At 41.6% G+C, this 124,625-nt stretch overlaps 5 protein-coding genes across 6 annotated transcripts; 2 read left to right on the top strand and 3 right to left on the bottom strand.

Annotated features, from left to right (window-relative positions):
- Positions 1-2,956: 2,956 nt before the first annotated feature.
- On the top strand, positions 2,957-11,513 carry ky (kyphoscoliosis peptidase). Its single transcript, XM_086152342.1, has 7 exons — positions 2,957-3,227; positions 4,747-5,288; positions 6,807-6,921; positions 7,721-7,838; positions 8,787-8,978; positions 9,557-9,747; positions 9,836-11,513. The coding sequence occupies exons 2-7, from the start codon at positions 4,773-4,775 to the stop codon at positions 11,161-11,163; spliced, it is 2,460 nt and encodes an 819-aa protein (XP_086008468.1). The 5' UTR covers positions 2,957-3,227; positions 4,747-4,772; the 3' UTR covers positions 11,164-11,513.
- A 6,638-nt stretch (positions 11,514-18,151) lies between these two features.
- Positions 18,152-52,327, bottom strand: dnaaf9 (dynein axonemal assembly factor 9). 2 transcript variants are annotated; one of them, XM_086152357.1, is made up of 37 exons: positions 52,141-52,327; positions 50,461-50,540; positions 50,231-50,356; positions 50,024-50,148; positions 49,235-49,331; positions 49,050-49,156; positions 48,893-48,970; positions 48,581-48,682; positions 45,796-45,851; positions 45,570-45,705; positions 43,828-43,909; positions 41,822-41,858; positions 41,648-41,732; positions 41,490-41,566; positions 41,332-41,376; positions 40,751-40,796; positions 40,560-40,671; positions 40,345-40,415; positions 39,703-39,750; positions 39,480-39,570; positions 39,291-39,394; positions 37,839-37,982; positions 37,282-37,367; positions 37,017-37,118; positions 36,155-36,272; positions 35,984-36,072; positions 35,256-35,390; positions 34,239-34,364; positions 27,549-27,586; positions 26,624-26,759; positions 25,918-26,004; positions 24,189-24,295; positions 23,409-23,483; positions 22,085-22,254; positions 21,476-21,541; positions 20,442-20,535; positions 18,152-20,147 (listed from the first exon to the last, which is right to left on the bottom strand). In XM_086152357.1, the coding sequence occupies exons 1-37, from the start codon at positions 52,194-52,196 to the stop codon at positions 20,041-20,043; spliced, it is 3,441 nt and encodes a 1,146-aa protein (XP_086008483.1). In that variant the 5' UTR covers positions 52,197-52,327; the 3' UTR covers positions 18,152-20,040. The 2 variants fall into 2 exon arrangements, with proteins under 2 accessions (XP_086008483.1, XP_086008493.1); XM_086152367.1 differs by having other exon boundaries at positions 45,570-45,702.
- Positions 52,328-58,426: 6,099 nt separating this feature from the next.
- Positions 58,427-61,299, top strand: LOC147237678 (uncharacterized). The gene is made up of 2 exons (XM_086155036.1): positions 58,427-59,408; positions 59,722-61,299. Exons 1-2 carry the CDS (start codon positions 58,634-58,636, stop codon positions 60,492-60,494), a joined length of 1,548 nt encoding a protein of 515 aa, XP_086011162.1. The 5' UTR covers positions 58,427-58,633; the 3' UTR covers positions 60,495-61,299.
- Positions 61,300-61,422: 123 nt separating this feature from the next.
- On the bottom strand, positions 61,423-66,069 carry cfd (complement factor D (adipsin)). The gene is made up of 5 exons (XM_086152326.1): positions 65,938-66,069; positions 65,292-65,448; positions 63,721-63,862; positions 62,865-63,155; positions 61,423-62,337 (listed from the first exon to the last, which is right to left on the bottom strand). Exons 1-5 carry the CDS (start codon positions 65,990-65,992, stop codon positions 62,182-62,184), a joined length of 801 nt encoding a protein of 266 aa, XP_086008452.1. The 5' UTR covers positions 65,993-66,069; the 3' UTR covers positions 61,423-62,181.
- A 41,333-nt stretch (positions 66,070-107,402) lies between these two features.
- On the bottom strand, positions 107,403-113,280 carry foxi2 (forkhead box I2). Its single transcript, XM_086154203.1, has 2 exons — positions 112,548-113,280; positions 107,403-109,875 (listed from the first exon to the last, which is right to left on the bottom strand). The coding sequence occupies exons 1-2, from the start codon at positions 113,164-113,166 to the stop codon at positions 109,310-109,312; spliced, it is 1,185 nt and encodes a 394-aa protein (XP_086010329.1). The 5' UTR covers positions 113,167-113,280; the 3' UTR covers positions 107,403-109,309.
- Positions 113,281-124,625: the final 11,345 nt, after the last annotated feature.

The following is a 124,625-nucleotide window of genomic DNA, read 5'->3' as shown; positions in this document are numbered from 1 at the left end:
GTGCGTGTGCTTCTACCCTTTCAGAAAAAAAAAAAGCAAGGAAATCAAACGGTATGAGAAAATGAACATCCATCTATCCATCGTCTGCCGCCTAGCCAGAACTCCTGATGCTTGAGCCTATCCCAGCTGTCATCGGGTGAGAGGCAGGGAACACCCTGGACTGGTCGCCAGTCAATCGCAGGGCCACATATACAAAGAGACAATTATTCACTCACTAATTCGGGGTAATTTTCCCCAATTTGTTCCAATTTACCTGACGCATTCTTTTGGACTATGGGAAGAAACCCACGCAGACATGGCAAGAATATGCAAACTCCAAACAGAAGAACCCCCTTGTCGGAAGTGAACCAGAACCCTTAACCCACTAACCACTGCGCCACCTGAGAAAATGAAGGACAACTTTTTTTCATTTCATTTTAATTTTTCCTTGAATTTCTCTTTCATTTTCTATTTTTTTTTTGTAAATTTCAAACTAAATTATAAATTAAAAATAGTACACTCTTACACTCTTTCTTTATTTGTGTAGATAATAATTCATTCTTGTAAAATTATTTTTGCTTCTTAATCGTTAATGTTTTTATTAAAGTAAAGTTATTCAAAGGTTTATGCCTGAGTCAACTGCATTTCAGCCTACTGCCAATAGAGGGGCTCATGGAGCCCCATGAACCAATCCAGACAGCCATGCGGCTCAGAGAGCGGTTTCGTGCTTATTATCACCGAAGCGGCGTTGAAGTAATCATAGTAGAAGCTATAGCAGTAGCGTTGGTAGTTCTTGCAGTCGGAGAGGCGGCTGCAGTTGGGGTCGTAGAAGTTGTCGTATTACAAGTAATCATCGTGATACTGCTAATAGTTGTTACGGCTTCTAGTAGTGGTAGTAATGACAGATGTCTGAGCAGTAATAGTAGTAGTAGTAGTAGTAGCAGCACTACTAGTAGTAATTTCATCTTCATTGTCCCTGTGTATTCAGAGTATTTCCTCTGTTAAGAGAGCAGATCAAGACTAGACTGTTCCAGTCTGGGCTGAACAGGTCTGGTCCCATTGGGTTTGCCCCCCCCCCCCCCCCCCCCCCATCTCCTCTGCAACTCCTAATAAGCCTGGCCTCTTCTCTTTCCTGCTCGTCTTAATAAGCTGGAACCCCCTCTTCCTCGGCTCCTCCTAATAAGCTAAGCCTCCTTGGCCAGCAGCTGCTCCAGATGGTTCTTTTTTTTCTTCTTTTATAGTGTCAGTGGGTAGAGGAGCTGCCGCTGGCAGAGGTGGCTTTCCCTCCGCTGAGCCCCTGCATCACATCAACACCAGCATATGGCAGAGTTACGTAATAGCAAGTGCCTTCCCATCATGTATGCACACACACACACACAGACACACACACACACACAAACACACACACACAAACACACACACAAACAGACTTCTTTCCCCGCTGGAGACTTTTCCCTCTGTCTCTTGCCCCTCTGAAGATGCGGAGGCGAGGTGGAGGCAAGGAAGGTTCGTGATTGACTGAGGGCCAAGTTCAAGGCAATGCCTGAGAGACAGGGGTTCCTGTGCAAAAAAGAGTAATTAACAATCAAAAAATAAACACAGAAATCAAACAGAAAGAGAGTTAGAAATACATATTCATGAAAATTAGGTTTCGTGAACGTTAAATTAAAGCGTCTTAAAATCAGCCAGGTTGTTAAAAATGAGGTGACCATCAAGAGAAAATCACTAACAAAATAAGCAAAAAATGGAGATTATGAAAAAAAATCTAGGAAAAAAAAATCATAAAAATAATATAATAATGTGAATATTATTCATTAAAAACCAAAAAATAGGTTTGTCACAGTTGAAACTGGAGGTGTCACCTGTTTTCATAGTCCAGCCCTGTCAATCACATTGGGCTGACCTTGCGTCTCTTAATTATTGACACCTATGTTGCCCTTGACAACCAACCTCAAACACCCACAAACAGACACTCGTGGACACAAACGCATGTTCAGGACACGTGTGGATACAGAAACACACACACACACGCACACACACACACACACACACCTGTATGGAAACAGACATTCAAGGCCTATGTGTACAGACACATTGAAACACAAACATATGCACACACATATACACATGGATACTCACAATTTAACATACACACACATATTCAGAAAAGACATGAAAACTCACACAGGGATGCTCAGGATACAGGGTGGACACACATGTATACATTCAAGAAACAAATGGAAACACAGCACACACACACACACATTCAAGAAGGGTGTGGAAACAATACAATGAAGACATCTGGACACCCAAACTCAGAAGTATATAAACATTTAGGACAGTTGGACACATCCTCACATCCAAAAACATGCATGGACACACACACACACACACACACACACACACACACACACACACACACACACACAAACACACACACACACACATATTCTTGACATGTGTAAATAAATACTTATGGAAACACACATACAATAAGGGCACATATGTAGAGGCACATTGGAGACATGCATAGACACACACACGATTTAACTTATTCATTAAATGTCCACAAACACACACAGGACATGTGTGAACATATACACAAACAACACATTATCGTCTTGACGCTTGCATACACACATAGCCAAATTCAATCAACACGTGCACACACTCACACACGCAACTAACGGCATTTGTAGACATGCTCATACACACATTCACACTTGCTCATGTGCTCAGATAAGTTGGGGAGCATGTCCAGAAGAACATACATATCTAAGTAGCATGCACGCACGCACACAAACACACACACACACACACACACACACACACACAAACACACACACACACACACACACACTCCTCACCCCATTGGCTGCTCTTAACTGCTTTGTAGTATTTTTAGGCCTGTTATTCTGGGGTCGTCCTGGCAGCCTGCTGCCTGGGTATATAAGCCTCCCCCCGCGGGCAAGCCGGCGACTACAGGGGACGCGTCTCGTCTGACACACAGCAGGTCTTTCAGACCCTCTTTGTGGGTAACTGCGTTGGGAGGTCCATTCTGTTGGGCCAAAGTCAGCAGGATCCTGTGGGCTCAGAGTCTGAATTAACCTGTGGGTGAAACTCCAGGAAACTACATGCTGGTTTGATCAGATCACACCTTAACACCTTGGTGGTAGTTCGAGGGAGTTTATTTATGACTTTCAGGTCATTTCTGACGGATTTTAAGGGAATTAACTGCTGAATTTCAGGTAACTCCTTTCCAACTTTGTGGTCATTTCTTACCGCTTTTCATGCAGGTGCTCACTGTTTGTTCAGGTGATATGAACTTTTTTGTAAGTCATCATTGACTTTAAAATAATTCTTTTGTTGTCTTTCAGGGAATTACTCCTAATTTTCTCAGGACCTAAAGGGATTTTTTGTAACGGGAATTCTGGTTGATTTTCTGCCTTTGTTTCCCAAGATTACTTCTCGGTGTTGTTTGGGATAATGCTGGAAATGTCTTGATAATTTTTGGCCTTTTCCTTCTTCATCATTCTTATTTTATGTCTATACTTTTGATGAATTTTCTTTCTCTTGTTTTCCTCTTCAGTTTTTGGGTGATTTATTATTTGGGGGGTGTTGACAATTGTTGTTGGACAATTTATGGCTCATTTGTTGTCGATATTTCAAATATACCATTAAACATTTCCTTTTTGGATGCAGAAGTGGCTGGATACGGTTCTCGTGCCCAGCCATAACTTTGAGGCCCTTTGACTCAAATATGCTGCCTCTCCACCCAGAATACATTTGTGTCATGAACTTTTTGACTTCCATCAGTTTTTACATTAATGATCATGTGATTTTCTGTTGCTTTTCCAATCTGCTTAAGGGAGTTCATTGCTGCTTTTTAGGATCTGAAACATTACATTTTATGTAATTCCCTGCTAGTTTGCACATCATAGCTTCATTAGCTGTCAACATATAAAATGACTTTGACCTTTCAGCTCTGCAGGATTTGAATCCCAGACAATCCTGAATCTCCAGATTTACTTTTCATATATTCACCTTCTCACTGACTTTCTAATACTTAACATGGGACTTTGACCTGTAGTCTAGTATTTCCCCAATGTATATTGTACTTTATATCCCAGTGACAGATCTGAATATTGCAGCCGGCACTGGACGCAGGAAGTTATATGGTCAGGATAATCTGCTGAGGGATCCTGGGCGCTGCCCACTGAGACAGTGACTAATGGTGCCGACCGGTGCAATCAATAACAGTCATGAATAGAAGTTATATAATTGGCAATTCATCACTGTCCCAGCCATGGAATGAACAGGAGCAGGTTTGATGTGGAAGGAGAGATGCCCTAATGCTGGGATTTGGATATTGTGAAGATATTGTCCACTCCTGGTAGTGGACAATATCATTTAGAAAACAGCTGGAAAATTTGCAAAAAAATCAGCGTCAAATTCAAGGAAAGTCTGAAATATCCAGACAATACAAAAATATTATTTTCACAATGACTGAAGAAAATAAACCTGAAAATGACCATTATTCTATTATTTTTTGTTTATTTTTGAAATCTGCAGAAAAAAAATATAATTAACATAAAATAAATAAAACTATTTAATACTAGGAGAAAAAAAATCACTTGGTGAAAAATCAGAAAACTTAACTTGATCAGAATATAATGACATAATATAAGATTATGACTTTGATCATGACAATGATTATTCTGTCAATAAATGTTGTTTGTAAATAATATTTTTTTTCTGCGTCTGCAGAGTCAGGACGCCATGATCTGAGAAGTATGTCGGCTGAGGTTGGAATCCAGAAGTTGTCCTTCCCCTTCTCCGGTGCCGCCCGCCTTTCCGTGCGAGATGACATGACCACGAGGGGCCGCATACAGATGAAGGCCCTGGAGCTGCAGGAGTGCCAGGAGAAAACCATGCTCCGTCATGAGGAGACAGCGGCCCCCAGAGGCCCCACCCCCGGCGCCACCACCACACGGGTCACGGCTTGCGGTGAGGCCACCCAGAATGCCGTGTTCTCCAGGCGGAGCGTGCTTGAGAGCCTGACAGCGGAGGGCGAGGACCTGCGGCCTGCCGCCAAGAGGCAGTTATCCTCAGAGAGCGCCGCTCGCCACATCACTGTGGTGAAGAAGAGCGCTATGAGGAAGGAGGAAGAGGAGCAGCGGCTGCCAAAGCCAAGAGGGGGAGCACCCTGCGTTGCTGCCCCTGGGAGGTGGAGGAGGCGCAAAGACCTCTTCTCCACCACAGAGGTCTTCCACAGGCTTGACTCGCAGGTGGTGCGGGCTGGAGCAGAGGTGAGGCTCCCCCGGGTCCGCAGACCCCCAGACCATAGACACACACACACACACACACACACACACACACACACACACACACACACACACACACACACACACGCACGCACGCACAGAGTCATGCATTTAATTCTGCTTAACTCTGACCTGGTGTCTTCATATGGGGAGACACTCTAGGGCCTGCTAGTGAACAACACCAATCAGCATGAAAACTGAGCCACTCCGCAGAAGAGTCCTATCAGAGTGGACGAAATGTGAGAGGGAGAGTAACTTTCTGGGTTTAAAATATCCTTTTCCCTTCCTTGAGTTGATCAACTTTTGCAGTTTGACAGCCCTGACCATTTTGAAACAACAATAGCAACGGCGTATCCATGCCATATGAGAATGTTGGGGAAAAAAGTATATATTTGTGTTGACAAAAACTTCATGAGTAAACAAAATAAGTATGAGTTCAACTTAATTTGTCAGAACACCTGTAGAAATGCTTCAATGAGAGTGGCAGAGTTGCGACAGAGGCCCCTCCTACCTCTCCCGACAACCCGATAAACATCTCAAAACAATATTAGGAGTGGGATCATTAGGAGCTGATTACTAAATTTGCAGAAACGACGAGGCGAATGAGAAGATCCGATCGATGTGATCTGTAAAAATTAGGTAATAAATCACTGGATCTGAGCGAAGCCTATGATGGGAGAGGGAACGATGGCGAAAATTAATTTCACACGACAATAGCTTGGTGAGGCACAGGAGATAGAGTTTAACAAGAAATGATGTAAAAAAAAAAAATCACAGAGAAATACTGTAATCAAAAGGATTTAAAAGGGAGAAAAAACAGTCATTTAAAAATATCTGGGAATTAGATTAGGAGAAAACAAAAAAAAAAACATGGAATTCAAATGATATAAAAATCCACATAATACAACAAGTAAGCATTCCAAAACCATTGGATACAGAAAAACATTATACACATTATACATGTATATAAATATATATTGGGTTTAACTGGTTTTATTTGTGAATGAATGAAAGCAGATAAACCCATTTTATATGTGCATATATCAATTACTCTTTGTCAGCCTCTAGTATAGACTCAATTTCTACTTGAATTTCTAATGCATTCCAATAATGATGATAATAATATCATTATGATAATTATCATTACTGTAGAAAATACCCAGATGTGGGAAAGACAATTCAAAAAGAAGCTATAAGGTTAGTCTTACTAGTCATTGCCTGGCTGGCTGGCTGGCTGGCTGGATGGATGGATGGATGGATGGATGGATGTCCACAAAAAAGCCTGGGAATCTTGAACTTAAACTCTGGCAGAAAATAAACAAAACCTGCAATGTTGTCTATATAACAACCTACAGTCATTAATAGTGAGCCTTTGTACCTGTGTGTGTGTGTGTGTGTGTGTGTGTGTGTGTGTGTGTGTGTGTGTGTGTGTGTGTGTGTGTGTGTGTGTGTGTGTGTGTGTGTGTGTGTGTGTGTGTGTGTGTGTGTGTGCGTGTGGTGCAGCTGAAGCAGAAGTGTGTCTTTGACATGAAGACCATCGTGCAAAGCATCACACGCAGTGCCAGGAATGAGGTGGAGAAGCTCCGCGCCATCTGGGTTTGGCTCTGCCACAGCATCGGTGAGCGGGATTAGATAATCCCTGTGGGTAGGCCAGTGTGGCCCCCTCCCTCTGTGATGACATGGCTTTTGTTGGTTGCTTGGCTGGTTTTGTTGGACAGTTTTTGCTGAAAACTGCTGAGGCATTGTGAAAAAACACCAATAAACTACCGACAAAACCCCAAGAAATTTCCCCAAATTAATGAATCCTCAATATCAAAAATATATCCCCAATAATCACCCCAAAAAACAAATAATAATCTAAACCCCCCTTTTTGATAAATCAAAAAAATTCTAAAATCTTTGAGAGATTACCAAAAAATAATGAATAAATCGCGAGAACATCACCCGTAAATATCAAATATATAGATACAATTGGGTAAAAATCAATAATAAATCATCAAAGCAATGTTCAAAAAAAATTACCAATAAATCATCCAGATTGTAGGATAAAGACCAAGAGGAATATATTGAAATTCTGCTGTAAGCTTACTAAAAACTCCCCTCGTGATTATTTATAAATCAACAATTAATCACCTTTAAAATTAACCGAAATTAACTTCTAAAACTGTCAAAAATACCTTGAACACAAAAATGACAAAAGAAAAGATTAGAGCAGTAAGGGTGAATAAAAGATACAACTACATCTTCTACTCCTAATACTGCTGTTATTACTAGTCCTAAAAACTAATAATACATTTAATCACAGGTAGAAGAGGCTTAATGTATATCAATTAATTAATTTTGCAGTCTTAATCAATTTGTGTGAAAGGAGTCAAACAGGCAGTTATTGACTGGTGAACAATTATTGGTCCTTCCAGAGTACGACGTCAGTGGGTACCTGGGGCACTCCAAGAAGCTGAGCTCTCCCGAGGAAGTGATCGCAGCAGGCCGTGGCATCTGCTGCGGCTACTCTGCCCTCTGCAGCGAAATGTGCAGGTAAAATAAAACACAAAATAATCCTTGTTGATGAGAATTGTAGTCAATATTGGTTAGTGGACATCTATTTATCTATGGATGCAGATCTTGATGTTGAGGTGACATCGGTGATGAACCCTTTGATTGACAGCTGTAAAGCTAATTATATGTGAATTGGATTACCCCAGCTAATACTGGTTATCAACAGATCTTTTTTTAAGCAGTTCAACTGGATAACAACAAATGTAAACATTTGTCTTCAGTCAAACCTGGGGTTAGAAGTTGCCTGCCGATCACATGCCCAGATATAATTCACTCTGTCATTCTCACCTGAGGACAGTGAAGAAAAAATCTCAGATGAACCTGCTTACTGTTTTAGGACTGACTATAAGATGGAGAACCGACACAGAGAAACCTTCTGGCTTTGAACATTTGGCTTTTTTTTTGTGTCTGGCAGTCAAAAATCTGGAATAATTTCGAGTTGGGGTGAGGTTGGATCCCAGGTGAGCAGGTGGGCGGGTTCTGTTTTTGTTGTTGCTTTGTTTTGCCTCCGCTCTGTGCTGACAACAAAAGGAAGTTTTGAGAAACAAACACAACGGATCCACTAACAACTGGAAAAATACTTTGTTCTTTTTTCGAGCTTGTTTAAGCATTTTCTTTATTTTGTTTATCAAAAAAAAGTTATTTTATAAGTTTCAATTTTGTGCTGAGAAAAAGGTACCCGCTGCAGTGGAAACAGAAAGAAAGAGGAGCCGTTTGGAAAGAAGACATGCTAAAAATCATAAAATGCAACCTTTTTCTACATAGAACTGAGCAGAAACATGACTGCCAGCGTAATGGCACTTAGATCTGGCTCCATCCAATCAAGGATACTGGTTCTCAGCGCTTTAGGGACAAGCATGGAAATACAACCCGAAAACTGGGGGACCTGGTTCTTACCGGAGTCGCTGTTCTCCCTGGTCTCCGCAGGGAGGTGGGCATCGAATGCCAAGAGGTTCCGGGCCACAGCAAGGGCATTGGGTACCGCCAGGGACAGAGCCTGAAGAACGCGAAATCCGACCACCTATGGAACGCTGTCCTCCTGGGGGGGCAGTGGTTCCTGCTTGATGCCTGCTGGGGGGCTGGGCGAGTAGACATGGAGCAGGAGAGCTTCATCAAGAGGTTTGACAGGCCCGTGCGATTGAAGTCACAATTTTAAGACTTCTCTAGTTAAAGGAATATCTTTTGTTTTGACAAGTGTGAAAAAAATGGACATTTACAAGATCATAAATTTGAAAAATTTCCTCCTCATTTCCCGAATTGTCTTGGAGTAATCTCTTGTTCCTGAGCCATTTGCTCATGTTCATTTAAAATTCAATACTGGACATAAAACCAGCTCGTCACCATGGGAAGATGATAATAGGTCTGGTTGTGCGGACAATCACATATGAGCGTTTTGAAGACTGCTGGTTTCCCGTTAATTAACAACTTAAAAACAATCAAGTATCGACGTCAGGGTCTAAATCTAATGGTCATCAGACTGTAGTCAGACTACTTGGCACTGAGGTCAAAACCCGACTCAACATAATATCAACGTCCGAAACAATGTTACCGTCCAGCTGGGAGTGGAATTGACTGTCTCATCATCCGTATATTCACTCAATGAGATGTTTAAGCGTGGTAGTTTTATTCAGATTCGTGTTATAAACTGCTTACGTCAATCCCACCTCATCGGAAACCCATATCCCGTCCCCTCCAAGGTTTGACGACTTCTATTTCCTTACGGACCCCGAGGAGTTCATCGACTCCCACCTCCCCGATGAAGAGAAATGGCAGCTACTGGACACACCCATCACCCTGGAGGACTTCGAGAGGAGGGTCTTCAAGACGTCAGCCTTCTTCAACGTCGGGCTGCGGCTGATCCAGCCTCATCACTGTCACATTGTCACGGGTCAGACATGTTTAATCTCTTTTTGCCCTTCAGTTTCTAAAAAACAGAGTTTGAAATGTTTCTTTTTTCTTTGGAAACTGCACGTTAGATGACGGTGAAGCAAACGTGTCGCTTGGCTTCTCCAGGCCCATGACCTTCACCTACGAGATCACGCAGCACCGGGACCTGCTGCACAGCGGGGCGTTGGAGCAGAAGGAGTCGAGCAGCTCGTCCTTCGGGCTCCTGACTGTCTCCCAGCGCAGCATGAACCTGCAGCTTCTCCCACCGGCCAGCGGCACCTACGACGTAAAGGTATTCGCCAGGCCCGAGACAGCCACCACCCCCCTGATTTGGGTCTGCTCCTTCACGTTGGAGTGTCTGACGCCCCGGGCCACTGAGGAGATCCCAGAGAACCCCTTCCTCTCTTGGGGCCTGCAGCCCGGCGCGGCATCCCTTGGCGTAACGGGAAGCAGTCGGGGCAGCGAGGTGGCTGAGCTGGAGGGGGCCATCTTTGAGTTGTCTTTGAAGACTTCAAGACCCCTCATGGTGCTTTGTGAGCTGGTCCACCCGGAATTAGAACCAGCTGTGGCCAAACGCTGTCTGGCCACTCAGATCCAGCCTGACGTGCTGACCTGCCACGTGCTCTGCCCCCGGCGGGGCTTCTACCGCCTGTCCGTGTTCGTGCGGGACTACGACAAACCGGAAATTCGGTTCCAGAACGCAGGGAACTTCCTGTTGCACTGCAAGGGAAAGGTGGTGGGAGCAGACGAGCTGTTCCCTCCCAACCTTGGCTCAGCTTGCGGGCCGGGGATCCGCACCCTGGAAGCGGGGCTTTCCAAATTCAGCCACACGATGGCGCTGGTGAGCACACAGCAGGGCAAGTGCAACATCACTTTCCATAACCAGCAGGACCTTGAGCTTCACACGGTGCTCACCCGAGACAATGAGCAAGCGGCCGCCGTCCCGCTTGCCCGCCATCTCTTCTGCACGTACACAGACAGCAAGGTTACGGTGAGCGTCAGCCTGCCCACCGCCGGGATGTACCGGTTGGGGCTGTACGCCAGGACCAGACCCGGTGGGGATTTCAACCCCATGTGCGACTTTGTTCTGAGGAACAGCTGCGACCAGCCCGGGCCACCGTTCCCCTGCGTCTACTCGGCCTGGAGGAAAGGTTGCGTGCTCTTCGAACCCCGCGTGGGCCTGCTGGAGCCCCTCTCCTGGGTGCGCTTCCGGGTTAGGATCCCCGGCGCCCAGAGGGTGAGCGTGGTGGGAGACACCAAAACTGACCTGAAACTGAACAAGAGCAGGGTCTGGGAGGGGGACGTCTTCAGCGGGGAGGGTCTCCCGCAGCTGAAGCTGGCGGCATCCTCGGGTGAGTCCGGGGACATGGCTGTTCTGATGACCTTTGATATCAAGCAGCTGCAAGGAGAGGTGTGATTTTAGAACAGCTGGAGGATTGAAAGCTTCCTGGAAGTAACCAATGACTGCCAACATTGTTGTCAACATGGACTGATGCTGGTTCGATTAAGAAATTCAGACTGCAATCAGTAATTGTTCAGATTTGTCAATCCAGGTACAGCCGGATTTATCCAGGTTTCCAATCAAAAATATTCTCACCGAAATGTGTAGATTGATGAGTGTAAGGAATTGTATTTCCTGGCATCATGTGAAAGATACAATGTAATGCAATACGAGGTGCTTGGCTTTGGTGCCACATAGATATTGTGTTAAGGAAAATTAAGCTACATTATATGATGTGAATTAAATATTTACTGTGCATAAACAAACGTTAATCTCGGTCTTTACTTGCAGAGTAATCAAACACTGACAGTACATCATGTTCTCCAAAATAATTGTTTTTGTCAAACTTAAAAATACAAAAGCCCCGCAAGCTCAAGAAGGAGAGAAAAGAAAATGCAGACTCAAATGAATTCAGTATTTGTGTGTGCTGAGTTATACTTTGGACAAAGTGGCGTTCCATGTGGAACATGAGGATTTTGAACACTGTTGGCTTTTGTTCCCATATTTAATCGTCAAAGAGCAGGAATTTGTATCTTATCAATAACAATTAGCATTTTGATTGGTTAACTCTGCATTGTTTCCATCCACTTATGACAGTGAACCCCCTTGTTGAGCGATGCAGGTATCATGCATGACAACTACTGCGTCACATATTTTACCCAAATTCTTTTTCTCATAATTTCACCAATATTTCAAGCAAGTGGCAAAAACATGAATATGTAGCTATGACCTATGCTAGTTTACTGTTTGTTGTGCTAAGCTAACTAACGGTTGCAGGTGGACTAGCTCTCATTAGCAGTAGAGAGGAAGAAGGAGCCATTGTCTAGTCCCACTTGTGATAAATAGACGAGTTTCCCTCAAATTTTCGCACATTTCTGTAACGCCTTGTTTCCGTACATTTCTACGCACATCAAAAGGGAACTCCGTCCATGAACCCCTACTGATCTTTTTTAATTCTACTTACCAAGAATGGACTGAAAGATCGTTTTGATTTGTAAACAAGCACCAACCAGCTACTTCCCTCACTTTGGTCGATTGTTGAGTCCATTGTTGTTCTTCTATACAGGGATAGTGGAAAAAAGATGGGCATCTGACATGTAGCTATGTACGCCGTTTGGATTGTTCACAAAGAAATAACCTTCTTTTTAATGTTACACATGTTAACGGTGCAGAGATGTTGAATCGTCACTCATCAGTTGAAAATCGGTTGGAAAAAAAAAAAACATTTGTCAATATCTACCTTTGTATGTTCCCTGGACAACCACTTGACCTGAGAAAACACCAGCTCTCCATCAATCAGCGGTTTCCATAACAAGAATACACGCCATACTTGACTTTAATGACGGGGTCAAGAGTGATGACACCTTCCTTTTCATCCCGGCAAAGTATTCAACTCATCCCAGCATCAAATGCCAAGGCTTAGGAGCGTTAACTTTAAAACAGCTCCGTGACAGTCTTGTTTATCAAACTTGGACAAATCCAGACTTGTAGGGAGCAGCATTGTGGCAGTGACCAGTGGCCATGCGGCGGGGTTTTGGCGGACGCCAGCCAGTGTGATGGATGTTTACATACGGCTGTCATAATAACCCGCAAATAGACCCGGTGAAGCACAATAGTGGGGCGGGGAAGAGAGAAGCCGGTGGTTAGAGGTTTGAAGTGACACGGCACAAGTGTGTCCGAGTGTGTTTAAGTGTGCCCGGGGAGGGATAAGTGGACACCAAGTGGGGGGTTGTGACAGTGTGGGGGGTGGGCGGTCTTGCCTTGAGTCGCTGGGGAGAAACAGGCCGCTCAGCTGTGGCGGTAGAGGAAACGCTGATGTCAGAGGTTAGCCATGTGGAGGGCTCTATCTGCCTGGCAACAATACAAGGACACACACACAGAGTTTTCCTTTCCTTAAACACACGCGTCGTGAGGAAATGGAAGACTGAAGTGTTGCTATGTGGACTGGAATTCATGGTGTTCTCTCAGCAGTATTTCAGCTGCCATTTCTCTGTAAGGGAGTGTTAATATCCAAGTCATCAATTACACTCACATGCTCCCTCCCCCACCCACCTGAGATTTGTCTCATTCAGTCTGCCTCCCCAGTCCTCGCAACAGGGCTCTCCATTCCTCAGCTGATGCTGGTCTCGTGGTCGTCGAGGGTCCCGGCTGGACCTGGCAGGAAACTCTTTCGGGAGGGGAGGAGGGGGTAGCCTCATGAAAATAAAATTAGAACCTGTATGTTACGCTGGTGAGTGTAATGTTCTCAAGGTGGATCCTGAGAAGTTCTCCAGGTATCCCGGAGTCTTCCAGGACACTGGTTTCACAACGTGGGAGTCAAGAGCCTGCTGGGGAGCTGGACAATTTTGCGGGGCTCTTTTCCAGATAATTTTCTTGTAACCTTTAAGAAAAATTACTACTTGTCACATCAAGAGTTTTGGACAAAGCACTGTTGTATGAAAATACTCAGCCTCAGTTAGGACCTTGAAAGTCGCATTCCTGCACAGAACATCTGACTCATCGGCCAAATAGTCTGAAATCATCAATGGCAATTATTAAGAGTGTATTTCGGGTAGAAATCAGTCGAAGGGCTTGAAAGGGGGGTTCCGCCTAAGAACCAGGAACAGGTTTGATGCGGTATGCAGATAAAACCGTTAGCCCGCATGTGGCAGAGTGGTGGCCTGCGTGACGCATCTGAATTGAGGTGAGAAATATACAAAAAGGCCACAATCAACCCATATAAATATTTAATGAATTTCATGGGGCAATAAATACAACAATTAGATTATAAAAGCATCAGTCACAGGAAAAAAACAGAAGTTACAGTAGATTTTGTGCAAATGCATCTGGGTTTTGCCCACTTTGTGCCTGAAGCCCTCCGAACATAGGATGAAGGCAGATTGGCACCTTTGAAGCTGTTCTTTTTCTTGACAGTTTTTTTTTCCCCTCTCTTTTGCTTTAGACGGCTGGCACACAGGGGAAAAGAAATCAGCCCTTTGCTTTTTTAAATTTTTTTCTTTTTCCCAAATCTAATTCTGCCATCGTGATATCAAACCCCTCACAACTTGAATCGTTGCCGTTCCTAGACATGAATAAATACATCCTTTTCTCTGTCTCTCTCTCACGCACTCTCCACGGCGGAGAGCCGGCATGAAGCTACAGACAGAAGATATTAACCACAATTTCACCCCCATCTTCCTTCATGACACACGAGTTTGGCAGGGCAGGTATGTAATCTCAGGCATGCAAAATTACACCTGAGCAAATTCCTCTCGCTGTCTGCGAGGACGGCGGGGTGACCAGCCCGTGATTCCCTTTGAACCTCGAGAGGACAGAAGAGACCCGGAACATTAGCATTGATAATCCCCCGAGGCCTTCGGAATATTTGGTCAATTAAAAATGTATTTTCCAAGCTGTCTTTTCTCCAATAAGTGCAGATTACGAAAATACACCAACTTCTCGAGGGGAGTGCATAAATTCCGCTCGGCCCCTTCGGAACATCGTAGACAATCATCGGAATTAGAAATGGACGCTCCAAGTTGCGTTACAAGAACTTCTCCTTTCCTCCACAATAAAAAAAACGAGTAACACCAAACTTTGTTTTTCTCCTATAACTTCAGCTGTGGCCTTCACAGGCCTAACAGTGGCCTTCACAAACAGGATGAAGACACTGGGGTGCTCGTCCGCCAGGGGGCTGTGGAAGCATCACACTGAGGGGCTTGTGGAGGGCTCTGTGGGCCCCCCGATGTGCAACAAGTGTGGGGGGGGGGTCACCCAACTTTAGTCACAAACTAATTCTCCTTTTAAAGGTCTTTGGCATAACAGAAAAGGTGACTGGTATTTTTTGGGCCTGAACCGAAAAGTAACTAACCCCAAGTAGTAAACGCTGTCGTAGAAGAAAAATTACCATTATGGGATGGCCCAGATGTAGTCACAGAAGGAAAATTCCTCGGATGTTTGTGTCAGTAAGGTAAGCTCTGCTTCTAGCAGTGACTACATTCCTTTAAAAGTACCGAGATTATCAGTTAGCACCAAAATTTGACATTATCTGTCACCATGATACCTAGCGGACAGAGCTAGTTAATGCTAGTTACGCTGTTGACATTCACCGTTTATCATACCATAACCAAGCCAGCGACAAAATTGAATTCAAGACCTCTCCAACATCCCAAAATCTATCTCCAATATATCAATAAGAAGGTCTGAATGATCCTGAGCCCTCCAGCTGCCTTGCCCCGTGTGACCTTCCCTACTTCACCCTCTGGCTCAGTTAAAAACAAAACACGTTGCGTTATAAGAACGACTCCATGTATTCCTTTCACCAATACTGTTGAAGGACGGATCCTTGCCTGACAACAGCTCCCACCTCCCTCCTCCTGTGTCAGGAGAGAGATGGAGTTCTGAACGCAGCTTTAAAAATGCTGCTTTTCTCAGCCTTAGCCAAGGCACTGCTGGATCAGAGAAACCTGATGTCTCACAACCCATCAGATTCTCTTTGACTTTTTTTTTGTCTTAACAAAAAAAAAGAAATTGCGTCAACTTTTTGCTTTTTTTTCGCCTCAGCTTGTGCGGGAGGAGACGTTTGCATCCACGTTTCAATTCACAGTCTTACAAAAATACTATTTGTCGTTTCATTCGAGGTAATTCAAATTCTTAGCAGATATGTAAAATAAATGTAGATTGTTTTTTTTTTCCTATTTGCTGTACCGGTTTGGTGAAAGGCAAGTTCAGGATACAACACACATGACTTCTCAACACATGCAGAAAAATAAAAAGAGTGTCGACATACTTGGATCAGTAGTCAGATATTTATACATATACTTATGTGTATTAGTGGTAAATAGATTCAAATATCAAAACGATCTAACACAACCCCCCACACTCTTTAAGGACTGCTGTTTAATCTCTTAGCCAATTATGGTTTCAGTTTCACCGCTCCTTGACGTGTAGCCGGGTTCACGCTAGTCTTTCATACAACAGACACACGCTGCTATTTCCCTGTCAGTCAAGGTAAGTCTCCGCAGTATTACATAACCACATAATGACAGCAACTGTCGCTCAAAACAGACGGCTTTCAGAGCGCATCTACCACTGAGCAGTTTTATCAACAAAGGATTTAAGTTACACATTATGCAGCCTCGCCTCTAAAAGACCACTGTAATCTGTCTGCACTTTATCGGGTAATTCATAAGCGGCGGAGTTGCATTTATGAAGTGTCTCATTTTGCTATGAAACCCTCCACTTGATGCCCCCCCCTCCGAACCTCTCGGCGATGTTATATGAGTGACAAACACCCGGAGACCCAACCAGCCAGATGACGGACTACAAGCTGTGCAGAGGCGGGAATTTAGCAGCTCATTGGTATTTTGCTCAGCTTTGTCCTTCAAGAGCTATTTGAGGGTATTGTTGATAGAATGAATGCATATAAATATAGATATAAATATATACATGTATAAAGAAAAAAATGAGTAAGAAAAGTAAAGTACAATTGCACTTCTTTTACAAAGCAAAAGGAGGAGGATGTAATGACATGAGTAAGTCGGGTCAGCTCATCCTCTAGCCACTGACCCTCTTCTGCTGGCTATCCGGAGCGGGTTATACATTTTAGAGGCTTAGGTTATGTGCTATTTATTCTACGCACTCTGTTATTGACCTAACATACAGTGGCACATCTAGCGCTCGGACGGTTTGGCTTGTTCACATTAAAGAAGACTCGACTGAGGGGATGGGGCCAGCAGTGTCAGGGTGATTATTTCAATCTGGACGGAGTCACGCCGGCCACCCGTCTCTATTTGGCTGCCAACCGAAAAAAAACAGCATTATTAATTCTTTGAACCTCACTGGCTGTTGGCTGCCTTGACAGACATGCAAAACATGAAACGATCTACTAAAAATATCTGTAAAAGTCATTCCAGCTGTGTAGAGGAATATTATCGACTTAAAATGAGCTCTGTGCCAGTGCAGAATATTGTACTTGCAGTAAATCCAAGTGCATTAAATCACCGATACTCTGTATTAATCCACAAAAAGGCAAATTTACGAGCACTAAAGACTGTTAATTAGTCTGCATGTTACACTGCTGACCCCATTATGAGTGAAAGCCATTAAATCTCCAGAGATTGAAGCAGGGTTCCTACACTTTTCAGCTTCTGGATTATGTCTTTTACACGCCTCCGCTTTGGAATTTGGTTTAATGAGTTGACAAAAAAATGTTCCTCCAAAACTTTGGATTTGGTATAGGAACCCCGACAAGGAGGAAGACACGCCTAAAACATTAGTGTCACACGCACGCACGCACCCACACCCACACCCACACACACACACACACACACACACACACACACACACACACACACACACACACACAAACTAGCTAAACTACTACTGATCTGGTCCTTTTTGGTCGGATTCTGTTCAGACATTAAGTCCCATTTACACTACTTTACTTAAGGTTTCTTTATGTTCCTCACACCTGACCAGACAGAATTTGGTCACACAGATTATGGAACCCCCACACCCCCATCCCTCGAAAAAAACAAACTAAATCAAATGAACCACACTTTCTGAAGGGGCTACGGAATGTTAACATTTGTGAAAAAAAATGACCAATTTGACCAAACTGTGACATGACATGACCGATCTACACCTGGTGGCAGCAAGGCTATGTTTAGCTCAAATGGATGATAAATAAAATGACAAGATGAAGTACCTCTGCGTTCAGGTCACTTTGAGAATCTACAACACCTCCGATACACATTGTTTCTAGATGGCTCTGGATTTTGACTAGATTGAAGGAATAGCTCATTTACTGGTGCTCGGACAATTCAAACCTGACATCATTGAGAGGGGTTTAACCTCCAATTCTGTTAGTTTGATGACATATTACCAACTGGGGTGCAAGTAGGTGGACGTAAAAAAGGAGCTAGGGAGTGTAGCAGCAGAGAAGTCGGGAGACGTTAATCGAGGTTGATGCTGTGTGAGACACCAGACAGAGGGGGACAGCCTGACTCGGCTTTTAACTCTTAGCTAACCTCTGGGGGGGCAGCACCCTTCCAGTCTGAATGGGACTCAGTGGGCCGTCAATTAACACAATTGTAAAAACATTCACGTCACCAGGAGAAACTGAGAGAAGCAGCTTAGGCTAATGTGTGACTGGAGTCACCTTGATTCGGTGTCCACAACTGTTATTCCTCTGAACACCTGTATCTTTGATGAAATATCACAATAAAATCTAACATGTTATTGATGGTTTGTGATCATGATTGAGCAGGGTTTGCGGTTTAAATGCAAATCTCGGTTTGAAAAACAGCTAGTACTTCCTGTTTTGCCACTTCAACAGTATGAACCCCCTCTACCCTAAGTTCAAGTGACTAGTCTCAAATAGATATACTGCAGGTGATAATTATTCCGTACAATTAAAAGGTTTCATTCCATAAACAACATTCTTTAATGTTAACCTTACATACATTTCCTCCTGCTCCAAGTGTTTATTTTTTCAAATAACTTTTAAAAAAATTACACTTAGAGTTGATTAATATTTTTGATATAAATTTCATTGAATTCATTATCAATCCTCTGTTCCTCAAAGGGAGGGGTGAAGGATATCAGTGTGATGAAAGCGTAGCCTGTTTGTTTAAGGTTATCGTTATGGCTAGAGTTTAATCAGTCGCTGCTACTTCAGCTCAGTGTCACTTCAAGTTACAAACCCGAGTTGAACACCTGACTGCCAGAGAGTAGGATTCAAATCATATTTGTCCTCATCCAACTTTTATAAGACCCTCCGCATGCTGTGGATGTGGGCAGAAAGAGACCAGCCCCCATCAGATTTTTGACTTCAGATTATTGGTGGCGTTCATTGACCTCCGGGATCTGGCTTCTCATTGTTTACTGGCAGCAACCAAAGGGCAATTCTCGACAGATAACTTTTTGGTAGACGTGACCTCATGAGCCTCACCTGTTCTGTAACTCTGCGACCATGCTGCAGCGAGTGAACTCTGCTTAATTGCACTTTTATTAGATTCTCTTTAGGAGTCTTAAAATAAAGCACCGGGGTGGCATATAGCTATGTGATTAATGGCATCATTCATCTGTTGTCTGCCACCAACAGGCTGGGTAATGTTTACAGCTCTATGGCCAAAGCGCTCCCCCTGCTGCAGCGTGGCACGCAGACAAGCTAACAGGTGGTCTGCGGATTGGGTGACGACAATTCTTGAGAAACCCCACCAGGCAGCCCTCCAGAATCATACAGCTATCCATGCCTATCCCAGAATAGAGGTATTAATTTGCCAACTGTGATAAACAGAAACGCACAAGCTGCAGGACTGTGCGGATGGAAATTCCCGTCAATTGAGCGTGTTTCATTGCTTGTGGGATTAGGGGTATAATAACGTCCAGGGTAAAGATGGAGTCTTGTGTTGCATTGTATTACAGATTTGAGAGCAGTTGTGCGGATCTCTCATCTGTTGACAAATGCGTCGTAGGTTGTGCTAACATGAACAACCAGATCCATTTGCCACCCTCAGCTGATGAACAAGCACTTTGCAGTCGGTGGTGTTGCAGTAGAAACTAAGGCATACAAAAATACAATAATATAAATGGCACAACTGCACCAAACACTTCCATGCCACCAAAAAAAGAGCAACATTGTTAAAAAGAGTGACTGCACTTTTCAAGCAACTATTTCTGCTGTTGCTTGTGATGCGAACACAGATTATTTTGGCAGAGATTGAGCTCCTGTGCCCCCTGTTCCCTCCCCCTACCAAAGTGGTTCCTTTCCAAATGAAATAAAACCGGTGGATTTACACACAGATCCTATCAGGGATCAAACAGGTCAGGCTGTGACTGCAGTTCCAGCTGACGGTTGAACTGCTCGATCTCCTTGTTGGCCTCTGCAATGTACTCCTTAATGAACTCTTCCATGTCTGCAGTGGGAGCAGTGTCAAGGAGATAGCAGCGACATCGGCAGATGCAACATGAACAGGACATTCCCATACATTTCCATAAGAAGAAAAAAAAAAAAGATAAGCTGAATTATTAATTAAATTGTTGTAACTTCCCTTGACCTTTAATTACATGACCCACATCTTTTATTTTACTTGTCATTTAAGGAGCTGATTGAGACTAGCTTGGTTTGTTTAAGATGATGTAATGTGTAAAGTTATAGACATTTTATCACACCTCAATGACAGACCCAGAAAGGTCAAGGAGAAGGATACTTGGGTGGATGCTTCTCTTCTCCCCGTAGATGTCAACATACTGGTACCCATTGTAGAAGTACCCAGGTGGTAGAGGGTCAAGGTGCCTGTTCATCTAAAGAGAGACAGAATATGGGAGGATTCATCCACTCTTACATCTCATGTGCATTTTGAAACACTGCTGGTGCAAAATTATGAGACAACTACAGTAGAGGTTCACTTATATGCAGGAGCTTAAAAACTGACCAAAAATGGATTGAAGATCATTAAGTAATGGTTTGAGAAAATGAGCACTCGAAGAAATCATAAGAATCATGACATCATGACATCTTGAAAGAACCTAAAACACAGATAAAATGGTTCGATGGAGCTGGAGTTTTCAGGAAGGATTAGATGAGATTAATAAGAGAATTCGCTCTATGCCATCCTGACAAGGCTTGTTCGCTGCTTTGTTGACCCTCTTCTCAAAGCACAGAGCCATTGAAGCTGATCAGCAGTCAGAGGGTTTTAATCGGTGGTTCAAAGACCAGAGCCGCTGATGCTCACCGTCAGTCACCGAAATTAGTCAGAACCCAACAAAACACCGCTGAGTCCTCAGCTCACCATCACCGTGCTTTCTGAGTAGTCACCTCTGTAGGAGAGTCATGGTTCCAAGCACATTCATTTTGAGGCTCCTGACAGCAAGTGTCTGAAAACTCACGCCCAGGTAAATAAACAGATTACGTTGTATATAACGGACTATCCCTGAAGCCAACAATAAACTCCATACTTTTCAGTCTTCAAACCTGCAAAGCCATTGTTTAAATCAGTAGGCTCCGTCAGTACAATATACACACAAAATGCATACACGCATGCACACAGTTACACTTTTCTTAGCATGTTATAGCAGTCCATGTTAGTCACTGCAGCAGCAGTGAATGTGTTGTGTCACCTGTGCTCTCAGGAACATGTATGAGCCCCGTAGTGCTAATGCGTCTATTGTGTCACTTGTGGTAAAAACCTCACGGAAACTTCCATGATGCATTGCCGTTCAGAGTAAAATTCACAATACTCACATGGATGCTCTTGATTTCCTGCAGTGAAAGATTATTTTTGGACTTTTTGGGCTTCTTTGTCTGCCTCTGAAAGCACAGAACAGTTACACCTTGAATACCATCAACTTAGAAAACTAATCTGTATTATTAACTAACTAACTGAACTTATTATTAATTTATTATTTGTTGAATTGGTACTTTCATCTGGACTCCTGAGTCACATGGTGTTGAAAAGGTGAGTTAGAATATGTCTTTAAGTTCAGCATAAAAGTCAAGGTCACTGTAACCTCATGTCCATCCTATTTTTCTGGATGTTGAAATCTCAGGACCACACTGAGATGATTTCTTACACTTTGGCCATAAAGTGATAAAATTATGATTATGACCTCTGTAGACTCTAACCAAAATAAATCTGTTATCAAAAAACTGCAACATGTCTAATCGGACCAAACTGGAAACATTTAACATCCAACTTCATAATATGACTCCCTTATGATAAGTATGTTAAATATGAAGGGCTTTCTGAGGGGAGGAGAATTTTTATTGACTAATATAAACATTAATAATTTGTTTTGTGTGTTACATTGTAAATATATTGCAATGTAAATGCATTGTACTTTGAAATTGCACCTGTTTGACACAAAGTCTGAGCCAGTCCTTCAGTCCGTCCTCAGTGAGTCCAATGCCGTCAAAGATCAGGAAGCAGGAGTTGTCCTCCAAGAGGTCAGTACTGGGGGCTGGGGCAATATTGAGGCTCCCGCTCACGGTGTTATGGCTCACCTCCATCAACTGGTCTGAGTCTACGAGGTCCAGAGATGACGGCTATCACACTCAACTCTTTAACGTGGACACACTTTAACACCTACAGGAACACATGCTACAGCAGATCCATATGGTGAAATTGCATGCTGTTGTTGAGGTGTTAATGTTCCAACATCCACACAACCTGGCTAAACCCAAAAGTGTCTCAAAGAACTCACGTGTGGCGCACAAACCAGACTGTTCACTGAATGTAAAATGCTGGAAATAAAACTGCTTAGAGCTGGGCAACATATTAATATGGTATCTGTTGAAGTGCACTAACGAGTTCTATTACAATAAATGTATTTGTTATCAAAAAGACAAAAAAGGTATAATAGACATTGTTAAATCAGCCATTAGACATTTAAAATTAATCAGCTAAATATGGAAATTCTTACTCAAAAGGCATCATGATCCTGCCTATAAAGCATTTAAGGCATGAGAAAAAAAATATGACAACAGACCAAAAAAAATTGGTATAACTAAACAGAACTAAATAACTAAAAATCTAAAAATAAAAAAAAAATATGTATAAAAATGACCTAAAAATGGCCAAGAAATAACACTACATTTTGAAATAAAATGGCCACAGTTACTAAGGAGCTACAGTGCAACTAAGAAAATGTGTACATCCATGTTGAAAAAGTTTCTTGATGTAAGTATTGCCCAGCCCTAAAAGGCCATCAAACATAGGTGTTGTTATTTGAAGCGATGAGACAACAGATTTTTCTATGGAGCGGCTGAGATGGGCACGTATCACACTCCTTCCACTGCTTTCATCTGCAAAACTTGACAAATATCTGTGCACTCTCTGCACGTCTCTCCTCAGACAGCTGCACTCTCTCCTCATGCAACAGCTCCACAAACACAGTGAAGTGAGGCGACAGCACAGAGGGAAACCAGGCCGCTACACTACCAGCACCACGCTTCCCACAAGATGACGACAGAGCAGCATTCCTACCGTCAAGGGCAGCCATTTCTCTTAACATTTCCCACAACTGGGAAATGCAAATGCAAGTGATTTAACAGGTAATTAAGGGAGAAAATGTATTTTGACTCTAAATCTGACCTGAGATTTCAGGGAATAAATTATCAAATCATTTTGTGAAATTAAATGAGAAATCAAGGACAAATAGGAAAACATAGTTCCTACCAGAAAATCGAATTTTTCCAAAAACATTGTAGACATTTCCGTGGAAGGGGCTTGGCCTGAGAGAGGATTTGAAACCTGAAGATGAAACACAAAGAGTTAAGTAGATTCATGAACATCAATACCAAACATTTATTTACTTGTATTTTCACAGGAAAGATAATTGAGAGCAAGCTTTTGTTTTCAAGGACATCCTGTTGCAATTCAAGCATGAAAAATGACAAGCAATATACTTAAATAATTTTTAGAATAAAGTAAACAAAGATGACGGATAAGCAAAAACATTACAGAATAGTACTAAAATGAAAACGGTAACTCAAAGCAACTATAAAACATATGCATTTAAATCATATGGAGACTATAAGCCCATGGAGTGCACCTTATATGAAAAAGATAAACAATTGTCTATTTAGTTTTTGCAGCCTTTTTCTGCCTACGGTAAATTTACTCTCGAGATCCTAACATTGAAATTTTCTCCCAAAATAAGCCAGAAATAACCTAAAATATCAAACCATACTACTGAACTAAGTACCGATCTTTTATCAATTTTAATGTATATTGAGGGTCCAGTGAGTGGCATACTGCTGCAGTGTGTTGCATACCTTGAGAAAAGAGACCGTTAACAATTACTGAGACCACAGTTGTTCCCATATTTGGATGGAAAGGCAGCTTATATAATCATCATCTGACGCTGCCAGCTCATATCTGAAGCTCGTATCACATGTACAAGTTAAAAACAGGGGGCGGAGCTGGGGGGTGGAGGGGGCTTTCTTTCCATCTCACCTTTACAGCGGGTGACAAACAGGGGCCTCTCGAGGGGCTGCTTGAAAGCCAGGCGGTGTTGGGTGAGGACAAGTGATCCAGAGCCAGAGAAGAAGCGCCCTTTGCACCTGCAGCATAAGACATGTGCACATTGCAGAAAGGGTGAGAAAGTTAGGTGCAGCATGAGCCAAATGTTTGTGCTACATTTTGTGTTTGGCTGGCGGGCTGTTTACTCTACCAGCTGCCCACGGGAAAGAGGCCTGAGCGTGTGATGTAGTCGTAAAGCTGTCGAGGATGATAATAAACCCGCCTTGTATCTGAATGGGCTATCAGACACACATTTCTCTTCTAAACACTTTATCGATATATTCCTGTCTCCTGCGTCGCACCAGGCCTACAGGACTGTGGATTCCCCACAGAAGAAGATGAAAAACCAACATGGTGATGGGGCTTTCAAACCTGGGAGATCTTTAGCAGACCAGATGCTTCCACAAAGGTCCGGCCTCCACAAAATACAGGTGGCAGAGATTTATAAGCCGAGCCCCAGAAGTTGCAGGGGGCAGCAGGCACACAGAAATATACTCAAATTTTTGCAGGGGACTTTCTTACTGCTGCATTATCTCCTGCAGAATTTTCATACTTTTTTGCCTTATTTTAGGGAATTTCTTTCAGATTTGGTGGTATAATTTTCTCAATTAGTTTGTAAGGATACGTGGGAATTTTTAGGATCTCACAAATTTTAGGCAACGTAATCCCCCGCACATTTTGTCTTTTAGATGATTCATTTCTGATTTGCAAATATACATGAATATCATCAGGACAATTTTCACAAGATAATAGCAAAATAAATTATTATAAAATCATCCAAAAACAGTGGCCAGGAAATAGAAAAGAAATCACCTAAAATCTGACGGATGTAATAAACATTAGCAAAAATTGGAGAAATATAAAGGGAGAAAATCAGCAAGAAGTTGTATAAATCTCAGCAGTGCCACACTACTAAATTAACAATCAACATTATTTGAAAAGTCCAAAAATTGTTATGTTGTTTTCTTTAAGTTCTGATCCTGGATGCTGGATCCATTTCCTTTTATTTCATGGAATTTGATAGCTTCGTTCTGATTTTATTGGGCCCCCAGTAAATTTATGATCCTCATGTATCAAACACCTGAGACCCTGTATTTGTTATGTAAATATCAATACTGAAAAAGGGTTTCTGAATAATGTGTTAATAATTGCCATGCCCCATTTTGTAACATTACCCCCCCCCCCCCCACCACCACCACCACCCCCCCCACCCCCACACACACACACACACAAACACAGCCACACACAGTGAAATTATAAGCTTGGAGACGAGTAAATCAAAATGGCCAGACTCGTTCCAGGAGGCTAGTGGATCATCTGAGAGCAGGATTTAGAGGAGGTTCATATTAGGCTGACCACTGAGGTATGACGCTGGATGGAGCGGCTCCAGGGGGAAGAAGACCCCTCTGTGTACATGGCAACTCAACTGTATGGCCAACAGCTTGTTACTGGGCTGCAGGGAGGCAGCTGCTGATAGAACACAAGATGCCCTAAAGGGCTTTACAGCAATCAGCAGCCGATACATCCACCCCTGCAGCTGACTGACAATTAAATGGCAGGGTGGGAGGCGAGACAGGAGTCAACACCAATCTGTTGCTTGGTGGAGTAAAGTTTGAATAAGGACACAGGAGGGCGGAGAGTCACCACCAGGCAGGAGACTCACCAGCCAGGGTAGAGGACATAACGTGCCTTCAGCATCTGAGGCTCATTGAAGCTGCTTTCAGACAGTAACAGATTCAGGTCTTCATTCCTGATGAAGAAAAACCCAAAGTTATGTACAATTAGACAGCTAAGAGAGAATGCAGCTACTCTGATTTTATAAAAAAATAAAATCCTAAATTGTTACGCATCACTTTATGTTCTACATTCACTACTTTCTACCCTGGTAATACGAATCAAGTGAAACTTTTTTGACTAACTTTTTTTTTTTTTTTTTTAAAATCGGTTTAATGTGCATGACATTCACATATCAACAGAAAATAGAAATACAGAGAGAATAGAGAACACAGAAAAGCTACCTAAATTATAAAAATGAAAAGGGAAATAATTAATAATTAATTTAAAAAAAAAAAGGCGTGAAGCCATTTAAAAAGTTTGCAGGATATCATATAAACGTAAGTCTTTAATTCAACCAGATATTATTGAGCAGCTTCAAGAAAACTAAAACTAAACTATACTTGTACCACCGACCCAGTTGAAAAGATTCAAACTATTTGAATGAAAAGGTAATTCAATCTCAAACCCGAGCTGTACACATATGATGTATGTGTGTATGTGAATTTGATGAGATCTTTCAGACAGTAGCAGACGAAGTCCTGATACATTTACACCCAGAGTGAGACATGAGCAGCCACTCTGCGGGCGCCCACCTGGTGATCGCTCCCCTCTCTGCCAGGATAAAGGCGGCTGTTGGGTTTGCAGATCGAACCAACTGCTGAATATACTGCATCAGAGGGTGCTTTGGCTCTGCTGTCAGCCCAGTGAACGCCACAACACTCACAATACCTAAGAGGAAATCACAAAGAAAAAAAAGCACAAAAACATGAATTGCATGAGAAACAGACTTGCAAATATGACATCTCAGTGCTTCAACTTCTCAGAGTTTGTGTCTTGTCCTCTTTGCACGGGATGGGTCACATCCGTACAAAGCATGTGCTTCCCCAATAGCACTGATAAACAGATGGAAAAACAAGCAATCGAGTGGCAGAATGGTTTGGCTTAAACGTACATATCGTCACCCTCTTAAAATAATCGCCCAAGTCATTTTTCCAGATTTTTCAGGAAACACAAAAAACTGAACCATTTGACACACTCTTGACATAGGCAATTTCTACTAAAGGGGTAGAATTGCACAATCTGTTTAACTGAGGATGTAGGCAATTTTGCCAGAGGTGGTCAGCATCATGAGGAGATGATTTAGGCAAAAAAAACATTTAAAAAAAGAAAATGACTTAGGCCATTATTTTAAGATGATGACGATATCCAAAGCAGAATCACCTGAACACAAAGAAATTATTGTAAGCCGTTCAAAGCTCTTCAACTGTGTTTTTCCTTCTACACAAGTTGACATTTCAATGTTCCTATCTCAATATATATAGAAGACAATGTTCTAGTAATTTTGTGAATTTCAAAATAATTCAGTTCATTTCAAATCTCATTCATGTGGATAATGCAGGCAGCAGCCCAGACTGAATTTGAACATAAATACTTCAGAAAACCCTACCTAGCTAGATCTTGTTGCTAGGGGTGGAGGATGGGGGTTGGGCAGGGTACAGGGTAACAGACACCACTCACCTTGGCTACACTGCTCCAACAGCTTGGGAAATGCAAACCTAAAGTGAATGACAAGGAAAAGTGGAGTCATTTTAGATTATCCTTCAACCTCTGCTCAGACACAGTAGCCATCTTCTACTTTTAAAATCAGAGGCCAAAAAAATGGTTGAAGGCAATGTTTTTCCTCCCGTTTTCAGTCAGTTCTTTATTTATGTATACTTTTAAACAACATGTAGAAAAAAATTATCTATTCATTGCTTGAGATTCTTAAATCCTAAATAGGTTAACTTTTAAGTATTTAAATTTTCTTTATATCATGTTGTATTTCTTGCTCTTTTTTGATTGCAAACGTGTGTTCATGTCTTTCAGTTCTGTGAACCACAGTTTATTACCTGTGTGTGTGTTTTTGTGTTAGTGTGTGAGTGACTGAGTCAGTATCTTTTACTGAGTTCCTTCCATGTCTGGAAAACAATTTACCTGTGTATACTGTGATTTGGCTGTATTAGGTTACCAATTGTTGACGTACTTGATTAATTCCTTTTACCTTGATCTTGGAGGCTTCTTCAGTCACACTTGACCTTGGGGGAGTTTCAGGCACTTAACAACCAATAAGACGGCTGACTGACTCTAGATCTGGTCGGTGCTTGTGTTGACAGGGGTCATGGGTGTTAATCTATTTTGGGACTGATCCAAGAATGGATTTTTAGTACCTGAAAGGTGCTGAGGGCCACCACCTCTGTTGAACAATAATAATTATAATAATTTCTGCTTTATTGATCCCTGTGGGGAAATTCGTTCTCAGCAATTAACCCATCATGGATGAACCATGAGCAGTAATACCAGCGCCAGGGGAGCAGTTAGGGGTTCAGTGTCTTTCTCAACAACTCCCCAACACACTAGGGTGTAGTGATGGGGTTCTGGGTCCTCACCTGAGGAACTGGGTCACCTGTGTCAGGTCATCCACTTGTGCACTGGTTACTTGGTCACTGGATTGTGAAAACATTCTCAAGTGACTTTTGCCATACACGCCAATGCCTACAAAAGGGGCTGGTTAATCAGTCGGGCTTGATTGATCCTGAGTGTCCAAACCAATCAGCATAACACTCAGTTAAAAATAAGAGTTTAAGTCAAGTCTTGACTGTATTTAAGTCCCCCTCAACCCCATTCATGACCTCCACTGTAGCTCTGCAGATCAGCTGCAGGCTGTAGGATCAGTAATTTCAAAGGCATTTATCTTCCCTGTCGTGATGTAATGAACTGTCTACATCCATCACAAAGAATGGATCAAGACTGACTGAAAGCTTCACCGAGGAGGGCATGGTGGCTGCATATGTGAATCTACAGGATTAGTACACTATGCAGAGGGAGGTAACAGACAGGTCATGTCTAAGCTAGACCAACCACACCAAATTAGCAGCGCATATGGTGGGAACATACACATCCATATGATCTATGGCCGGGGGGGGTAATTGAAGAGGTCTCTGACGGAAAAGTCAGAAAGTCAGAACTGACCACATAATGTCACCGCTCAGTCAAACAAAATGCAGTAGGCTTGTTAAGGAGGGATCGAAATATCAACAAATAGACAGATGCATTCCTTAAACTGAGTTCATGTGATAATGACCTAGTGTTTAGCAGTGTTGAGGTTTCATTTCTGTAAAATTTATCCTTCATGTTGCTGGAGGTTAGATTCCCATCTCAGGGCCACCTCATGGCCAGATATAGTTATAATTTGTGACAGCATTCTTTTGTTACATAATACAATAATAGAACCGGAGTAGATAATCCTCAGTTTGTTGGGTATGCCGGTGGATCGCTAACTATTGAGCTCTGCTGAGCAGGTCATCGGCAGCTATCAGCTAACAGCTGATCGGCAGGGATGTTGGGTGACAAACACACAATGTTCAAAGCGGCACGGATGTTAGGATCGTTGAGTTTAACAAAAGGTGAAGACCATCCAGTAGAATGACTCCATGGCATAGAAGGTGCTTGAAAACCTCACAGCTGCTCTCCCTTTTTGCAGCGTTGATATAATTGCATGGCATTAATTTTATTGCTAGCATTACGGCTAGTTTATATTTTCATTGGTTTGATGTTGGTGCAGCTCTCTTAGTTTCCACAAAGTGCTCAAACTTTAGTCTCAGATACAGACATTCACACCGGTGACAGCTACATCTAGGTTCTGGATCATTAAGCCCCAGTCCTGAACATATTTCTATCATCTAAATTACTCAGGATTGTAGTCTCAAACTTTTATTATAAAAAGCAACATATTAAGAAAATGTCAGGTCAGGCTCCGGGCCCATTAACACAATTGATGGTCTGGGCTCAGATAGAATGTGCTCTTGTTTGATTTTTTCTTCTTTTCTTTTCTGAGGCTTGATATGAGCTCTAACGTTTGCCCTGTGATGAATGTGCAGAATAAAAATTCTAGAGGCTTTCCAATTGAATTTCTAGGGGATAATGAAGGCAGCAGTAGTTCTCCAAGCATGCTGAGAAAATGTGCCGGTCAACTGTTCTGTGTTTCCGTGTGTAAGTGTTGTGTGTGTAAGGCCGAGTCGGGCCTGGACATGCAATGGAAAACAGCCTATTAACTGGAGTGGTATGACATATGTGCGAAGCAGCTCGGTCAGTCTACGACAGTGAGAATCTCTGTAAGCTACGTCTAAAGCCTGTAACAAAAGGAGGGTGAGATTAAATGTAGGACTGATCCACTCTGGAAAAGGGACCCAGCCTTTAATTTTAATAGCTAAAAGTGTCATGTAACTGCTTCCTAGAAACCACCAGTGTTTCAACAATTTATCAACATCCTGCCCTGTCCGTCATCATTTGGCCCCCCCGGTGTGTTATTTCAACACACAAATAGATGGATAGCACTTCAGTGTAATTTCCATTGATTTTGGTGTGCTGGGCTTCTATTTTGCAGACTATGCTACACCAATGGATTTATATGCATCCCTTTTTTATAATATTCACTTCTGTACCATGCAACTGTATTTGCTGATGTGCATTTGTGAACCAAAATTGTCAACACCTGATGGGGGGGCAGCAAATGTGAATAATGACTTTTTGACACATAATAAACACAGCGACAGATAAATGAGGTGGGTGGCATCGCACAAGTGTTTAGAGAAGTTTATCGTGGTAAGATTACATTTGGTTGGAGCAGCTGTCCTAAGATGAACCAGCCTGAATGAAGCGAGAATGTCCTTCTAGAAAGATTTTTGTAGAAGAACTCCTTTAAGATGATACAAATGTTACTCATCCAGCTGCACCAAAGTAGGACATTTATCAAGCTCCTGCTGGGCTTGATAAGAGGCAAACCTGCTCTGAGTTTACCGCAAGTAAAGTCCATGCTCTGATAGAGAGGCGGTTATGTAGCACGAAGCAGTAACACCAAGAAGGCCCTCCCGTAAAGTCATTTATATTTATCGCCTTGGCAACTGCCTGGGCGTGAAGACGTAGCTGCACCGTTGACAAGCCTCTCCCCTCAGCATGTTGTTCAAACACCCATTTGTGAACTTGTTCCTCCAGCCATCTAATTTTTAGCCCACAATTAGCTTTTCTGTTTTCTTCATTGCAGTTAGAGTATCCACAACTTTTCGCCAGTCCTTTACTAGTTTCTCGCTCAGTTCAAACTTTCTTTGTGCTGCTCAATTACTGTTTTCAGCTGCATTTTTTCACTACTTGCAGCTTGTAATCTGCAGATTATGATTTTCCTTATGGGGGCATTTCTGCTCAGCCTTTCTTGGTTGTCTTTATAAGTGATGTTGAAATTTTCAATTTTCTGTGGTACAGGAGTAATAGGAGTAGCAATACTGGCACACAAGCCTAGAGCACACTTTCGTCACTGACAGTGTGAAAAAAAACGAACAATGTGAAATTACCGTAAATATTTTAATATATAAGTCGCACCTGAGTACAAGTCGCAGGACCAGCCAAACCATGAAAAAAGTGGTACTAAAAGTCTGAAAAATACAGTACCTTAGAAACCTTTTTCTTTTGTTTTGGCTAACTCTAGCTATTGCAAATGTTATTATTACAACCCTGAGGCAAGAATTTGCATTTTGTTTAACCCTTACCTTGTAATGCTTTTTGTTATTATTGTAACTACTTTGTAATTGAAATTTGAAACAAAGTTAGCAAGTGTAACACGCTACAAAAATGCTTATCAGGTTGTACTCATTTGAGAATATTTACAATATGTTACCATCACAAGCTCAGCTCTACCAAGGACAGTGAAACCAGATCCTTAAGCAGAACTTAAATAACATAACTCTCAGGTTTTCAGTGGTGACACACCAGTTTAATGTCATCTGTTCACTGCAAGTGGGACAACTGATTCTGACATGGACTAAAAATAAAACAGGGTACCCAATACTAGTATTGATAGATTGATGACATACAGCTCAAACTAAAGATGGAATACCACAAGGATCCATCTTGGGACTACACCCTGATGAGGCAGAAAATCTCTCATCATAGTATCTTCTTCCATAGCTACACTGGTGAGACACAGCTATACTTGTCATGTAATCCCATGGACACCAAGAAATTGCATAGCTTATATTCTCAAACGTTTCTACAGCCCAGCTCTGACAAGATGGAAGATTTCATCATTGGCCCAGAACTATGCTCTACCCCCTCACCTGCTACATCAAAGCTGGGTATTATCTTTGATAGCGACACAATCCCGGAGCAACATATGAAGAAAACAGCCCTGCTGTGACTTTATCAACTGAGAAACGTTTCCAAAATTAGACTGGTACTTCCCCTTAGTAGCACAGAAAACTCTATGAATCAATTTCTCATATCCCTATGACTGTAATGCTTGGCTCATTGGCCTTAACACTTAGGTCAGGGAGCAGCTCCAAGGCATTCAGGACTCAGTATACATATTAACAAAACCAAAGGGACTCTCTCACATGGCATCAATGCTGGCTTCACCGATTCCACTCGTTGTGACTTTTAGGATCACTTTCAAAGAGCTCAAAGTTACTAAGCAGTGTCTAAATGATCTGAGCTTGTCAAAGCATCCCATCCAAACAGCCACCACAGGCCAGCCGCGGTCTCCTAACCACTCCACAGCCTATATACAAAACAAAGGCTGATTCAGCCTTTTCAGTGTCAGCTTTAGTTCCACTCACTTTCAAATCATATCTTCAAACGGTTTCTGCTGTCAAATCACACTACTGTAGACCTGGGCTTTTTTTGGATCAGGGTCAGTATATTTGGAGGCATACAAGCTTTTCTCTCCTCTTTTTTAGCATGATTATGTGCTTTTGTGTTTGTGACTGAGTGCTTTTGTAATGCTAATGCACCTTACTTTTGTAGTTTAGCTTGTGTTCAGGTTGTATTTGTATTTGTTGCGTTTCCTTTGTTTACATCTCCTCAATCACGCTCATATGCACTGATATTTGTTCTCCTGCGCCTGCCTGTGATTATTTGCTGTTTTTACAATGTTTTTCTCAAGGGAGGAAACACATGAGAATGTGCAAGTAAGACTGAATCTACTGCAGTTACATCATATACGGAGGTGTTAGGGTTCATAAATGCTCATTCTCCCTCTCTGAACAAAAACTGAAATTATATCCAAGTGTGTTTGTGTGTGTGGATGCATGTATACACCTGTCACATAGCTTTTGCAAATCTTCCTAAAACTGTCGATGTTTTCCATTTTCATCTCTTAGAAATTTCTGTTAATAGTCTGAAAATAGAGCTGCAAATTGGATTTTTTGCCAATAACTGATTGGCTGACTTATTACAAGTCACTTGGCCAAGAGCAGACACCAGAAGAGCTATAAGCTGGAAATAAGGTCGCTCCGATGGCAAATATCTGTTTTACCCTTTTTATGGTGATAGAGTCAGCTGTGACTAGTATACACACAAAAGTGTGTTTCTGCTTATTATAAATGCCAGTGTATCATAAGAAAAATATTGGTAATCCAAAGAGTACCGTCAATGGTATGGTGATACAGTGTATGCCTGTGGCATACTGGTATACTGTAAAAACTACATAATGTATGATAAAAAAATCATAATGAAGAGGGGAAAATTATTTTAACCATTCATTTTCAAGTAGTGGTTCGAAAAGTAATCAGTTATCGCGACATGAAGACGTAACAATCTGCATCATGTGGAAAATCAAGATGGTATAATGATTCAAATCAGGTCAGGGGTAAATTGATGGCATTGGCAATATCTAAATATCTAAAAAAAATAAACTAAGAAAAAGCCAAAAAAGCAAAAATCTGATTGAATAGAATCAAATTTAAACAGCCACAGCTGACATTTGGGAAAAATGCTCATTACAAAAATTTCAAACTCTTTTGGTCAACTATCCATTTGACAAATTAAGTAATTTCTTTTACAACATTCACACTGAAATAGAATCAACCAATGATAAAAATGAAGAGTTGAACAAGATAGGATGAACGTAATTGCATTTTAAGTCACTGAGACAACTACAAAGCCTACCCTGTAAAACTGCCAGTGCTCCTATTTCAGGACTTACCTGGACACCGTGCAGATCTCTTCCTAATTTCTAATTTACTAAAGGACAACTTTAATGGACGGCTTGGAAATGGACTTACTCTGGCTCTTTTATATTTGGACTGGCCATATTTTGTCATGGCAGCAAAACATGCTTCATCTGCTTCTGTCTAACAGCAGCACAGGTAATGCCCGGAGTGCAGCAGATGGCGAGTTCACCTGTGCTCCAGGCAGGAGGCGAGGGGGTCCACACAAGCGGTGATGGCTCCGATGGTTAAGCGGGCCTGGACGGCTGGATCAGGGTGGAACAGCACGGCCTGAACCACGTCCAGAACATCTGTATATCTGCATAGATATGAGAAGCATTTGCAATGTTTCAGCCCAGATAAAACAGACAACTTCATACGTTATTCACATCTATGTTACTATAGACACTTAACACTTGAACAGTCTATAAATCTATAAAAACAGATTGGTGAGATTCGCCCCAGAGGCCTTTGATTGAGCTCCTCCATTGTACAACTCTGTGCCCTGAACACTGATTCCCTGGAGATACTTTTGATTTCCTCCACTATCACCTCAGCCTGCTCTTCAGGAACAACCAGGATTCCTCAGTAAACTGAGAGAACAATGAATAAATACACATGGATCAGAATCTCTGTTGCCCAAAACAGCCTCATATGTACAAATGTTACAACACCAAAGCATATACTAACAGCCCATGTTTTATACTATAAAAGACCGAGCTATGATAAAAGTGATTAGTGGGCTCTATGAAGCTCTTGTTTTTTTGTAGAAGCACTTTAAAAAAATATATAACTTCTAAAGAGTTATTTTACCTTAAGTGTTTATCGCATAGATGCTGAATGAGGCTACGTAAGGCTGAAATCTTACAATGGGAAAAAGGCACAGTAGAGGTTCAGTTAACATTCAGCATTATAGACAAGTTTTTTAGTTGTTTCACAAAAATTTTGTAAATTTTGCTATTTAGCAGTTGGTTGTGTTCAATTTAATTGTTTTAAGCAGAATATCACTGAATCATGACCTCAAAGCAGAGATATGTGCCAAACCACTTTTTTCACTGCACCTTTGCACCCCTCATATACATCATAAAACATTATAATTATGCTGCCATTTTCTGCAGTTTAATAAAATGATGCCGCTCAGTTCTGCTCAACTAAAGGTGTCCAGGCTCCCCGGGTCGCTGCAGCCTCCCGCTGGGTGGTTGGCTCTTACCCAGGTGAGAGCAGTAGCAGACGGGGTTTCACTCCCGGGCTTCTCTGGCACTCCAGGAAGCTGGACAAATACTGCTGCAGGTGAGAGGCTGAAAAGCTAGCGCAGCTGTCAGGAGCAGGCTCATACACCGCCCACCTACAAGGGAGGGAGAGGAGAAAAAGGTGCAAATATATATTTTGAGTAAGTTTTGTTCCTCTATATATGATCATCACCATAAGCCTTTCTATGATCAACAGTCACTCACAAAATCTGCTGTTTCTGGAAAATGATATGTTAAAAGCACAACAAAAATGAATTATCTGCATGTTACTCCAGGACTTATACAGTGCACTTTTGGTTTGACTACAAATGCAATGCAATGTTCCTGATGTTCAGCATATCTTCCAGTGAACTCCTGCAAATTTCCTTTTTTTCTTGATTATTTCTGATTTTTATTTATTCATTTAAGGCTGATGAGTTACATTTTGGGAATGCCTGCTCATTTTATTATTTCATGTCATGATCCTGAAAATAGTGAACTGTCAAAACACAAAAAATGGACGTCAAGGATCCATGTTTGAATTTACATTGCAAAACCGCAAAATGAAATTATTTGATATAAATAAAATGCATGAAAGAGTAGCACAAAATACTGGTTATTCAGTTAATATACCTCCCTGTTTAACTGGAGATGTCAAAAAAAGGACAACAGAAATGTGGAGAAAATCAAAGGGTAGGGAATTTTTCACCTTCCGTGTTCGAGGTTAAGCTGGACCAGGAAGTTGCAGAGCCTCTTCTTGTGGCTCCCTGGCAGTCCAGAGATGATAGTGATGAGAACCTTCAAAACAGTGTCAGCTTTAACACATTTCACAGATAATCAGACACAATTATTTGATCTGGAACAGAGACTCGCGGCTCACCTTGTCTACTTCTCTGCAAACAGGCTTCCTCAGCTCAGCAGAGGGGAAGAGCACCTCCAGGTGGTCAGAGAGAATGGGCTCCTGACTTATGCTGCTCAAAGAGAAGTGCTGAAGGAACCTGGCAGAGAGAGGTGCAAGGATGAGTGACTTATTTGGATAAATAATTAGAAAAAAGTGATAAACTCAAACCAGGTTCTTTTGTTTCACTATTCGGTGTTTGTCCATCAATCCTGTTTCACTGCTTGTATTCACTCCAGGATTACTTTTATGAACAGGACTTTAACAAGCACCAACTAAAACTGACACACCAGCAAAACAACCCTGATTGTAAACATATAATTTTGTATAATTTATTCTGTGATAAAATAAAATCTAATTGGAATATTGACCAGACATGAATGAGAACGAATGGTTGTTTGTCTCTATATGTGGCCCTGTAATCAATGGGTGACGGGTCCAGGCTGTGACCACCCTCTAGCCCAATGACAGGTGGGATGGGCTCAAGCATCCCTTTGACCCTGAGTGCATGATAAACGGCAGATAATGGTTGGATGGAATTAAAGTTGAATGTGAAAAAAACTATAACACAGACGTAGTAAGAAAATAATTTGGTATTATCATAAGAAACTTTGAAAGAAGGAAAAAAAATCCCGTGTGAATAGTCATAATTGAACAAAGTGCCTGGGTACTTAAGTGGGATAAGGTCATGAAATGACTGTGGGTTTTATTACTAGACAGTGTTTCTAAAGTGCCACATTGTGACTTAAGTTAGTGACTCCATCCAAACACCTTGTCTGTTACGATAAACGTGTGAAGAGGAGTTAATCTTATCCTCTTCATCAGTGAAGGTGTAGATACTAACATGTCCTGCTCTGGCAGTTGCGAGTATGAAGTTTTCAGGCTGCCTCTGCGTTTGGCCAATGGGGGCTCCTGGCTGTCATGCAGTTTCTGCAGTCTGGTGTGCCTGGAATGAAATGCAGTTATTTTTTGGATCAATAAATATTTGGATTTGGTTGAGTATCGTTATAATGGATATGGATGCATTGATATAAAAACATGTACGAGCGAGGCTCACTTTATCACCCTAAAAAATGATAACGTACGGATTAAAACAAGCTGGTTCTTACATGTTTCTCTGGTTCCAGATCAGTTGGTCTTTATCGACCTGCTGGAGTTCGATTCCAGACTCTGGGTTTTGCCACACAGACAAAACCTGAAAATAACAGGGGAGACTATTAAACCAAAGAGACTGAGAGGAAGTAAAGATTTTGGACCACTTTCTGATGGATCATCCTTTTTTTTTAACAATGGTGACATTATTTTGTATTTCTATTTGACCCTTGAGTGAGAAAAGTAATAACTGGGCACCTTCCACCAGTCTTACTTTACTTTTGCTGTCTTATGTAATGAATAAAGTCTATTTCAAAGTATCACAAAGCCAGACTTAAGTGAAATAATCCCTGCGAGCAAAAGCCTGGGCTCAGGTTGCTCTGAAGCCATTGCTTCCCCATGTCTTTTCAGGCTCACTTCCTTTTCTTTTGATTGGTAAACATCAGCTGGTAAGAGATAAATGAGGATTTTTGTGACTTGTGCAGAACTGATTATAAAAATAAGGAGCTGAGGAACATCCCTGCTGTCTTTCCACATGGTTGACAGACAGGATGCTGAGGGACTCAGGACTCACCTTGGAGTAGAAGGCCCGGTAGCTCTTAGAGTGGGGCTGTAGAGCAAGGACCAGGCACTGATCAGGGCTGTGGAGGGGGAATGGGAGATGGGGGAGCAGGCCACTCTCGTATTCCACGAAAAGAGAGGCAACGGCACTGTAGTCCTGTCGATAAGAGGATTCATGCTGAATCACACTGGCTGGCAGAAAAAAATCTGACCATGTTTGAGCGACCTTGTCAATGCCAGCAAAGAGCCATCTGTTAAATCAATGATTAACTCATTATACATCAACTGGATCATTTTTAGATAAATATGTTTGGTCAGGGCCGGGCAGATCATATAATATTGCCTTGTAGATTTTTTTCCTCATAAACTGAAAATGTGAGACATAGATTGCTCATATTTTTTCTGTTTTAAATTGCAGTAAATCCACTTGAATTTTTTCAATGTCATTGAAGATGTTATGAATAAACTGCTAATTAAAAGCATCAAAAGATAAGGGCGGCACGGTGGTGCAGTGGTTAGCGCTCCACAGCATGAAGGACCCTGGTTCGATTCAAACAGGGGACCTTTCTGTGTGGAAATGCATGTTCTCCCTGTATCTGCGTGGGTTCCTCCCCAGGTTCTCAAATTCCTCAGAGAGTCCAAAAACATACAGCAGGTTAACTGGAAAAATTTGGTAAATTGCGCAGATGTGCAAATGAGAGAGTAAGTGGTTGTCTGTCTATACATGAGATTGACTGGTGACCAGTCCAGCGTGTACCATTCCTCTCTCTCTATGGGAGCTGAGATAGGTACCAGCATCCCCCACAACCCTGAGTAGGATGTGGCAGGCTATGGATGGATGGATGGATCAAAAGATAACTGAAAAATATACTATAAAAAAACAACTTGGAAATTATCATGATTTAACGGCAAATTGATTAATATTAAATATGACGCAACTCAATGAAAATAAACGGTGCTTTAACTATAAATGTGTAAGATAGGATTTGTCTACCTGTTGAAAACAAGAAAAATTGAGGTAAAACTGAGTAACATGAAAATCACAAATAAATTTAGCAAATTTTGCGTGAGAAATGAGTAAGAAGTAAATATGAATAAATATGTTAATGCAAGAAAAACCTGAGGAGATTACACTTCTGAAACCATGTTTCAAAAGTGTTTCAGAGGTATTCTTTGGAAGCCAAACTTTTAAAAACATTAACTTTGGTTCGTTGTCACTTTGCTGGAGAAAATCAATAAATATTTCAATGTGTCTCTGTAAGTGTGACTATTATTTTGATAAGTTTTTTCTGAACATTGCCATGTGAGTGACCAACTAACTGCATGCTTACTGAACTTGAGAACACAGCAGGTCACATGACCAGGTCTTGTGATAATTGTGTGTGTCTGTGTGTGTTGTGTGTATGTGTGTATGTGTGTATGTGTGTGTTTGGTTTGTGTGTGTTTGTTTGTCTAGTAGACCTACCGGATGGTAGAACTTGATGGTACTGATGTGATCTTTGGAGAGGGTGATGCTTCCATATTGAGAATGTATAAAGAGGAGACCACCGGAGAAGAAGATAATCTTTCCTAAAATTGGCAATTTAAAATGTTTGTATTTAGAAAAAAAAAAAACCTTAAAATGCAAATATTAAGGGGACCAAGGACTTGTTACCTTCTTCTGGGGTAGAAAGCAGGCTGCTGGAGGCAACATAAGCTGGATCTGCTACAGTCAGAGCCTCTCCCAAACAGGAGTCTTCCTCTTTCTGTCACACACACACACACACACACACACACACACACACACACAAACCACAAGCAAGCACGCACACATACACACAGGGTGAGACTGTGTAACTGAGTCTGAGAAGATGCTACATATAGCGTTCAAACATTACCTTAGTGAGACGCCGTGCTTTCTCTGACTGCTTGACGTCAGACTCCATCTGAGAGGGAAACCATTTGAATTTGTTCGCATATGAAGATTTTAGGAAAATTGTCTGGACATTTTAGTCGGAGTGAAGATGCAAGAAGTGCCAGGATAGGACTGAGTTACAGGTTTGCGCATGTGGAATTGAAGCAGTTAATTAATAATGATTATAACAAGGTTTGGTTACTTCTTTAAGACACACACACACACACACACACACACACACAAACAAACACACAAACAAACACACAAACAACACACACACACACACACACACACACACACACACACACACACACACACCACATTCCATTGGTTTTATAAAAATGCAAGTATAAATTTCAGTTTAAGGATTTCTGGCTCTCTGCAATAACACACAGCAGATTTCAATGGAGTATTAGCTGGAGTCTAAACAACCCCTGTATAATGCATATTTTCACTCGAAAGTCTTGACGTACAACTCATAGTTGATAAGGTGTTATGTGGATTTATAACTCTGACGTCTGAGAGGGCACTTAACAAGGGGGTTTAAGATTCCAGATGTTAAGTAACTTGTGTGGATCTTTAAAATAATGACTTTGATCATCATGTGAATGTGAGTTAAATTTACCAGCCAGCAGGCGTATCGAGGTACTGTCGTGGTCAGGATAGTGTAGCAGCTGTCTAGGGTCATGGCGCCATCTGGAGGACAGAAACACATGCTCAGTGAAGGCATAGGTCTAATCAACGGTGACAGTGTTTCTATCCGACTGGCCTTTGATTATCATGGTAAAACGCACATCCACAACGAAATGTAAACAAGAGAAGTTCCCATCCATAAAGCACCTTTCGGTTGAATATTGATACTAGACTCTAAGAAGGACTCAGAGAAGACCACTGTGCCCAGGTGCTGCCCGCCCCGCAGAAGGTCTGGGATGTCCTGCACTGTCATGGAGGCCTGAAACAGAACCAGCATTTTTACTCTCCATACAAATGTCTTAGCAGTAAAATAAAGCCAAAGTTACTGCGAAACATACTGTTTTGACTACATAGCGCCTTTCTTCATCAGTCAAAGGGATGATCCTAAAAAGGAGAAGGGATCATTTTTCGGGATGTGTCAAGGAAAAGTTCCACAGAAAACCTCAGAGCTCCTCAGTCTTCATTATAGCTGTGGCTTTTCTTTGAGTTTGGTTTATTGTTATCCCAGTTAATCAAAAATATGTGCTGTCATTTTGGTAAATGAAATGTGCTAAGAAAATTTCAGTAGATTTCAAGAATTTGCTATCATTTAAACAGTATAATGAGCAATTAGATAACTGATGTAGATGGATGTTTTTACATTATTTTTTCCTTACAATTTTATTTTCAGGTTTTGCTCATTTTCTTATTGCTTTTGTTCTTCACTTCATCAAACTCAGTCATCAAGAAATGAATAAGCAGCAATAGCTAAAATACCAAAAATGTCTGGAGCAAAACACCTAGGTCTATATTTCTAAAAAGACGAGGGGAAATTTTCTCAGAATTATAAAGGATTTCGAGGATCCTGTTACAGATGGACCCGCCCAGTACCAGAAGTGCAATCCTGGAAAACCTGGAATGATCTGTAAGCAATACTCACCGTCCTTCTTTATTCACAGCTTGAATGCTAAATTCACACCTGGATCTAAGACAGAAACATAGCACAGGCTTCAAAATCATACTTCATGCTTTCAGGATTCCTCTTAAGAGTTTTCGGGATGCTGAAGCAGCTGCTTGTGGAGTTGCCTTTGCTTTTACCTGAGAAAACTGCGGTACTGACTTAAATTCATTGAGTCCAAAGTCACTAGAAAGGTTTGCACTGCTACATCCTTTGCCTAAAACATACATATATTTATTTAGTGAGCGAATACATGAAGAGTCAGAAACTAAAACGAGTTCATTCTCATTCTTTCTACCTTGGTAGAGCTGGAGGTAGAGGAGTAGCATTTGATTCCTGCCAGAACAGAGTGAACAGCAGCAGAGTAAATCTGAGACAGAAGCCTGGAAAATTTCAAAGATATAACTCAGTCTTCTGCTTATTGGTCAAGAAAATTTGTGATGGGGATAAAGAGATGTATTGAGGGACTTACATGACTTCAGTCTTCTTCTGCTCCATCTTTGCAATTCCTGTGGGTGGGAAGAGTAAAATGTAAAGAAATGTCTCATCAACCATTCAATTGATAAAATGCAGCCTTTCATCTGACCTGTGGTCTACTGAGTCCTTTTTGAACCCAAAAAGTGTACTGTAATATATTTGTGTGTGTGTGTGTGTGTGTGTGTGTGTGTGTGTGTGTGTGTGTGTGTGTGTGTGTGTAATATTGCTTATATTATAATAAACTCTATTTTTAGTTTTTTATTTGGAGAGTTTATTCATCACAGGCAGCTTTTTAAAACTTAAGTTTTCAGTGGCCTTTCTTAGGTGTGTCTGCTAGAAGAGACACACTTCACACTGCCTTGGCTCAGCCTCATAGTTAAATGTGAACAGATGAAGAGTGGAAAGGCTGTTGGTCCTGATGTGCTGATATGCCTGTGAAGGTATGGAAGTGTCTAAGAGGCAGCGGTAGAGTTTCTGACTCGATTATTCAACAGGATCTTAGAGAGTGAGAAGATGCCTAAAGAATGGAGACGAAGTGTGATGGTGCCTAGTTTTAAGAATAAGGGGGATGTGCAGAATTGCGGCTACTATACAGGGATAAAGTTGATGATCCATGCAATGAAGTTATGGGAAAGAGTAGTGGAAACTAGACTGAGAGCAGAAGTCAGCATTTGTGAACAGCAGTATGGCTTAATGCCTAGAAAGAGTACTAGTGATGCAGCATGGGCTTTGAGAATGCTAATTAAGAAGTACAGAGGGCCAGAGGGACCTGCATCACGTTTTTGTAGATCTGGAGAAGGCATACGACACGGTGCCAAGAGAGGAGCTCTAGAATTGTATGAGGAACTCTGGAGTTGTAGAGAAGTATGTTAGACAGGTGCAAGACATGTATGCTAGCTGCGAGACAGTGGTGCGGTGTGTTGTGGGGGTAACAGAGAAGTTCAAGGTGGAGGTGGAACTCCATCAGGGATCAGCTCTGAGGCCCTTCTAGTTGCAGTGGTCATGGACAGGCTGACAGATGAGGTTAGACTGGAATGGCCATGGACCATAATGTTTGCAGATGATATAGTGATCTGTAGTGAGAGCAGGGAACAGATTGAGGAAAATCTAGAGAGATGGAGGTATGCGCTGGAACCTGGTGGAAAAATGAGACTACAGGGAGTGGAGATCAAGACATTGGATGATTTCAGGTACTTGGTGTAAACAGTCCAGAGCAACGGAGAGTGTGGAAAAGAGGTGAAGAGACAGTTTAAACAGGTTGGAATGGGTGGAGAAAAGTGTCAGGGGTAGTATGCGAAGACTGTCAGCCAGAATGAAAGGAGAGGTGTGCAGGACAGTGGTGAGACCAGCAATGCTGTATGGCCTAGAAACAGCTACAAGAAGGAAAGGACAGGAGGCAGAGCTAGAGGTTGCAGAAATGAAGATGCTATGGCTCTCTTTGGGAGTGACCAGTATGGATAGGATCAGGAATGAGTCTATCAGGGAAACAGCACATGTTAGATGTTTTGGAGAGAAGGTCAGAGAAGCCAGACTGTGTAGGTTTGGTCAAGTGCAGAGGAGAGATAGTGAATATATTGGTAGACTGATGCCGGGATTGCGGCTGCCAAGCAGGAGGTCTCGAGGAAGACCAAAGAGAAGATTTATGGACATAGTGAGGGAGGATATGAAGGTAGTTGGTGTGAAAGAGGAGGATACAGAGAATAGGTTTAGAAGGAGAAGGTTGATTCGCTGTGGCGACCCCTGAAGGGAAAAGCCGAAAGGACAAGAAGTCAGTGGTTGAAATGCTTTATACAATAGTCAGCTGCTTTAATGTCATGAAGGTTTCTGTACCTACACTCAGTACTGGGCCTGAATGCTGTTGACAGTGATTGATGAGTTGATGCTGCTAACATGCTGCCGTGGCAACGAATGTTTTTTCCACCATCAGGCAGCAACAAGGTGCTGCTGGTAACCACTCAAATAGCCTCTACAAAGAGGAGAATGACCGAAAGCCCTGCTTACCTAGGTATGGAGTGTGGGTGGTTCCGAAAAAATAGGTCCGGGAGCAGGATAGAGGTCCTTTGGGAGCCACACACCGCAAAATCTGAAGGAGAAAAGAGGCTCAAACTGAGACAGGAAATCACAGCATATTTTCTCACTTCAGACCAGAACTGCACCCACCCAGGTGGGTGCCAGCATTGACAGATTGGGCGGACAAAACCAGCATTAGACTGGCAGTTTGGCATTTGGCATTTGTTATTTCATGTTTTTTGGTCAAACTGTCATTGTCATTTCAAGGTCAAACCACAGACTCCCCTCATCTTGTAATGTTGTTTATATTTAGGGTTTCTGCAGGTAATCAAATTTAATGCTTTAATGCCCATTTCAATGCCACTTTAAAAAAAAAAATGACCATGTCTAACTGCAGATACATTTATTTATAATATCAACCATTTACACCTGGAATAGATTTTGCACAGTACAAGATATGTACATACGCCCTTCTGAGTGACAATGGAAATATAGAAGCACGTGGATTGAACATAGTGCATGATTTTTAGTGCATATTCATTACTTTTAATTTAATGCCTCTTGACATTGAATGCTTTTAATGCTATTTAAGGCCTAAATTTTTGCAAAATCTAATGACTTTGAATGCCTCTTTATGACCTGCAGAAACCCTGATATTACTGACTATCAGACATGAAACATGAGGGTCATGTGATTCCTGTCAAGGTCTTTCAATCTGATACCTTCAAGATTCGTGTAGAAGCTGGGGGGGGGGGTTGATCAACAGAAATTGCCAATATTGAATCATGTTGAATTAACTAGGCTAAGCAACACACCACTAGTTTTTATAGGCAACCTTTGATATTAATAGCATTAACAATATTATCAATACTATAATTATTTGTAGATCTATAAGTTGTTGTTGCCAACTCACGTCTCTATTTCAGCATATGTAGTGTTTGGAAAAGACCTATTTTTGCTTTTAAAATAATGACAGTTTGACTAAAATAAATGTACTAAGCAGTAAACACTAGGCTCTGCTGCCCTGCTGTTTAGATGAGTTAGATGTTCAGTCTTCACTGGGTGGTGCTGCAGGACAGCTGCTCCCTGGCGCTTCATCACCCTGTTACACATTAATTACACGTTTTCGCCTCAATAAACATGACAAGAAACACTTCACTCTGGCATAGAGAATCACAGGCAGGGCACATCTAAAACATTCTACATCAAATCAATCTATTTTCTGAGCGAATTTCTTGTTATCTCTCGTTTTCACGTGGTGTCACTGAAAAAAACTCCAGATAAATTTAGTGGTATCAGTCCATGGCTGAGTCATATCCTATCAGTCAAAGAATCCGCAGTTTTGTGACATTGATATTCAGTTGAATGTAGGTTGTGAAGTCAATGTCATGACATCTGATGTCAAACATTAGATGTAGATTCTTATGTCGGCTGATGTTAATACTGGGGTGTACGAGTTGTTAATTAAATACAATCTTATGCCTTCAGAATGTCCAGAAGAGAACATCCACACAACAAGTTGCTTTAACGTGCTTTGAGTTTGACATTTCATCGGCTTTCATTGGCCAACATCAGTCGAACATTTTTGGTGCAACTGGTCGGTACAGATATTCAAGAACACCGTGTTTCCATTTTATCTCTGGTATGACAACATCTAAATGTTGCTATGGGATCTGTTTCCCCCTGGCTGGCTCAGGTTCTAGTTAATGCTCCTCCCAGCTGTTGCACCTCACCATGTGTCGGGCTGCAGAAGCTCCGGGCCCCGTGTTGCGAACCTGATGACTCTCAGAGGGAAAGTTGAAAGAGTAGCTCTCCAGATCCTCCAGTGAGGAATGCCCCCCGAACAGCACAAAAGGCTGCCTATCTCTGCTGAAATAGGAGAAATCAATGATCTTTGGATCCAAACAACACCAAGCAGCAACTGAATATAATATAATGACACAGAATCTAAAGAAATACCTATTATCAGTGATGTTGCTTGAGATCAGCCCGTGGGAGTAATATGTACGGAAGGTCTGTGGAGGAACCACATCACACCCACTTAACAAGGAGAAAATGGGTGCTGTGCATTTCATTCGGAAAAGTTGTCATTTAAGCTAGTTGAGAACAGTTCTGTGTCATTCTTTTCATTTTCATTGCTCACAGCCCCCCAAAGTAACTACTAACAAACACACATTTGACTAAAATTCAAGAGCAGTACCATTAGAAATAATTTTGCATAGCATTACTGCTGATCTAGTCCATAACGCTCCCAATGCTCTAGTTGGTTTCAAACAGTTAAAACAACCTTTTTGAGCCACAGCACAGATTTTACATTAGAAAAATCACATGGCAAACCACCAAATAAATGTCAAAATGTTTTTAATGACATTTTTAATTACATGCGTCACAATAGCATGTGAATGCTGCACTTTCACCCTGTTTACAAATCCTTTGGCGCAGCCAAACATTGCAACTGCTCCATCAGTGCTAACACTAATGGAGTTCTCTTTGGTCAAAGTACTGTGATACAACTTGAAGTATATCCTCCCCTGTTGTTCTTTCTGGCAATTCCTTGCAGAACAGGAAATTTGCTCTGATTCTGTATCCATCTACAAAGCGCACATTTGCCAGAATTTGTGCATGTCCACTCATATTTGTAGATTTGTCGAGTTGCAATGTAAATTTCCCACTGATGTGCAACTTTTCCAGAACACTCTTTTCAATGTCTGCAGACATGTCATCAATACATCTGAAAATGGTATTATTTGAGAGCGGGACTTAGGCTTTTTCTTGAACAGTACCAGGGCCGAGCATTTCTTCTACGATGATTTTGTAGGCAGGTAGTATTAATGTCTCTGCCACGGTGTAAGTTTGTTTGGATTTAGCAATGAGTTTAGCAACTTTGTAGCTAGCTTTCAGAGCTTTCTCACTCGTCTTGGTGGTTTCTTCAACAACGCTGCCTGTTTGTTAGTTTGTTTACAAAGAAGAACAAAATAGTCCACATTCTTATCTTGAAGTGAAGGGTGTTTAGTTTGGAGATGGTATTTAAGTTTGCTTGGAACCATGGCACTGTTGAACAGCTTTTCCCCACACACCAGGCATGGAATCGGCTCAGTTGGTTCCGCAGTAAAAGTTAATTCAAACACAGTTTCATTGTATTGTCTTGGGCTCACATTTTTCACTTTCATCTGAACACCACTCATACTTAGCCCTTCATCTGGGTCAGAATGTTCTTCAGGACTAAAGGGTCCTGATTATGTACTTTTAAAAAAAATCCATTGCGTATCACAGCTGCTGTCTCGAAGCATCACTAATTTCTCTGCTGTTTGAGCAGCAGCAGGTAGATACACAGGTAAATTCACTGCCTGTTGCCATCTAGTGGAAGAGCATTTAACTTCTCTGCCTGTCACTGCATGGTGCCTACATAGATAGATGTACAAAGACACATTATTTGCATTGAATAAATCATTTTTGGATCAATCAGGTGAAAGTGGGCATTTTTCTACGGCACAGCTGATGATCTCTCACGGCACACTAATATGGTGCAGCACAGTGGTTGGGAAGCACTGGTCTAAACAACAAATTAAAAGGAAATTTAAATTACGTGAACAAACAGACTTACATCAAGGGATTCTAAGCATGAGCTTATTCAATGCTGGCAGTGAGGTAGGTCAGGGGGAAATCAGTCTTCAAACTACAATATAAACCAGCATGACTTTCTATGGTTGGCAGGTAGTCAATGTTATAAATCTTTATTTATTTCATACTTCATTTATTGTTGATACTTTAAGACTACGCTATGTGCGTGCACACACACACATTCACACTGCAGACATCCATGTCTCTTGGAGCCAATGCACCAGGATGTATTAAGACTAAGATATATCATTATCCCACTGGCAGTGGATTGCACTATCACACCTGCCTGTCCATATTCATCCACCAGTCAATAGTTCCCTTGATGATTCTTACTGGAGTGGTTCCTGAAAAGAACCAGGTTCTTCCTGCACTACACTTCCTTTCTCCTTGTTTTGGAATTTTACAAGTGTCAATGATAAAATGGAAACCAAAATAGCAGAATGCACTTATAAAAAGTATTAAAAAGGCAAACGAGAGAGAGAGGACTAAGGGAACATGATCACAGAATCAAACTGGAGGGGATTTTCAAAACAACAGGCAAATGCAGTTCCAGAAAATATGATGTGTGCAAGCCTAAAGACACATACAAGGGGGCCATGAGGTCATACAGACATTACATGACAGTGATCACCATGTCCACTGTGATGCTTACAACGAGCACTATAATAGTCAATTAACACAAACGGAAGTTAAGAACCACAATAGAAATATCACTAACAGAAATAGTCTCCATCAGAATCTGAAACAATTGTGTAAAATCAGGATGACACAAATTAATTGATATACATAAAATATCATCTGAATGAGTAACCAGACACTTTTTTTTCTTTTTATAAGGAAAAGTCTGACACTTGTTTTATATCCAGATCTATTTTCAAATTATTTCTAATTAAACGTTTCCATATATTGAGGTGGTCAATTTAGTTGTGCTTTATAATCTGAAAAAAGTGGAACACACTTCATTCATTTTCTTGTGTAGCTGATAATTTACCTTGAAGCACAGTGTGATATATACAGTATCAGTAATAAATTATGGCACCCAAAGACAGAGATATTCAGTTCTTCCTTTCCTGCCCACACAACATGAAACTGAAAATTAAATATGAGACCAAGGCAAGGGTACCTCTCCAGCCTGTGCCTCTGACAGCTCCAAGATGGACAAGTGGCTCTCCAGGTCCATGCTGGAGAAGAAGCTGTTCCACTGCTTCTCAAAGCTGATCAAGTCCTAAAGCAGACAACACAAGAGCATCATCCCCATGACCACCATGTTGAAACCAGCCACACACCAAACGATACACAAAAACAAATACTCCTGTTAGTGTTAACAAAAATGTAAAATGATAAGCCAGAGTTCATGAAAGTCAAAGTCAATGCTGCAGCACCTGACCAGATGAGCAGCAGGTATGTAAAGATATGGGCAATATGAAAATGTTACCTCTGCTAGTAAACTGTCCAGGGACACCGGGTCTAGTCTGTTGTACACATGCCACAGTTGCTCACTCATGTCCATGAGCTGGAAAAACAGAAGGGGATATCCCTGCTAATCTCTGTGTAAAGCAAGATAAGTAACAACTTTTGAAATATAAATGTACCTTGTACTTCATGGTAAAGAAACTTCCTCCACCGATGCCCTCCAGGGCAAATGCTTGTATAAGGGGCCATTTTTCCACCATGAACATGTCAAACTTCTGTATGTGACCTGGAAAAACCAAGTGGTGCAAATTTACTTTCATTTAGTATTTTCCGAATACATTCATATGGCTAAAACGGTTCATACCCATTGAGCTATAAGGAACTCCGATGCGCTGGCAATCCTGCACCATGGTGACAAAACTGGAGATTTTGAACTCTTCTGCAGCCTCCTCATCTTCATACTGTAGGGGGAGGACGACGGGAAACCAAAAATAACCAAACATCCAAAATTTGTCTGGATGAAGGCCAGTTGTGGCTCAGTTGGTAAAGCTGGCACCCTTCTAATTGGAAGGCTGGCATTTTGATCCCTGGCCACTCCTGTCTGCATGCTGGAGTATCCTTGGGCAAAACACTGAACCTCCAGTTGCATCCAATGGTCTGATTAGTGCCTTGCATGATAGCACTGCTTTCATTGGTGTGTGAGTGTAGGTGTGAGTGGGTGAAGATGGGATCCACTGTGAAACACTTTGAAACTGCAAGGAGTTAAAGATATATCATAGGAAACCACTGATCAGAAGAGGTGCTATAAAGCCAGGTTCATACTTCAGGCTTGGCTGAATACAGCCACTGTGCCTATGTTCATCTTCATAGACCACTAACTGTCACTGCTGAAACGGAGTGGATCGTTAAGACTAATTAATATCGAGTGAGGTTTCATTGACTGAAATTACCGAAACCCTGAAGAGCTCTATGCAGAGGAGCAAGCAGTATAAATATAGGACAATGTTTCCATGATAAACAGGCCCAGCCACTGCTGTTAGGTATCACTGCGTTGACATGACAGGTACAAGTCAAACTACGCCACAGGTGATTGTGCAGGTTAGAGGTTTGGCATACATAGAACTGAAGACCGCTGGGCCTTTTGCTGTCTCACCTCTGCTTCTGTCATGCAGTAGAGCTGCAGGTTTCTCCAGTGAGACACATAGGGCAGCAGGTAGCTGTAGTTCAGTGGGTTGCAGTACAGATGGATACACTCTGCCTTGATCAGGAGAATCACATCTGCCGAGTCGACCGACAGCAGTTCAGAGTCAAAAGGGATGTTTGAACAATACTGAAAATACTGAGCACCTAAGAGACTCACCATCCAACATTTCCTCAGAGAATTCATCCAGGCTTTGCTCCAGATTCAGCTGGTTTTGTCCATACAGTCCATAGAAAAGGTATTTGGCAAGTTCAGAACAGCCTTCATTGTACCTGCTGTCGATTCCTTCCAGACACAAACAAAACAACACTTAACATCTGATATCCGATTTTCTTAATTTGCATTAATAATAATAAATCAGATAAGCACAAAGGAGCAGCTTTACGTACCAAGAGAGCAGAGGATACCATCTGGACTTGAGGGGCCTCCATTGCAGAGTAGAGCCTGAATCTGACGCAAACGACAGCAACTGGACAAACAAGAGAAACATTAAAGCAGTCCTCTACGCTTGGAAACTAGTGACCTTCAGAAACAGAACTAATATATGAACTGAGCTGTTCCGCTTTGTGACCGTACTTCAACATCTGCTGATTTTTAAATTTACTTCATGTTTTTTCCTCAATGATTATTATTGATTTGAATTAATTTTTTCAATCAAATTTTGACTTTTTTTTTCCAATTTTCAGGATTTTCTGTTGACTTTTGGTCTATTTTTGGTGATTTACTTGTAATTTTTCCCATTTATTTTCACATATCTGTACGATCTTTTTTCAAATATATTTTCAAGTTTTTTCCTGATTATTTTTTTCATTCACATGGATTGTTGACGAGTTACACCAATCTTCTTTTCTTTTGAGTGTTCCGTTCAAGGTTCACCACAGCAAATCAACTTCCTCCATCTAACCCTATTCTCTGTATCCTCTTCTCTCACACCCACTAATTTCATGTCCTCTTTCTATATATTTATAAATCTTTTCTTTGGTCTTCCTCTAGGCCTCCTGGCTGGCAGTTCAAACCTTATCATCCTCCTTCCAATATATTCACCGTCCCTCTTCTGTACGTCCAATCAACAATATGCCCTGTATTTATATATATAATTATACTTAATTACTTCCTATATATCATGGTGTAGTAAATATGACAGCTCCGTCAAAAGTCTGGCAGATGTCTTGATGGCTCTTAGCTACAGGGTACTCACCCAAAGCCAAATATGAACAACCCAGCCCAGGTGTTGGGTGATTTATGACAATAGCTCGACATTAGAAGGCTGTTCTCACATTCTTCAATAAAATTCTCTAGCTCTTCTGCACTCTTCCAATGCATGATTTAAGATGATGATGATGATGATAACCCTAACCCAGCATGACAAATGCTGGCTTAGGGGTTAGCTGGAGTCCTTAAGGTTTACATACTAGCTTCATGGAAGCTAAACACGCCTGTGGAGGTTGTGGAGACAAATTGTGTCTTTTTTAATGTATTTGTTAACTAAAAGACATGTCTAAGACGCACTACTTAAAAAAGTAACTCAAATTCAGTCATCAAATTAATCAACTTGGAACCATTATCACTGATAAAACCACTTTTGTAGATGGTACTAACCAATCACAGATTTGTACATCGTCTCAGATTTGTACATCGTCTCAGACAATGTCACTGGAGAAAAAAACAAGACCGTGAATAAAAATAATAATGATAGCAATATAACATGTATAATAAATGATCGAAGCTAAACGAAAAAGTTGATTCCGTCACAACATTTTTGTCACTTATCAAAATGCTTATATTATCTTATGGGATATTTAATGACTACAGCTCAAGACTACGTGTGATTCTCGCCGCTACTGTTAGCTCAATATAGAAATATTTTTATGGTAAGTTTAAGTCTTATTGATTCTTGCTTTATTGGTTAATCGATTTTTTCGAAGCTGCTTCGACGTTTATCTCCGTTAACGGTCGTTGCAACGTCGACGATAACGGATGTTTGGGGCTTTCTACTCCCCCCTCGTTCGCAATAGCTAGCTAAGCTAGTCGGTTTTTCCCGGAGCGTTACGGGCGGAAAAGAACCGTACCTGACGGCCGTGTTGACCCCCGAGCATTTTCCGTTGACCCGTCTTATACCAGCCATTGTCGGTAACCTTCGGCGCACAGAAGACGTTACTTTGTTCTTTATTTATCTTTAAACTAATGTCCCGAATTTTCAGGCCGAGTAACTCGCTTCATCTTCTCCATCACCCTGGAGAATATCCACACACGGGCATAGCAACGGGCCGAACTAAGTCATATATAGGGGGTTATGTTTTTTAGAGTTTCAGATTTTTTGTTTTATTTTCAATTAATCATAACCACATGTACTAGCATAATATCTAAAATAAATATTTTACAATTTCAGTTTCATTATATCGATTAAAATGCTAAAGAAGAAATAAAAGTGTAGGAATTCAGCAGACACTCTCCCTCCTGTTGTTCGACAAAGTGGTAACGTCTTGTTTTGGGCCGTTTGACAGCGGCCGATGGTGCAATCCCTGTGTAATGTCAGGCGCTCTGCGGGGGAAGCCCTCCTCACTCTCTCCTCGCACGTCATGAAATAAAATAACAAATAAAGTCTAATGAACTGCAAAGAATAATACGGATTCTAATCCGTTTTTTGTGCAAAATATTATGCTGCTGCTGGTTAAGTTTGGGAATTGAATCCCACAATTCTTCCCCGTCCAGTTTGCAGCTAGAAAAAATGGCCAAATAATCTTAGTCTTAGATTAAATCCTTCTAATCATCATCTCACCTGAACTGTGAAGGTATAGAAATTGGATTACTATTTATTTCACAGCTACTGTAGGAAATATATATATATATGTATATATATATATATATATATGTATATATGTGTGTGTGTGTGTGTGTGTGTGTGTGTGTGTGTGTGTACACATATCTAATTATGACATATATTTATAATATATAATTAGATATTGACAGACTTTAGTATTCATGGGTTAAAAATTAGAAATCTGAAAAATGAAATTAAGAATCTTAAAATGAAATTAAGAAGCCGAGCATGTTTCAGCATTGACGTGGCTATTTTCTATTTTTATTTTTTATTTTCATTCTTTCCATCCGACTCAATTGACATTGCGATGCTGCGGATATCCGGGGACAATAATATCCCCGGCTCAAACCATGCCCCCCGCCCCTAGTTCCATGGGGTAAGAGGCCATGCCCCTTAGTGTCTGACACACAGCGCCCCCCTGACCCAGAATGGACCCTGGGGGGGAGACCTGATCCACCTGCCATCCCAGTTGCATCGTCCTTCAGTCAAAACAGCTGGAGGCATTGAACGCTGGACCTGCAGAGGCACTGCCGGGGTCCTGGACAGAGGGGCAACCGCAATGGGGAACCTGGGGAAGAAACACAACTTCACCAGTCACCCTGTGTGCTGGTTTCAGCCGATCCAGTGTGACTCGTTCCCTACGGCAGCCCACATCCAGCACAGAACCCTTAGCACGAGGTAGTTGAAGAGGCGAGTGGTGAGTGTCATGTCTCACAAACCCAAACAGAGCTGACATGAGCTCTACAGGCTTAAAAGACTGTGGAAAACAGTAGTGAATGGGATCTGGACACTGAGACTCAAGGGGCACGACAGAAACCGCAGTCAAACAGGGTGGAGGAGCTGATCTCTTCGTTAAAAATTCCTCTGGGACCTGGGGCAGCTTACCAAGAACCAGCCCGGCGGGCAATGCCTTGAGGTCGTCTTTGGCATAACCCACAGTAAACAGTCTATGCAGGAGCCACCTGAGAGCACAGGCCACAGCGCTGCCTTGAGGGATTGGTAGAACAGTTCGCACAAGCTGTTAACCTGAAGGTGGTATGTCGTCATACGGTGTACCGTAGCCCTCAATGACCCTGCCAGTGCCGGCCAGAGTACCGACCCCTGTCCGAAGTGATGTCCAACATCTGAAACCTGGGAAGAAATAAATACCTGGGATACGTCCAAGGTTGACGTGGAGGACACTTGGACAACCTCTGGACTCCGGGTGGTTCAATCAACCATGGTGGCCAGGTGCATAAAACCCTGCAAAGGAGGTAGAGGGCCCACCAGGTCGACATGAATGTGGTTAAAGTACCCCTCTGGAATCAGAAACGGCTCAAGGGCTGCCCTAATGTGCCAGTGAATCTTAGCACATTGGCATGCCACACGTGTGGCTGCCCACTTCTTGATGTCCTTACAAATGCCAGGCCAGAAGAACTTTAATATCTTATGAACAAACCCCTAACCCCATTGTTACTTGTGAAAAATGTTTCTATTTTATTAGTAAAGTAAACATTTGACAAGGATTAGTTTAATCAAGGTGTTGGAGTCAACGAAATCCTGCTATGTGCAGCTGCTATGGTTAATTGAAAGATTCGGTGTAAATGGATTGAATTGTACATCTGGCTTTTTCAAAAAAAAAAAAAAAAAAGTGAAAATTATGACTAAATGAAGAAAAGTTACTGAACCTCACAGCCGGAGTCTCCTTACTTTGTTATGTCAAAAACGGACTTCCTGCTTTTGGTCTTTTTTCTTGTCACCAAATCGAATGCAAAACAGGAACTTTTGAGCTCTGTGGTGATAAAGTATGCGTTTTTTTTGGCTGACTGTCTGTGTGCGTGTGTGTGTGTGCTGGGGTGAGGGCTGATTCGGCCCCTGAGCCAGAGTATAGACAATAGCAGGATGTCCACTGTGGACCTGCGTTTCCACAGGTGAGACGTAGGCTGAGGTCATGCCATCAAGAACATCACAGATTAGCAGGCGGCCATCTGCTGCCTGCTGCTGACAGACCATAATGTGACTCCTGATGAATGCTGGGCTTGATGTGTTTGTAGATTTCCTACCCTGGAACTTTAGTCAGTTGGGAATTGCATATTTGCGTATTTGTATGTCGGACAAAGGAGCATATCAAGAGGGGAAAGGAGAGAGCCAAGACTTGTCACCTTCATTGTAAGCCCTTTCAGGTCTGCCAAGAAGATCCTTGGCCAGAGGCAAGATGGGCAACTGGCCTGCACTCAAGAAGAGGTTGATGAGTACCTCAGGGGAGCAACAGTGCAAGATAGCATGATCTTGGCCCCTGCAGTACTTTGGTAACCCCACCAGAACCCACTCCAGCATTCAACACCAGGGAGCCAACCCTGAGAGAGGTCGAGGATGTTGTCACAGCAGCTATATCCAGGTGAGCACCATGTCCCAGTGGAGTATCATATATGGTCTACAAGAGGTGCCCCAGGCTCTTGCGATGACTGGGGAAGATCCTCAAGAGGCCATGTGGAGGAGAGGGATGGTGCCCCATCAACAGAGGTACGCAGAGGTGTATGCATTCCAAAGGAGAACTCATGTAACATTGAGTAGGTTAGAAACATCACACTCCTGGCCCTAAAGTGTAAGGTGTTCTTCAGTGTTGTTTTTGATGCATGACAAAGTTCCTCCTAAAGAATGTACACATCAAGAACTCTTGCTGAAGGGGGGGATTCTGACAGTACCAGGATGCATTGAGCATACGGGAGATGTCACCCATTTCTTCCAAGAGGCCAGGGAGCTGGGGGGGACCTGGTGGTTCTGTGGCTTGACCTATCCAACGCCTATGGGTCAGTTGGGCACAAGAAGATGGAGTCCTCGCTTTACCGGTACCATGTTCCAGGCAAGACCAGGGACCTGATACTGGACTATTACTGCTGCTTCAGTTTAAGAGTCACGTCTGGAACAATAACATCATCCCTTCATCGGCTGGAGGGGGGCATTATCACTGGATGCACCATCTCAGGGATCTTGTTTGCTGTACCCATGAACATGCTTGTTATGTCTACTGAGGTGGAGTCCAGGGGGCCACTCACCAAGTGAGGTGTACGGCAGCCTCCTATCAAAGTGTTTATGGATGACCTGACAGTAACCGCAACATTGGTGCCAGGCTGCGGGTGAATCCTGCAAGGCCTTGAGCAGCTCATCAACTGGGCGCATGTGGGCTACGGTTCCGTTTCGCGCTGGGGAGGAGTCCAGATTCTATTTGTCTCAGAGAAGCCAGTGAAGAACCTGGGAAAGAAAATTGAAAGCATCCTGAGGTACTTCCGTTCAGTGGTCTGTCTGAAGAGTTTCTGGCTACCTGTGCAAGCAGGACTTTGGAGGGCGTAGCTGCTCTGGATAAAGTTCTTGATCCCTGTCAATCTACGATGTCCTCCCCAGACCATCAAACCCCTTCTGTTGGGGTCTGGCAGAGACATCTGCTTGCTCTCTGGTCCACAAGTGAGGATCACTGGAGCACATCCTAAGTTGGGTGCGGGGTGCTATCAATGGTGCAATGACAATGTCCAAAAGATGATCATCGGCTCAGGGATCTCACTCACTTAGTTAAAACTGGACAGAAACCACAGCAACGCCCAAGCACATCAGTGGGGGCTCTTGACCACAGCTGTAGGTGGTCCTGGATAGACAACTTAAAGTCCCAGACATCATCATAGTGACCATGCTCAGGCTGGACAAGCTCCTCATGTCAGAATCGACAAGGCGGGCGGTACTCCTTGAGGTGGCCGTGCCCTGGGAAGACTGGATGGAGGAGGTACTGTATTTGAGAGGAAGAGGGGCAAGTATAAGGGGGTGGCAAGTGACTCCCAGCGCAACGGGTGGGAGACTCAAGATGGCTATGGATCAAGAGGGGGATCCATGGGCCACACAAACTACCTAGACACAAGCTGGGTCGCCTGTGCAAGGGTGTCTGATGTTTAAAGACCTAAAAAGGCCTGATGACCCTAGGTTCCATCACTAATGATATGTCTCAGTTGCACAATGGGCGTATTAAACTTGTTGATTTTTTTAAGCTTTTTTTCTGATTTGCTTTTACTAATAACTCATATTTACATCTGAGTCATCAGCTACTGCCATGTAATCCACTTCTCTGACAATGAAATCCAGCGTCCTTTTTTTTTTCTTTGTTTTTCCCACCCCCACATTCCTCATTTCAGACCCAGAGGATCCGGTTTTCTCTGCCTTCGGTGGAAGAACACCTGACAGCAGACTGGTGGCGACACCTGAACAGGACAAGCTGCATGGTAAGTGCTTCCTTCATGCACTAAAAGATACAAATTCTAAATAAACGAATCATGCATCTTGGAAAAATTGATCCTACAATTTCAAGTAATTATATTGTATATATTTTAATCAAATCAGATTATTCTTTTGATTTTGCAGTTTCTGTTGTTTAGCCAGGGGCCGGCAACCTTTAATACCCAAAGAGCCATTTGGACCCAGTTTCTACGGAAAAGAAAACACTGGGAGCCACAGTTACTTTTTGACGTTTAAGATAAAGGTACCAATGTATATATTGCTTTTTCATATTTTGCCTACCTGTGGTTGAAAGTCGCGTCAAATTGATGGTGTCTTGGCGGGGATACCGGCTTCCGTGAGGGTGACGTATATTTTGAGCGTCGAAAAATAATAGATATAATTTTATTTTAATATTTCAAGATCCCAACAATCTTCCTATTTAGACCTGAAATTAAAAAAAGGAACTAACACAAATAAAATACACTTTAATTAAATACTTATAATTTATATTTCCAAGCCACTCGGAGCCGTAGTGTAAGGATGAAAGAGCCGCATACGGCTCCAGGGCCGCACGTTGCCGACCCCTGGTTTAAACAAATAGTTATTGTGTAATGTAATGACTATATCTCTCAGGTTGACATCACTGTTCTGAGTGAACACAGTTACACATATAGCAATGGTATATTGCTATAGGTATCATCAAACCTATGCTTTCGTTGTTTGATTTATTGACACATTTATTTACATCCTTAAAAGCAATTCATTTGCACCAACCAGTGTCAGGACCGTAAATGTTAATTTTTAAAAAATGTATCATCATGTTAAAATGCACGTGTTTTGTGTATGAAAAGTCCTTATGTTTATTATACAGGCTCATATTCTGAGAATCTTTTTTGCTGAGATGCAGTATTCTGACCTATCGGCAATTATTTTACATAACTAATCATATATTTTGTATAATTGTGCACATCTTTATGAAAACACCTGAAAAAATGTTTTTCTGTCTATAATTTATATCTATAGAGATTTTTAGTCTTGTTTGTCAATATTGTTTTTTGCTAAATGACAAAATATGTTTTTGACTGTTGCTTTGTTGTAATTTAACTTAACTCTGATTTAGATGACACAATTTTTTCTCAAACAGTGTGTGCATTTGTGTGTGCATGCATCCCTTGTTAGAGTTAAAATTGCAGAATAACTCAGCTTAACCCAAAAAGCAATAATCGATGACTTATTTGTAAAATTTACTGTCTATATATATATAAATATATATATATATAGCCTTGACTTGTTACTTAGACACTTTATAGTTTTATTTGTATTTCTTATTCTTCCCCTTTTTTTTATACTGTTTGTACAATTTCCTACCACTATTTATTATTGTTAGGTTTTACCTGAAACTCTGGCACAACAATCTCCTTCGAGATAAATAAAGTTGTTCTTATTCTTATTGTTATATATTTTTTTTCTGACAGCAACTGCAGGATTGCTGTTTGTCAGACATGCTGTGGACGATGGTGGTCATATCCTCACCAGATGGCTGGTCCTTTCTGGTGTCACAGCTGCAGGACAAAGCCAGTCCCCAGCCAGCAACCTTCGTTCCATCGGGGCCAGGCGATGCCTACCGCCTGAAGGTGGATGGAGTCACCCTTCGCTACTTGCCGTTAGAAGATAACATGACAGAGCAGGCACTCAGCCAAGCGATGGACAGCTGTGTTATGTCCGGTTTCGACGGAGTAAAGGCTTTCCTACTGCTCCTTCGAAAAGGAGGCTATACCTGGCGGGAGCAGTGGATGGTGGAGGTTTTACGAGCCCATTTTGGAGATGAGGCTCTCAAGGATATGGTAATCCTCTCCCTGGACGATGGACATGCTGATGAAAAGCTGAACGACGACCTGTTGGAGCTTATAAACAGGTGCGACAGACGCTTCTGCCGAATGGCATCTCCAGCCGGTCACAACGAACTCCTTGGAATGATTGATATGCTCCAACACATGCTACTGGAAAACGGCTGGAGCAGATTTGGGGGAAACCCACTAGATGAGGCCAGGAGGGATGGAGCTAAGCCCCTGGCTGTGGGCATTTTGGATGAGGAAGCGGAGGAGCAGGCATGTGCCTGTCAGAGGGAAGGGAGACAAGCAAGGGAGAACATGCATGCTGAAGAAAGTAGGAGGGAGCTGCAGAAAAGAGGACAAAATGCAACAAAGGCAGCGAGTCTGGGGGAGGTCGTGGAAACAAGCGAAGCCAAAATGCAGCTCCAAAGGAGGGGGCATGGGGGTGAGACTCCGGTCATTGGTGATTAAGATTTTGAGAGTTGCATTATTATAATGTTTTCATTTGTAACTGTGTCATTAACTAAAAATCATCAAGAGCCAAAAATACCAAAACAAAGCAAAGGATATCTATTTATAAAAAAAAAAAAAAACCTTCCCCAGACCTGTGGCTTACCTGGTGGAGTCACACTGGTTCAACCAGTTGGATTAGAGCCACTGGAGCCGCTTGGGCGGGTCTACACACGGTCTATACAATAATTCATGTTTTCACCTGTTTGTACTTCTGTGGGCCCAAGGCATTTCCTCTTTCTTCCCAGGCATTGAACCAGAGACCATGTCGGTCGTCCTGCTGGGCCTGTCAGGCAGCGGCAAAACATCGGCTCTCAATTTAATTCTGGAAATTGCTGGACACCAGTGTCTGACAAGCATGTCAGAACGTGAACCTCTTCAGTCAACCTTCACCTGCGAGAAGAGGGAGGCATTTGTAGCAGGGAGGCGTCTGATCCTGGTGGACACCCCTGAGCTGTGGGACGTGGATGGCACTGAGGAGCTGGAGTTGGTGAAGGACTGCCTGGCCCTGGCTTTGCCAGGACCGCACGTCTTCCTGCTGGTTCTCCAAGTGGGTCGTTTCACCAGGGGCGAATGTGAGATGTTGGCGCATCTGCAGAGGATCTTCGGGAAGGACTTCGCCGAACGCGCCATTGTCCTGTTCGTCCATGTGCGCGGTGTCTGGCACTACCCTCAAGGGATCCACGAGTATGTGACTGGCGCCCACTCTACGCTGCAGAACCTGCTACGCAGGTGTGGCAGCCGCTACTATGAGCTGGACCTATCTGAGTCCCGGCAGCAGAAGCAGCAGGCCCAGAGCTGCCAGCAGGTGAAGGACCTGATGTCTGGGGCAATCAAACTGGTGGCAGCGCACGGAGGACAAGCCCTCCAAGTCAGGAGGTTCCCCCTGCAGGACCTGCAGGCCCGACGGGGTTTGTTGGAGGACAAGAGCGACGGAGCCATGGAGGTCACCTCCTTGCTCCGCAACAGCAGTCGTTCTCGTGGCTTTTCCAGATTGTCTCGTAGCCTGTCGCTACAATAAAAACAGATGTTCATCGGCTCATTCAATATCTGCATGGTCTTCCGATTCCGCCATCAAGCAAATCGACAAGTAAAAGAAAAAATCTTAGCCAGATCCATGACAGTCAGGTATGATTGAAATTAGAACTTGCAATGCCATGTTTCCTAATTTTTTTAAGTCTGATGAATCAAATCCCCCAAAGTAGAAAAAAAGTGGTTGATATGAATTAATCCCGCCAGGAATTCGTTGGGAAAACACTCAAATTGTCACCAAAATCTTGAAGAATGAATTCTACTTGGATTCTGTGAGGCTACCCCCTTCTGGGTAGAACCTATCATTATCTTCTGGGGACGTTAAGGCTTCGGGGAGGGTAAACATCAACGCGGCTGAGGCTCAGTGGCGAAGAATCTCTGCAACACAACTGATCGCTGCGTCAACAATTACATCTTCTGTTGTGCATTAGAATTAAATTATCCATAGATGTGAATGAGAGAGTGAATGGTTGGGTGTCCCTGTATGTAGACCCTTGATTGCCATACATGTGACCCGCTCAGGTTAAACCAAGCCCTGGGATTGGCTCCAGCTCCGCCCAGGCTAACTGCCGCAATGCGATCATATGCAAAATATTTCTACACTCTTTAGACAACAACTCCTGGCAAAGTTTCATCCTTTTTTTTGTATTACTATAAGAATGCTTTTCCCTGCTGATGCACTTGCAATACCCCTGAATAATGAAATGCGAATTCTTTCCAGAAGCTTGTGGCCTGTTCTAACCCTGGCGTTCACCTCAGATTCGGGGCATCTCGTCTGGGTCGCGGTCCTCGGCCCCGTTGGGTCCTGGAGAGGTTTTTGTCACCGACCCTTGTGTCCACCGAGCCCCCGTTCCATGGCAAAATATACAAAACCATTGAATCCCCCCAGAGTTTAAAAAAAAAGCTAGACGTCGGGCTGTGTTGTGCAGCTTTATTGAGTACAAGATGACTGGATACGGCGATTTAAAAATTTACTGCAGGAATTGACTAGTGTTGTTCTGGTTTTTATCAATGCAATGGATGATCTTCATGTGACCTGGAAGATTGTAAAGTATGCTGAATGTGACGTGTTTTTGGAAGACTTGAGTATCATTGATTTTAGGGTATGTTTTGTTGAATCTAGCAATGTTCATGGTCATTTTTATTCATTAACTTTGATTATACAATCAGTTTTATGGTCCTTGTCCAAGCCATTTTTTATCCTACCATTTGTTCAGTTTAGAGGATATTTTGATTTTCTGATTATCTATCATCTAGCAGTACATAACCGATTTTCTGGGTGCTTATTATTGTTTTTCATTATTTATGACGTTTTGACGGAGTGCAGGTGATTTAGCTGCACCAGTATTCTAATTATAAAAAAAGAAATATTTTCAGGAATGGAGGCGCTGTATGTTCACAAACCCCACACAATCAAAGGTGGATATAAAATCCCTCAAAAGAAAGCACATACATTATGGTCATTTTCTCAAACGCTCAGTGCCCCCAACAGCCATTAAGGGATATTACAGCTTGGGTGGGGACCCCAGCTATATATTTGGCTATAGATATAGATTTATATCTTGCAAGACAAACCCTTCTCTGACTAGTGACCGACTACATTTAAACAAACCTCGGCAGCAGCTGAGGATACGAAGAAGACGAAGCGAAGACAGGTGACAGCGACGTGGTGCCGCTCACGCTGCCGGTGCCATGACGCCGTCAATCCACTCTGTGTAATGGGAGATGATGGTGTAGATGCCAGGCTTCTTCACCTGGCCACACTTCTTCCCGCCGTTGGAGGTGATACCCACCGCCACGCTGTTGTAAATCAGGGGGCCTCCAGAGTCCCCCTGGAGATGGAAAGAGGAGAACAAGTCCAGTGATGAGTCTGTCTAATCTGGCTAATAATAATGGCTAATATTTTGCTAATTTTTCAGAATTAACCATTAATTGGATTTTTTGCCTCTGTAAATTATCTGTAAACAAAAAAACATTTCACCTTTGCAAAATGTTCTCGTGTCAAATGAATTACATTTAGAAAAATCCAATCAAAAAACAACATATTTCAAACATTTTCCTTTTTTTTAACAAAAATGAAGTAAATGTTCAAACATTTTCCCTGACAGATAAGGGCTTCCATGGATGACAAGTCAGTCAAAACTGTGAAAAATTCAATCATTAAAATAATATTAAAATCAGCTTCATGCTGGATCGGAAACTCCCTTTTCAATAGTACATTAATTCAACTACCCGGGTTTACTATCTCCACTGATCCTGCTCTCAGTCAGTTGCTGTAGTACATGTACAGTTAGAGATGTCTCTGCTGTTGCTTTTGGGGTGAGAATTGGGTCAGATTTGTGAAGGCTCTGGAACTCACGTCGCAGCTGTCCGCGGTCTTGTGCTGCAGGTCGCAGGGCTCCACGCAGACTTTGTGCGCGCAGATCATGTTGCTTGTGAACTTACTCCCAAAGTAGTCCCATCTCCGGCAGCGGGCCGGGCTCACCACCTTCACCTCCACCTCCTTCAGTTTGTCCGGCCTGGAGCCCAGGTTGTCCTCGGACCCCCAGCCCGCAGTGCTCACGTCTGCGTCGGTGGCGGGGTTTGTGCCACCGGCGCGAAGGTACTCCACTGCTGCGACGGCTTCGGAGCTGGTGAAGGGACGATCCAACTGCAAAAAGCATGAGAAGAATAAGAGTTTCGCTTAGAGTTCTTCTATTAATTGCACATAAAATGATCACAGTAAATTGGCTCAAACCCCACCCATCTACCCTGGACCAGTGGCGTCAGAGGCTTAAGGATGTAAACTGCATGGAACGCATAACAGCAAACTTACGACTTCAGACAGACCTATATCTTGACAAATGGGCACCCATTAAAAATATTTTGAGAGTTGAAGATATTATCTCTATTTGACTGAGTAAGTTGTTTTTTTGTGTTTTTTTTTTTTTTTTGTTTTTTTTTTTTAGTTTTATTTTATTTTTTGCTTGCTATTGAGGAAATAAGTGACCTATAAAGAATATTGTATAATGTGTATCTTGTTATGAGGTTTTATAAGAATGTGTATGACTCTGTTAAGGAACCTGTTCTAATAAATGTTCAAAAAAAAAAAAAGAATAAAAAAAAAAATGCTCTCTCCATCTAAGGCCTCACTAATCCTCTGGCTGGGATTTTCCCGCCACCAAAGTGCCGCTCCGGTTGTTTCCCAGCCAAACTGACAGGAAACAGATGCGTACTTTGATGAGAGCGATGTCATTGTCGTAGTTTGATGGGTTAAAGTCCGGATGGTTGTGAAGTTCCAGGATGTCAAAGGTCTGCTTGGTGTCCTCGGCCTCGGTGAGGGAGTGGACGCCAAGAACCACTCGACGCCCCTCCGGCCTGGGAGAAAATAAAAAAATGTATAAAAATGAACACAGTTGATAATAATATGATAATAATATGAATAAAGTATAATCAGGGGAGAGACAGGTGTACAGTATGCATGAAGATGGCTCTCGGATAAGAGCTGAAATGTCTTCAAGGGTGAGTCTATTTATTTGTCTATTCAAGTCTATTTGTTAAGAGAAGATTTTGACAATGCCTGAGAACCTCAGAACCTCCACAGATACATATTTATTTGACAGAGTTTTCCCTAATGATGATTGTGATTTTTTATTCTTTTTTTCTTTTCTTTAAAAAATCAATTTTTAATTTTTTTTTTTTACCACAGAATGTAATCTTATATTGTCTCCTATCACAAGTTTTGTTTTATCTTTTACTTCTGTATATTTGACTCCCTCATTTATTCTTAAAACATGAAAAAGAAGCAAAATAAGAAATAATAAAAATAAAACACTCCTTTTGTTCTGATGTTATAGGGCATTATATTGCAAGGGGGAATTTCAAATTACTGTTACTCTATCATTGTTTAGATAATCTCATGTCACTGTGGGAAAGTGAGAAACGTCTTCTGGATTCCTCCCTTTTGTACTTTTGTGGAGAAATCGACAATAAAGCTGACTTTGACTAAAAATAAAATCTGCACTAATCTACTTATATATTTTATATTCATGTTTCACAAAGTTCAGTGAGGATATTATTGATTGTTTGATCAGATGCATGGATTTAAAATTCAAAGACTGATCAAGGGATTAGTTTGGATTTAAATATGGTCAAGACAAGATCATGTGGATTACCCTGATAAAGTTTATCACAGGGGTGGGCAAACTTTTTGTTTGAGGGGCCGTATTGACTTAAAATTTCACAGACAGGCCGGATCACCACAACATACGATACATATAAAAAATGAAAAAAAAACATTTGTTAACAGTACATATCAGACTCATCTGACATCTGCTTTGAAAATAAAACCAGCTTGGTTTTGAAGGCTCTGACGTTTGCTTGCATTTCATGCACAAACCAGTTTTTCCCTTGTAGCTTCACATCCAGCTCATTCATGTGTGTCAGTATGTCCACAGTAAAGGCTAAATCCCAAAGGCAATCTGTGTCATTCAGCTCAGGAAAATTCTCAAGTAGCTCCAAAAATGAAATAATCTCCTGTTTGAGCTCCCTCATTTATTGATCCAATCATTCAATCATTCACATCAAGAACCAATCTGATTAAAAAAAACAAGATGTGGCCCGCGGGCCGTAGTTTGCCCACTCCTGGTTTATCATCATAAACATCAAAATATATCACACGTGAGAAAAAGTGAAGCGAGATGCAAGGTGAGACCCTTCCAAAGAGTTTGCGAAAGAACAGATCAGTTCCTTAAAATGAAAAATGAACGCCCTCCGGCCGACAACCCCATTCACGGGCCTCCCTCACCCTGTTGGAAGGCAGTGGACGGCGGTCATCACCCATTGGTCAGCGATCACGAACCCCCCGCATTCGTGCTTCATGCTGTCGCCCTCTGGTACCTGGATGGAGGCCATGTAGGGCCGCGAGTGCGGAGTCGCCTCCCTGCCGCTGATTATCCCCTCGCCTGGGGGGGGGGGGGAGAGACAAAGGCATCTAATATCAATCAGCAGTTCGGTTACTTCGTCCCTTGAGTGTAATGAAAATAAAAACCTTGTGGGGGAGTTAGACTTTTTTCATTCTCCCTTGCATCAGTCTCAAATATATTTAAACAAAAAAAAAAAAAGCTAAAAGAAAATCTGTTTTGAAGTTGAAATATTAACCCTTGGCAATGTAAAACTGTGGACCCACCTAAGAGGTTTTCCATGAATAACAAGGAAAAATGCTTTTCTACATTTGAATAAAAAAAAAAGAAAATACAGATTATTTGAAATAAAAAGTAATCTCGCCACAGTTACTAAAGTTTTAAACACACTATGTTGATGATTTAGACAAAAAGTATAAGACACAATGGTTGTATATTTGCATATTGAAAAACAACACAACTGTTGATTACAAATAACTAATATTCACGTCTAAGATGTGAAAAATCCAGTTTTATCTAAAATAAACTCACTGGGAAGTAGCAGGGTGAAGAGAACGACAGCTGCTAGAACATTCTCCGGAGCCATGATGCCTGTAAGACCTGGCCTGAGAAGCAACAGACCACTTATAAAGGCCAGAGGCAGGAAGGTGGAGGGCGGAGTAGGTAGGAGAGGTCAGACTGCCCATTTCCTGGAACGGGCACAAGAAAACAACCATCAGAAAACATCTTTTAAGATAATCTCACCTGCCCAATTCAAATATTTGTGCAACTAATTGATGGTTTTTCTTTCACATTTAGGCATTTCTGGCCAAAGTTGCAATATTTCTATCAAAACAGGATGTGGAAAGAATCCTGCCTCCTGCCAAAGTGAGATTTCAACCAAAAAAAAAATAAAAACTTCACTTGTGAAATCACAGTTTATGTTGAAATGGGATTAAGTGAACCCCTCCCCCTCCTGCTGAGGGAGGAGGACAGGGCAGTCTTCTTCTACTTCCTGTATATCCTGCAAGGAAAGTTCACGCGACAGCTGGCTTGGAGCTCCTAGCACTGCCAAACCTTATCTGCCATGTTTCTGCAGCCACATTTTTTTGCAATTTGGTGGTAGGTTTCTTGACTTTACGCTAAAAAAAGTCCAGAGCGCGGGACTATACAAGAAAGTAATAGATGGCAATGACGTTGGTCCGACAATCTGGACCTGCTGCAATTGATTAAAAGATATCATCCTATTTTAGGTTATTTTTCTTTAAATTATTTGTCAGACTTATTAAAGAATATTCCAATGGGTTTTACTGAGAATTATTCCACACATAAATTCTCTACTTAGCACCCTGACATTCACTGTTTATACTTCTTTCAAGCATTCAGTGTCAAATTAGGCATTGTTTGCTGCTTTTAGTCAGCTGTGATTAATCACGTTATTCTTTTAACCTTTAAATTATGTTTCCTATAATGTTATTCATTATGATGCTATATGTGTTGAATTATTTGTTTTGTGGATGGCAAAAATATCCTCTGATTTACATAATAATTGAAAGATCCTTAATGAACAGAAGAAAATTAGCCTCGAATTAGTACATCCTATATTAATGTCCAAACTATATCAACTATGTTTGTTCTGGATAAAAAAGTATCTTTAATACGCTCTCTTTCCACCTCAGTTTAAATCTATTTTTATTTAAATTATTTTTTAATATTTTCAATCTGCCTATTGTGCAGCGTGAGTGAGCAATAGTTTTGACTGGCGGGCCACATTTCTTATTTAATTTTTATGCGCATACCAACTAGGTATCATGTAAATTGAACAAAATGAAAATTGAAATATTTACATTTTTTGGCATTTTATTTCAACTTCAAAATCAACTTCATCATCATATAACTGTACTGACATTATTTTGTATATAATCATCCATACAAAATTAAACAAAAGGAAAAAAATAAGGGGTTTCTAAATTCAATATTGATTGAAAATTCTTATTAAAAAATTCTAAGTAAATAGTTTGGCGGGCCGGATAAAAAAGCAAAACAGGCCGGATGTGGCCCGTGGGCCGTAAAATGCTCAGGTCCGTCCGAAAGGCAGCAAAGAACTTTTGACGTTGCTGTACTTTTAAACCTGCAGTGCTCTCTGCTGGTACTGACAGGTGTTACAAAAAAACAAAACGAACCTGAAGGAGGCGGATTAGCAGTCCCTCCTTGTTAGTACAGGGTCAGACTCTCCTTTGCCATCAGAATCACCTAAGTTCTTCATGATGTGGGCAACAAGTTCTCCGGAGAGTTTCCTCCGAGGTCCTGCTCCATGCTGACAATGTCATTCGGTCGCTGTGGATTTCTCTGTCAGCCGCCCAGGATGACAATTTCCTGTGCCACTGGACCGACACCAAGTGACCTTGGAGGCCGATTGAGTCTGCTGACCTTGCTGTCACGATAGATGCACAAAATTGATCAGCGGATTCTCACTTCCTCACTTCTCTTTACACGTCAACACCCATTTGTGTAAAAATGAAAACAATTCTCAAACTAATTATACTTGGCCCCAGTAAACAGCCTCCCTTCTGCAAAACATTACAGAGAATTAAACTTGAAATAAAGCGAACTAAGTTTTGCTGTAGTTTTTGAATATTGAAAGGATTCGCAGCTACCAAGATGTTATTGTCCTATTTGATTTGCATTTGTACCTGCAACATAAAAAGGATAATAAAATCTCCCAACACATATAAGTAGGTATAAAATAAAATAAAAAACAAAACAAAACAAACATTTCTCTCTCATTGTTGTTTATGTCGCAATTCTGTCTGGTTAGTGATGTCATGAGGTTGAACTGGGCTCCGTCCCAGTCATTTTACCCTTCACATTTGAACCTCAGAGGCGTGAACGAGGAGGATAAAGCTGAAGATGGAAGTCAAAATGAGCTTAAAGATGAAGATGAACAAAAATGCTTGGAGGCAAAAGAGAAGAGTTGGCAAAAGTTGCAGGTGTGCGTGTGGCAACGGCATTCTGTGTGAAGGAGTTCCACTTTTTGTCATCTGCTGTTCACTGTAGACTTACGGACTGCTGTGCTGACGTACCCGGTGACTCGTTGTCATCTTCTTCCGTGATGGTGCCGGTGCTTTCGTCATCAGATACTACTTCTGCGGTAGCAGGTTGTTGACATCCTCGAATGGAGAACATCCAGTGTCTCCAGCCTGTGGTGTTTTTTTCGAGCGGGCGTTACTAGTTTCGTGAGGACCTTTTGTGATACATTACATTAAATTACATTACATTACATTACATGTCAGTCATTTGCAGATGCTTTTATCCAAAGCGACTTAAAAGAAGTGCAATTCAGTCACCGAAGATCCGAAGTACCAGTAGTGGAAAGTCAGAAGTGACCCCTCAACCAAATAGCCATCTCAAAACCATATTCATACATACATTCATTTCATTGTTAACTTTTTTTTTTTGTCCAGGTGGGTTGAGGGCTAAGTGCGATTTGTAGGGTAGTGCTTGGTGAAGAGGTATGTTTTCAGCTCACGGCAAAAGATGGGCAGCGACCTCACTGTTCTGACCTTTTTTGGAAAAAAAGAAATATATTTTTGTGAAAGAAAACTGTAGACAAGGCGTTCGGCTTTGGCGTCCGTTTAAAACTAGTGGCACCCGTGAGCTTTTTCTGCAGCTTAGCAAGGCTAAATGAACGCAGCTGCAGCTCCTTCGAAAGTTGTGTACGTCCACAACAATCTCCCATTCCTTTCTTTCTTTCCTTCCCTTGGACTGGTAATTGCACCCAAAAGCAGCACAATGTGGCATTACTACTGTGTATTCCAGCAATCGGGAACCTATGGCTCTTCCGGTGATGACATATGGCTTCTAGACAATTTTGAGACAAAAAAAAAAGCAGTTTGGAACTGATTTTAAAACACTTGTGATATTTCTTCATAATGCTGTATGATTTTAAAGTAAACAGAGATGAGTTTTGAAGATAAATATTACAGGTCACCCATCGGCCGGGTCGGGAACCAGTGGCTTCCGAGCATGTCGGGGTCATTGTAAAGGTGAAGAAATACATTATATCAGATACCTAACTAGTTTATCCGCTTCAAGCCTTGTAATGGAAAAGATGGCGAAAAGAAAAAAAAAAAACCCGATGATTAACCTGCATTCCAATCTCTGTAGACGGAGAAATTTGCATTTGTGGAGAGAACAGGATCTGCGGTATGTCTAATATGCAATGATAAAATTGTATCGATGAAACGGTCAAATATAAAACGCAGAAAACCATGCAGCACCAGAGGTCGCATTAAAAGTAAGACATATTTAATTTATTATACGAATGAAATACTATATGGCTCTAAATGAAATATATTTAGATATTTTGGCTTTTATGGCTCTCCCAGTCAAAAAGGTTCCTGACCCCTGGTATATGCAATACAGAGGCTAAAGTGAACTTTTGGAAAACCAAAAAATTTTTTATAAATTGCGATTTTTAAAGAAATAAGAGTCCTTCGGGCTTTTTAAACAAAACATTCTAATATGAGACAAACAAAGCATTTATATGCTTATGTTATATTTATACCAATTGGTCATACATTTGTTCCCTTAAAAAAACATGTAATTTATTCATTCCAGTTTATATAACAAACAAAATTCAAACCATTATCCAATTAATCATCCAACTTTGTTGTTGCCATGGTGATGAGTTGCAATGACACTTGTTGCCCTGCAGCATCCAGGCCCACCCTGCCAGGCAGGCGGTGTGTGTGAGTAGATCTCTATCAGTATGCCGTGCGTGTGTGTATGTGTGTGTGGTCTGGCACCGACACATCCATCAATTTTATGTTTTCTAAATGTTTAATTACTCCCTTGCTCTCTCTTTCGCCTTCGCTGCGTCAGTCTACCTCACTCACCCATTCCAGCCTCCACTTCTCATTCTCAGACGGTGAGTCAACCAGCACCCTGTCAGTCCATCCAAAGCGAATTGCAATCTATCAATCAATCAACCCGTCTGCCTGTCTCTTTTTCTCCCCGGGTCAGTTCTGCGTTCCCGCCATCGCGTCTTATTTTGCCTCCGAAGCGGGAGTTTCACCCAGGTGAGGACGGAAAACAGGCTTCCTTGTCACCAAAGCAGCTACTGCGGGTCGATAGTGACGTTTGTTCACCCCAAAAATGATTATATTTCACTCATTTACTGTCATTCGCCTGCTTTGAATACAAATTCAAATAGGTAGGTGACGCTGTTTATTTGTTATGCACTGACAAAAAGATTCACAGTTTTAATCATCATAATATCTAATATTTTCAAATGGTTTCTTGCCACTTCATTGCCACGTTCCATTATAATTTAGAGAAACATCCTCTTTCAGCTACTGTTTCTAGCTAATTCTCAAGTTGAATTGCTTTGGAGATTTTAGGATTTCTGTTTTGTTTTAACATAATTTCATATTAATGAAAAATTGAGTACTCTGCAAATTTTAGCCATTTCTTTTAGAAATTAGCCTTTTTTAAGTATCATTTCAGAGATTTAGGATACTTTTTGAGGAAAATTACTGACACAGTCACTTAGCTTCTAAGAGATTTAAGAAAATATTTTTGCAATTTCTTATTAAATAAAATCACAAGTCATTCAAACTTTAAAGGATTATTTGAACAACAGCCTGAATGTGAAAAGTTCTAAACCAACCTTGTAAATTCACAACAATGACAGAGACTCACAGACAGACACACACAAATAAAAATAAAAAAATTAAAAAAAAATAAAAATAAAAATAAAGATCAAAATATTAATATATTTTAAACTCATGGTTCAAACAGTTGAGTTGAAAATGTTCTTTGACTTTGTGGAACTCTTTTTTTGACTCTAGAATGTACATTGCTGCGGGACACATCATCTGTGTGATCAATTGCCGCTGAATGTCATTAGTATCGGTAATTAAAATTCTGGCCGGATGCCCGGGATCAGGTTATTCTCATACAAATTGTGTGATAAACAGTGACGTGTTGAGCAACTTATAATGACTCACCACCCATGTGTGTGTGTGTGTGACACAGTGTTTTTAGCCGCTCGTGACATCATCAACCCGCAATTGCACACACAGGTGCGAGGGGGAAAATTCCCAAATAACAATTTTTATGGGACGTAAACATGGAGCGCGCACACACGCTCACACGAGAATGATCACATCACCTCAGATCAGGAGATATATCAGGGCGCGATTGATCCGAACCCAGTCGCAGCTTGTACGGCCATGTTAGCTGTATTTACACAGCAGTGAAGTACAAGCTTTCACCGGAGGGCTTTATTTTCTCTCTCTCACGCTCCACGGTCCGTCCACGTAGGATTACCAGGCGAAGTCCTCCAGGATCAGACATGCAAAACGGTCCCGAACCTTCACTGCTAGCGAGCAAAAAATTACTCAGATTGGGTAGGAGGAGGAGGAGGAGAGGAAGAAACCCAGGTGCTAGTCCACGGCTCCAAACTGCATTACCTAGTTTTGGTGTTGTTTTCGTTTCGTTTTGTTTGTTTGTGTTCGTTCACGCTGTGAGATGACGACAGAAATGATTCACGGGAACAATCTCGGCAAAGTGTCAAAAGAAGGCCTGCAGGTATTAAATAAGAGCTATTCCACTGTTTGGGTTCATAGTCGCTTTGCTAATTTTACCCAGCATGCAGTGCAGCTGTAAAGGACAACAAACCAGAACCACCGATGAATGTTTTCACTACATCCAGCCTACAATTCCTCCATTCTGATGTATCAAAGTTGGATTCAGGATATGACAAAAAAGGCCCTTCAAGGTGTGTTTTCCGCATCTCATTGTCTGACCCTCCCCTGGAGTGGCGGGCCTTTCCATAGAGTAAGTGATGGGGGGGGGGGGGGGTTGGGGGTATTACGACTAAACAGCTATAATCCACGCTGTTTCCTCGGTGAGCTTGAGACGGTGTGACGGCAGCCGGTGTTTAGGCGGGGCTCCACAGGACGAGATATTCTTTAACTGTAATCTCTCTTAATCTTTTTTTTCTTATTGCAGGCCAATGTCTCACAGGCCAGGGAGGCACACATGCATGTGTGTGTAGGTGGATCTACTATCAAAAGAAAAAGTAACTGAAAAAGCTGACAATATTTACGTTTGATGTATATCTTATTCACATTAGACGCTGGTAAGTCAGGTTTCCACACCAAAACAAATGTGGTTAAAGATATTGTCAGTGAAGATTAAAAAAACAAAAAGACAGCAAAATTAAAACATATTTTTAATTTAATTTCAAATATCTTTTACATTCATCTTCTCTTAACCTTAAGTTTCCATGTAACTTTTCTGTAAACTTCTTTTATGTATTATACTGCACGCATCTGTGAAAGCCAAATAATTTTTAAAAAACCCCACAACTTAAAGATGACAAAGAAGTCTTTCGACCGCTTTCAGTCTCTTGCACTTTATACATCCTCTCCATGTGAGACTGGTCTGAGATTAAAGAGTACCCTTTATTTTCAGACTGGCTCTTAGCATTTTTATATGGATTTCCAAATGAAATTTTCATTCAAAAAATCTCAAGACCTTGTTTTTTTACATTATCCCATCACAGCGTGATGAAGGTAGTCATGTGACATGAGTTTTCTGTGTTTTCACACGAAGACGTGCGTCAGCCACTTTTTTCACGTGAGAATTCCATCAACGTGTTTTCTCAGGAGTCATGAAAAACATATAAAGCGTATCCCTCCTGAACTGCCGTGTGTTGTTTGCTTTTTTTTTTTGTCTGTAAACGTACGGGGTGTGCGTGAGTCGAACCCCCCGCAGTTCCCAGGATAACCGTGAATCCCGTAAATCTGAAATTTTCTTCCTTCTGGTGGTCCGTGGGGAAGCGCCGGGAGATTCCGCCTTTCCCACATCGCTCCTTGATCCACCCGACTCCTTACCGCCCTGCCCCGTAAGCCTGTCTTTTGTGTGCGTGTCCCCCCTCCCGACCCCCAGTTTGCAAACAACGACGGGCGTGTTTGTACACCAAGGGAGCAGGTTGAGAACAAACGCCAGTCCCATGAGCTTGAAAACGTCCCGCCGATCTTCCCACCGAGACGACGGCCGGGTCTCACAAATGTTTATTTTACAAAGGGAGTCAAAACCACTTTGATCAACGTGACACGAGTGGCCCGAGTGAAGACCAAAATGTCTCACCATCCATGAAAGGAGAACCGAAAATGGAAAAAGGAATTACCCTGAGAGGAAGTCAAAATCTTTGACGTCTCTTTGGCAAAGCGGAGACCCAGACTCTGCCCGAGGCTGGTCCCCTGTTAGAGCTGGGCTTTGAGTCCTCATGCCAGCTTTATTGACGTAAGACAGAAAGAACAGTTTTAAAGACTGATTGTCAAAAATTATGAGGCCATCATTTTAAACTCAGGGAAGGTCTGACGGGAGTCATTGCTTTCAAAGTCTCTTCAAGGTCTTTTGGGTCTAAGTAATGTAACTTGAAAACGCTGCTCCTTACGGCAGATGGTGCTTTTGAATTTAAATGTAGGAAATATCAAAAGTTAAACAAATGAAGGAGCTTAATATCTTTTTGGCATATCCTGTCAAGAGAGGGCAGAACTAGTGGTATGAAAGGCAGGGTTTAACCTAGACAGGGTCGCCTGTCAATCACAGATCCACATGTGGCGACGTCCAACCATTCAGGCTCGAAACAATCTTTAGTGTCAGAATCTTCGGTGATCCTAACGACTGTTTTTGGACTGTGGGAGGAAGTGGGAGACCGTGGAGAGAACGCAAACAAGAGAATGTTAGGAACCCCCACACACAGAGCCTGGTCAGGCATTAGAACCTGGAACCTTCTCGCCATTGTGTCGCATGTCAAGCAAACTGTATCATAGTTAAATTTTGCTGAATCTATGTTCTAAATGTATCAATTACTTGCTTGATGTGTGGAAGGAGGATTCCTGAATAAAGACATAAATCAAAAAATAAAAACAAGCTGCAAAATTAGGATTCAGAACTTTCAGTTGAAAAAACATTCACCCCTAGATGATTTAACATATAAAATATGATTATTAACTTCTATTAATTTAACGAGGCCTCTTGATCATGTTGAATGCAGTGCTAAGAGCTTAATAATGAATCTGTTTTCTTCCTGGTGTGTGGCAAATTTTAATCCATAAAATTGTTGGTATTATTCTCAGTAATTTGTCACTTCCATCTCATAAATTACTTGCGTTTAGTTGATGATAAGCCAGAGCAATATCATCCCTTTTTTACCTTCACTCCTAATAATGTGTCTCTTTAATCTCATACATCTAGCAGTCTTATTTATAGTAATTTCCCAAATGTCATCCCATAAATTTATGATTTTGCCAGTTGATTTTAATCCCACAGATGTGTGTTTTACTGTTTGTTTTTGCCCTTATTGATTTCCTTTACTATTTAATCACACAATTTTCTTTCTCTCTTTTTACTGCCGTCAATCTACTGTTTCAATCTCACAAAACTACTTGTACATCGAGTCAAACTGTTTAAATTACATGGTAGCAGGAAACATTCAGAAAAGATTGCTCAAAAACTGTCTCCCAGAATAATTGAGATGGAACAAATAAATAGATATCAATAAATAAAATCGTGGGTTGTTAACGGATCAGGATGAAGCGCAGAGTAAAAAAACGACTGAGTGCAGAAAGTGAACACAGAGGGGGAAAGATCTGGAAATCTGGGTCCGCCAGCTTCGCCTTGACACGTTGAGAAAGTATGGCTGGAGACACTGTAATTTATGCAGATTCAGATCCCAATCACTCCGGTGGAGAATAAGACCACCTGCAATCTCAACTCTGGTGAGTGACTTCCAACCTCGTACAGAGGAGACAGAAAACCCTGTGTTTTGCTGAAGCCCGACATATGGGGGTGAAAAAAGCTTGCGGTAAACCTGTGACAGACACCTTTGGTGCATTTCACTGTGTGTGCATGCACATGCGTGCGTGTGTGCCGCTCGTTCGCCTGGAGGCGTTCGAAGGATTCAAGGAAACCGTGACAAAGATGCATCTATATTGGAAACTGTCAATACTTTTAACTGATGTGCCTGATTATGGCCCTGTCCCCATCCCGCCCCCTCCAACTTTAAATGCATCAAGGGGACCAATACCAAACAAAAGAAAACTAAGAAAACACATGTTGCAGAAATCATGAGAAAAACAGAAAACTCTTTGGAAAAAAATACATCAGAATTCGCAGAAGCTCAAAGCTTGTACAGGTCTGAAGGCATGACTTGTGGTTGTATATTTTTTTTTACTTTATTTTGACTTACACAGGATGACAGTTTTTGACACTGCCCTGATGTGGCAATGACAAAATTTCACTGTTAAAATACGTAATGTAAAAAAAAAAAAAAAAAAAAAAAAAAGGAAAAAAAACTATATCCACAACTGTACCTTAAGGGCTCCTTACATTTGTAGTTTAATAAGGGCATTTTTATGAAATATTGCAGTTGGAACAAGTCTAGACTATTTGGAAGAATGCTGGGAGTCCTGTGTGGACTGAAAAGTCCTGCCGGCTTTTCCCGTCACTGAAACCCCTTGAAGTGCAGCAATCGAAGTCAAGTCCTGACTCCTTGCGCTAACAGCATGTTAGTCCTTTATCGCTGCGCTCCACATATTTCCTTGGCTAACTTTCTAAGGGCTTTTTTAAAGACCCTGCTCCTCCCTGTAAACCACTAATTATATTTTAAGACATATTTCCTTGGCTTTGGACAGTGACAAACATCCGTAAGTTGTTTTTGAATTGAGCGACAACTTATCATATTTAATCATAGTTGACGTGCATTGTCTGGCTTTGTGTCAGGTGGAGTTTTTCCTGTCTGAAATATTCTTCACTTGCTTTTGTTTTGCTTAAACCTCCTTAAAGCTGGAAAAAAATAAAATAAAAAATCAATGAAGACAAAGGCTGACTTTGGAGAGCAAACACTTTCCGCTTTCTATACCCAGATATCTTTTTTAACCGGGCAATAAATATTTTGTTTACTGTAAACTCTTGTGATGAGTGTCCCATTGCAGCTGGGTAAATATTCACGTTTCACATTGCCACCGTGCCAAACGCGGTTAATTTTGTGCATGGAAACAAGACACTTGGGGAACTTTTCAGCGGAAAAAGTTGAGAAAACATAAAAGAGGCTGACCATCGGCTGATGTAGACCATATCTGGTTGACAGCACTAGAGAAAAAAACCTTGTCATCCTCTAAAAAATCTATAACTGATTGATCTCAAAAATTTGGAGATTTCAGTCTTGGAGAAATCAGTCCCTTGACACAACATCAACATATTCCTGACCCCTGAAGTTTAACGGTATAAAAACAATTTTTATAGGACTTTTATTCTTGGGGGAAAAACAACTCTACAACAAAAAGCAAACACATTGGCTGATGTTGATTGTGATAAAAAATACAGGACAGAGGATGATTTTCATTCATGTATCGTGTATAATGTTCACATGCGGTCTTTGTGTACATTCACATCAGTGCAAGGTGTAACTGAGTCAAATTGCTCAGTATTGCGAACTTTGCCGATAATTTGGATTCTGAACCTGTAGACTCAACGCTAACTGCAAACAAAAATCAAAAATGCGGTTGTCTTTCTTTCAATTTCTTCCTTGCATTGAGGCCTAATGGTTCTTTAACTCTCAGCGTACAATTAGTTTTATTTCAGTGATACTGCCGTTCCTGCTGCACGGGCCCACAATGTGCCAGACCAAACTTCAGCATCTTCAAATCAGCATTGCATAATGCTGAGCATTCACACATCCTCCGCATAGGGAGCGGTGATATTGTGACGTTGCATCGCCAACCCCGGGCCATCCGCCTTGTGCGTAACCTTTGATCGAGCGACGGTGATGGAGAATCTTTGATGTCTCGAGTGTGACGAGCCCCTTTGAAGCTCCGGTTACTTAGTGATGGGTACCGACTTCAGGACCATCGAGGGGGCGGGAAACTGGTGGCGGGTCGGTCATAGGTACCGACCCTTCCCAACATTTTCACACTCCATTAAGACTCACTCAACACGGGGGAGGAATGGACTGACTGTCTGAGTGGAAATAGAACTGCCCGATCTTTGATCCTGGCTTTAAAAATCCTTGCGAAGGTATGTTTGCTCACAACAGTGCATGTTGTATTTGCAGAAAAACAGACTTCAGTAAATAAATTACTACAGCCAGATCTTGACTTACCTTGGAACTCCTTTCCTACCTTCAGGATGTAACACTGTTAGAACTCACATTAAGAACAGTACATAAGTACCTATCTCCTCACCTATGATAAAACAATGGAGTCTGGAGAGGCGTATGAGATGGAGGGTAGAGGACCTGTTGCAGGCCTCTCTACCTTCTTTAAAAAAAAAACTTTCCATGCTAGGCTAGAAGGATACCCTCGTCTTCAACTCCCAAATTCCAAGCCAGTCATCATTCTGCCCTTTTTCTAAGGATTTTATTCTATCTACTTTCCCTTCCATGGAGATGGCTTTACTTTTCTTCAAAGCCCTCCCATCAGAAGTATCTGACCTCTGCTTGGGAGCCATAATGGAGAGCAAAACATTTCAAAGAAACAACACAAACATAAGAAAGCCAATGTCACACAATCCAATGGGGTGCTCAACCGGCAGATGTAAACAAAGCCGTCCTCCTAAAGTAACACTGTTCACAAACTTGTTTCTATGTGAAATTTGTATTCAGGTTGCAAACGCCGTATGCCAAAATGATGGAACAAGACTTATCAGATAAATCTATGGGAGATGGCGATGCAACCAAGAAATGCAGTAGGTTAAAGACAAAGTAAACCGAGGACTGGTTGTAACTGGCACGGTACTTATACATGGGGAGTCTTTTAACTTGGTTTCTGCGGAGGAACGTGTGAAAAGTGACAAAAATGTAACGAATTTTGGCACGCAAATCCTACTACAAGCACACAGAACGAAAGGCTGTCATCCGCCATAGCTATTCACAGGGTGAATGAAAACAAGAAACCTGGAAGAACCTTGCTCTCTGTTACGTGGGAGACGATCACTTTCATTTGAAGAATACGAAAAACCCTAGGGTTCTGTCACTAATTTGTTGAACATAGTTATAGTTGTCAGGTTAAAATTTGCCTGATTTATTATTAAAATATCTCCTCTCCTCATGATGTTAACTTTGGTTGCGTTGATTCCTCTGCCTCTGGCATAGTATGGCCAAAAAGGGCCAATCGCCATTAGCTGTCACCCGCTGAATGTGGAAGGAGAAGGGCCCATCTGCCTTTGCCATGTAATTAGCAATAAAACCAAAAACGCTTTGTGTCAAAACGCAGACCCTGGCAACCCCTGCCAGGCAAATGCAGTGTTGCAAAGGCAACATCAACGGGTGGCATGATGGGACATAATCACCACTTCCCCACTTGTGAAGCCCACAAATGGTGAAAAAGGGATGATGAAATGTGAACTTCATGTGTGGGTTTGTTGGCGAAGAGAGAAATCTAACGCTCCTAAAATCCACCTGTTCCCCCCTGGGGCCTGCCACTTAACAAGAGGCCTGCAATCCAGTCCCATAACAGATATAAGCAGATACTAATCACACTTAACATCCCATCTCGGGAAAAAGACAACAAAAAAAAGGCAACAATTGTGCAAGACACCCGCCTGTGTCTGTGGTTTTATTGATTGGAGTGATAAATAATTCTCTCAAAGTGACATCTGTCTGAATCACTGCCAGATCGTTGTGGGTGGGCAGAAGATTTATATGTGTATAAACGAATCCTGCAGCACAATACCATGAAATATATCATGAAAATATCTAAATATTGTTACTGCAGAGGAAAATGAATGAAAACAAAATACAGTAAGTGGCCACAATCATGGTAAAGTAATAATGTAATAATGTAATAATGTAAAAGAAATGAATAAAATTGTGTTGGACTGGCCCTGAACTTGAAAATTTGCAAGGAAAGACTATAAACTTAGAAGGAAAATACCCACCCCAAAAATGTGTAAATATTTGCTTGACAATTAATAAATTACCTAAATGACGACAGACCTATACATAACCATAAATTACATGAGAATCAGGAAGAAACTCTTAGATACACAAAAAAATAATAGAAACCGAAAAAAAAAGTACATCTTCTGAACAAGGATCTTTTCCTTCCACAATGTACCATCCAAACCATTTGACACCAGTGTTGAGTCATGGTGACATGAAAAACAAACTTCAAAACATATTTCTGAAATGAGCCGTCATAAGCAAATGGACCTTTTTTGCCTTTTCAGATTGTAATTAGACACCCAATCAGTTGCAATTCTTCTTCTCCTTTCAGCGTTTCCCCTCAGGGGTCACCACAGCAAATCAACCTTCTCCATCTAACCCTATTCTCTGTTTCCTCCTCTCTCACACCAACTATCTTCATGTCCTCTCTCAATACATCCATAAATCTTCTCTTTGGTCTTCCTCGAGACCTCCTGCCTGGCAGCTCCAATTCCAGCACCCGTCTACCACTATATTCACTATCCCTCCTCTGTACATGACAAACCATCTCAGTTTGGCTTCTGTGGCCTTCTCTAACATGTGCTGTTCCTCTGATATACTCATTCATGATCCTATCCACCCTGGTCACTCCCAAAGAGAACCTTAGCATCTTCATCTCCGCAACCTTCAGCTCTGCCCCCAGTCTTTTCATCATTGTAACTGGAGGATACAGAGAATAGGGTTAGATGGAGAAGGTTGATTCGCTGTGGTGAACCCTAAATGGAAAAACCGAAAGGAGAAGAAGTTCACTACAGCCATTTCAATCCTTTTTGCAAAGACTACCACCATATGTTCCTCTGTGCTCCTATCCTGTATAGCAAATATGCCCATCACTTCTTCATCCCCTCCACTGCCTGCATCAACATGTCCATTGAAGTCTGCACCAAGTACCACTCTCTCATCTCTGGGGATATTCTGCATCACTTTATCCAGACGTTCTCTTTCTCCTCTCAGTCACATCCCACCTGTGGGGCACAGTCACTATCATCACTGAGCTCACATCTTCAATTTCCAGTATTACACTCATAAGTCTATCTGACATTCTTTTCGCCTCCAGAATGTTCCTAACAAACTCCTCCTTCAAGATAACCCCTACTCCATTTCTCTTCCTGTCAGTACAACTTCAAGCCTGCTTCTAAGCTTCCAGCCTTACTACCTTTCCACCTGGTCTCCTGGATACAGTATATCTACTTTCTTTCTCTGCATCATGTCAACCAACTCTCAAACTTTTCCTCATAGTCCTGATATTCAAAGTCCCTTCTCTCTCCCCAGACTCTTGCCTTTCCTCTTCTCTTTCTGTTTCCGAACACGAATTCCACCTCTCCTACTTCGACGTACAGTATCCCAATTTCCACTGGTGCCCTGTAGGTCATTGGTACTAGATTGACCAATCTGGTATACGATTATTAGGTTTGATTCGCACAGCAGGTTTTGACAAAAGTTTTTGAATTCATCTGAGCTTGGAAGCAGCACTGGAAGACACTGGCCTGTGCCCCCCTGAGGCTGCATTACCCGACCAGTCGCAATTACGGATAGGAAACATTGGCCAGGTTGTTCAGCGGCAGCATAAAAAAGAAGCTAATCCCAGCGCAGCCAAATCTTTAAAAATCCCAGCTGAGTAAAACAAATCCGAGGATGGGATTTGATTATGATGCTGTGGTGAGATTCTGTCAGACAAATCATTTCAAACCACCAGGATGTATGTTAATTACCCGGAAACACTAAAATTGCATCACAGGCTTCTGAAAAGCTCCCTGCTAGGCTGACCTAGGCGGATTCATTTTATACTGTGCAGGAAAACACAATATGTTTTTCTCTTATTTTCAAGTTCTCAAAGACAGATAAGGATCCCATTGCTGGGATCACCTACATCCAAAGTGGAATGCACCAAATGCCATCAGAAGCTCCTACCAAATGATCTTGTAGTTTCAATGTGCATTAATGAAATGTCTCAATGGTGGACTGGATTGCTGTTGTGGAATACTCGTGTTTTTGTAACGGCCCCCTGGAATCTTTCGAGGTTCTGCTTCTTTCTACCACCATCTCACAATAGTCTACAGATTAAGTAGATGTGAATGAGAGTGAATGGTTGGATGTCTTATTTATTTATATAGTCTATATAATTGTTAGGTGACCCCTCTTGGTTAAACACCATCTCTCACTCACAATGACAGCACACCTGTGAGTCCAATTACATAGCTTTTTACAATAATAAGGTCCTACCAGCATTAATATTAGCTAGTTAACAGCCGGATGGACAAACAATTTGAGATCATGTAGGGAACCATCCGAACCATCCGACCAATCCAATACTTTATCCAGCTGGGCCCTGTCTACCCATTTATCATGTAACTAATCATCATGTTTGTTAATGGTAAAGGAAACTGACTTTTTTTCAAAAAAGTTGAAGAATGAGAATTAAATGCTGTGAAATGCAGATTTTCACGCTATATCTCATTACCAGCTCCAGTTTATGAAAAAAAAATTGACCACACGGAGAGAGAGTCCCAACCTGGGGCAGGGACTCAACCTCTGGATTGGGATGACAGGATTTAGAAGGGAAGAAATTTTTAATTTTATTATCAATTAACTTCTTTTGACTTTTCCTGTTGTGTGATGCTGTTCCTTCCGAACAATAAGTGATTTTCCCTATTTCGAACTGATACTGTATTACCAATTCAGAAATAAATTACTGTTGGAATGGGAGAGAAAACATAATTCAAGCAAGGCTTTAACCCAGTCCTTGAGCTGAAGGTAAATCTATTCTCTATTGGACCATTTGTATCAACTTTTTAGAGCTGACTGATTTCCTGTCAGTGCTCTTTCTGACTATGTTCAGCAACTGTCAGAGCAGGCCACATAATGCTCAGAGATAAGGATGTATTATGCCATTTTTTTCCTTTAAACAACAAAGTATGGCCGCTGAGCCCCCTAACATTCTGCAATTATTAAGATTGTGATTAAGATAAAGGGTTTGGGTTTGATTTTTCCACAGGTTTTAATTTTTGTCAGTAGCCTGGCTTGAAATACATACTGTAAATGTAGCAAACGTGCCAGTCAGCGTTATAACGAACATACACAGAGAGAAAAAACAGTTGGGGGGGGGATATCCAAGTAGGTCTTTGTCACACCGCTGTTGCAACAGTACTTCTTACCCCTGGAGCAGCCATCTGAGGTTCTTGTCTGTCTGCCTACTGACATACCTGTCTATCTTCCCACCTACCTGTCTGAATTCCTCACACCTGAAGAGCCTGTTTGCTCAAGCCTGGCTTGGGCCTGTCAACATGCACAGGAAGCCCCGCCCCATCTCTCGCTCTCTCTTTACCCTTCTCCCCCTCCTCTCCTTTACTACTCGATTGACTTATGGATCTGTCGAGTTACCCGACCCAACCACCCAGTGCAGTCTTGGTTCAATTCCAGTTGGGACTGTCAGTCATGGAGGGGCCAGTTGGACGGCTTGGCATTCGATGCCCTGTGTCTCATCCTGGCCTGATGTACAAGTCAAAGATTAATGAAAAGAAAAAAAAGAAAACAAAACAAAAAAAAACACAGTTAAAGTCATATGACTGGAAGCCCAAAAGAACTGCAGTTAGGTTTGCACAACATTTCTCTGGCCTTTTTTCCTTCCTCTTTCTTGAAGTTGGCAGTCAAGTGCAGCTGGGACTTTTTTTTAATCAGTCACACAGAGCAAGTTTCTTCTGAAAAATAATTTGATCTTATGCAGTTTGATTTCATCCTTGCAGACAGGAAGAAAAATATCATTATCATCATGACATTAATGTTTATTTACGTCGGTGAAAACTTCACTAACCCTGACCTTATGACCATTCTTTTGGTGAAACTTTAAGACAAATAATAACTTTTAACCTGACAAACCCTCTGAGTTACTAAGGAAATGTTGGTGGTTAAAATTGAGCGGCTATAATTAGATTTTTTTGTATGCTATGGGTGGTGATTTTTCTGTGTGATTGTTCTGTGTTTTTGCTCCTTATTTTTTCCAAATCAAACCTCCGGTGACACAAGGTTTTATTTTTTCTTAATTTTTCACAATTTATGCTTAAGCCATAAAATGCAAATACACCTCAAACAGGGTGTGATGTTCACATTTACCCAGAAAAAATTGCTGCGAGACAAAAACAACCATTTTATACCAGTGTGTGCGTGTGTGTGCACGCACACGTGGCTTGACGACAGTTGAACTGAGACACTCTTTCAACGGGCCAATCCCATCTGTCAGCAAGGTACAGCGGTCTTTTTGGGCAAACTCCAGGCCCTCTTTGATACCTGTTATGTTTGAATCACCTGGCTCGACGTTGCATCACTTCCCGTCTGAGGAAGACAAAAGTGTCACTCACCTCACCCACGGTTTCAGTTCCGAGCCTCACATCTTGGAAGTTGTTTGGATGCCCTTCTGGATTTAATTTTTCTTAAAAAAAAAAAAAATTAAATATACATGTATATTTTGTAGAGAGCACATTTACATTTCAGCCATAACATAAAATTAGATGAATCTGTTATTTATATCAAACTTTGATGCATATAATCACTGTCTTAGAACAAAAAGTCATTATGCAGAATATCTTGGGCATGGCTTAGTTCTACCAATCACCAAGCACCTGTGTAATATGAGATCCTACAGAACTGTTAAAAGAATCTGCCATGGAGTTAGAGTTAAAACAGCTCTAGGATCTGTGACGGTAGTCGTCAGGCAGACATTGAGCTCCTAGCGGTCTCCTTGTGCCCTTTCTATTATCCTGGAGAGTTCACACAACTTTTCCTGATCCTAGTTTACATCCACTCCAAAGGCAAAGCAGTCTCAGCCTCAAGACACATCAAATACACACTTGATATAGTTGAGCAGATCGCCCCTGATGCCTCAAATCCAACATGGGAGATTTCAATCATTGCTCACTGGACAAAGCTCAAAGGATTTCAGCAGTATGCCAACTGTAAAATCTGTCTTGGGAATACACTTGACAAATATTTCGCATCTGTCCTTGATGCCTATAAAGCTGTCCCCCTCCCTCCCCTTTGCTCTGCTGGCCACCACTCCATCTTGCTTGCTCCTGCCTATGCACCGTTGGTCAGGAGAGCAGAAAGAGTAACTAAGATCATCAAGCATTGGACACCAGACAGCATTAATAAGCTTCAGGGATGCTTTGAATCCATGAATTAGGAAAATCTTGCGTCCACATCTGAGGATATCAGCTCCCCTTAGGGTGCAGACTCTGCTGCCCCGCCTGCAAAACCCAGAGGAGAAGGGCAGCCTTTGTCCCCAGAGCCGACTAACTCCTTAATTCCCAGCAACCCTGCAAACCCCTCATCACCATACCAGCACCCCCCCCAGCCTTCTCTCAGGTGTGAGTATGCTTATCACATCCAAACTCATCATTCATACCGAATCAAGCTTTGTTAAATATCTGTTTCACTAATACTTCTCAGAGTTCAAATCTGGGCAGAAAGGGCACACATTTGGATCCAAGATCCTAAAAGCACCAGGGGAGAAAAAAACCCATAACACTTGATTACAGACTATAAGCTAGTGAGGAAAGCCTGCTTGGTGGTGGGACTGAACCTGGGCCATCTTCAATCAGTGGCAGTGGGGAGGGTGAAGGACTGGGAGCTATCCTGGACAATCCTTCCCACCCCCTGCACAACAAGGTGTTGCTGATGGGCAGCTCTTTCAGCAAACGGTTTATCCCACCCCCCGTGCAGAACTGAATTCTGCTGCATCAGACTGTATAACAGTAGTCTGGACGGCACACAACTCTGACTGGCCTGAGGTGCATCTGTGCTGCTCCCACAAGATCACTACCATACCCCACTCATTACATCACCCATACGCATGTCATGCCCTAACTCTGTTGTCTATCTTAGCCTTGTTGGTCCCTGCCCAGACACATTCTGCCAATTTTTGTTTATTTGTTTATTCTTGTCATTGCTATTGTCACTCTGTTTATATTGTTGTTTTGTTCTGGTTGTGTATTTTTCACCCTTACTGTTCCATTATGTTGTCCATTATTAACCCTGATGTTATTGCTGTTGTTGTTGTCCCTGCTGTCTTTTTATTCATGGAAGTCTTGCTATATTGTGTCTTCTAATGTCCCTCTCTATTGTCAAATTTATTTTACTTTTTCTAATTGTTGACATTATAACTGTTACGCTGCTGTGACAAAGGAATTTCCCCTATGGGATCAATAAAGTTTATCTTATACCATATTTTTTACACTGCAAACACATGATGCACACAGCTCAACACAAAAGTGTCAAAAAAACAAATCAACAGATGTTCAGCCACTATCTGTGCACTTTTCTTTTTAAAAGTAGTTTCTAAATCTATAGTAACACAAACGTGGGGCTTCTCCTTCTGAATGCACCTAACAATAATGTCAACAATGACGACAAAAACAAAATAAAAGGTGAAGCACAGCCGACTGAAATATTGAGAGCCAAAAGCTCTATTAGGGAGTGTAAGGTGAAGTGACAGAAGTTTGGCTGAGGCTGCTGGTAGCGACAAGCTGAAGACCGCAGCCCACAATTAATCACAACAGTCATTAATAGCGAGAAGCTGTTTATTATGAAAAGGTGCCGTACGTATTGCGTGCCTGATGTCTGCCACTCCCTTCTGTTTACATGATCATCTCAGTCCAGACCTGAGCAGTCACAATGAAAATCCAACAAATTTAGCTCAGCTGAACAGAGTGGACCTTTGGGCAGATGTATTTGGACTTTCCCAAAAGTGGCAGCGTTTCCATGCACAGACACTGTAATTTGATATCACACGCATCACTGTATTCTTAACAATCAGTACCAATAGTGTTGCGCAAAACTAAAAGAGCACTTTTGTGCATTGTATCTTTACTGCAAACTGCAAGATAGGAAATTGAAATCAAATGCAATGCAGCAGCTAGTTCTAATTGAATTTTAGCTTATTGAAGCACCTGCTTCTGAGTCACATGAACTGCCTGCAACACAACAGAAACTTCAACAGCAGCAGCACCAGTTGCAAACTTCTTACCTATATGCAATACATTTCATGCAACAGTCAATGAGCTTGAATGAATAAGGATTACAGGGTTTATTTAACTCTTAAAGAGATACTAGATTACGAAGAGGTTATTGTCCTGTTTGAAAAATATTTGTACCAGTTAAATAAAAACAATAACAAAGTTACTCTACATATCTTCGTTTGTATAAAACATAAATAAAAAAACGTTCCACTCTGTTGTTTATGTCACAAGGCATTCGGGGTAGTGACGTCACGAGGCTGAACTGGGCTCTGTCCCATTAATTCTACCTTGCATTGCAAAAACATGTCATCTGTGTAACCCTTTCCATGTGAGGGAAGGGTTGTAAGTGAGGGGGATAACGCTGGTAACAGAAGGAAAAATTAGCTTCAAAATGAAGATGTACAAAGACACGAGGGGTCTGCAAAACTGTGCATGTGTCAACTGCTGTGCTATTTTAACAGAGAGAGAGCATCTGTTGCTCCCCTTTTTGTCCGCTTTTCACTGCAGACTTACGGACTGCTGTGCTGACTGACCGGGTGACTCGTCATGATCTTCCTCTGTGATCATGGTGGTGCCCGGTCTTTCGTCATCAGATGCTACTTCTGCAGTAGCGGGTTGTTGACATCCTGGCAGAAGAACATCCAGTGTCTCCACACAGTGTACATCCACAACAATTACCCATTCCTTTCTTCTCTTCTTGTCCCTTGGAAGGCTGTGTAGTCTTACAGCAGTCCCTTTGTTTCAGTCATCAACCCAGTATGCAATGGCGGCGCCCATATGTTAAAATATATGGGAAAAAATTAGAATAACAATTCTTTATGCCTTTTTAACAGCATATTCTAGTACGAGACAAACATTGAAGCAAAGTTATGCCATCCCATATTTAAGTCTTCCCAGGCGGGGTTCGCTTTAACAAATGTAACTCACACACTGGCGTCAAAGAAAGGCAGCCACAGTCTGCATCCCTACATCTGTAAGTTTCATAGTCCACAGAGATCTGTAGCACAGTAAGCTGCTTTAAATGATAAATGAAATCTGAAATACATAACAGATGAAAACCAAGATGTCTGATAGAAATAAAATAAAGTACAAACAATGAAGCACATCAGCCTAAAAAACACCAATCCTCATCCATAGTCATAACAACACTGACAACTAGTTCAAATGAGGGTTAAACAGGTTAAACTTCAACAGCAAAACACAATAAAGGCTCTCACCAGTCACACACTGCAGAGCTCCATCACTTAAAAAAAAAATTTCAACACAAGCACTATTGTATGTGACTAACTACCACAGTAAAAAGTAAAAAACAGTTACAATTAATGCGTGTAAATACGCATTAAAATGGCGCACATACAACTCATTAGCATGAAACTCCGTGGCATTGTCATAAAACTCCGGAGCATTAGCATAAAACACCGTAGCACTTAGCATAAAATGTCGCAGAATGAAGCAACCACAAATAGTAAACACTCGACTAAGAGGCGTGTCTAACTATATTCTCGGGCAATAAACTGAATAAACTGAATAAACTGAATAAACAAACAAATAAAAATAATATACGGAGAGGGTCGGGACACTTGACCTACCAACTGCGGGAATCAGCGCCCATCAACGGAGGTGTAACTGTAAAATGATTCCCCAGTAGAACGTGAGAAATTAACGGAACAATCCACACATAGGAACGCGTTTTTTTCTCATTGTCAGCCTCCATCGCGGTTTAATTATTATTTTGTTTATAAATACTTAAATTGTGCTGGCTGCGATTTATTCGTAAATGTTTGTTCGCCCCCTGAAAAAAAATAAAACATTGTCATCACATTCAGGATTATACGTGTTTCCCACGGTGTATGTCAAAATGCAGAAAATCATGGTGTGACCACAAGTCACGGCAAGTAATCTAAATATAATTTGGACCTGTTTACCTTTCTTCTGCGGTAGGTGCAGATGCCAGAACCACAAATAAGGTTATTAACCCATGTTGGCACATTCATATTTTAAGGCAACTGCACAAATCAAAAAACTTGTTTTAGTCATGCTTCATATATTTATATTAATTTCTCTTACATTTTGCCAATACGAGTGGAGGGAAATTGGCTGTTTTCATTTAGAGTTTATGCAACATTGCATCAAAAAAAAAAAAAACAACCAAAAAAAAAAAACAGAAGACTGCAGCATAATAATTGTGTATCACATAATAAGGTACCAACACACATGCCCATTTACAGCTCTGCCCGCTGCGGTTTGATAGTTTTTTTATGTGGTTTGTTTTTGTTTTTTTTTCGTTCATAGGTTGTTTTTTCAAGTTGTTTGAAATGTTGTTTGTTTGGTTACTAAAAAGCAGGAGCCTCTTCCTTTTTAAGCCTAAAGTCATAGAAAGCACAATGTATGGATTATGTGACATGGGATGCCGCTTATCTTGTTACTGATTAGCTTAGCACAATGAATGGTAGTCTATGGTAAGTGTTAGCCAACCTCTGTAAAAAGCTCTTGTATGCTGGGAGTCGAGAATTCCCTGGGTTATGAGATAATCGTGAGTAAATGTGAAACATCACAATTTTTAAAACAAAACATGTCAAATTTCCTGACAAAGCGCCTCGCGCCACTAGAGGTCAGCTTGGTGGCATTTCGACATGCAATAAATTCATCAAAAGAAGTCAATGTGATAATGCCATCATCCTGTTTCTTTCAAAATATGATTCTGTCCAGTCACATCTGAATCCATGACAACCTTCAAATAATTAGTTTTTCTGAACAGTGACGATGAGGGGAAATCTTGACAAATAGGTATATGTTCCCCAAAAGTCCCTGTAAATTGCCTCATTAAAATTTCTTTCAGGACAGGTCTACATACCAGTCTTTCCTCAAACACGGATGTGGACTGCAAGGTTGTAATTCTATATGTTTTTCCGTTTTTCCTAATTTTCCAATTTGAAGATATTTTGTTTTCTGTTTTCCGGTTGAAGAAATCATGTAAATGATGCAACTGGTATGTAAATATTCCTGTCAGTTTCTAAACCTTTTTATTTCAAGCTCCTCGGCTAGAACCTACTTTCTGAGATTATTCCTCCCACGTTCCTCCACCGAAGCACAGATATGCTCTGATCTCAGCTGTGTCTTTAAATAGACTTTTGGTGAAACAAAGAGTTCACGTATTTCCAGCTGATCTTTATCTCACTGCTGTTAAATCACAGCCACCTGGCAGAGGATGGCAGGCCAAGGGCGAGGGAAGCGAGGTGGGTGTTCTGCAGTGTCTGGGCTGAGCCAGGCCAACGCTGTCTGTGGTTCAACAGGGTGTGTGTGTGTTGTGTAACCCAAAACTGCGGTTGCATTTTTTTTCCCCACATGAGCTGTCAAATGACTCCAAAAAGTAATTAACTCTGTTTAATTCCACTGCACAAAAACTAATTAATGAGTGTTTTTAAATTGGATCCTGAGGGGTAGAAACTGCTGTGTAAAATAATAAATTTTATGCCTCCCAAAAAAGAGAGACCCTAAATCTAAAGCAGGATTCTATATTTTGATTTTGGTTTATCATTATTGCCGAACACTGTAAACCTTAAGAACTAACATCAATTTAAAGCCAGTTAGTGTAAATAAGCCTATAAAGATTAAGCCAATGTAAGCCATAAAAAAAAAAACAAGTTCCTGTAAATGAGAAGCTGTTGCTGGATATATACCCATTTACATGCTGGAATTTGTCTGGGAGGCTGGAGGGAGCAGGCCTGTGAGTGGGATGTGATGGCGTGGAGAGGCTCTGTGGCGAGCAGGAAGCCATCGTAGGTAAAAACAATGAGCAGATGCAAAATTTCCTCAATTCACTCCTCTCACGCCCAAGCTGGCTTCAGTCAAGGAGATCTGGGGGGGGGCTTTTCTACTGATGCTATATTGTCAACCACTGCAACCCACCCCCATCTCCCAACTCCAGTTCCTCTTTATTTGTTCTAATTCCAGAGACTGGCTGGGTCTTGCCTGGATTTGGAGAGTGCTTGGTTTCAAAGGGTAATTGACACCTTACCTGTAATTTCATGGTTTCACTCCACCTGCCTTTGATGTCTGGGTCTCCGTCGGGGGCGTTGTGTGGGGTGGAGGGGCGAGGGGTGGAGGATGAAGAGGGAAGCCTCTGCACGCTCTGCCGCGAGACTCTTTTTTGAAAAATATCTATTTTTTCTTTTATGAATGATGTCTCATGCAAACCCAAGTTATTAAAGTTGGAGAGATGAGGAAGGGGTGCAGGAGTGGAAGGGTGGGGCTCGATCGGGGCAGGGGGTCCGCAGACTTCAGAAGGGTTTTTTTCTTTTTCTTGCGGCGACAAACGGGCTTTTGCAGACGTCAAGGCAGATTGAGGTGTGCGTTGGGCGACGCTGAGGTGCCCCCCCACCGCCGCCGCCGCTAGTTCTGATGTCTGTGTCAAATAGTTCAAATGAAAACCACATTAAAAAAATAACAGAAAAAAAATCAAAGATGCAGTTTTCTGAAATTCGGTAAGAAAATTGGACCAGAGCGCCGCTCGCATGTCATAGCAGTTCAAGCGTATTTTGTTTCACCCTGGTACAAATACTGATGACCCAAAATCACACCTTTCAAATCACATCAGTTCACTCTATGTGAATCAAATAGATGGAATTTTCTTAATGCAGCAGAAATTCCTCACAAGTTAACCCTATCTGATATTTGTTAACCCTGATTTCTTCATTACAAACATCAAACTCATCTTTTCTTTTTGGAACAGGCAGCTACAGGTCGCCGAAATTAGGGGTTTCCCAAAATTTGAACTGTGCCTCATCAAGATGCTGAAAAATGTACCGCAATGTCGAGTCGAGCGCTCCAGAAACAGATGGAGCTGAAACTTGGCGTCAGCGGCCCTAAATTTCAGTGCAGGATCGTTCCTCTCTTCTTCACGCTGGCAACCGTGGACCGCGCTCTGCTGCCGACCTACAAACAGTCAGAGTAAATGAACAGCTGACGTTGAAAGCGATCATTGACAGAAGGCAGAACGGAAAACAATCGAGAGTTACATGTCTGTGGAGGTTCTCATTCACCAAGGTCATGGTCAGCTCTTGTCAAAATCTTCTCGTAGTAAATGGACTTGATTATTTACCCTTGAAGTCGTTTCCCCTCTCCTCCGAGAGGCTTCTTCCGTTCAACTGAATAATTCACTGAGAGTTACAAAACACGAGGCAGAGAATCGAAGAGACACAGACAACTCGCCCCTGGTGTTCTCTAGGTTTTTGGCACTGTGGGAGGTCTAGTTTGTAGATGAAGGTTAAAATTACAAGCAAATATGTTCAACTCTTTTTCTGTTTTTTTTTTTTTACTACTGCTACGCTTGTCTTTTTGCTTCAGTGTATCAGCCGTCAGTTTCCCCCGTCTCCTCGGTACGATGAAGAAATAGATTGACATCTAACAGGTTTTGTTGTTTTAGTTGATGAACTTCATAACATCTGTCAGTCTCAACTGATCCCTGATTTGCTCTGAGCCAGATAACCATCTATAAAGGTCGTCTAAACATTCAAATAGTCAGACTTGTTCGCGAAGCCCTGCGCAGGAAACCGCAGAGGCTGTTTGGACAAACATATTGTGGAACAATATGGAGCCATTGGTGTTTTTTTTTTTTCTTTTTTTGTGTTCCGTAGGGCAGCGATGCCCCTCACGAGAGCGAGAGAGAGGAAGACAACCTTGCAGATTCAGGCGAGCAGCGGCAGAGTGATGAGAGGGGAGTGACAGGAAAATTGCATTTGTGCAACCCATGAATCATTACAAACAACCCTTTAAAAGACACCCCTTGCTGTAATTACCTCCTCTGCCGATGCTCTATTACGGGGCACTTTATTACCTTCTATTACTCTGGTGTGCCTGCCTTGACAAATGTAGACCTCACACTGCCTTACAAGGCTTGGCAGGTGAATCCAGCATCCTCTCTGAGTGAAAAATAAGAAGGGGGGAGGGGATTCCAAGGCAGATTAGGTCATCTATGATTTGTGACTCCACCAACAATGACAAAGTTATGATGTCCTAGAAACTACACAAACATACATGCCAGTTGCTGCCGCTGTTTGCCTCTTGGGGTTTGAAGGTTAGATTCACCCCAAAAGTAAAATCTACTCTTTTCTACCGCTTATCTCTGGTCCCATTCATTCCAGTGGAGAGTTCCTCTCTCATTTTTAACCTCAAACCGACCTCAGGGTCTTTTGTCAGGTGAACTGAGTTTCGATCAAATGCACTTTTGAGACTTTAGTTAAACTATTGACTTTTTTGGGGCTTTGGGAGGAGGATGGAGAACCTGGAGAGAACCCAAGCAGACACAGAGAAGACATAAAGGAGAGAGGTTCTCTTTGGGTGTTTCGGCCTTATTCACTTCAAAAGGGATTCTTCCCCAATGTTCAAATATGAGTTCCCATTCCCACGTCATCTGGCTCTTTGAAAACCCTCTCCCCTTGGCTTGAGTCCTTCTATTTCAGAGGTTGTTGATGCGGCTCAGGCAGATCTGATTTATTTTAATGTCTTTCTTATTTTCATCTGTATCAAATGAATGTTATGTTGAAATAAAGTTGACATATATTGATTCGGATGTCACCTCTGTACAAAAGCACTGCAAATACCTTAGGTTCATATTTTTTTTTCTAAAGGGTTTTGATCTTTGACCAAGCTGAAATTCATTTTACACGGAACTGGACCGTGTGGCAGGTACTGAAAGATCTAGAAAGAGCCAAGCTTCATCACTAATGGCCTTGTTTTCTCACGAGGGCAGAATCGAAGGATCCGGATTGAACCCGGAACTTTTTAAAGCCCGTCAAAGAGACCAAATCAAAGCTAAACTGTATTTTCACTGGAATGTCCTGCTAACAATGAAAGCGGTGAACCGTCCAGAGGAGTCGAGGCCGACTAAGGCGATCACAGACAAGCTGATCGGCACAGTGAGGATGTGAGATGAGGGGTGAGGGGCTGGAGAGAGTGAATCACAGGACGAGTGAATGAATGAACGAATGAAAACATTGGTCATCCCGAGTTCAGCCGCTCCTCCCCGCTGTGCACCCCCGACCGCGGGCTGCTTCACTGCCTCGCTGCCCGGGCTCCACTAGGCCGCCGGGCACAATTCCAGTTTTCTGTCCAAATTACCAGCTCCACTTCGCAGAAGAAGGCCATTGGGGTGAGAAGATCTCACCCTCCGTCCCCCCTGGTCTGAACCCCTCGCTGGCCCGACATGAAGCTGACAGAGCGTCGCGGTTGGCCCAGGATTGCACCTGCAATGCGCGGGGGGGGGGGGGGGGGGGGGGGGGCAGCTAGTTCTTCCCCCTTTGGTTCACACACACACACACACACACACACACGCACACATGGATCATGTCTCTCCATCACTTGTAATGTTTAATGTTGAAGTGCAAAGTAGTTGCAAAAAGCTTCTTCACTTGTGCCCTTAAACAAATAAATACACAGGAAAAAGGGACTGGTTTAGCGTTAGATTATTTTGAGCTTTTTGTGGACCAACTTCCATCATGGTGGAAGAATAAAATCCAAAAATGGATTTTTCAATATTAGGTGAAAGAAAAGCTTCCTCTCATATTTTGCAATGGCTGTTGTTTCTGAGTATCAGGAGTATCAGTTTCCATGTACTTTATTCTTGGTTTACATTTTAAGACATATTTACACCATTGGCAACTGAAGGCGCTGACCAGACCCCAGGGAGGGGTAATTTCGGCATGCAGACTGGAAGAGCTGGGAATCAAACTGGCAGCCTTCTGATTGGAGGCTCCACAAAAAAGATCCACAATTGTAAAGTGGCGGCAAGTGGCGGCCGTGGACTGCATTCACGCAAAGTCCTAAGTATCTCAAGTCCTCCTTCCTCAACTCAGATTGCATGTATTTGTGTATCATGAACACATGCACATGGTTAGATATTTCAGGAAATGGTTCAGGGCTGCACATTTTGGACTCATTTTGGGTCTGCAGCTCATCAAGAATGTGATGGTTCCTGAACTCTCCGCGGTGCTGAATAGGAAATCGGTGTAAATCCAGCTAAAACCAAAAATCCGGCTAAGAAAACCTCTTCGCAGCAATTCTTTGCACAGCGTACACAGCTCTCTTAGAACCACATGTAAAATGAATAAGTAAATAACTTGGATCCGGGGAAGCAAATGAGGTGTCACACATGAGATTTTCTCCAGAGACTAAGGACTCTTGTCTCTCAGATATAAACCAGCAAAGGTTAAACACTTATCCAGGACAGAGCGGCAGCAGGACCACCCCGGCGATGAGCTTGCCGTGCCCCCACAGGTAGAGCGATGCTGTCAGCCGTCCGAGTGGGCGAGCTCTGCAGCTGGGGCGGCATCTGCTCGGATGAGTACCAACTTCAGCTGGAAACAACGGCGCGCGTGCATGAATGACCGCCGATAATCTCCGTGGATAAGAGGCTGTCATTAAAGTGCTTGCCATGATTTACCCCCAGTGCCATATTATTTTGTCTGTTGTGATGTTTCACCCCCAAAAGAGCTTCCCCTTGGTGGGGTAAAAGGTAAGGTCGTCTCCCTTGAGGTTGAAGAACCTGGTGTTGAGGATGGGGGGTATCATGGATGATTGTTGGCTTCCCAGGGCTTCACTTTTTGTTCCGTCCCTGCTGCGGGGTTGAGGGTTGTGTTTACGGCAAAACAGAAAGCAACATGGTTTTGATGCTATGCCAGTGTGCTGCTGTGTAAACTGTAAACAACACACGCACACACACACACACATACACTCACACGTAGACAGAATTGATGTTATCTTCATATGGGGATCTTAAACGAAGATGTTTCTCACCCTGACAGTAACACTAATCCAACACTAATCCTTTACACAAACATGCATGCGTGCACACACAAATATACACACGCCTACCCCCACGTGCAAAAAAAAACAACCTACCATGGCTTGAAACTCACACTAATTGATAACTTTTCAACTCTTCAACTTGTCCAAGCCGCGTCTTCGGATGAGCTGGTGTAAGCATGGAGAATGAAAGAGTGAATGGTTGGATGTCTCAATATGCGGCCTTTTTATTGACAGCTGCATATTCTGGTTAAACCCTGCCTATCAGTCCATATCACCTGGGAAATGTTTGTTAAATAATGAATGAGTGAGGAGAGTGACATATGTTAAACTAAACATAAAAAGTCCAAAAACAGTATATCATATTTCAGATTTTATCATTTAGCATAGGAATGTAGAAACTGGTTACAAAAAGTACTCTACTTTGTCAATCTTGCTACTGATGTTGACAAAAACCTTATATACAGTGTATGGGGAGGTGGTCTAGGGGATCTATACTTAATAACATTCTGAGTTTTTGTAAGTATCTCTAGGATTTTTAACTATTTTTTTCAAGTTCTGTAGGACTTCAGGATTAAATTCGATGTTTCATATATTTCTGTTACCTTTTTGTTCATTTTTATTTTAACTAAGTTTAATAAAAACGCCTGAGCCTACCCTCTTCTATGCCACCTGATTAATTGGAAGACACAGAAACTAGAAAGATGGAGACAGTAGAGTGTTTTTGTGTGCGTTCGTGTGTGCATGTGTGTGTGTGTGTGTGTGTGTGTGTGTGAGGGGAGGGGGGGTTAATTGGTGGATATTCTTATCAAACGGTTAATTACGAGTGTCTCTGCTCTCTGGATGAAGTCAGCTGCCATGTCCAGGAGCTTGGCCGTAACCCCAGGGCAGTGATCCCAGACAAATGTGGGTGAGGAACCTAAAAATCAGTCCCTCATTCACATGCACGCGTGCGCGCGCACACACACACACACACACAGGCACGCACACACACAGTATCTTAAATTGCCCACTCACAGAGATGCTCACTCTCGTGGTCCACTCCCAACCCTTCATTACTCTCAAAACACACACCCATACAAACACACACACACACCCCTCACCCCATTTCACCCCCACTCTACTGAATGCCCCTCCAACCCCAGTGCCCCTCACCCCCACCTCACCCCCTCAGCTCCTACTTTGCCATGGATGCTGATTCCGCCCTCTGGATGAACCTTTCCCTGGGACCCTGAGCTCACAGGGGGCTGGATTAGAGGATGGGTGTAGAAAGTGTGTGTGTGTGTGTGTGTGTGTGTGTGTGTGTGTGTGTGTGTGTGTGTGTGTGTGTGTGTGTGTGTTGAAGAGATACAAGGAAAACAAAGCAGAAAAATGTCATTATCTTTACGTTTACTTGAACCTGTAAAGAAGATGTTGATGGACATATGACACCAGTAGACTTTTTAGGACTTTTTTTTCCAGATTTTTCAATCTCAAACAGACTATTGTTTTCCTCTTTAATTTCACAAGGAAAACACAGATCATACAAACTAGGCAACAACACTGCGGATGCATGTCTATGTTAAACCTCCACCTCACTGAGTTCTTGTTAAAAATTTTCAGTTGAACATTTCAGGGGATAAAATTTACAGGACAAATACATTTTCCTTGTCCATCCTTAAAAATATGTATTGTTATCTTGATTGAATTTTGACAATGTCTGACAAAAAGTTGTTTGTAATGTAAATGTGTAAGTCACAAACAAAAAGCATACTCATGAATAAAGGACAATAAAATGTGTGTGAAATTTGAGAAAGTATCTCACGCACACACAAAAAGCACACAAGCGTATGCTCACACACAGGAACACACACACATACACACTCTGTCAATCCAATACTGCACCACAGGGCCACCTCCCTGGACCCCGCCACGTCTATCATGCACCTGTTCACAACCTTGTCCTAGCCTGCCCTCGTTCGCCTGTAGCATTCCTACACACATGCACACACACACACCCGCACGCACACACAAATACGTGTGCACAAACACACACAGACACTGAACGTCTTTGATATCCTCAAAGCAAAAAAAAAAAAAGAAAAGAAAAAAAGGCACAGGACCATTAGCGTCTCCAGCGACTGATTAAGCTGCTCTTCTATCAGCAGACAATTGCTCACCTGATTTATGCTCGTCAGTCCTGCAGCATCAGAAACAAAGAATCTCGTCTTGGGGTTGGATAAAACCGACTCGCCGCAACGGGTGTGAAGCCTGCTCATCCAGAAGATAACAGTGCGGCCTTGACACGCATATGAGAGTGTGTGTGTGTGTGTGTGTGTGTGTGTGTGTGTGTGTGTGTGTGTGCGCGTGTGTGTGTGTTAGGGCCTCAGACGGGCTCCAGCACCAAGGCTTCCTCTTACCCTTGATTTTCTGCCTGGATGTGTCGGGACTCGTCCCGTAGATGTAACGCAGCCTACGGGAGGTTAATTTTTTTCCCCGCTCCACCTCAATGTGCAGCAAAAAAAAGAAAGCTTTGCTGTCACAGCCGCTGATCAAAGATCTGTAGGAAGAAGAGCAGCAGAATTTACTCAAAACTTTGTGTCTGCTCGTTTGTTTGTGCTCCAGTTACTGGGCTATCACCGACATACTGTTTTCCGAGGTGTATTGATGGGTTCTCCATCTTGGAATTGGACCACACCAATGTAGACGGTCATTGATTATTATTATTGGCCAGGAAGTCAATGATGTAAGAAGATCATGGAGGCGACATGGAGAAGGAGCTGCAGCAGGGACATAGACATAAATATACATAAATACAAAATATATATATAAAAATATGTATATATATTGTAGACATATGTGTATGAAACTGTAAATGTGAATATATGTAAATACACACATACACAGACACAAGCATACATATTTACATATATGTAAATATGAGTATCCATGTACCCTGTGAATCCTCCAACTCTTTTTCCAAGAGTTGCAGTTAATTCTAAATCACCTTGTTTCACCTTGTATCAATGGGCACCTGCCTCACTGTCAGGTACTCTCGGGACCCAAACACAAGGCCAGATTCTTTAAATCACGAACATTTTTACAAACTGACACTCTATTTTGTGCTCACAGCGCAACCAGTAATCAGAGTTTGTATATTTTGCTCACTATTTTGTCTTTTTTTTCTCAATGATCCTGTTGTGCTTCGTTGTTATTGATTTTATATTTTTGCTGTTGTACCTCTTTCCCAGTCTGTCCACTTTACCTGATTTTCAGTCAAAGACTAGTTACTGTCCCTGAGGAAGTTCCACAATCCCTTGTGCAGGAGGAAAATGCCACAGAAACATTTGAAAAGAACAAAACACGTCTTGAACAAAAAAAAAAAAAAATCAAGAAAACCCATGCTGGGAACCTTTTTATTCTTCCAAGTTTTTTCTTCACGGCAATGAACAGTGTGGGTTCTTTTCTCATCCTAACAGAAGGCAGGGCCATGAGTCATTTTTTTGAAACTACAAGACCCTGCTTAGTTATTTTACATGAAATGAGTTGTTGGGTAGAAATTATCCAGGTTCTTTGAATGTGTCTGATGCCGAGCCAGTAAAGTGGCTTTTTTTTTAACCGCCAGCATCCTTCCCAGCTGATTAGTGTTTCTTTCTCATAAGGTGCCCGGCTGCTTCAGGGGATGCTGCAGAAAGTCATATTTTTGCCAAAGCAAGATGGCTGAACTAAAGGTGTTACAGTTTGTTTTGTTGTTTCCTGGGGGGGCGGCAGCGGCGAGTTCACCTCGCCTTGATCTCCCTCTCTGTTTACCCCCCCCCCCAACCTTTGCTGACCCCCACCATCTCTCCACCTGCCATCCCCCCCTTGTCCAGCCCCGGTGGACGTGGGCGTCCAGAGCTCCTGTGCAATAACAGTCCCGGTCCCACACAATGGCCCCGTCTATGTCGATTAGTGTGGGGTGGCGGCGGGGCCCGGTCTGGCTGGGGCTAATAGCTTATTACGCAGTGTAAAGTGACAGTGTGATCTGGAGAGGTGCCAGGAGAACAGGCCCAATTAAAGCTGAAAAGAGAAGAGGATGGTGAATTGCAGTGTGTGAGTGAGTGTGTGTGTGTGCTTGGAAGGAGGGGTGACGGTGGGAGTATTGGGGCGGGGGTGAGGACGAGGGCAGCGGCATTGCGCATTCCTCTGGCTTCAGTCTAATTCGCCGGTGATGGGTTCCCTGCCGGCTGACAACCCTCTCGGTCAAAAATATTTGAGTATCTTCCTTCTCTGTTAGTCCAAAACACGTCGGGGAACGGACTCCAAACACAGCGGTGGGCCGTGAGGCCGCAGCGTCGTTATGGGTAAACAAGGCTGTTTACTTGTTGATACAGTTTGAGAAATGGGACACCGAAAACATGCTGGAACGGAGGAGCACTGCTGCAGCTTGCGGTTAATTGTAGTATATTCGCCCACAGAGTCCAGTTCTCTGGGGTAATTCTCCAAAATCCAGAGGGCTGCAGTGCCAAATATCACATGTTTCATGTTTTTCCTATCAAGCACTGCATATCAAAAAAACAACTGCTGTGTATATACCTTGACACAGGATTCAAAATGTAAACTCAGGTGGTTTTTTTCTTAAATTTGTCATGCCAAAACCTGACTACTAGTCATATTTCCATGTGAAGTTCCAGTAATGCTGAACACTAATGAAAACCTTAATCGTCCATTTGGATTTCCCATCAGGCATTCGAACGGCATCCAAAAAACAATGCCACAGACATTCTTGGGGCATCCCCAAGGGGTCGATTCTGGGTCTGACACGTTTCTCATTCTGAGGAGCATTATTCCCAAATAAGACATGGTAATTTTGTTGTCAAGCTGATTTATATATCGGGTATGGGTCAGGTGTGCCTCACATTAGCGGCAGAAATAAATACAAGACTTGTAACTTTTAGTTATCTGAACCGCGGATAATCTCTCTTATCGTTTTAACACGAATCAGGATAGAAGTTAAAGAGTCTGAAAAGTTCTGTGGTAAGTCAAAAAAAGCCTCAGCCTCAGAGATCCCTGGCAGCCGCAATTCTCTTTATCACATCATCGCGTACTCCAACAGCGGAGACACAATATTTCCCGTCGGCGCACGAACCAGGATAAAGCCGTCGTAACAAAGTGTTGCTCTGATTTCTCTCAATTGGATGTGGAGTCTTGTCAGTTCGATGTTTAAGCCCCGGGAGAAAGAACAACAGAAGGGGTTAATGTAATCCATTTCATTGGCGGGGGCCTCTAATAACGGGTCTCTCCCTGCATCTCCATTGGCCCGCGGAGTTTCCATTGTGCTGGCCGGTGCAGGTGTGGGACATGCTTTGTTGATCATAATCCTGCGGGGAGAGGGGAGAGGCTTTGAGTGTGCTTGACGTACCCCACCGGCGGGGCCCTTTGCTCCCCGGCCGCCGCGCAGCCACCGTCTCCAGCGGCCGCTCATGGGATCTGACAGGCGGAAAAATAATGAATAACACCTTAACCCGGAGCTGACCTGGCTCCAATTCACCGGCTCCACACGAGGGGTAAACGAACCACTTAATTGAGCCTTCCAGGATCAAATCGTACCCCTCCCTCCGTCCATCCCCCCTCCCCCCCCCCCCCCCCCCCGCTCCCAGCCGCCCTCGCGATCCCCCAGCCTCATTCCTTGACGCTCTTCCTGGCGCTGTCTTTTCCCCGGTTCGGAGAGCAAAAACTATAAATGCGCAAGTAATAACGTACTGTCAGTGGAGTCCGGTTTTAAAAACATCGAAAAATGTTCTTTATTCTGATGTAATAGTTGTTAATCCAAGAAATTAAATTATTGTTTTTTTCTGTGTTTCATCACTCTTTAATTTATTTTGAAATTATTTTAAGCGGGTCCTAGTCCACAGCAATTGACCTGATCACAGACAGCATGCCCGTAAATAAAAGGGTAAAAGAATAAATATAAACATCACAAAAAAAATTACGATTATCAAAATGGTGGAAACCTCCATCTGACATATCCTCCAGTCAGTGGTACAAAAGCATGAAAGTATCACGAGTACAAATCAGTATTCAGAGTGCAAACTCACCTTCAGTTCAAGTTTTTCTTCTTCTCCTTCTATTGTTGCATTTTTTTTGTTTTTGGCCCACAGAACAGAGCCAAGCGGGATCCGCGGTCCTTCAAGGTGAGACACCACGGTGTCAGTCAGGGTCACTTGTCCTCCAACGGAAGGCGACAAATCATCACAATGACAGCCTCCCTGCCAGAAAGCAGCCAGTCTGCAGACAGACCGACTCAGTCCTGTATCCTGAAAAAAAGGAATAAAAAAAACAATAAAATAACGATGAGACCCTTTTCCTGATTTTTATTATGATTATTGAGAAAAGCATAGCAATTTAAAAATGTCATATTGATTTATTTACTTATTTACTCACTTGTTTGTATTAAACAATTTTCAAGTTTAATCGTAATAGTTCATAAATTCTAAAGTGACTTTGACAATAGATATGTGGGAGATGACATTTAAACTAGGAAATTCCAATGTTTTAATACTGAAGAGGAACAACTGCAATATGTGGTTTCTTGAGAGGGAGAAACTTTTAGATTTGCACATTTTACATTGAAAATTAGGAAAATTACAAATCTAAGTTTATTTGATGTCTCCTGATTCTGTTGGACTCATGGACATGCTTCATTTATTTATTTCTTTATTCATAACAAGTTTCCGGAGGGCCTCATTTTATGCATGATTTTCAGGGGAAATTTTCCTTCCCTTTATGTCGTTTCCCCAACACCTGTTGTTTAAGTCCTCACTAATTTTCATGTAATGAATTTCTAAATTTTAAATAATGTCTTTTTCGGTATTTATGTTATTTCTCTGTGATATATGAAATTTCTTCATGATTTATTAGAGGAAATTATTTTCTTCTTGAGTTAAACTACTTACCCGGTTGCATTTCCTTGTCATAGTTCTCTGTATTCTAAGCTGACTTTAGAAACATTGTTGCCACATATCCACACACACATACATACACATGTATATGCATTTACGTCGATGAACAGATGTCACTGGCTGGCCAGATTAATTTCAAATGAATGCTAAAAAATGGGATCTTGGTTTTCTATATTAATTTTTACCAGGCCGGATGAAAATGTCCAATGGTTCGTTTTGTCCGGTCATGTAATACATGGTGTGAAAATTGTTATTTTCACTACTGGTGTTTTTTAACCTTGTGTAAATGACATATCCATACCTTGTGATGTGGCTAATTTATTCTGTTATATGTTGTGTGATATGGGAGAGCACAAGATTTGTCCTTAATATCTATCTAGCAATGGGGCAAAAGAATTTTCTTGGAATGCTGACCAACAAAGGAAGCTGGGATGCGAGGTTGTTAGCAGAGTACGACTTACATATATTACGTATACTACTTACATATACATGCACCAAAGACAAGTTGCTAGCATATGTTAGCATAATTGTGTGCTAATGCTGAATCCCGGGAAGGCCATGGCTCCGCTCTAAAAATAATTTTTGTGCACATACTTTATATTTTTGGACTGTGATGGGAAGCTGGAGAACACAGAGAAAACTCACGTAGACACGAGGAGATGAAGGAGACTCCATACAATCGGAATCGAATCAGGGACCTTTTTAATGTGGGACCACCTTATCGCACCCATCATAATTATTTTAATTATAATTATGAGCTTAGTTCATATTGATATAATAAAAATAATATAAAACAATAGTAATAATAATGATAATGATAATTGTTATAGTATGGCATAGTATATTATATTAGTATTGTTATAATAATTGTTATCATTATTATTATTATTACACCCCATGAAAATAAACCCACCCTCCTTGAATGCAACTCACAACGTGTGATCTGACTAGGACAGACTGGGAGACACAGCTGGTGGCTGGTTCCTGTCCATTACCTCAGGGTGTGTTTGCCCCTCCCCTCTGATGTAATGATGGTGTAACACACATACTTCAGGAAAAAAAAAACCCACATAATCCAGAAATCTGGGGTGTTTTTACCTCTGGATCAGTTCTAATTCAAGAATCCCTGTTACCGTTTACACGTCCAGGTGATTTCCAGGTGACACGTTCGTTCAGGGAGATTGTGGTCTTCATTTTCATCAGTGATGAAGGACAACGGGTCGGCCCTTGTGATTCTGCACCAACAACCCATCTAACCTCTCTGCCAGCTCACCAGTTCTGTCAGAAGCATTCTGGTGCAGCTGGGATTGTCCGGCTGATTTGAAGGGGTCTAAGCTATTTTCGGTCCGATTCAGACCGATTCAGACCAAGTCTTTCTTTCTTCAAGATATCTTTCATTTGTTTTTTTTAGGGTAATCAAAATGTAATGCAGCCTCAGGGCGGCACTGGCCCGTGTCTCCCCAAGCCTGCCCTGGGGGGGCACGGAGCAGTGTCTCCCTGAGCCGGTCCCAAGCCCGGATAAATGCAGAGGGTTGGAAAGGCATCCGGCATAAAACTTTTGCCAAAACCAAACATGCGACCATAACCATATCATACCAAATTGGTCAAGGACTGGGTTAACAAAGACCGCCATTGGTACTGATGACCTACAGGGTACCAGTGGAAATTGGGCAACTGTGGGCTGAAGAACAAGAACAAGAAGAAGAGGAGGAGGGCATGTTTGGAAGCAGAGAGAGAGGAAGAATGCCCTGCAGGTGGGATGTGAATTTGAAGAGAAGGAGAAGTTCTGGAATGAGTTAGATGAAGTGATGCAGAATACTTACAGTAATGAGAGGGTGATAATTGGTGCAGACTTCAATGGACATGTTGGTGAAGGCAACAGAGGGGATGAAGAAGTGATGGGCAGATTTGGTATACAGAATAGGAATGCAGAGGGACAGATGGTGGTAGATTTTTGCAAAAAGGATGGACATGGCTGTAGTGAACACCTCTTTCAAGAAAAAACAGGAACATAAGGTTACTTATATGAGCGGAGGTAGGAGCACGCAGGTAGACTACATCTTGTATAGACGAGGTAACCTAAAAGAGATCAGTAACTGCACAGAAGTTGTAGGTGAGAGTGTAGCCAGACAGTATAGGATGGTGGTTTGTAGGATGACTGGTGACAAGGAAGATGAAGAGGACAAGGGCAGAGCAGAGGACAAAGTGGTGGAAGCTGAAAAGGGAGGAGTGTTGTATGGTTTTCAGGGAGGAGTTGAGAAAGGCTCTGGGTGGTCAGGGTGAGCTTCCAGGTGATAGGACAACAACAACTAGTGTTATCAGGGAGAAAGGTAGAAGAGTACTTGGTATGTCATCTGGAAGGAAAGTAGATAAGGAGACTTGGTGGTGGAATGAGGAAGTGCAGGAGTATATACAGAGGAAGCGGTTAGCAAAGAAGAAGTGGGATACTGAGAGGACTGAAGAGAACAGACAGGAGTACAGGGAGATAAAACGTAAGGTAAAGATAGAGGTAACAAAGGCAAAACAAAGGGCGTACGAGGACTTCTATGCTCGGTTGGATAGTAGGGAGGGAGAGAATGATCTATACATGTTGGCGAAACAGAGAGATAATGATGGAAAGGATGTACAACAGACCTAGAAAAAGCATATGACAGGGTGTCAAGAGAGGAACTCTGGTATTGCATGAGAAAGTGTGGAGTGGCAGTGCAGTATGTTAGACTGTTGCAGGACATGTATGCTAGCTGTGAGACAGTGATACGGTGTGTTGTAGGGGTAACAGAGAAGTTCAAGGTGGAGGTGGGACTCCATCGGGGATCAGCTCTGAGCCCCTTCTTGTTCGCAATGGTGATGGACAGGCTGACAGATGAGGTTAGACAGGAATCTCCATCGACCATGATGTTTGCGGATGACATTGCGATCTGTAGTGAGAGCAGAAAACAGGTACAGGAAAATCTAGAGAGGTGGAGGTATGCTCTGGAAAGGAGAGGAATGTAAATTAGACGCAGCAAAACAGAATATATGTGTGTGAATGAGAGGAACTCGGGTGGAATGCTGAGGCTACAGGAATTGGAGATCAAGAGGTAGGAGGATTTCAGGTACTTGGTGTCAACAGTCCAGAGCAACAGAGAGTGTGGAAAAGAGGTGAAGAGACTGGTTCAAGCAGGTTGGAATGGGTGGAGAAAAGTGTCAGGGGTAATATGTGACAGAAGACTTTCAGCCAGAATAAAAGGAAAGGTGTACAAGACAGTGGTGAGGCCAGCGATGATGTATGGACTAGAAACTGTTACAATGACGAAAAGGCAGGAGGCAGAACTAGAGGTTGCAGAGATGAAGATGTTGAGGTTCTCTTTGGGAGGGACCAGGATGGATAGGATCAGGAATGAGTCTATCAGAGGAACGGCACATGTTCGATGTTTTGGAGAGAAGGTCAGAGAAGCCAGACTGAGATGGTTTGGTCATGTACAGAGGAGGGATAGTGAATATATTGGTAGACAGATGATGGAATTCTAACTGCCAGCCAGGAGGTCTCGAGGAAGATCAAAGAGAAGATTTATGGACATAGTGAGATATGTGTAGGTAGTTGGTTTGAGAGAGGAGGATACAGAGAATAGGGTTGGATGGAGAAAGTTGATTCGCTGTGGTGACCCCTGAAGGGAAAAGCCAAAAGAAAAGGAACAAGACGAAGGGTAATCAAAATGTAATTGATGAAATTAACAAATGTAAATTCTTATAAAAATTCTTGCATGGTGTTCTGTTCTTTGTATCGTTGCTGATTTCTATGAGTTGTTTTGTTCTTAATTTCATTCTGTTTTTCATTGTTGTTTTATTATTGGTGCTCATTTTGGTTTAATTAAATTTGTCTTCGTATTTATTTATTTATATATATTTTGGTTAATGATGGTCCAAATTAGGATGGACACAGCTTTATCAATGTAATATTTTGGCGAGGGCCTGCTCCAGCCCCCCCCCGACTCCAGTCTTTCTTCCCATTCAGCCTGAAATATCACCATATATTTCGCATGCTGCTTAGGACTCTTTTCCATTAGACCTCTGAGCAACACCCAAAAGTTTTCTACCTTCCAAGAACATTCTCATTAGTGAGGTGCCGACTTCCTTCCTGTCCGCTGAAGGGTGGGGGCAGTTGGCTGGGGGGGGGGGTCAGATACAGCCCAAGGGATACCGTGGGGTCATTTTAGGACACAAACCGCCAACATGGCGGCCACTCTGTGTTCAAGGCCACTTCCCAGCCGCCAACAACAATGGCGCTTTTCAGATATCAACCCTCGGAGCGGCGCGGCTGCCAAATTAGGCTGGGCCGACCCCCAGGCTCCAGGCACGGGAACAAAGGTGATCGAACCGGGGCCTGGGTCAGCGGATACACTCTAATTGTGAAGTTCACACTTGGCAGAGGTTGCCATCGGGGGGCAGGGGAGGGGATCCAGCAAGGGATGGCGGTTTTCAGAATGGCGCGCAGTTTGATTCCTCTGGGAGTGAACTGGAGCTGCCGCCATTGTCTCGCAGACCCGACAGGTTTCATCACAAAAAATAAAAAAATGTGCAACAAGGGGGACCTTTTGAGGTTGATCAGGAATCTCACACAGATCCATAACAAATTCACATGAATGTGGAACATTTTCGGTTACAATTTGTAACTGAAAATGCACTGATGTAATTTATGTATTTGTGTATTTGATATTGTTCATTTTATAAACATTATCAGAAGAATGTCATGTCTGCAGGTACGCAAACACACACAAACATATACACACACACACACACATCTATGCTGCTTCAACTCTAAAAATAAACAATTAGAAGTTCTTAAAAGGCAGATGGTTAGCTAGGATGGTTCTTTTGGCGGGACAAAAAGCCACATGGCTGCCGCCCTCGGAGGCCGTCAGCAGAATCCTCACCTCTGCTAAGAGACACCGCAATCGACGGAGGACAAAAGCTCCTTTGTCTCCTCTGAGGGAAGACGCCCCCCCCACACCAGCTTCCCTCCCTCTGTGGCTATACTTCAGTACAAGTACTTTACTGCAGTACCCATACTGGGCGACAAACTGAATCTTCATGAAGAATGACTAAAATATATGTTCTTTCCATTTGAGTTTAATTTAATTAAAAAAAAATCCAAAATGCGGCGTTTTCATTGGTTGCATGACCTCATTTCCACGTGTTCTACAGATAAGAGCAATTCACTGCAGTCATAAATATTTATTAATTTCATCTTCAAAATCAAGCCCCGAAGGAAGGAAAAAAAAGATGCAGGAGAACGTCTCGGAGACCACAAGTTATTTTTTTTTATTGTCACAGTCGGAACAAATCTATACAAAAGGCATTCAGTGATTGTCACGTTGAATCCTGAGAGAAAAAATATTTCATCTTTTTTTGCAAGATTTGAATCAAACTAAGTTCTGGAAACAGTAGAAAAAAGATGCCTATCTGCATAAATAGCATATAAATAATTACAAACTATCTCTCAAATTTACAAAAATACACACAGTTTAAAGTTGGCAGGTAGGATTTCTTGTTAGTGTTAGCAATGTGGAGCTAAACACCAGACACTCCCCCCCCCCAACTGGATAGCAAATGTCTGATATACTGCATTTGGAAAACAGTGACAAATATAGAGAATAATATATATTTGTATATATATACACATTTGTTTGTTTCTCAAAGTCATGTGAGCAATTTGAGGTAACGGCGGTCCAAAGGCAACTTTGGCAGGATTAGAAACTGTTGGATTATAATTTGGCCGCTGCAGAAGGTTAAAAACAACAACAACAGCAAAAAAATAAGGCAAAATACAGTATAAAATAGAAATAAAGTAAAAGAAAGTAACAAGTATATATTTATATGTATATTTATATTTTTATATATATATATATACTTAGATATTCAGTCTCTGGTCGTCTAACTTTACAAATATATCAAATCAATGAGTTCGGTGTCCTTTACAGAGATAAAAAAGTACAATATTTCAAAATAAGTGCTTTATTTTTCTGCTCACTTCGGAAGTGAGGGTTTTCAAGGTGTGAGAGGAGGAGAACAAGTATTAATGCAATATCTCCAAGAAATGTTGATTCGTCTTTAAGATATACTTATTTTTGTTGTTATTTTGTTTGCGATTTATTGTTTTTCCTCACATTGTTGCCAGTGATACGAATTTATAAGAAAAGGTGAAAACAAACATTAATGATAGTGTTTCCTGGAGAAATCGCAATTAGTCAAATATTTGAGATAAGAAAATCCAAATATCCATCCAACATCCATCTTTCCCAAAAACTTACTGCATTAGCATGTTTGACCATTGGTATTTCTCAACCAATAAATGAATGAATTAATTAACAAATCACTAAATGAATCAATCCAATTGGGATGAATTAACAACAAAGAAGTTTTAGAGCAAGAAAACTTTGACTTGATAACGTGGTAAAATTCAATTTTCAGAAATGTAAGAATAAATAATAAAGTTATTGTGTTTAATCCAAAAAAAAGTGTGAAAACAATTATTAAAAAAAACATTTTAGAAATATTTTAATATGTTATCATTATGTTCATATACCATAAGTAAAAAAGGTTTCTTGATGAAGATTCAAAATAGAGATATCCAATCTAAAATGTGTTTCCCCCCCCAAAAAAAAATACTGTTAAAATATTGTTGAAAATTGCAGCCAAAACCATGAAAAATGACCATAAATTAGATAGAAAACACTTTTAAATTGTGAGCTTAATAGTTTAAAATCAGCTGAGTCTCTCTTTTGTATGAAAATATAAAATATAGTTGTAATAAGTTTTGTCAAAGTTTGTGAGGAAAAAAACATGAAAAAAATTTACAAATAACTCAAATAAATATAAGAAAATAATGACAAAAATAACTAACAAAGCTAAAAAAATCAAAATAAAATAAACTTAAAATGTAACAAAGAAAAAATAAGGAAATTACTCGCGAACAAAATAATTATTTAAAAAGGCAAAAGGGGGAAATTGTGGTGTATAACTGATGAATTACCTTTTGCGAGCCTGCAAGTAAAACTCAAACCATCATTACTATTTTGTTACTTCATGATTTGCTTTTTGTATATATACTATTGGTTTTTGCTTGTTTTATTGGTTTTTGAAGCCTCCCCCCTCCTTCCAGCCTCAGACCTTGAATTCCCCCCTTTTTCCTGTGCAGGTGGGAGGAGCAACCTCTATAGCTCCGCCCCCTCCCGAGGATAGATCAGGCTATTGACGCTGAAGCTGTTGTAGAAGTGTGTGTTGAACTGTCCACTCTGCCCGCTGCCACCCAGCGGGTTGTAATACACCCCCCGGTTGAAGGGGGGGGTCTCACCGTGCTCCCCAGCCCCCCCGTCCTGCCCGCCGTGAAACGGACCCAGGGCCGAAATGTTCCTGCTCGACAGCTCGTTCAGCAGCCCCAGGGAGCCCTGCCGGCCAGGGGCCCCGGGGCCCAGCGCCGACATGCTGCTGTAAAAGTTGTTGAAGCAGGGGGTGGCAGGGGCGCTGGAGGCCAGGCCCCCGCCCCCCGCCACTGCTGGTGATGACGACTTCTCGTTTAGAGCCTCCATCTCCGGGGACGATGGCGTAAGCAGCTGGGGACACTCTGAGGACTTGAGGGGCCCCGCCATCGCTGGGCGGCCATCCTCAGCCTTGGCCGCTGCTCCGCCCGGGTCCGACCTCCTCTTCCTCTTTCGGCGGAAGTTCCCGTTGTCGAACATCTTCTCGCAGTTTGGGTCCAGTGTCCAGTAGTTCCCCTTTCCTACCGGCAAATACAAGACGGTCGGCCTGTTAGACGTTACTGTGGAAACCAGAGTAAAATCATCTTTTCTTTTTACATATTTCAAATATCTGCCCGCTTTTTATTATCATGATTGTTAATTTAGAGGTACCACAATTATAAAAACACTTATAAAAGTCAGACTACATTGTTGTTGCATAAATATCAACATATCTATTTAGAAATAGATATATATGGTCTCAACTTATGGAGCACTTTCCCACCTTGGGGTTTCACGGTGTTTTGACAGTATTATCATTTCATGTGCCGACAGGGGCAGAGTAGCCATGCAAAGTGCTAACCAGGCCACCCTGAGCAAGTCTTGCCCAAGGACACTTTGACATGCAGAAAGGAGGAGCTGGAAGCAACGGCTGCCCAAATGGCTTTGAAATAATTTGTAGTACTTATAAAGGAGAAAAATTTGTATGGAGGAAAAATTATTACATACGTTAAAAAAATTGATTAAAAAAAATGCTTCGACATGTATTAACATATACATGAAAAAGGAAAGAAGAATATATCAATATATATGAATTATGGTGAAATCATGGGGACTCCCTGCAGTCAAATATCTCTCCATAAAAATTACAAAATACTTGCAAAAAAATCACAAAAAAGTTCAAGAAATAAATAAAGAAAAAATAAAGAAAAAACAAGAACGGTTTCAAGAAATTGCCTGAACATGTAATCAGTTGATTCAAAAAAAAATGAATGCATAAAAATTCTGACTAATTTACAGGAAATGTATTACAATGTTTTTATAATATTTTGATGTTCAAAATTATATTTTGGATCATTGATCCTATGTCTGATTTAATTTCAGAAATCTGAATGAAACCACTCTGGATCCTCTTGACTCTAGATTCATCCACACTGAGAAGCAGTCCTCTGGATATGGCGCAGTTTGTTCGCCGTTCCTGGAGCCAAAGTGAAACTCCAATTTCTTGTCGTTGCTACGTCTGGACTGGATAATGTAGTGTTGGGAGCAGCGGGGAGTCGCTGGTCTGTGTTCTGAGCTGGAGCCTCATTCTGACTGACTACCCACTTTTATATTATAAATAAAAAAAGAAAATACACATGAACTGTGTATTTATTTCATACCTAATCCTAATATTGTGCACAATATTGATATATATGTAAATTATGACGCTGCGTCACCAACTCTTCATCATCATCCTCATTATCATCATTATCATTATTATTATTATTATCATTATTATTTTCATTATTGCTCATATAATATTAACTTATTTGTCTCTGTCTACCCCTCAGTTCACATACAATATTCAAGAATCTCAACATCTACTCAAAAAGGTTTTACACAAATATACAGAATATATTAATCTGTTTTTGTACATATAAAGCCACTTTCGTGGTGAAAAAGTTCCTGTCAAGTGAAAGAAAGACAAATGAATACAAATATAAGGAAATGTTATTCTGTTATTGAAAATATAGTCTTCTTCCCTGAGCTTTATACATTAATTTCAGCTTTTCAAGCTATCAAGAACGAAAAATGTCTCTGTGTTTTTGAGCATTTTAGCAATGTAGAATTTTTTTTTAAGAAAATATGTTTATATTTATTATTAATAATTCAACCTTTTGAGGTGATTCAACTGATTTAATTTAGGTTTATACGTATCCGGTATTTGTACAATTATTGAAATGATGAATAGTAAACATTGCATCAACAGCATGTTTGGTGAATCTGATTACTTTTTTTTAATTGACCTTGCTGTTGTTCTTGTTACAGTGTTTTTGACTTAATTTTTTTTATGTGTAACAAAACAGTGATAGTAGTTCCAAAAAAACCCCAGTGCGTCTCGTTTATGTAAGCTATGCAGGTATAAACACATACACACATACGCGTATGCGCACACACACACACACATTTTTTAAATGTCATTACACTCTGAGGCAAAGATATATGGGATCTCCCTCCGTATTTTCAGTTTAAAAGTGTGAACATAAACGAATGTGCGGTAAAATAAAAAACAGATGTGATTATATCAGGAATTTGAACCGAACCCTAACCCAAGTGACTCCTGAGACTTTCTGCAATGACTTAAATCCAAAATGTAATTTAAATAAGAAACATTTAAAAGTATAGGTATTGGATTTCTATGATGTTTAATCTTTTTCCTATTGGCTGTCAAGTCCAAAATAGGTTGTCTAAAATAGTGATAAGTGAATAATAACTCAAAATCAGGGTGAAGAACTGCTCTTTTGTTTTGAATAAAAAGTGCAACAAGAAGGGTGAAAGGTGATAAAGATGAACATAGTGATTATTGACTTGATTAGATGTGTATTATTTTCTCTGTTGATGTTTTTTTTCTGAACGCAAATACGACTTATAATCAGATTGAAACAATTGCTTTGACTCGCTTTAGCAACATAGGAGCAAAATCGAAATCAAACAAACATATCATCACAATTACACGTGTAGTTACTTGAATTCCCATATACATGTGAACACAGAAGACGACTTTTTTTCCCACAATTTTAAAACAGACGCACACACACACACACACACACACACACACACACACACACACACACACACACACACACATAATAAACTTGCACTTGATCGTAGCTCATCCCCACTTGTGTCTGGGCACACCGCCCCCCCCCCGCCCCGTGGTGCGTTCACGTACCGGGGTCGTCCTCGTCCCGGGGCACCTTCTTGAAGCAATCGTTGAGCGACAAGTTGTGCCGGATGGAGTTCTGCCAGCCGGCCTTGCTCTTCTTGTAGAACGGGAAGTTGTCCGCCACGTACTGGTAGATCTGGCTGAGGGTCAGTTTCTTGTCGTGCGCGTTCTGGATCGCCATGGCGATGAGCGCCGAGTACGAATACGGCGGCCGCACCAGCTTCAGCAGCTCCTCCTGACTGGCGATGGAGAGCCAGCCCAGATCCGGGCCCCCGAAGCCCGGGGAACCACTCAGGAGCTGCCGCTGCGAGCCGTACGAGGGCGGGACGAAGGGCGCGGCGGGGGCGCCGTGCAGGTACGGCGGTGCCCCCGCCGCGTTCACGCCCGGCCCGTTCAACCACAGGTAAGGGTTCGCCGACGAGCCGTAGTCGCCCAGGCCGTAGCCGGAGCCCCGCTGGGGGCCTTGCTGGTGGTAGACGCTACCGAAGCCGTCGCAGTAGACGGCGGCCATTTCCGGTCCGGCCTCCGGGGCGCCCTTGGCGGGGAGGGAGGGGTGGAGGTGCTGCTGCTGCTGCTGCTGCTGCTGGAGGTGGTGGTGATGGAGCTCGGGGTCGATGGAGTTCATCCCTCCCCGCGGGGCGAAAAAAGAACCCTCGAGGGAAGGGGGAAGAAAGGTAGGAAGGAAGGAAGGAAGAGAGGAAGGAGGGAAAAGGGGGGGGAAGAAGGAGTCGGCAGGAGAACGTCTTTGACGGCGCGGAGCAACAAGTGTCCCGGCACACGATGGAGTTTAGGAGATTTAAAAAGAATTACGAGGGGCATCCAGAGGCAATCGCAGGCAGCCAATAGGAGCCCGGGGCTGGAAGTAGGGGGCGTGGCCTTCTCTCGGCGGACAGACGTCTCAGCCGTCAAAGCTGCGGGAGAGTCGACGTCCAACCGGGAGGAGGCCGGGATCCCGCCGAGCGCAGAAAGTCGCACAATGTTTTGTTGTTTTTATTTTGAAAGTCACTTCAGATTATTTGGGGGATAGAGTTAAAGAAAGGATCAAAAATATGAACTAAAAAAAGGAAAAACAAAAAGTAAAATAGCATGGAACTAGACAGGCAGGCAGGTAAGGTAGATAGATAGATAGATAGATAGATAGATAGATAGATAGATAGATAGATAGATAGATAGATAGATAGATAGATAGATAGATGGATGGATGGATGGATGGATGGATGGATGGATGGATGGATAGATAGATAGATAGATAGATAGATAGATAGATAGATAGATAGATAGATAACAATACAACTCCATGCTTTAATAACAGTAATCAATCAAGAATTTAAAAAAAGCATGTAATTTTCGAAATATCAATAAATCTTAAAATACATCTTAATTAAATTAACATAATTCAAATATACAAAAATATTCAAATATACAAAAATTGACAAGTTACCCAAAGCAATCACGAAATGAATTAAAAAAAAATACAGAATCACTTTTAGATTCAAAAATGATAATCAAAATTACAAAAAAGAATATCAAGAAATAAACATTAAAAAATGTACATGTGTAAAAATTACCACAAAAATTACCCCTGCATTAGTGAGAAGTGGATAAAAAAGGTTTTTGATCAAAAAATCACAAAGACTTTACCCACAAATGTATTTAATTTGCTCAGAGCTCATTGGAAAATAAAAAGAACCGCCTCTATTAGCTAACAATGATCAAAATTGAATGGAAATACATAAGTTTATATTCAATTTCGTAAGAAATTATTTGCCATGAAAGAACAAAAAATGATCCAAAGTCTTAAAGGAAAGACCCACCAATCTAGAGAGCTAATTTTCCCCTAAGAATATAGTTTGAAACTCACAAGATAACGCCAAATGCAGGGTCAATGAAACAAATAAGCTTGAGCAGGAAATTATGACATAATCCAGATAAAAAGCATTTATAAAATCCAAATGGGCTTGATATACCGCTGCAGCCAATCCCAATGATATTCTAAATTGTAGAATCCAGGCGCATGCAATCACTTGATTCTCAGCAATAGAACTAAGTTGCAGCTCAGTTGCTGGGTTCTGTGTTAGATCTGCTCTTATTCACCATTTATATAAATGATCTGGGTTGAAAAGTGTCTGATGCTAATTTGCATTAGACACAGTTATGACACAGTTATTTACTAATGTGGCAAGAGACCCCCAGCACATATTTATTAACCTGAAACTTGTCAAAAATGCTACCCAATGTGTCGAGTCTTGGGGGAAATGACATAGAGGTGGTTCACATGTAGGAATACTTGTGTCTGCAAAGATGACTTTTGTTTTCAGTCTGCATGTAGGGAATCTTGTGAAGAAGCTGAAGCTAAAATTTGGTGTCACCGGTTTGTCTTTTATTGCAGAGAAGCTGCTTTTTTGTTTGTGGATTACGGACATTTAATTTATATGAATGCCACTGCTCAGTGTTTTAGAATGGTTGACACTGTTTACCATGCTTCCCGGAGGTTCATTGGTAATTGTAAAGAGTCAACGCACCATTGCTAGTTGTACTCTTGGGTGGGATGGCCTGCTCGGGCCACCTAAAGAATCAGTCAGTGATATACTATCACATGTAAGGCAATACTAGGATTACTGCTGATCTATATTTATACCTTAATTGTAAAGAGAATTGCTGGTCCTTACTCTTGCTGTTCACAAGATTGTTTGTCACTTTCTGTTCCATCTATCCATACTGATATTGGTAAATGTTTTTTTTTTCCACTCTGCACCTTCTTCATGGAATATATGGCAGAAAGACTGGAAACGACCTGAGTTTATGTAATTGAAAGTTATAAATCTGAACTGAAGGGTCTTGAGGCCAACTCCACAACATACACTTGTTTCTCCTAACTTACTTTTAACTGTGTAATTTTGTACATGTGTTTTGTATTTTGTTCCTCCCTATCTCGGACAGGACTCCCTTGAAAAAGAGATTCTTAATCTAAATGGGATTTTTTTCCTGGTTAAATCCAGATGTTCACTGAGGGCAAGAGTCAGATTTAACCTGGACAGCTGAGCTGTCTATCGTAAGGGCTTGAATATCAAAATAAAGAGAAAAAGCCCAATTTTGCAACAATTGTCATATCCTGCCTTAATCGTTTAATTTAGATATTTTCTTTGGGGAAAGTTTGCCTCTGTTATGAAGTTTTGGCTATTATAATTATTATTGTAATGATGCTGATGATGATGATGATAATAATAATTTCATCATCCTCATTATTATTACCATCATCATCATTATTGATTTGCGTAGTACCCGGTAATAGGAGTCGCAGTATTAGTATTAGTAGTAGTATTCCTCTTTGAAAAAACATATCATTTTCATATTTCTGACTATAAAATATATTTTTTCATCAAATATTTCATGATTACCTGCCCATTATTGTTCCTGATTTGTGAAATCTCTACATCTTTTACTCTAATTTAAAGGTTGTTTTTTGTAACATTTTTGCCGATACCTACAGTGAAAATGTGTAGAAAATGGTCAAATATTCAATGTTATTTCTGTCATAAAAAAAAAGTCATGAAGTCATAGTGAGGTGTGAATTGAAGGAAACCCCATCAAAGATGGCTGCCGCGAGGCGTTCAGGGGTACCCGCCTCAATTCGGTTTTAATGGCAGAAAATTGCAGGTCATCGAAGTCATTAGTGTCTCTTCTGTATAATTAAGCCTGTATTCCACTTAAAAGCCTGTAAGGAAACATGTTAAAAGCTAGTAATTACTGGACACGTGTCAATATGGCGGCCCGTCAGACATGACCCTGGGGCCACCTACCCCATCCCACCACCTTTGAAGACAATCGGTAATTAGTGCGTCTGGAGGAAGTTCTGAAAATTTTTATCTAAATAAGGACATTTTTCTTTGATTGCGACCAGAGATCTGAGGCCTGAATTGATGTTCGGTTCAAGTGCCTGGAAATAATAACTGTTTTTGAAAAGGCAAAAAATAATTAAGTGGAAAATTGTGTAAAACACAACACTGGTAAACAATATAGTCTCTTGAATGTAATTTTTTTTTTTGCTGAATGGAAGGTAAAATGGTAATTGGTATTTTGATATTTAGAAGTGAGGGTTAAATGTGCTACATGCTGGAATTTAGTTGTTTAACATTTTTAGCAAATCAGAAATGACCCTGTATTTCGGTCACTTCTTTACAAAACCATTCTGATATTGATTAGATTTTTTATAAAATTCTCCAATTACTGCATGTGCTTCTCTCATCTTTTAATCATATTTCTAGATAATTTGATAATAATACGAATTTTGCTACAACAAATTTTACTACTTCTACTACCATAATTATAATGTAGTGAGTCACAAATGTTGGCGTTAATGTTGATGCTTGTTTCCTGTGTGATGTTGGGGTTGCTGGGAATGATGTGGGTGTGGTTTGGGGGTGCAATGTATTCTGGGGTATTTTACCTTGAACTGAGCGGGAACAGTTAGTTGTATTGCAAACTTGTGTCGCATGTCACAAGTTTGCAATACAGCTATAACAACAGCTATTGCTTATTAAACTGACATTTTCCTGTCAACCGGGTGTTTTCCTTGACTAAAACCTTGCAATAATGATAATAATAATAATAATAATAATAATAATAATAACAATAATAATAATAATAATAATAAATATATTAATAATAATAATAATAATAATAAATATATTATTATTAATATTAATATTAATGATAATAATAATAATTGCATCAATGCTATTTTTATATATTTTCTCACTTTCTTTGCGAATACTTCTTTGTGAAGGGTAGATTTTTAAATAGAAAAAAATACATATAATTTGCAAGATAGATCAAAAAAAATAAAAAGAAGTTATACAAATGGCAACTTTCATGCCTGATTTAATCATTCTAACGTTATATATAAACACGTTTTGTTTTTTTTTTTGGTATGAAACCCAAATTCCTTGAATCAATATTGAAGTTATGACTCTTATTCGTCCTGTGAGCAGTCATTGTTGGCTCCACCCTGTCATCTAGTGGCAATATATTCTTACTGTCAGAGCCGGCCTTTGTGTGATGCAGTGCACCGCATTTAACCCTAGATGGCAGCATCTCCACGCCGACTTGACCCACACTCTTGTGGCCACATCTGGGTTTTTTTTTTTGTTTTTTTTTTTTTATTTGCCTTTTTTCAAGAGTTTGGAAGCCCCCCTAAAATCGAGGAAGTTTTTAAATCAAAGAAATGCAGAAAGGTCAACAAGATTTAAAAAAAATGTGGAGAAAAAACAACAACAACAACAAACGATTTATTAGAAGTATGAGATACCTTACTAAAATAAGCAAGAATTGATGACGACCATTCTTCTACAATTGCTGTCTCCACTCCAATTCTTTTGATAGTTATTTCATTTTTCTTTGGCTTCTTCGACACCCCAACCTCACTTGTTCGGACACCCCCATCCCCTCCACGGGTTTTCCAGGCGGTCTCCCCGCCGCAGACTAATCGTCCGTCCGGCGGCAGGAGTCGCTCAGTCTGCCTGTAATTCCATAATACCGGGGTTTGGATGCGACGATAATCCCGGCGCTACTGCGCGACGCCAGGCGCGCCGGCCAGCCAATCAGAGGGCCGGATCTTGGAAATTTAGGAAAGGGGTTTCTGGCTCCTCCGGACGGCGTCAAAGGAAGAGGAAGAAGAAGAAAAAATAGGAATATTTGTGAAGGATTGTAGAGTGGAGACGACCAGTTGTGGTTGTTTTTTTTGATTTTTGTTTTCAATCAAAAAACACAGAAGTGTGTGTGTGTTTTCTTACTTTCATCCATGCTTTAATTAATTATCTACAGCACTTATTCTACACTTGGGGAGCTGGAAAGGAGCTGTCATTGGGACCACAGACATATAACCATTCACACATCTGGGCACTTAAGTTTTTGAAGCATGTTTTTGAACTGCGGGAGGAAACCGGAGAACCTGGAGTAAACTCAGCAGCGACTGGGAGAACATAGAAATAGAAAGGCCCCCTGTCAGTTGAAAAAGGGACTTTCTTGCTATGGGGCAAAAGCACTAACCGCTGCACCGCCCAAAAACCATCCATTCCTCCACCAATTATTTTGAATGTTTCATTATCCATTTTTTTCCCCTATAGTAACCACTTTTCATTTATAAGCATCTTTTTGGTAGTTTTAAGTTCTAAAAAATATATTCCTGATGACGTCTTAACACACATTTTTCTAATTTATCATAGCGAAATAGCCAATCCTTTGTTTTAATTTATTTTTTTAATTTATTTTTGGTGTTTGGAATTTCTTTCCATTTTGTTTGTCCTCATAACCCTAGCCTTGGTTGTAATATTTTCTCAGGAGTAATATTTGATAAAATTCATTGCTTATGTTTCTATTTATATATTTTTTTCGATTCTAAGTTATTACTTAGAATTATCACTTGTTTTCTTGCCCACTTTCTCTTAACTGATCCGCAGTTGGGAAATAAAGTTTATTGCTACTAATACTGTGTGAGAATCCAAAAGTGTGCTATCGTGGCTGGCCTGTAGAGGGCGTGCAAGACCACAAACGTGGCGGAGGAATTTTACTGTTTGGGTTTTAGAGGATTTAATGTAGTGTAAATATTAACTAATTAATGTTAAATAAATCCTGCTATGACCACATCATAATTAATCATTGTTTAACCAAAACATTTTTTTACTGCAATTCTTAAAGTGATTTCTTGTTGGAAAGGCAGTTTGTCCCGAATTTAAATTTCACTTTCAGCAACAGCTCAGCATTTTTTTTGAAAGTTTTGTATATTTTTTTCCACTATTTATAGTTTTGTTTTTTATGTGTTGGTAGTAATATATTCTCGATTTGTCATGGTAATTTATTACAATCCAAAGGAGACTTCTTGCATTAAAAAATCATGAACATATATTCATGATTTTTATGATTAACATATATATATACATATGGGTGTGTATGTGTGTGTTCATGTGTTGGCGTATTTCAGTTTTTATAAGGATTTTATTTTGCTACTATCCTTGTAATGTTCTACTAATGTGTGCTTATGTTGCAGCTGGTTTTCTTGTCTTTTTTTTGGACGGAACGTCTCCGACTGGCTGTTGATCAATCATCAATCATTTCCTCCTGATCGCTTCGAATCAGACCGGTTTGTTTTGGTTCCTCATCAAAGCCAGTCTTTTTCAAACTCTGCTGGAACTTGATTTTTCTTGAAGGAGATTTGTTTTCGAAACTGCCCGCGCTGCTGCTCAAACGTTTTCGAGGAAAGTTTTCAAGTTTGGTCAAACAAAATGAAAACATCAACAAGGGCCCAGATTTCTTTTTTCCTGCTGAGTATTTTTCTAATGAAGAAAAATATTTTATTTCCCAGAAATGGGTGAAATTGAACTTTGACACAGTGTAATAAATGTTTATTACTCCTATATTACTATAAAGTTTTATATCAGGGATATTTAGAAAATATGCTCTGACATGACGCCATCTTTTCATCGACAAAAAAAGTTAATTCTGGTTCCCGGAAATCGCTGAGCCCTATAAATGGATAAAAATGAAAAAAAGAAATGAGAAATTGAGTTGGAGTTATCTTGGAGGGGGTTTGTTGGGAATGTTCTACAGGGGAAAAGAATGTCAGATAGACCTATGAGTCTAAAATTGGAAATTGAAGGTGTGATGCTGATTGTTGTTAGTGGCTATATCCCACAGGTGGGATGTAAGTTAGAGGAGAAGGAGAAGTTCTGGGATGAGTTAGGTGAAGCGATGCAGAATATCCCCAGAGACGAGAGAGTGGGAATTGGTGCAGACTTCAATGGACATGTTGGTGCTGGGGGATGAAGATGTGATGGGCAGATTTGGTATATAGGATAGGAACACAGAGGAACAGATGGCGGGAGACTTTGCGAAAAAGTTCAAAATGGCTGTAGTGAACCCTTTTTTCAAAAAAGACAGGAACATAGGGTAACTTATTAGAGCAGAGGTGGGAGCATGCAGGTAGACTACATGTTGTATAGACGAGGTAACCCGAAAGAGATCAGTGACTGAAATTACATACCATACATGCTTTGCAGGTGGGAAAAGTTGAAAAATCAAAAACACTTGTTCTCCCCACTGTTGAGATCGAGAATGTGCTGAGCAAAGAAGAATTGGGACACTAAGGGGACTGAAGAGAACAGACAGGGGTACAGGGAGGTACAGGGTAGGGTAAAGATAGAGGAAGAAAAATGCAAAACAAAGGTGTATGATGACTTGTATGCTTGGCTGGACAGTAAGGAGGCAGAAATTGACTTATACAAAACAGAGAGATAGAAATGGAAAGGATGCACAGCAGGTCCAGGTGATTAAGAAATGAGAGGGAAATGTATTGACAGATGGTAGAGGAGTGATGGGACGATGGAAAGAGTACATTGAAGAGCTGATGCATGAGGGTAATGAAAGAAAGGGGAGGGTAGAAGAGGTGACTGTTATTGACCACAAAGTAGCAGCGATTCGGTAAAGTTTAGTGAGGAAGACATGGAAGTGGATGAAGAGTGGAAAGGCAGTTGGTCCTCATGATATATCTGTGAAGGTGTGGAAGTGTTTAGGAGAGGCAGCAGTAGAGTTTCTGGCTAGATTATTCAACAGGATCTCAGAGTGAGAAGATGCTCGAGGAATGGAGAAGAAGTGTGATGGTGGCTAAGAATAAGGGGGATGTACAGAATTGTGGTAGCTATGGGGTGGATAAAGTTGATGAGCCATGCAATGAAGATATGGGAAAGAATAGTGGAAAGTAGACTGAGAACAGAAGTCAACCTTTGTGAACAGCAGTATGGCTTCATGTCTAGAAAGGGTACAACAGATGCAGTATTTGCTTTGAGAACAGTAATAGAGAAGTACAGAGAAGGTCAGAGGGAGCTGCATTGCATTTTTGTAGACCTAGAGAAAGCATATGACAGGGTGTTGAGACAGGAACTCTGGTATTGCATTAGAAAGTGTGTAGTGGCAGAGCAGTATGTTAGACTGGTGCAGGACATGTATGCTTGCTGTGAGACAGCGGTGCGGTGTGCTATAGGGGTTCAGAGAAGTTCAAGATGGAGGTGGGACTTCATTAGGGATCAGCTCTGAACCCCTTCTTGTTTGCAGTGGTGATGGACAGGCTGACAGATGAGGTTAGACAGGAATATCCATGGACCATGAGTATTTGTGTGTGAATAAGAGGAACCCAGGTGGAACGATGAGTCTACTGAGAGTGGAAATCAAGAAGCTGGAGGATTTCATGTACTTCGGGCAACAGTCCAGAACAATGGTGAGTGGGGAAAAGAGGTAAAGAAACAGGGTTGCATGTTGGAATGGGTGAAGAAAATGTGGGTACTATACAATAGAAGACTATCAGCCAGAATAAAAGGAAAGGTGTACAAGTCAGAGGCGAGACCAGCGATGCTGTATTCTTTAGAAACAGTGACGTTGCTGAAAAGACAGCAGGCAGAGCTGGAGGTCATAAAGATGAAGATGTTGAGGTTCTCTTAGGGGGTGACCAGGACAGATCGGATCAGGAATGAGTCCATCAGAGGAAGAGCACATGTTAGATGTTTTGGAGAGAACATCAGAGAAGCCAGACTGAGATGGGTCGTCGTGTACAGAGTTGGAATAGTGAATATATTGTTAGACGGATGATGGAATTGGAACTGCCAGGCAGGAGGTCTCGAGGAAGACCAAAGAGAAGATTCATGGACGTGGTGAGAGAGGATAAGAAGTTAGTTGGTGTGAGAGAGGAGGATACAGAGAATAGGGTTAGATGGAGAAAGTTGATTCTCTGTGGTGACCCCTGAAGGGAAAACCCAAAAGGAAAAAAGAAAGATTTTTATATAGTACATTTTACATTCAGTACATTTCAAAAATCCCCAAAAATCTGACAAATCATAAGGTTTTCTAAAATCTGGCTGACAGACAGAGAGACAGATGAACAGAGACAGATAAATGGATGGACAAATGGATGGATGGACTGACAGACAGGCAGGTCAGGGAAAAAGACAGATGGACAGACTGAGAGATGGTCAGTCAGACAGACAATCAGGCTGGGGGACAGAGAGACAGACGGAAAGACAGATAGGCAGAGGGAAAGAAACATGGACAGATAAAAAGACAGACCGATAGACAGGCAGACAGACAGACGTACAGAGGGAGCGACAGATAGACGAACAGACAGATAGACAGGCGCAGAGATGCAAAGACAGGTGGACAGTTTGAGAGTCAAAGAGCAAGACAGATGGTCAGAGGGACAGACATATTGACAGACAAACTGCGAGAGAGAAAGACAGATGGACAGAAGGATAATGTGCCACTGCCGGTTTTCCTGGCCTGAATGGGGGCGGTGTGTGAAAACCCCCTCGCATGTTCATAAACAGGTGAGGTTGTAGATGTGCTGCCTGGAGGAGGGGGTGAAGGGCGTGGGTTTTCATCCAAAGACCTATTTATTACTGTTTCCTAGACAGTCGGACTCATTCAGCACGACTCACAAGCACCGCCATTTACGTCCAGTCTATTTCTGACATATTTACTCCCCAGTTTACTTGGATAACTTACACAGGAAGTCTCTGCAGATAAACATTTGCACTTATTATACGTCTTCTCTCACACACACACACGGACAGACGTGGACCTGTGTGAGTGGTAGATAAGGTGCTGACATACGCTGGGTGTAAACACGCATTGATAAAGCTTTCAGGGTGAACCACACAGAAGACATTGTAATATGTTTATAACGCTGTCGTTGGAAAAATAAAAAAATGAACATTTTTTTAGACCGGAGGCTTTCCCCTCCGCCTGCCGCTAGGAGAGGTGGTGGCGGAGGGGGGCTGTTTAAATGAAAGGCTGAGCACAAGTCACACTTCATCATTTTCGCAAATAGCTTCCCTAATTGCTCTTTTCTCTGTCTGCAAACCGACTCATCTCCTCTCCCCCCTACCTATCTCTTGTTTCACTGCCCCCACCCACCCCCATCCCTGTCATGCAGATTCTCCCGTTCTGGCCTCATTTATTCTAGGTGTTGATTCAGAAGTCGGAGAAGTAAACATCTGAGGCAGGGTGTTTAATACTTGGTCGGCGAGGCACGCGACTGGTTAATTTCAGGGCTTTTTTTTTAGGAGGAGCCGCTCTGGTTTTAAAAATGTTGCTGCTCATGTTATGAGCCATGAAATCAGTGTTATTGGATTAAACCCAATGGTTCTGTGGAACAATTGTGGAATTTTGGGGTGAAATTTACCATATAAGTAGCTAGCAGTACACAGATAGCTCAACTGCACACAGCCAGCATGCATATCTTTGCATTAGAGCCGCCAATATAATAGTGACGCCCAGGTTGCCGAGAAATATAAGCGTAGAGATCTTCCACGAGGATGCCGATGCGTTTATAATTCTTGCTAACATTGATAGAGCAAAGGCTGGAAGCTTACATTAGCATGCTAGGCAGCTAACATTGTGTAGTTACAGTGCAAAATACTACTTTTGGAGTAGCACAGATAGTTCCCTTCACCAGGAGATAAGAAGATATGAAAATTATAACCAAAGCTAGACATCTTTCGTTTTTCTTGATCTGCATGAAATTAGGAGATTTATTGGTGGATGCTGGTCAGTTGTCTATCCATCATTGGTAAAGTAATCCCCATAGCTACTAAACCCTTAATTCGCTAACTTTAGCAGCCTCCCTTGTCTATGATAGTTGAGAAAACACATGTGACATGGCCATCTGCATAATCAATCAACTGAGCAACCAAACCTTCATCGATAAGTCCACAGAATTAGGATAAATGACTGAATACATGATAATGTATGTGAAATTTAAAAAACACATCGGGGTTGCAGCGATGCTTACACTAAATTAATTTAGTGTATGTTCATTCACACTCCATTTTATGAGAATGGAGAAATGAAATAAGTGTTTTCCTGATCAGATAATGTCACTAAACTCCTGCACACTTACAGTATCCCCTCTCCCATCCACCATTCCCACATTTTCTTTCTTTTTTTTCTTTAATGAAAAATTGATGCAACCATTGACCATTTGTGTTGCAATACCGCTTTACACCTCAACAGCGAACCGGAGGAGGCAACAGCGAACCGCTG

Source organism: Fistularia commersonii, chromosome 1 (assembly GCF_037954325.1).
Source record: "Fistularia commersonii isolate RoL2024-O1a breed Wild chromosome 1, RoL_Fcom_v1.0, whole genome shotgun sequence".
Taxonomy (NCBI): domain Eukaryota; kingdom Metazoa; phylum Chordata; class Actinopteri; order Syngnathiformes; family Fistulariidae; genus Fistularia; species Fistularia commersonii.
The sequence above is the reverse complement of the archived record's forward strand: the minus strand, read 5'-3'. Positions and strand labels throughout refer to the sequence as shown.

What these genes read in the sequence shown, in the direction of transcription:
- ky (XM_086152342.1), top strand. Translation starts at nt 4,773, where the DNA reads ATGTCGGCTGAGGTTGGAATCCAGAAGTTGTCCTTCCCCTTCTCCGGT. An exon ending in TGGTGCGGGCTGGAGCAGAG is followed by an intron (nt 5,289 to 6,806) that starts GTGAGGCTCCCC and finishes CGTGTGGTGCAG; the next exon opens with CTGAAGCAGAAGTGTGTCTT. An exon ending in CAGGAGAGCTTCATCAAGAG is followed by an intron (nt 8,979 to 9,556) that starts GTTTGACAGGCC and finishes GTCCCCTCCAAG; the next exon opens with GTTTGACGACTTCTATTTCC.
- LOC147237678 (XM_086155036.1), top strand. Translation starts at nt 58,634, where the DNA reads ATGCTGTGGACGATGGTGGTCATATCCTCACCAGATGGCTGGTCCTTT. An exon ending in CCAAAGGAGGGGGCATGGGG is followed by an intron (nt 59,409 to 59,721) that starts GTGAGACTCCGG and finishes CTTTCTTCCCAG; the next exon opens with GCATTGAACCAGAGACCATG.
- cfd (XM_086152326.1), bottom strand. Translation starts at nt 65,992, where the DNA reads ATGGCTCCGGAGAATGTTCTAGCAGCTGTCGTTCTCTTCACCCTGCTA. An exon ending in CTTCACCCTGCTACTTCCCA is followed by an intron (nt 65,449 to 65,937) that starts GTGAGTTTATTT and finishes CCCCCCCCCCAG; the next exon opens with GCGAGGGGATAATCAGCGGC. An exon ending in AGACCGCGGACAGCTGCGAC is followed by an intron (nt 62,338 to 62,864) that starts GTGAGTTCCAGA and finishes TTCCATCTCCAG; the next exon opens with GGGGACTCTGGAGGCCCCCT.
- dnaaf9 (XM_086152357.1), bottom strand. Translation starts at nt 52,196, where the DNA reads ATGGCTGGTATAAGACGGGTCAACGGAAAATGCTCGGGGGTCAACACG. An exon ending in CAACTGCCAGAGCAGGACAT is followed by an intron (nt 36,273 to 37,016) that starts GTTAGTATCTAC and finishes TCTCTCTGCCAG; the next exon opens with GTTCCTTCAGCACTTCTCTT. An exon ending in GCCTCCTGCCTGGAGCACAG is followed by an intron (nt 27,587 to 34,238) that starts GTGAACTCGCCA and finishes CATTCACTTTAG; the next exon opens with GTTTGCATTTCCCAAGCTGT.
- foxi2 (XM_086154203.1), bottom strand. Translation starts at nt 113,166, where the DNA reads ATGAACTCCATCGACCCCGAGCTCCATCACCACCACCTCCAGCAGCAG. An exon ending in CCGGGACGAGGACGACCCCG is followed by an intron (nt 109,876 to 112,547) that starts GTACGTGAACGC and finishes ATTTGCCGGTAG; the next exon opens with GAAAGGGGAACTACTGGACA.